The sequence below is a fragment of the Tachyglossus aculeatus genome, chromosome 22 (genome assembly GCF_015852505.1).
Source record: "Tachyglossus aculeatus isolate mTacAcu1 chromosome 22, mTacAcu1.pri, whole genome shotgun sequence".
Classification (NCBI taxonomy): domain Eukaryota; kingdom Metazoa; phylum Chordata; class Mammalia; order Monotremata; family Tachyglossidae; genus Tachyglossus; species Tachyglossus aculeatus.
Genome location: NC_052087.1, coordinates 56,011,262 through 56,155,440, shown reverse-complemented (window position 1 = coordinate 56,155,440; position 144,179 = coordinate 56,011,262). Strand labels below are relative to the sequence as shown.

At 47.9% G+C, this 144,179-nt stretch overlaps 5 protein-coding genes across 5 annotated transcripts; 2 read left to right on the top strand and 3 right to left on the bottom strand.

The window, feature by feature from the left end:
* The first annotated feature begins 44,791 nt into the window (after positions 1–44,791).
* On the top strand, positions 44,792–94,802 carry CTSD (cathepsin D). Its single transcript, XM_038764749.1, has 9 exons — positions 44,792–44,945; positions 58,708–58,849; positions 68,713–68,836; positions 76,049–76,167; positions 86,249–86,448; positions 90,275–90,397; positions 92,027–92,171; positions 92,543–92,641; positions 93,748–94,802. Exons 1-9 carry the CDS (start codon positions 44,881–44,883, stop codon positions 93,907–93,909), a joined length of 1,179 nt encoding a protein of 392 aa, XP_038620677.1. The 5' UTR covers positions 44,792–44,880; the 3' UTR covers positions 93,910–94,802.
* A 14,782-nt stretch (positions 94,803–109,584) lies between these two features.
* On the top strand, positions 109,585–122,131 carry IFITM10 (interferon induced transmembrane protein 10). Its single transcript, XM_038765097.1, is given in 4 exon segments — positions 109,585–109,759; positions 111,080–111,367; positions 111,369–111,515; positions 121,950–122,131. Coding segments are annotated over 4 exon segments (612 nt in total). The 5' UTR covers positions 109,585–109,732; the 3' UTR covers positions 122,100–122,131.
* Positions 122,132–129,995: 7,864 nt separating this feature from the next.
* Positions 129,996–130,772, bottom strand: LOC119943250 (keratin-associated protein 5-10-like). Its single transcript, XM_038764037.1, has 2 exons — positions 130,445–130,772; positions 129,996–130,342 (listed from the first exon to the last, which is right to left on the bottom strand). The coding sequence occupies exons 1-2, from the start codon at positions 130,770–130,772 to the stop codon at positions 129,996–129,998; spliced, it is 675 nt and encodes a 224-aa protein (XP_038619965.1).
* Positions 130,773–137,197: 6,425 nt separating this feature from the next.
* LOC119943252 (keratin-associated protein 5-1-like) lies at positions 137,198–137,950 on the bottom strand. The gene has a single exon (XM_038764041.1). The coding sequence runs from the start codon at positions 137,948–137,950 to the stop codon at positions 137,198–137,200; it is 753 nt and encodes a 250-aa protein (XP_038619969.1).
* Positions 137,951–142,631: 4,681 nt separating this feature from the next.
* Positions 142,632–143,447, bottom strand: LOC119943248 (keratin-associated protein 5-1-like). Its single transcript, XM_038764036.1, has 2 exons — positions 143,126–143,447; positions 142,632–143,089 (listed from the first exon to the last, which is right to left on the bottom strand). The coding sequence occupies exons 1-2, from the start codon at positions 143,445–143,447 to the stop codon at positions 142,632–142,634; spliced, it is 780 nt and encodes a 259-aa protein (XP_038619964.1).
* Positions 143,448–144,179: the final 732 nt, after the last annotated feature.

Here is a 144,179-nt window from a genome sequence, read left to right as displayed (position 1 = left end):
GGAAAAAGCATGGATTTGGGAGTCAGAGGACCTGGGTTCTAATCCCTGCTCTGCCACTTGTCTGCTGGGTGACCTTGGGCAAGACACTTCACTTCCCTGTGCCTCAGTTCCCTCATCTGGAAAATGGGGATTAAGCCTGCGAGCCCCACGTGGGACAACCTGATCATCTTGAACCTACCCCAATGCTTAGAACAATGCTTGGCACAAAGTAAGCTCTTAACAAATACTATAATAATAATTATTATCATTAAGCATATATATATATATATATATATATATGGGTAGGGACCGTCTCTATATGTTGCCAACTTGTACTTCCCAAGCGCTTAGTACAGTGCTCCGCACACAGTAAGCGCTCAATAAATACGATTGATTTATAATTCTATTTATTTATATTGATGCCTGTTTACTTGTTTTGATGTCTGTCTCCCTGCTTCTAGACTGTAATCCCTGTGTGGGCAGGGATTGTCAGAGAAGCAGCATGGCTCAGTGGAAAGAGCCCGGGCTTGAGAGTCAGAGGTCATGGGTTCAAATGCCGGCACCGCCACTTGTCAATTCAATTCAATTGTATTTATTGAGCGCTTACTGTGTGCAGAGCACTGTACTGAGCGCTTGGGACGTACAAGTTGGCAACAGTGTGACTTTGGGCAAATCACTTCAATCAATCAGTCATATTTATTTTATTTACATATTTTATTTAAAATTTGCATATTTACAGTGCAGAAACAGTGTGACTGGGCAAATCACTTCAATCAATAAATCAATCATATTTATTTTATTTACATATTTTATTTAAAATTTGCATATTTACAGTGCAGAGCACTGTACTAAGCACTTGGGAAGTACAAGTTGGCAAGATATAGAGACATTCCCTACCCAACAGTGGGCTCACAGTCTAGAAGGGGGACACAGAGAACAAAACAAAACATATTAACAAAATAAAATGAATAGAATAGATATGTACAAGGAAAATAAATAGAGTGATAAATACGTACAAACATATATGCATATATACAGGTGCTGTATGTATATGCTATATGTGAAGAAGGAGTTTCTTCACTTCTCTGGGCCTCAGTTCCCTCATCTGTAAAATGGGTATGAAGACTGTGAGTCCCACGGGGGACAACCTGACCACCTTGTATCCTCCCCAGCGCTTAGGACGGTGCTTTGCACATAGTAAGCGCTTAACAAATACCATCATCATCAATCAATCATTCATATTTATTGAGCGCTTACTGTGTGCAGAGCACTGTACTAAGCGCTTGGGAAGTACAAGTTGGCAACAGAGACAGTCCCTACCCAACAGTGGGCTCACAGTCGTTATCATCATCATTGTCTCTGTTGCTGAACTGTACTTTCCAAGGGCTTAGTACAGTGCTCCGCACACAGTTAGCGCTCAGTAAATAGGATTGAATGAGTGAATGAATGAATGAATACCATAAACAAAAAATACCATAGACAAAACAAAAGAAAAAAACAGCAGGCCTGTGGCAGAACTGGATTTAGAACCCAGGTCTCCTGCCACCAAGCCCCGGGCTCTTTCCACTAGAGGACACCTGCTTCCCGTGGATTCTAAACTCACATCATTCATTCATTCAATCGTATTTATTGAGCGCTTACTGTGTGCAGAGCACTGTACTAAGCGCTTGGGAAGTCCAAGTTGGCAACATCTAGAGACGGCCCCTACCCAACAGTGGGCTCACAGTCTAGAAGGGGGAGACAGACAACAAAACAAAACATATTAACAAAGTAAAATAAATAGAATAAATATGTGCAAATAAAATAAATAAAAATAAATAGAGTAATAAATATGTACAAACATCTATACATATATACAGGTGCTGTGGGGAGGGGAAGGAGGTAAGGTGGGGGGGATGGGGAGGGGGAGAGGAAGGAGGGGGCTCAGTCTGGGAAGGCCTCCTGGAGGAGGTGAGCTCTCAGTAGGGCTTTGATTCGTCGGCACGAATCCCCTAAGTCATGGATTTGGGGAGCATGTTCTATGGGGTAAACTGAGGCACAGGGTGGGAGAGCCTTTTATTGTTATTATTAGAGAAGCAGCGTGGCTCAATGGAAAGAGCTTGGGCTTGGGAGCCAGAGGTCACGGGTTCAAATCCCATCTCCGCCAATTGTCAGCTGGGTGACTTTGGGCAAGTCACTTCACTTCTCTGGGCCTCAGTTCCCTCATCTGTAAAATGGGGATGAAGACTGTGGGACAATCTGATCACCTTGTATCCTCCCCAGTGCTTACAACAGTGCCTTGCACATAGTAAGCGCTTAACAAATGCCGTCATTATCATTAGTATTATTTGTTAAGCGCTTACTGCGGGCCAAACACGGATCTAAGCGCTTTTCTTTTGGTTTTGTTTCCATGATATTTGTTCAGCGCTTACTCTGTGCCAGGCATTGTGCTAAGCATTGGGGTAGATACAAGATGATTAGTTTGGACACAGTCCGTGTCCCACATGGGGCTCACAGTCTTAATCCCCAATTTTCTGATGAGGTAACTGAGGCCCAGAGGAGTGAAGTGACTTGTCCAAGGTCACATGGCAGACAAGTGGCAGAGCTGGGATTTGAACCCAGGTCCTTCTGGCTCCCAGGCCTGTGTCCTATCCTCTAGACCGTACTGTTTGCCCAAGGACCACCCCTCTTCATGCCCCCAACCGGCTTGGGGCTGAGCTGGGGGTCCCAGATCCTGGACGCCCCACTGGCAGCCCCCTCCGAATCCTGCCAGGGCCAGTGGGCGGTCCGTCTTTCCAAAAACCAACGCTGACGGTTCCCCACCTCAGTGACCCCATGATTCCCCCCAGCTCTCATTACTAGGTCATAATAATATATATATAATATATGTATAATATATCTAAACATATTATATATTTTTATACATTAATGTATAATATTCTCTCTATATCATATATAATAATATATATAATATAATATAATATAATATAATATAATATAATATAACATGATATGATATGATATAATATAATATAATATAATATATAGAGAATATTATACATTAATACATAAAAATATATAATATATCTAAATCTGTAATATTATATTATATTTTATAATATATAATATAGAGAGAGAATATTATATATTAATATATAAAAATATATAATATATATAGATATATTATATATTTTTATATAATATATCTATATATATTATATATTTTTATATATTAATATATAATATTCTCTCTATATTATATATTATAAAATATAATAAAATAAAATATATTATATATATTTTTATATATTAATATATAATATTCTCTCTATATATAATATACAGAGAAGCAGCGTGGCTCAGTGGAAAGAGCCCGGGCTTTGGAGTCAGAGATCATGGGTTCAAATCCCGGCTCCGCCAACTGTCAGCTGTGTGACCTTGGGCAAGTCACTTCACTTCTCTGGGCCCCAGTTTCCTCATCTGTAAAATGGGGGTTGACTGTGAGGCCCCCCGTGGGACAACCTGATCACCTTGTATCCCCCAGCGCTTAGAACAGCGCTTTGCACATAGTAAGCGCTTAATAAATGTCATTATCATTTATTTATTTGTGGTGATATTTATTAAGCGCTTACTATGTGCAAAGCACTGTTCTAAGCGCTGGGGAGGTTCCAAGGTGATCAGGTTGTCCCACAGGGGGCTCACAGTCTTAATCCCCATTTTCCAGATGAGGGAACTGAGGCCCAGAGAAGTGAAGTGACTTGCCCAAGGTCGCACAGCTGACAGTTGGCGGAGCCGGGGCTTGAACCCACGACCACCGACTCCAAAGCCCGGGTTCTTTCCACTGAGCCACACCACTTTTCTTAATAGTTATTATTAGGAGAAGCAGCGTGGCTCAGTGGAAAGAGCCCGGGCTTTGGAGTCAGAGGTCGTGGGTTCAAATCCCGGCTCCGCCAATTGTCAGCTGGGTGACTTTGGGCAAGTCACTCCACTTCTCCATGCCTCAGTTACCTCATCTGTAAAATGGGGATGAAGACTGTGAGCCCCCCGTGGGACAACCTGATCACCCTGTAACCTCCCCAGCGCTTAGAACAGTGCTTTGCACATAGTAAGCGCTTAATAAATGCCATCATTAATAATAATGGTATTTGTTGAGCGCTTGCTTTGTTTCAGTCACTGTACTAAGCACTGGGGTGGATCCAAGCAAATCGGGTTGGACACAGTCCCTGTCCCCTGTGGGGCTCACAGTCTCCATCCCCATTTTACAGATTAGGCAACTGAGGCACACAGAAGGAACCCACTGTTGGGTAGGGACCGTCTCTATATGTTGCCAACTTGTACTTCCCCAGCGCTTAGTCCAGTGCTCTGCACACAGTAAGTGCTCAATAAATACGATTAAGTGAAATGAATTTAGCTTTAATTCAATTTGTTCTGACGACAACACGTGTCCACGTGTTTTGTTTTGTGGTCTGTCTCCCCCTTCTAGACCGTGAGCCCGTTGTTGGGTAGGGACCGTCTCTATCTGTTGCCGACTAGTACTTCCCAAGCGCTTAGTACAGTGCTCTGCACACAGTAAGCGCTCAATAAATACGACTGAATGAATGAATGGTCCGCACCTCAGTGTCCCCATGACCCCCCTAGTCTTATGACTGGGGCTGGATGAGGGTGTGGGGAAAGAGGAAGGAAGAGGGGAGGTTGGCTCATGGCAGGCGGGGGGAGGAGGAGGAGGAGGAGGAAGAGGATGGGTCGCTCAGATTTCCTCCTGGCCTCTGGAGGCTGATGGCCCACGAGCCAGGGAAGGGTTGAGTGTGCGGTCTTTTAATAATAATAATAATTATTATTATGGTATTTGCTAAGTGCTTACTATGTGCCAGGCACTGTACAATGGGAGAATTTAAACAATGGGAGAGTCCCCCCCACCCTACCTCCTTCCCCTCCCCACAGCACTTGCATATATTTCTACAGATTTATTACTCTGTTTATTTTACTTGTACCTATTTACTATTCTATTTATTTTGTTAATGACGTGCATATAGCTATAATTCTATTTGTTCTGACGATTTTGACACCTGTCTACATGTTTCGTGGTCTGTCTCCCCCTTCTAGACTGTGAGCCCATTGTTGGGTAGGGACCGTCTCTATATGTTGCCACCTTGGACTTCCCAAGCGCTTAGTCCAGTGCTCTACACACAGTAAGCGCTCAGTAAATAGGATTGAATGAATGAATGAATGAATGAATGAACTAAGCACTGGGGTAGATACAAGCAATTCGCGTTGGACACAGTCCCTGTTCCAGGGGCGCCTCACAGTTTCAATCTCCATTCATTCAATCGTATTTATTGAGCGCTTACTGTGTGCAGAGCACTGGACTAAGCTCTTGGGAAGTACAAGCTGGCAACATATAGAGACGGTCCCTACCCAACAACGGGCTCACAGTCTAGAAGGGGGAGAGAGACAACAAAACAAAACAAGTGGACATGTGTCAAGTCATTAGAATAAACAGAAGTAAAGCTAGATGCACGTCATTAACAAAATAAATAGAATAGTAAATATGTGAAGAGTAAATATGTAAATATTCATTCAATCGCATTTATTGAGCGCTTACTGTGTTCAGAGCACTGTACTAAGCGCTTGGGAAGTACAAGTTGGCAATATATAGAGACAGTCCCTACCCAACAATGGGCTCACAGTCTAGAAGGGGGAGAGAGACAACAAAACAAAACAAGTGGACATGTGTCAAGTCATTAGAATAAACAGAACTAAAGCTAGATGCGCATCATTAACAAAATAAATAGAATAGTAAATATGTAAAGAGTAAATATGCAAATATTCGTTCAATCGTGTTTATTGAGCGCTTACTGTGTTCAGAGCACTGTACTAAGCGCTTGGGAAGTACAAGTTTGCAACATATTTATTTTATTTTGTTAATTTGTTTTGTTGTCTGTCTCCCCCTTCCAGACCGCGAGCCCGCCTTTGGGTACGGACCGTCTCTATATGTTGCCAACTTGATGAGGTAACTGAGGCACAGTAAGGTAAAGTGACTTTTTTTAGACTGTGAGCCCACTGTTGGGTAGGGACTGTCTCTATATGTTGCCAATTTGTACTTCCCAAGCGCTTAGTACAGTGCTCTGCACATAGTAAGCGCTCAATAAATACGATTGATGATGATGATGATGATGACTTGCCCAAGGTCACCCAGCAGACGCGTGGCGGAGCTGGGATTAGAACCCATGACCTTCTGATTCCCAGGCCCGGGCTCTAGCCGCTATGCCGTGCTTCTTCTCTATCCACCAGGCCATGCTGCTTCTTTTCATAAAAGAAGGGCTTTGTCAAGGGCTTATTATGTGCCAAGCGCTGTGCAAAGCACAGGGGCAAAGATGAGATCATCGAGTCCCGCAGGAGGCTCACCATCTAAGTAGGAGGGATGGCGGGGACACGGTGGCGGAACCCAGGATGGGGGGCTGTGGGGGAGACAAGAGATTCACCCCCACAGCCCGAACCTGGGGACACTGGAGAATGGGTCCGTTTTTGGGGGGATCCCAGCCCCATCACCCCCAAAGCTGTCCTGTAAAGGCAGCGGGGCGGCCTGGTGGTTTCCCCAGGAAAAGAGAGGGCAGGGTGGAAGTGGCAGAGCCAGGAAGGGGGCGGACAGGGCGGACGTGGGATTGCTGCTAATGATGATGACAATAAAAATAAATAATAATAATAATAGCATTTGTCAAGCCTGGCTACGTGTCAGACAAGTACTAAAAGCTAGGGCAGATACAAGCTAAGCAGGTTTAGCACATTCATTCATGCATCCATTCAATTGCATATATTGAGCGCTACGGTGTGCAGAGTACTGTAATAATAATAATAATAGTAATGGCATTTATTAAGCGCTTAATATGTGCAAAGCACTGTTCTAAGCGCTGGGGAGGTTACACTGTACTAAGCTCTCGGGAAAGGACAATACAACAGCAAACCGTGACGGTCCCTGTCCACCATGAGCAGACTCTGAGCCCGTTATTGGGTAGGGATCGTCTCTACATGTTGGCTGACTTGTACTTCCCAAGCGCTTAGTACGGTGCTCTGCACACAGTAAGCGCTCAATCATCATCATCATCATCAATCGTATTTATCGAGCGCTTACTGTGTGCAGAGCACTGTACTAAGCGCTTGGGAAGTCCAAGTTGGCAACATATAGAGACAGTCCCTACCCAACAGTGGGCTCACAGTCTAAAAATCAATAAATACGATTGAATGAATGAATGAATAAGGGGAAGGGAGAACAGGTATGGATTGAGTCACTTGTTTATCAGTGAGGAAGTTGAGGCCCCAAAAGTTAAATGACTTGGCTAAGATCACACAGGTTCCCTGGAGCCGGAGGGCAGGGAGGGTGCAGGACAAACAGCTGGAAACACGACTTCTCCAAGTAAAGTGAACTGGAGAATCCACTCCCAGAGGGAGCCGGGTGGCAGGAAAATCGTGGCAGATCCAGACGGATTGGGGGAGATTTAGGGACAATCGTCCATGCTGGGTCACGGGGGAGAATCAGAGATGGAGCGGGGAGTGTAATATTGGTGCATCTATATTCATTCGGCTGTATTGAGCGCTTACTCTGTGCAGAGCACTGTACTGAGCACTTTTCCTGGTCTGTTGGAAGAAATGGGAGCAGTAGTCACTGTGAGTCAACGTTGGCTTCGTCTGAAGCTGGGGATGTGTTAATTAAGGCGGGAGATCCCAAAATGGGCCTTGTCTGGGACAAAAGGGGACACCTAGTAAGTAGCCTTACTCCGAAGCGCTTTGAAGTATGAAGCGAGTTGGATATGTAAAATGCTGTTCAGAAGGATGGTACTTTGGGGGTAATGGAATTCTATTCTGACGACTTGACACCTGTCCACATAATAATAATAATAATAATAATGTTGGTATTCGTTAATGCTTACTATGTGCAAAGCACTGTTCTAAGCGCTGGGGGGAACACAAGGAGATGAGGTTGTCCCGTGTGGGGCTCACAGTCTTAATCCCCATTTTACAGATGAGGGAACTGAGGCACAGAGAAGTGAAGTGACTTGCCCAAGGTCACACAGCAGACATGTGGGGGAGGTGGGATTCAAACCCATGACCTCTGCCTCCCAAGCCCGCTCTCTTTCCACTGAGCCACAATGCTTCTCACATGTTTTGTTTTGCTGTCTGTCTCCCCCTTCTAGACTGTGAGCCCCTTGTTGGGTAGGGACCGTCTCTATATGTCGCCAACTTGGACTTCCCAAGCGCTTAGTACAGTGCTCTGCGCACAGTAAGCACTCAATAAATACGATTGAATAAATGAATGAATGAGAGTCAGGGATGTTAGATTGTCCATGCTGAGTCACTGGGGAGAGTCAGGATGGAGAGAAGAGAGCCAGGGGCATGGGATAATAATAATTTTAATGATGGTGGTATTTGTTAAGCGCTTACTATGTGCCGAGCACTGTTCTAGGAGCTGGGGGGGATACGAGGTCATCAGGTTGTCCCACGTGGGGCTCACAGTCTTAATCCCCATTTGACAGATGAGGTAACTGAGTCTCAGAGAAGTGAAGTGACTTGCCCAAGGTCACTCAGCAGACATGTGGTGGAGCTGGAATTCGAACCCATGACTTCTGACTCCCAGGCTGATATGCTCTTTCCACTGAGCCACGCTGCTACCCTGAGGAGAGTCAGGGATAATAATGATGGCATTTGTTAAGCGCTTACTATGTGCAAAGCACTGTTCTAAGCAGTGGATAATAATGATGGCATTTATTAAGTGCTTGCTTATCTGCAAAGCACTGTTCTAAGCACTGGATAATAATGATGGCATTTATTAAGTGCTTACTTATCTGCAAAGCACTGTTCTAAGCGCTGGGGAGGTTACAAGGTGATCAGGTTGTCCCACGGGGGGCTCACAGTCTTCATCCCCATTTTCCAGATGAGGGAACTGAGGCATAGAGAAGTGAAGTGACTTGCCCAAAGTCACACAGCTGACAGTTGGCGGAGCCGGGATTTGAACCCATGACCTCTGACTCCAAAGCCCGGGGAGAGGCAGGGACATGGGGCAGTCCAGGGTCACTGGGGAGAGTCAGGGGAGTTAGATGACCCACCCCGCACCATAAGGGTACTTGTACTTGTACTTCCCAAGCGCTTAGTACAGTGTTCTGCACACAGTAAGCACTCAATAAATACGATTGAATGAATAATAATAATAATAGTAATGGCATTTATTAAGCGCTTACTATGTGCAAAGCACTGTTCTAAGTGCTGGGGAGGTTACAAGGTGATCAGGTTGTCCCATGGGGGGGGCTCACAGTCTCCATCCCCATTTTACAGATGAGGTAACTGAGGCCCAGAGAATCAATCAATCAATCAATCGTATTTATTGAGCGCTTACTATGTGCAGAGCACTGTACTAAGCGCTTGGGAAGTACAAATTGGCAACACACAGAGACAGTCCCTACCCAACAGTGGGCTCACAGTCTAAAAGGGGGAGACAGAGAACAGAACCAAACATACCAACAAAATAAAATAAATAGGATAGAAATGTACAAGCAAAATAAATAAATAAATAAATAAACAGGGTAATAAATAAGTGAAGTGACTTGCCCAAAGTCACCCAGCTGACAATTGGCAGAGCCTGGATTTGAACCCATGACCTCTGACTCCAAAGCCCGGGCTCTTTCCACTGAGCCATGTTGCTTCTCTTAAGCACGAATGGATGAATAAGGCGGGGGGCGTCCAGGCCTGCGACCAGAAAACGGTTGCTCCAAACCCCCCGTGTCCTTGGGGAAGACCGAGTCTGACCCTGAGAGGATCACGGGGGCTGATCCGACTCCCCAGTGACCTGGGTCTTGCCCTGATGTTCTGCAGATAAAGTGGATGATCAATGGAGGGGTGAGGGGAGGCTCCGAAGCCCAATTCCGGGGTGGGATGAGTTTAGGCAACCGAGGCTCAAAGTTCATCGTAACCACCCAGGGAATCTGGTCAAACTGTCCGTGATAGATGCCGAACCAGACAATCGATCCTATAATAATAATAATTATGGCATTTATTAAGCGCTTACTATGTGCAAAGCACTGTTCTAAGCGCTGAGGAGGTTACAAGGTGATCAGGTTGCCCCACCGGGGGCTCACAGTCTTCATCCCAATTTTACAGATGAGGTAGCTGAGGCCCAGAGAAGTTAAGTGACTTGCCCAAAGTCACACAGCTGACAATTGGCAGAGCCGGGATTTGAACCCTTGACCTCTGACTCCAAAGCCCGGGCTCTTTCCACTGAGCCACGCTGCTCCTCAGCGTGACCGCCTATCTGGGCGGTCGACCTGGTGCCTAACCCGTGTCTCATCATCAGCATCATCAATCGTATTTATTGAGCGCTTACTATGTGCAGAGCACTGTACTGAGCGCTTGGGAAGTACAAATTGGCGACATATAGAGACAGTCCCTACCCAACGGTGGGCTCACAGTCTAAAAGGGGGAGACAGAGAACAAAACCAAACATACTAACAAAATAAAATAAATAGAATAGATATGTACAAGTAAAATAAATAAGAGTAATAAATATGTACAAACATATCTACATATATACAGGTGCTGTGGGGAAGGGAAGGAGGTAAGATGGAGAGGGGGACGAGGGGGAGAGGAAGGAAGGGGCTCAGTCTGGGAAGGCCTCCTGGAGGAGGTGAGCTCTCAGTAGGGCCTTGAAGGGAGGAAGAGAGCGAGCTTGGCAGATGGGCAGAGGGATTGGGGGCATTCCAGGCCCGGGGGAGGACGTGGGCCGGGGGTCGATGGCGGGACAGGTCTCCACCTCTCCACCTCTCCTGCTCATCAATGGAAGCCTCTGTCATAGCAATAATAATGATAATAACAGTAATTTCGATATTTGTTAAGCGCGTTCTATGTGCCAAGCACTGTTCTAAGCACTGGGGTCAATAAAAGGTAATCAGGTTGGACACAGTTGCCCAAGGTCAAATGGTGGAGCTGGGATTCGAACCCAGGTCCTTCTGGCTCCCAAGCCTGTGTCCTACCCACTAGGCCTCACTGCTTGCCCAAGGACCCCCCCATCACACCCCCACCCAGCTTGGGGTGGAGCTGGAGGTGGGGGGTGGGTTCAGATGAGAAGCAGCGTGGCTCAGTGGAAAGAGGGCGGGCTTTGGAGTCTGAGGTCATGGGTTCGAATCCCGGCCCTGCCACATGTCTGCTGTGTGACCTTGGGCAAGTCACTTAACTTATCTGAGCCTCAGTTACCTCATCTGAAAATGGGGATTGACTGTGAGCCCCATGTGGGACAACCTGATCATGTTATATCCCCCCAGCGCTTAGAACAGTGCTTTGCACATAGTAAGCACTTAACAAATGCCATCATTATTATTATTATTAACTTCTCTGAGCCTCAGTTACCTCATCTGTAAATGGGGATTGACTGTGAGCCCCATGTGGGACAACCTGATCATGTTATATCCCCCCAGCGCTTAGAACAGTGCTTTGCACATAGTAAGCGCTTAACAAATGCCATCATTATCATTATTATTAACTTCTCTGAGCCTCAGTTACCTCATCTGTAAATGGGGATTGACTGTGAGCCCCATGTGGGACAACCTGATCATGTTATATCCCCCCAGCGCTTAGAACAGTGCTTTGCACATAGTAAGCGCTTAACAAATGCCATCATTATTATTATTATTAACTTCTCCGAGCCTCAGTTACCTCATCTGTAAATGGGGATTGACTGTGAGCCCCATGTGGGACAACCTGATCATGTTATATCCCCCCAGCGCTTAGAACAGTGCTTTGCACATAGTAAGCGCTTAACAAATGCCATCATTATCATTATTATTAACTTCTCTGTGCCTCAGTTGCCTCATCTGGAAAATGGGGAGTAAGACTGTGAGCCCGATGTGGGACCGCCTGATAACCTTGTATCTCCCCCGGCGCTTGGAACGGTGCTTGGCACATAGTAAGCGCTTAACAAATACCAAAATTATTATTATTATTATTATTATTATTATTATTATTATTATTATTATTATTATGTCCCAGGTTCTGGATGCCCCACTGGCTGCCCCCTCGGAATCCAGCCAGGGTCAGCGGACAGTCTATCCTCCCGGCAGCCGGCCCTGATGGTTCCCCAACTCAGTGACCCTGTGACCCCCTGGGTCTCGTGGCTAGGTCATAATAAAGGCAGTGTGGCTTAGTGGAAAGAGCCCGGGCTTGGGAGTCAGAGGTCATGGGTTCTAATCCCGGCTCCGCCACATGTCGGCTGTGGGACTTTGAGCAAGTTTACCTTCTCTGTGCCTCAGTTTCCTCATCTGCAAAACGGGGATGAAGACTGTGAGCCCCACGTGGGACAGTCCGATGACCTTGTATCCCCCCCAGTGCTTGGAACAGTGTTTTGCACATAGTAGGCACTTAACATAAACCATTATTATTATTAGTAGTAGTAATCAATCAATCAATCGTATTTATTGAGCGCTTACTATGTGCAGAGCACTGTACTAAGCGCTTGGGAAGTACAAATTGGCAACACATAGAGACAGTCCCTACCCAACAGTGGGCTCACAGTCTAAAAGGGGGAGACAGAGAACAAAACCAAACATACTAACAAAATAAAATAAATAGGATAGATACGTACAAGTAAAATAAATAAATAAATAAATAAATAGAGTAATGAATATGTACAACCATATATACATATATACAGGTGCTGTACTACCATATATACATATATACAGGTGCTGTACTACAGGTGCTGTAGTAGTAATAATAATAATAATAATAATATCATCATCACCAGTCGTATTTATTGAGCGCTTACTATGTGCAGAGCACTGTACTAAGCTCTTGGGAAGTACAAATTGGCAACATATAGAGACAGTCCCTGCCCAACAGTGGGCTCACAGTCTAAAAGGGGGAGACAGAGAATAAAACCAAACATACTAACAAAATAAAATAAATAGGATAGATACGTACAAGCAAAATAAATAAATAAATAAATAGAGTAATAAATATGTACAACGATATATACGTATATACAGGTGCTGTGGGGAATAATAATAATAATAATAGTAATAAGGCCTAGGAAGGTCGGACGGGGGATTTGGGAGTTTCAGTGAGGCTGACCCCCGCTGACATCTAAACAGAGCCCCCTGCCCGCCCCCTGTGCCCCTCTTCTGATTCGGGGGTCTCACCCCATCCCCCCAGCCCAGCGACTGACCTCACCGCCATACTGGATCTTCACGTCCAATCAATCAATCAATCAATCAATCGTATTTATTGAGCGCTTACTACGTGCAGAGCACTGTACTAAGCGCTTGGGAAGTACAAACTGGCAACACATAGAGACAGTCCCTACCCAACAGCGGGCTCACAGTCTAAAAGGGGGAGACAGAGAACAGAACCAAACATACCAACAAAATAAAATAAATAGGAAAGAAATGTACAAGTAAAATAAATAAAAAATAAATAAATAGAGTAATAAATATGTACAACCATATATACATATATACAGATGGCTACTTCGAAGAGGGCCTGGAGACCAGGGGCTCACCTCGCTACCACATTCCCGAGGAGATTCCATGGTCGCTGAGCCTCTTCCCGTTCTGTCTGCTTCTCCTGCCCCTCATGGGGTTCCAGATGTGAGTTTGGAGTCCCTGGGTCCTGGCTGTGGGGGTGGTAGGACCAGTGACCTTGCATCTCAGCTGTGGTGGGCAATCAATCAATCACTGGTATTTACTGAGCGCTTACTTTCATCCATTCATTTACTCATATTCATGGAGCCCCACGATAAATACGATTGATGATTGAGCGCTTACTGTGCACAGAGCACTATACTAAGCACTTGGGAGAGTCCAATATAACAGACACATTCCCTACCCACAGTGAGCCTACAGTCTGGGCAGGACATAGACATTAATAGAGAAGCAGCGTGGCTCAGTGGAAAGAGCCCGGGCTTTGGGGTCAGAGGTCATGAGTTCAAGTCCCAGCTCCGCCAATTGTCAGCTGTGTGACTTTGGGCAAGTCACTTCACTTCTCTGGGCCTCAGTTCCCTCATCTGTAAAATGGGGATTAAGACTGTGAGCCCCACGTGGGACAACCTGATCACCTTGTAACTTCCCCGGCGCTTAGAACGGTGCTTGGCACATAGTAAGTGCTTAACAAATACCATCATCATTATTATTATTAATAGAAATACTGTGAGCCTGTGGGCAGGAATTTTCTCATTTTATGGCCGAATTGTACCTTCCGAGCACTTAGTATGGTGCTCTGCACACAGTAAGCTATCAATAAATAGACTGTGAGCCCACTGTTGGGTAGGGACCGTCTCTACATGTTGCCAACTTGGACTTCCCAAGCGCTTAGTACAGTGCTCTTCACACGGTGGGCGCTCAATAGATACGATTGAATGAATGAATGAATGAATGAATGAACTTGTCCCCCTCTCCATCCCGCCGTCTTACCTCCTTCCCTTCCCCACAGCACCTGAATATATATGTATATACGTTTGTTCATATTTATTACTCTATTTATTTATTTATTTATTTTACTTGTACATATCTATTCTATTTATTTTATTTTGTTAATATGTTTGGTTTTGTTCTCTGTCTCCCCCTTCTAGACTGTGAGCCCACTGTTGGGTAGGGACTGTCTCTATGTGTTGCCAACTTGGACTTCCCAAGCGCTTAGTACAGTGCTCTGCACACAGTAAGTGCTCAATAAATACGATTGAATGAATGAATGAATAAATGCGATTGAATGAAATAAATGAATGGCAGATATGGACATAGGCGTTGTTGGGCTGGGAGGGGGGAATGAATAAAGGGAGCAAATCAGGGTGATGCAGAGGGAGAGGGAGAAGAGGAAAGGAGGGCTTAGTCAGGGAAGGCCTCTTGGAGGAGATGTGTGCAGAGCACCATGCTAAGCGCTTAGGAGAGTCCAATACAGCAGAGTGGATGGACACGGCCCTCGCCCACTAGAAGATGGGGCCGAGGACCCCAAAACTTGGCTCGAGGAGGCTGGGCTCTCTATTTATTTATTTATTTATTTATTTTACTTGTACATTTCTATCCTATTTATTTTATTTTGTTGGTATGTTTGGTTCTGTTCTCTGTCTCCCCCTTTTAGACTGTGAGCCCACTGTTGGGTAGGGACTGTATGTGTTGCCAATTTGTACTTCCCAAGCGCTTAGTACAGTGCTCTGCACATAGTAAGCGCTCAATAAATACGATTGATTGATTGATTGATTGATTGAGAGTTGGCTTCGCTTTCTCCAGCTCTGGGAACGGGCCTCCCCTCCCCTCCCCGCCCCCTCTCCCCTCTCCGTGCCCTCAACCCAGTTGGGTGCGGCTCAGGTGGCATCTCGCCCGGTCACCCCAAGACGAAGGGTCCGCCCCCGGCCCGTCCGCCCCATGCCTTGCCCACCTCCTCCGACCCACCCAGGCTCCCAGGGCTGGGCCTGGCCCGCGGATCAGTGCCTCATTGTCTCCGAGGGCCCGAGGGGACCTTTGATCGGGTGGGGGGCGATGGGGCAAGGGGGAGATGGCTGCAGCGCCCAAACTAGTCCTTCTTTCCTGAATGGCTGACTCACCCGCCTGGGACCCGGGCTACAGTTTTCCCCCTTCTGTTCGGCTGCCAGGGGAGTGGAGGAGATCCCTGTTCAATCACCCCTGGATCTGGGCTCCTGGAGGTGTGGGAGCCAAAAAGGGAGGGGAGGACCCCTCAAATTTCCTGTAGCCGCCCCTCTCTCCACTCCGAAGGGTGTGAACAGCTGAGAATCAATCAATCATTCGTTTTTATTGAGCATTTATCGTGTGCAGAACACTGTGGCTTCAACTATTATTTATTTATTTTACTTGCACATATTTATTCTATTTATCATCATCATCATCAATCGTATTTATTGAGCGCTTACTGTGTGCAGAGCACTGTACTAAGAGCTTGGGAAGTACAAGTTGGCAACATATAGAGACAGTCCCTACCCAACATTCTGTTAATATATTTTGTTTTGTTCTCTGTCTCCCCCTCCTAGACTGTGAGCCCTCTGTTGGGTAGGGACCGTCTCTATATGTTGCCAACTTGTACATCCCAAGCGCTTAGTACAGTGCTCTGCACACAGTAAGCGCTCAATAAATACGATTGAATGTATGAATGAATGAATGAACGAACTACCAACTCTACGTGGATGATTCCCAAGTCTCCATCTCCAGCCCTGATCTCTCTCCCTCTCCACAGTCTCGCATCTCCTCCTGCCTTCAAGATGTCTCTACTTGGATGTCTTCCCATCACCTCACGTTTTGCATGTCCAAAACAGAAATCCTCATCTTCCCTCCCAAACCCTGTCCTCCTCCTGACTTCAGCGCTTACAACAGTGCTTTGCACATAGTACGCGCTTAACAAATGCCATTATTATTATTATTATTTGCCGTCACTGTAGATGGCATCACCATCCTCCCAGTCTCACAAGCCCATAACCTTGGCATTATCCTTGACTCCACTCTCTCATTCAACCCAGATATTCAATCCATGACTAAATCCTGTCAATTCAACCTTCATGACCACCAAAATCTGCCCTTTCCTCTCCACCCAACCTGCTATCATGCTAATGCAATCACTTCTCTTATCCCATCTTGATTACTGTATCAGCCTGCCCGCTGACCTCCCAGCCTCCTGTCTCTCCCCACTCCAGTCCATACTTCACTCTGCTGCCCGGATCATTTTTCTACAAAAACGTTCAGCCCATGTTTCCCCACTCCTCAAGCAACTCTAGTGGTTGCTCATCCACCTCCACATCAAACAGAAACTCCTCACCATCCACCTCAAAGTCCTCAATCCCTTGCCCTCTCCTACCTCACCTCACTATTCTCCTACTTCAACACAGACTTCACTCCTCTAATTCCAACCTTCTCATCTTGCCTCTGGCCTGGAACACTCTCCCTCCTCAAATCCAACAGACAATTCCTTTCCCCTCCTTTGAAACCTTATTTGAAGGCTTTTTTTTTGATGGCATTTATATTAAGCGCTTACTATGTGCAAAGCACTGTTCTAAGTGCTGGGGAAGTTACAAGGCGATCAGGTTGTCCCTTAGGGGGCTCACAGTCTTAATCCCCATTTTACAGATGAGGTAACTGAAGGCTTTGAAGCCATCTCCTCCAAGAAGCCTTCCCTGACAAAACCCTCCTTTCCTCCCACTCCCTTCTGCATTACCCTGACTCACTCCCTTTATTCATCCCCCCCTTTCCAGCCCCACACCACTTACGTCCATATCTGTCATTTTTTAATTTCTATTATTGTCTGTCTCCCGCTCTAGACTGTAAGCTCATTGTGGGCAGGGAATGTGTCTGTTATATTGTTATATTGTACTCTCCCAAGTGCTTAGTACAGTGCTCTGCACACAGTAAGCACTCAATAAATATGTCTGACTGATTGACGGACTAAACACTTGGGAGAGCACAATATAACCGGACTGGTAGACACGTTCCCTGACCACAGCAAACTTACAGTGTGGAATGAAAAAGTCCAAGATCTACATGGAGGAGGAAGTGGAATCCAAGGAGACCCTCCCTCACCCCCAACTCATAATAATAATGGCATTTATTAAGCATTTACCATGTACAAAGCACTGTTCTAAGCACTGGGGAGGTAACAAGGTGATCAGGTTGTCCCATGGGGGGCTCACAGTCTTAATCCCCATTTTACAGATGAGGTAACTGGGGCACAGAGAAGTTAAGTGACTTGCCCAAAGTCACACAGCTGACAAGTGGCAGAGCTGGGATTCGAACCCATGACCCCTGACTCTAAAGCCCGTGCTCTTTCCACTGAGCCACGCTGCTTCTCTAAGATGTATTGGACGAAAGCTGGCAACACTGTAAGCACCCTGTAGACCGTAAGCTCCTAGGAGGCTAGGAACGTGTCTACCAGCTCTGTTGTATTGTATTCTCCTAAGTGCTTAGTACAGTGCTCTGCACCATAAGCGCTCAATAAATACCACTGATTGATTGACTATCCCCTTCCCAAGATTTCCACCTGCCCCCAGCTGGATGCTACCAATCAATCAACGGTATTTACTGAGTGCTTACTGTATGCAGAGCACTGCACTAAGCGCTTGGGGAAGTACAAAAGAGTTGTATTGTAAACCCATGGCCTAGTAATAATAATAATAATAATAATGGTACTTGTTAAGTGCTAACTATGTGCAAAGCACTGTTCTAAGCGCTTGGGGAGATACAAGGTGATCAGGTTGTCTTTTTTTTTTTTGATGGCATTTGTTAAGCGCTTCCGCCACATGTGTGCTGTGTGATCTTGGGCAAGTCACTTAACTTCTCTGGGCCTCAGTTACCTCGTCTGTAAAATGGGGATTAAGACTGGGAGCCCCACGTGGGACAACCTGATCACCCCGTATCCTCCCCAGTGCTTAGAACAGTGCTTCGCACATAGTGAGCGCTTAACAAATGCCAATTATTATTATTATCATTATTATTACTATGTGCAGAGCACTGTTCTAAGCGCTGGAGCACTTACTACGTGTCAAGCACTGTTTTCAGCCCTGAGGTAGACACAAGCTCTTCAAGTTGTCCCACGTGGGGCTCACAGTCTTCATCCCCATTTTCCAGATGAGGTCACTGAGGCTCTGCGCACAGTAAGTGCTCAATAAATACGATTGAATGAATGAATGAGGCACAGAGCGGTTAAGTGACTTGCCCAAGGTCACACGGCAGACGGGTGGTGGAGCCGGGATCAGAACTCACGTTCTCTGACTCCCAAGCCCGGGCTCTTTTCAATAAGCCAAGCTGCTTCGTAGTAGACAGGGCACCGGCCTTGGTATCAGAAGGTCCTGGGTTCTAATCTTTAACCTAGAAGCAGTGTGGCTCAATCAATCAATCAATCAGTTGTATTTATTGAGCGCTTACTATGTGCAGAGCACTGTACTAAGGGCTTGGGAAGTACAAATTGGCAACATATAGAGGCAGTCCCTACCCAACAGTGGGCTCACAGTCTAAAAGGGGGAGACAGAGAATAAAACCAAACATACTAACAAAATAAAATAAATAGGATAGATATGTACAAGTAAAATAAATAAATAAATAGAGTAATTGGAAAGAGCCTGGGCTTGGGAGTCAGAGGTCATAGGTTCAAATCCTGGCTCCACCGCTTGTCAGCTGTGTGACTGTGGGCAAGTTGCTTAACTTCTCTGTGCCTCAGTTATCTCATCTACAAAATGGGGATTAAGACTGTGAGCCCCTCGTAGGACAGCCTGATCACCTTGTATCATCCCCAGCGCTTAGAACAGTGCTTTTTTTTTTTTAAGAGAAGCAGCGTGGCTCAGTGGAAAGAGCCTGGGCTTGGGAGTCAGAGGTCATGGGTTCTAATCCTGACACCCCCACATGTCTGCTGTGTGACCTTAGGCAAGTCACTTCATTCATTCAGTCAATCATATTTATTGAGCACTTACTGTGTGCAGAGCACTGTACTAAGCGCTTGGGAAATACAAGTTGGCAACATATAAGCAGTTCCGCCCTGCCTTACCTCCTTCCCTTCCCCACAGCACCTGTATATATGTATATATGTTTGTACATATTTATTACTGTATTTATTTTACTTGTACATATTTATTCTATTTATTTTATTCTGTTAATATGTTTTGTTTTGTTCTCTGTCTCCCCCTTCTAGACTGTGAGCCCACTGTTGGGTAGGGACCGTCTCTATATGTTGCCGACTTGTGCTTCCCAAGCGCTTAGTACAGTGCTTTGCACACAGTAAGTGCTCGATAAATACGATTGAATGAATGAATGAATGAATATAGACTTCATAGACACTTCACTTCTCTGAGCCTCAGTGACCGCATCTGGAAAATGGGGATTAAGACTGTGACCCCCACGTGGGACAACGTGATCACCTTGTATCCCCCCCCAGCACTTAGAACAGTGCTTTGCACATAGTAAGCGCTTAACAAATGCCATCATTATTATTATTTATTGTTCTGCCACGTGTTTGGCGCGTGACCTTGGGAAAGTCACTTAACTTCTCTGTTCCCTAGTTAACTCATCGTAGAATGGGGATTAAGATTGTGAGTGCCATGGATTGTGTCCTACCTGGTTATCTTGTATCCACCCAGCATGATGGAGTAGATAGAACACAGTCCTGGGAGTCAGAAAGTCATGGGTTCTCATCCTGGCTCCACCTCTTATCTGCTGTGTGACCTTGGGTAAGTCACTTCCCTTCTCTGGCCTCAGTCACCTCATGTGTAAAATGGGGATTGAGCCTGTGAGCCCCACTTGGGGCAGGGACGGTGTCCAGCCCTATTTACTTGTATCCGCCCGGTGCTTAGTACAGTGCCTGCCACTTAGTAAGTGCTTAACAAATACTATAATTAAAGAACCCGGGCTTTGGAGTCAGTGGTCATGGGTTCAAATCCCAATTGTCAGCTGTGTGACTTTGGGCAAGTCACTTCACTTCTCTGTGCCTCAGTTGCCTCATCTGTAAAATGGGGACTGACTGTGAGCCCCCCGTGGGACAACCTGATCACCTTGTAGCCTCCCCAGCGCTTAGAACAGTGTTTTGCACATAGCAAGTGCTTAATAAATGCCATTATTGTTATTACTATTTTTATCATCATCATCATTATTATTATTAGCTTGTATCTACCCCAGAGTTTAGAACAGTGCTTGGCACATAGTAAGTGCTTAAAAGATACCATAATAATTATTATTACTACTTTTATCATCATTATCATTATTATTAGCTTGTATCTACCTCTGAGTTTAGAACAGTGCTTGGCACATAGTAAGTGCTTAAAAATACCATAATAATTATTATTACTATTATTATCATCATTATCATTATTATTAGCTTGTATCTACCCTAGAGTTTAGAACAGTGCTTGGCACATAGTAAGTGCTTTAAAATACCACAATAATTATTATTACTATTATTATCATCATTATCATTATTATTAGCTTATATCTACCCCTGAGTTTAGAACAGTGCTTGGCACATAGTAAGTGCTTAAAAATACCACAATAATTATTATTACTATTATTATCATCATTATCATTATTATTAGCTTGTATCTACCCCAGAGTTTAGAACAGTGCTTGGTGCATAGTGAGTGCTTAACATAATAACAATAATAATGATAATGATGGTATTTGTTAAGTGCTTACTATGTGCCAAGCACTGTTCTAAGCGCTGGGGAGGTTACAAGGTGATCAGGTTGTCCCACAGGGGGCTCACAATTTTTATCCCCATTTTCCAGATGAGGTAACTGAGGCACAGAGAAGTGAAGTGGCTTGCCCAAAGCCACACAGCTGACAGTTGGCGGAGCCAGGATTTGAACCCACGCCCTCTTACTCCGAAGCCCGGGCTCTTTCCAGTGAGCCACGCTGCTCCTCATGATAATCATCATCATCATCATGGATGGTCTTTGCCAGATCACTGGGTTAGGGAGAGCTGGGGATGGAGAGGGAAGAGTATAGTATTGTACTTTCCAATCAATCAATCGTATTTATTGAGTGCTTACTGTGTGCAGAGCACTGTACTAAGCGCTTAGTATTGTGCCGTGCACACAGTAAGTGCTCCTCTATAAATACGATTGAATGAATGAATGAATGAATGAATGAATGAATAAATGGTGGACCCTGGGGCTGGGGGAGAGTGAGGAAGCGGGGTGTCATTGGAGGTCACTGAGCCTTCCCGCTAACTCAGCGTTGCCGGTGGCGGCTGGTCACGGCCAGTGGCTGGTCACGGCCGGCCCAGGAGCCCGCGTGATTGACCCATGGCTGCGGGGAGCTTCCTTCCCGGTCCCTCAGTGACTCAGCTTCCCCCTCCATGCCCCCGAGGCTGAGCATGGGCACAGGTGGTCAGGGCCGCTGGCGCTGGCGGGGATGGAGGGGCTCGGTGGGGCCGCTGTGTGGGCCACCGTGATGGCCCCTGTGAAGGCCGTTGTGGAGGCCACAGTGAGGGCAGCTGTGGAGGCCACTGTGGAGGCCACTGTGGGGGCCACTGTGATGGCCCCTGCGAGGGCCGCTGTGGAGGACACTGTGGGAGCCGCTGTGGGGGCCACTGTGGGGGCCGCTGTGAGGGCCCCTGTGGGAGCCTCTGTGAAGGCCACTGTGGGAATCGCTGTGGGGACCGCTGTGAGAGCCTCTGTGAAGGCCACTGTGGGAACCGCTGTGAAGGCCGCTGTGGAGGCTGCTATGGGAGCTGCTGTGAGGGCCGCAGAGAGGGCCGCTATGGGGGCCCCTCTGAGGGCCACTATGGGGGTCGCTGTGGGAGCCGCTGTAGGGGCTGCTGTGGAGGCCACTGTAGGAGCTGCTGTGAAATCCGCTGTGGAGGCCGCTGTGGGAGCCGCCATGGAGGCCACTGTGAAGGCCGCTGTGAAGGCTGCAGTGGGAGCCACTGTGAGGGCCCCTGTAAGGGCTGCTGTGAGGGCAGCTCTGAGGGCCGCTGTGTGGGCCACTGTGTAGACCACTGTGATGGCCCCTGTGAAGGCCGCTGTGGAGGCCTCTGTGGAGGCCGCTGTGAGGGCCGCTGTGAGGGCCGCTGTGAGGGCCTCTGAGAAGGCCACTATGGAGGTCGCCGTGTGAGCCACTGTGAGGGCTGCTGTGGAGGCTGCTGTGAGAGCCTCTGTGGAGGCCACTGTGGGAACCACTGTGGGGGCCGCTGTGAAGACCACTGTGGAGGTTGCTGTGGGGGCTGCAGGGAGGGCCGCTATGAGGGCCCCTCTGAGGGCCACTACAGGGGTGGCTGTGGGAGCCGCTGTAGGGACCTCTGTGAAGGCCTCTGTGGGAGCTGCTGTGGGGGCCGCCGTGGAGGCTGCTGTGGAGCCACTATGAGGGCCCCATGAGGGCCGCTGTAATGGCCTCTGTGAGGGCCGCTGTGATGGCCCCTCTGAGGGCCACTATGGGGGTCGCTGTGGGAGCCGCTGTAAGGGCCGCTGTGATGACCGCTGTGGAGGCTGCTGTAGTGTGAGCCACTGTGGGGGCCTCTGTGAGGCCGCTGTGGAGGCTGCGCAGAGGTGGGCTCTCCTGGGACTGGCCAACTGATAGAAAGGACTTGACAACCATACCTGACTAAACTCCAGCCAAGGCCCCTTCCCCTCTCCCCAGTGCTCCAGTGCCTTCCCCTCTCCCCACGGCCCAGTCCCTGCCCATCTCCCCTGCGTCCCAGCCCCTGCTGCGTCAGGTTTTTGCCCAACCAGGAAAGACTGGAGGCTGCCAGCCCCACCCGGCAGTGCCCAGGGCCCCCACCCCCGCCCCCGCCGCCATGCCCTGACCTAGGGGGGCCTTGCCCACCCGCAACCAGCCAGACCTGGGTGGTGCCCAGAAGGGAGGATCTGGACCTGGGGTAGCATAGATCCAGACCCCAGAACACTCCCCCAAGACCGACTTTTCAGAACTCTCCCCACAGAGTGATCCAGAACCATTCCCAGAATCACCCAGCACCGTCCTCTAGAGTGATGCAAAACTATCCCCCCTCGGAGTGATCCAGGACCACTCCAGAGTGACCCAGGATTATGTCCCAAGATGATTCAGAACTGTTCCACAAGAGTGATCCAGAAGTGTCCTCCCTGAATAATAATGATGGCACTTGTTAAGTGCTTACTATGTGCAAAGCACTGCTCTAAGCACTGGGGAGGTTACACGGTGATCAGGTTGTCCCACGGGGGGCTCACAGTCTCTTAATCCCCATTTTCCAGATGAGGTAACTGAGGCCCAGAGAAGTTAAGTGACTTGCCCAGTATCACACAGCTGACAATTGGCGGAGCCGGGATTTGAACCCATGACCTCTGACTCCAAAGCCCAGGCCCTTTCCACTGACCATAATAATAATAATGGCATTTATTAAGCGCTTACTATGTGCAAAGCGCTGTTCTAAGCACTGGGGAGGTTACAAGGTGATCAGGTTGTCCCACGGGGGGCTCACAGTCTTCATCCCCATTTTACAGATGAGGTAACTGAGGCCCAGAGAAGTGAAGTGACTTGCCCAAAGTCACACAGCTGACAATTGGCAGAGCTGGGATTTGAACTCATGACCTCTGACTCCAAAGACCCCGGGGCTGTTCTCTAGAATAATCCAGAACTGTCCCCCACTCAGAGTGATCCAGAACCACCCCAAAATTATCAAGAACTGTCCCCTAGAGTGCTCCAAAACTGTCCCACCTGCCCCCAGAGTGATCCAGGACTGTCCCCTAGAGCAAACCAGAAGTCACCCAAAATTATCCAGAATTTCCCCTGAGAATGATGTAGACCTGCCCACTGGGAAGACGTTCCCCAGAGAGATCCAAAACCATTCCCTGGAACAATCCAGAACTGTCTCCTAGAACAATCCCGAACTATCTCCTGGAATGATAATAATGATAATAATTAAGGTACTTGTTAAGCGCTTACTATGTGCCAAGCACTGTCCTAAGCCCTGGGGTAGATACAAATTAATCAGGTTGGACATAGTCCCTGTCCCACATTAGACTCACCCTCTTAATCTCACTTTTTCACAGATGAGGTAACTGAGGTACCTGTATATATGTATATACGTTTGTACATATTTATTACTCTATTTATTTATTTAACTTGTACCTCTCTATTTTATTTATTTTATTTTCTTAGTATGTTTGGTTTTGTTCTCTGTCTCCCCCTTCTAGACTGTGAGCCCACTGTTGGGTAGGGACCGTCTCTATACGTTGCCAGCTTGGACTTCCCAAGCGCTTAGTACAGTGCTCGGCACATAGTAAGTGCTCAATAACTATGATTGATTGATTGATTGAGGCACAGAGAAGTCAAGTGACTTGCCACAGCAGACAGGTGGTGGATCCAGGATTAGAACCCCTGATCCAAAACCGCTTCCCAGAAACGATTCAGAAGTGGCCCCTGGAATGATCCAGAAATGGCCCCAGGAGGAATCCAGAATGCTCCCCCAGAAAGGCCCTGCTCCGGTGATTTGTCACGCTAGGCTTCTCACGGGTTGGGGTGGGGAGGAGGGGAGATGGGAGGAGGGGACGGGGCTGACCGCAAGAATCCCGGCCCCATGCCAGTTTCCTCCTGAGAGGCCCTGCTCCCAGCCCTGTGCCCGCTCCCGCCCCAGTGCCCCGGGCAGTGCCCCTGTTTAGCTTGGATCTGGTTGCAAGCAGCACTAGGGAGAGGGGGCTGCGGGGAATGGCGAGCGGCCCAGGAAGGCCCAGCCGGACTCTGTCTAAGGTCACTCGGGCCTCCCTTCAAGGCCCTGCTGAGCGCTCACCTCCTCCAAGAGGCCTTCCCAGACTGAGCCCCTTCCTTCCTCTCCCCCTCGTCCCCCTCTCCATCCCCCCCATCTTACCTCCTTCCCTTCCCCACAGCACCTGTATATATGTATATATGTTTGTACATGTTTCTTACTCTATTTATTTTACTTGTACATATCTATTCTATTTATTTTATTTTGTTAGTATGTTTGGTTTTGTTCTCTGTCTCCCCCTCTTAGACTGTGAGCCCACTGTTGGGTAGGGACTGTCTCTATATGTTGTCAATTTGTACTTCCCAAGCGCTTAGTACAGTGCTCTGCACATAGTAAGCACTCAATAAATATGATTGATTGATTGATTGATGGATTGGGGGGCCCTTAGATGGTGGGACACAGGGAGGACTGGATGCAGAGAGGAGAGGGGAAGACAGCAGGGAGAGGGGAGGGCAGAGGGAGGAGAGGGGAGGGGGGCAGAAGATGGGGAGAGAGGGAGAAGGACAGGGGGGTAGAGGAGGGCGGAGGGGGGAGAGCGGTACTTCCACCCCCTCCTTATTCCCCCACGGCTGCCTCCGGCCCATTGACTCTGCGTTCCCAGGACCCGGCCTGGAACTGAGTGGGAATTGCGGGGGGTGGGCGAGGGGAGTCCTGTAAACCTCCTTGTGGGGGTCCCCTGAGATTCAGCAATTGGAAGGCAGAGAGGGAACACTCTGGAGTGGGAAGGCAGAATACAAGGACTCCCTGAGGCTGGGGCTAGAAGACAGAGGGGCTGAGAGATGGTGGGGAGCAGGGGGAAAGAGAGAGGACAGAGAGAGAGCGACAGAGTCAGAGGGATTGAGAGAGAGAAGCCGAATGAGAGAGACCACGTGAGAAAGCCAGGAGAGGGAGAGACAGGCCGAGAGAGACAGGCCGAGAGAGACAGGCCAAGAGAGAGGCTCTGAGAGACAGGGGCCAAAAGAGAGGAGCCAGAGGGAGGGTCGAGAGAGGGCAGAGCCAGAGGGGCTGAGGGAGAGGATCTGAGAGTGAGGGGCTGAGGGAGAGGGTCTGAAAGAGAGGGGTTAAGAGAGAGAGCAGCAGACCCACAGGGGCTGAGTGAAACTGGGTCTCCCATCCTTCTGTCTCTCTCTGCTTCAGTCTATACATCACTCTGCTGCCCGGATTATCTTTCTACAGAAACGCTCTGGGCATGTCACTCCCCTCCTCGAAAATCTCCAGTAGTTGCCTGTCAACCTACGAATCAAGGAAAAACTCCTCAACCTCGCCCCCTCCTACCTCACCTCCCTTCTCTCCTTCTCCAGCCCAGCCCGCACCCTCCATTCCTCTGCCGCCGCTCACCTCCTCAATGGGCCTCATTCTCGCCTGTCCCACAGTCGACCCCCGGCCCACGTCCTCCCCCGGCATGGAATACCCTCCCTCCACACATCCTCCAAGCTCGCTTTCTTCCTCCCTTCAAAGACCTACTGAGAGCTCACCTCCTCCAGGAGGCCTTCCCACACTGAGCCCCTCTTTTTCCTCTGCTCCTCCTCCCCTTCCCCGCCCCACAGCACTGGTGTATATTTGTACATATTTATTATTTTATTTATTTTATTAATGATGTGTATAGAGCTATCATCATCATCATCAATCGTATTTATTGAGCGCTTACTATGTGCAGAGCACTGTACTAAGCGCTTGGGAAGTACAAATTGGCAACATGTAGAGACAGTCCCTACCCAACAGTGGGCTCACAGTCTAAAAGGGGGAGACAGAGAACAAAACCAAACATGCCAACAAAATAAAATAAATAGAATAGATATGTACAAATAAAATACATAAATAAATAAATAGAGTAATAAATATGTACAAACATATCTACATATATACAGGTACTGTGGGGAAGGGAAGGAGGTAAGATGGGGGGATGGAGAGGGCACATAGTAAGCGCTTAATAAATGCCATTATTATTATTATTACTATTATTATCCACCCTCATCATCATCATCATCATCAATCGTATTTATTGAGCGCTTACTATGTGCAGAGCACTGTACTAAGCGCTTGGGAAGTACAAATTGGCAACATGTAGAGACAGTCCCTACCCAACAGTGGGCTCACAGTCTAAAAGGGGGCGACAGAGAACAAAACCAAACATACTAACAAAATAAAATAAATAGAATAGATATGTACAAATAAAATACATAAATAAATAAATAGAGTAATAAATATGTACATACATATATACAGGTGCTGCGGGGAAGGGAAGGAGGTAAGATGGGGGGGATGGAGAGGGCACATAGTAAGCACTTAATAAATGCCGTTATTATTATTATTACTATTATTATCCACCCTCATGTCATCTGCCCTGTCCTCTCCATCCAAACTGCTATCATGTGAATCCAGTCACTTCTCCTATCCCATTTTGGTGACTGTATCAGCCTCCTGGCTGACCTCCCTGCCTCCTGTCTCTCCCCACTCCGGTCCATACTTCAGTCTGCTGCCCGGATCATTTTTCTACAAAAACGTTCAGGACACGTCACCCCGCTCCTCAAGCAACCACCGCTCCACATCGAACAGAAATTCCCCGTCATCGGGTTTAAAGCCGTCAATCAACCGCCCCCTCCTTCCTCAACTCGCTACTCCCCTACTCCATCCCAGCCAACACGCTTCGCTCTTCTAAGGCCAACCTTCTCACTTTGGCCTCCATCTCTCCTCTCTCGCCGCCTACCTCTCGCCCACATCCTGCCTCTGGCCTGGAACGCCCTTCCTCTTCATATCTGACAGACAATAATCCCCCCCCCCCCCCCCCACCAACCCCAGACCGGACCCTTCAAAGTCTTACCAAATCCCATCTTTATTACTCTATTTATTACATATTTATTCCTCTATTTATTATCTTACTTGTACGTATCTAGTCTATTTATTTTATTTTGTTAGCGTGTTTGGTTTTGTTCTCTGCCTCCCCCTTCTGTCATCATCATCATCATCAGTCGTATTTATTGAGCGCTTACTATGTGCAGAGCGCTGTACTAAGCGCTTGGGAAGTACAAATTGGCAATATATAGAGACAGTCCCTACCTAACAGTGGGCTCACGGTCTAAAATGGGGAGATATAGTTGCCAATTTGTACTTCCCAAGTGCTTAGTACAGTGCTGTGCACATAGTAAGCACTCAATAAATGCGATTGATTGATTGATTGATAAAAGGGGGAGACAGAGAACAAAACCAAACACTTCTAGACTGTGAGCCCACTGTTGGGTAGGCACTGTCTCTATGTGTTGCCAACTCGTACTTCCCAAGCGCTTAGTACAGTGCTCTGCACCCAGTAAGCGCTCAATAAATACGATTGATTGATTGATCTCCTCCAAGAGGCCTTCCCTGACTAAGCCCTCCTTTCCTCTTCTCCCACTCCCCTCTGCATCGCCCCGACTTGCTTCCCCCCACCAACCCAGCCCCACATTACTTATCATCATCATCATCATCGATCGTATTTATTGAGCGCTTACTGTGTGCAGAGCACTGTACTAAGCGCTTGGGAAGTACAAATTGGCAACATATAGAGACGGTCCCTACCCAACAGTGGGCTCACAGTCTAAAAGGGGGAGACAAAACCAAACATACCAACAAAATAAAATAAATAGAATAGATATGTACAAGTAAAATAAATAAATAAATAAATAGAGTAATAAATATGTACAAACATATATACATATATGCAGGTGATATACATATATACAGGCGATATACATATATACTTAAGGGCATATCTGTAATTTATTTATTTCTATTAATGTCTGTCTCCCCTTCTAGACTGTAAGCTTCCTGGGGGCAGGGAATATCATCATCAATCGTATTTATTGAGCGCTTACTATGTGCAGAGCACTGTACTAAGCGCTTGGGAAGTACAAATTGGCAACATATAGAGACAGTCCCTACCCAACAGTGGGCTCACAGTCTAAAATGTCTGTTTATTGTTATATTGAACTCTCCCCAGCACTTAGTACAGTGCTCTGCACATAGTAAGTGCTCAATAAGTACGATTGAATGGCTGACTGACAAGCTGCCCCTCCCTGACCTCCTAGCTTTGTTTCCAACCCAGGAGGAAATGGGCCAGGTGTTTTGGGAGCCCCAGAATGGGTGGGGGCACCTATATCCCACCCCCAAAATGCCAGGGTCCCCTTTCTGAGCTCCCAGCTTCCCTTTTGTCAATCGATGCTCTTTACTGAGCGCTTACCCAAGCGCTTAGTACAGTGCTTTGCACACAGTAAGCGCTCAATAAATACGATTGATTGATTGATTGATTGGGAGAGGACAATAGAGTTAGTAGACATGATCCCTGCCCGCGGCGAGCTAACATTCTACTGTGTGCAGAGCACTGTACTGAGCGTTTAGGAGAGGGCACTAGAGTTAGTAGACACAATCCCTTCCCTCAGAGAGCATAATAATAATAATAATAATAATAATAGTACTTGTTCATTCATTCAGTCGTTAGAGAAGCAGCGTGGCTCAGTGGAAAGAGCACGGGCTTGGGAGCCAGAGGTCATGGGTTCTAATCCCGACTCTGCCACATGTCTGCTGTGTGACCTTGGGCAAGTCACTTCACTTCTCTGGACCTCAGTTACCTCGTCTGTAAAATGGGGATTAAGACTGTGAGCCCCATGTAGGACAACCTGATCACCTTGTATCCCCCCACAGCGCTTAGAACAGTGCTTTGCACATAGTAAGCACTTAACAAATGCCATCATTATTATTATTATTATCATTGAGAGCTTACCATGTGCAGAGCACTGTACTAAGCGCTTGGAAAGTACTCCCAGACTGAGCCCCCTCCTTCCTCTCCCCCTCCTCCAACTCTCCACCCCCCCGCCTTACCTCCTTCCCCTCCCCACAGCACCTGTATATATGTATATATGTTTGTTCAGATTTATTACTCCATTTATTTATTTATTTTATTTGTACATATTTATGCTCTTTATTTCATTTTGTTAATATGTTTTGTTTTGTTGTCTGTCTCCCTCTTCTAGACTGTGAGCCCGCTGTTGGGCCCCCTTCTCCAACCCCCCGGCTCTCAACACTGTCTGCTACTCTCCCATCCTTCCCAGCAGTATCCTCAGAGGAGCTCTCCTCCCTCCTCTCAAGTGCTACTCCGGCCACCTGTGCTTCTGACCCCATTCCCTCTCATCTCATGAAATCTCTCGCTCCATCCCTTCTCCCCTCCTTAACTTCCATCTTCAACCGCTCACTCTCCACTGGTTCCTTCCCCTCTGCCTTCAAACATGCCCATGTCTCTCCCATCCTAAAAAGCCCTCTCTTGACCCCACCTCACCTTCTAGTTATCGCCCCATATCCCTCCTAGCATTCCTTTCCAAACTCCTTGAACGAGTTGTCTACACGCGCTGCCTCGAATTCCTCAACACCATCTCTCTCCTCGACCCCCTTCAGTCTGGCTTCCGTCCCCTACATTCCACGGAAACTGCCCTCTCAAAGGTCACCAATGACCTCCTGCTTGCCAAATCCAACGGCTCATACTCCATCCTAATCCTCCTCGACCTCTCGGCTGCCTTCGACACTGTGGACCACCCCCTTCTCCTCAACATGCTATCTGACCTTGGCTTGGCTGGCTTGGCTTGACCTTGGCTGAATGAATGATGAAGCACGGGCCTGAGAATCAGAAGGACTTGGGTTCTAGTCCCGGCTCCGCCACTTGTTTGGGACGTTTCTTTTCTTGCCTTATGCCGTCGAGTCTTATCCCCCTTTTAGACTGTGAGCCCACTATCGGGTAGGGACTGTCTCTATGTGATGCCAATTTGTACTTCCCAAGCGCTTAGTACAGTGCTCTGCACATAGTAAGCGCTCAATAAATACGATTGATTGATTGATTGATTGATTGAGTCGTGCCTGGCCCATAGTGACGCCATGGACACATCTCTCCCAGAGCCCGCTGTTGGGTAGGGACTGTCTCTATACGTTGCCAACTTGTACTTCCCAGGTGCTTAATACAGTGCTCTGCACACAGTAAGCATTCAATAAATATGATTGAATGAATGAATGAATGAACCCTCCCCATCCCCCCCCACCCTACCTCCTTCCCCTCCCCACAGCACCTGTATATATGTTTCTACAGATTTATTACTCTATTTATTTTACTTGTACATGTTTACTATTCTATTTATTTTGTTAATGATGTGCATTTAGCTTAGTACAGTGCTCTGCACACAGTAAGCGCTCAATAAATATGATTGATTGATTTAGCTTTAATTCTATTTATTCTGATGCCTTGACACCTGTCCACATGTTTGGTTTTGTCGTCTGTCTCCCCCTTCTAGCCTGTGAGCCCGTTATTGGGTAGAGACCGTCTCTATGTGTCGCTGACTTGTACTTCCCAAGCGCTTAGTACAGTGCTCTGTACACAGTAAGTGCTCAATAAATATGATTGAATGAATGAATGAATGAATGAATGCCCCGCTTTCCATCTGTAATCGTTCCGGTAGTGGATCCACAAAGTTTTCGTGGTAAAAATCAAGAGATGGTTTACCACTGCCGCCTTCCGCACAGTAAACTTGAATCTCCACCCTCCACTTTCTCCCGTGCTGCTGCTGCCCAGCACAGGTGAGTTTTGACATGTAGCAGATGCCCTTCCACTCGCTAGCCACTGGCCAAGGTAGGAATGGAATGGGTAGGCCTCTGCTTGACTCTCCCTCCCGTAGTCACTAATAATAATAATAATAATAATGGTATTTGTTAAGCGCTTACTATGTGCAAAGAACTGTTCTAAGCGCTGGGGGGATAGAAGGTGATCAGGTGGTCCCACGTGGGGCTCACAGTCTTAATCCCCATTTTACAGATGAGGGAACTGAGGCCCAGAGAAGTGAAGTTACTCTATTTATTTATTTATTTATTTTACTTGTACATGTCTATTCCATTTATTTTATTTTGTTAGTATGTTTGGTTTTGTCCTCTGTCTCCCCCTTTTAGACTGTGAGCCCAATGTTGGGTAGGAGCCATCTCTATATGTTGCCAATTTGTACTTCCCAAGCGCTTGGTACAGTGCTCTGCACATAGTAAGTGCTCAATAAATATGATTGATTGACTGATTGATTGAAGTGACTTGCCCAAAGTCACACAACTGACAATTGGCAGAGCCGGGATTTGAACCCATGACATCTGACTCCAAAGCCCGGCTCTGAGCCACGCTGCTTCTCTAGTCAAGACTGGTAGAGGACTGAAACCCTCCAGGTGTGACTCTGAGAGGGGTTGGAGCTGTCTATTATATTTTCCACTGAGCCACGCTGCTTCTCTATGTATATATGGTTGTACATATTTATTACTCTATTTATTTTACTTGTACATATTTATTCTATTCTATTTATTTTATTTTTTTAATGTGTTTGGTTTTGTTGTCTGTCTCCCCCTTCTAGACTGTGAGCCTGCTGTTGGGTAGGGACCGTCTCTATATGTTGCCAACTTGTACTTCCCAAGAGCTTAGTACAGTGCTCTGCACACAGTAAGCGCTCAATAAATATGATTGAATGAATGAATGAATGAATTGTCCTCTCCCAAATGCTTAGTACAGTGCTCTGCACATAGTAAGCGCTCAATAAATACCACTGATGGATAACTTTAATTTATTTTTAGGTATGTCTCCCTCCCTAGACTGTAAGCTCATTGTGGGCAGAGAATGTTTCTACCAACTCTGTTGTACTCCTCTAAGGGTTTAGTACAATGCTATGCACATAGTAAGCGCTGAATAAATAGCTTCGGTTAATATCAGTTATTTTAATGTCTGTCTCTTCTTTTTTAATGGCATTTATTAAGCGCTTACGATGTGCAAGGCACTGTTCTAAGCACTGGGGAGGTTACAAGGTGATTATGTTGTTCCACAAGGGGCTCACAAGTATTAATCCCCATTTTACAGATGAGGGAACTGAGGCACAGAGAAGTGAAGTGACTTACTCCAAGTCACACAGCTGAGAGTTGGCGGAGCGCGATTTGAACCCATGACCTCTGACTCCAAAGCCCGGGCTCTTTCCACTAAGCCAGAGTGGGTAGACGTGTTCCCTGCCCACAAAGACTTGCAGTCTCGAGGGAGAGACAAACATTAACATGAATAAATAAATATGGATATATACATAAAGTGCTGCAGTCAACCTCCCTTTTACAGATGAGGTAACTGAGGCACAGAGAAGTTAGGTGACTTGGCCAAGGTCACAAAGCAGACAAGCGGCAGAGCCGGGATTAGAACTCAAGTGCAAGGGGATGCAGAAAGAATGGAAAAAGTGGGGAGATGAGCCCACTGTTGGGTAGGGACCGTCTCTATGTGTTGCCGACTTGTATTTCCCAAGCGCTTAGTACAGTGCTCTGCACACAGTAAGCGCTCAATAAATACGATTGATTGATTGATTGATTAGTCAGGGAAGACTAAATACTGATGGTGAAGGTCAGCAGAGAAAACGGCTGCTAGGAATCTATTTGACTGTTAGCTTTTTGAGGGCAGGAACCATGTCTTGTAGTAGTGCGAGTATTTATTGTGTGATTACATATCTATTCTATTTATTTTATTTTGTTAGTATGTTTGGTTTTGTTCTCTGTCTCCCCCTTTTAGACTGTGAGCCCACTGCTGGGTAGGGACTGTCTCTATATCAATCAATCAAGCAATCATATTTATTGAGCGCTTACTATGTGCAGAGCACTGTATTAAACGCTTGGGAAGTACAAATTGGCAACATATAGAGACAGTCCCTACCAACTTGTACTTCCCAAGCGCTTAGTACAGTGCTCTGCACACAGTAAGCGCTCAATAAATACGATTGATGATGATGATGATGATGGGTGTAATGCACTATGCTAAGTGCTTGGTAAAGACAAAAAAAAAGTGACATTTTACCTGCACAAGGAGTTTGCATCGTAATTGGGGAGACGTAAAAATATTTACAAATCGAGTACCTGTCTACATGTTTTGTTTTGTTGTCTGTCTCCCCTTTCTAGACTGTGAGCCCATTGTTGGGTAGGGACCGTCTCTATATGTTGCCAAGTTGTACGTCCCGAGCGCTTAGTACAGTGCTCTGCACACAGTAAGCGCTCAATAAATACGATTGATTGATTGATTGATTGATTGTGAGCCCGTTGTTGGGTAGGGACCATCTCTAGATGTTGCGTGGCTCAGCAGGAAAGAGCCCGGGCTTTGGAGTCAGAGGTCATGGGTTCAAATCCCGGCTCCGCCAATTGTCAGCTGTGTGACTTTGGGCTAGTCACTTAACTTCTCTTTGCCTCAGTTACCTCATCTGGAAAATGGGGATTAAATCTGTGAGCCCCACGAGGGACAACGTGATCACCTTGTAACCTCCCCAGCGCTTAGAACAGTGCTTTGCACGTAGTAAGTGCTTAATAAATGCCATTATTATTATTATTATTATTGTACTTCCCGAGCGCTTAGTCCAGTGCTCTGCACACAGTAAGAGCTCAATAAATACGATTGAATGAATGAATGAATGCTAACAATGTTAAAGTAGCTGTTTCATGAGCGAACTATCTTTCCTAAGATTTTTCCCAAGAATGGCCTCTCTCCAAATCCTACCCCTCCTTCTTTGTCTTATCTTTCCCTCCTTTATCTCTGCCCTTCTGCCCTCCGAAGCACCTGATGGATTTGAAAGGATCTGATGGGAGAGAGAGGAGGGGGTTCCAAGGAGCAAGGATCCTGGACAGAAGGAGTTCATTCATTCATTCATTCATTCATTCATTCATTCAATCGTATTTATTGAGCACTCACTGTGTGCAGAGCACTGTGCTAACCTCTTGGGAAAGTACAATACGACAATAAACAGTGACAATCCCTTCCCACAAGAAACTCAGAGACTAGAGAGAAGTAGCGTGGCTCAGTGAGAAGAGCACGGGCTTTGGAGTCAGAGGTCAGGGGTTCGAATCCCGACACCGCCCCATGTTTAACTTCTCTGAGCCTCAGTTACCTCATCTGGAAAATGGGGATTAAGACTGTGAGCCCCACGTGGGACAACTTGGTCACCTTGTATCCTCCCCAGCGCTTAGAACAGTGCTCTGCACATAGTAAGCGCTTCATAAATGCCATTACATTCATTGGTAGGGACCGTCTCTAGATGTTGCCAAATTGTACTTCCCAAGCACTTAGTACAGTGCTCTGCACACAGTAAGCGCTCAATAAATACGATTGAATGAATGAATGAATGCTCTGCACATAGTAAGCGCTTAACAAATGCCATTATTATTATTATTATTATTATTAGAGAGGGTGTGGGGAGTAGAAAGTAATAATGGCGTAGTGGGTAGACCCCGGGCCCGGGAGTCAGATGGTCATGGGTTCTAATCTCAGCTCCGCCACTTTGCTGTGTGACTGTGGGCAAGTCACTTCACTTCTCTGGGCCTCACTTCCTTCAACTATAAAATGGGGATTAAGAATGTGAGCCCCATGTGGGACAGGGACTGGGTCCAAACTGATTAACTTGGATCTACACCAATGCTTAGAACAGTGCTTGACACATAGTATGTGCTTAACAAATACTATTATTATGGCTCAGTGGAAAGAGCCCGGGCTTTGGAGTCAGAGTTCATGGGTTCGAATCCTGGCTCCGCCAATTGTCAGCTGGGTGACTTTGGGCCAGTCACTTCACTTCTCTGTGCCTCAGTTCCCTCATCTGTAAAATGGGGATGAAGATTGTGAGCCCACCGTGGGACCACCTGATCACCTTGTAACCTCCCCAGCGCTTTGAACAGTGCTTGGCACATAGTAAGCGCTTAACAAATGCCATCGACCCCCGGCCCACATCATCCCCCGGGCCTGGAATGCCCTCCCTCTGCCCATCCGCCAAGCTGGCTCTCTTCCTCCCTTCAAGGCCCTGCTGAGAGCGCACCTCCTCCAGGAGGCCTTCCCACACTGAGCCCCTTCCTTCCTCTCCCCCTCGTCCCCCTCTCCTTCCCCCCATCTTACCTCCTTCCCTTCCCCACAGCACCTGTATATATGTAGATATGGTTGTACATATTTATTACTCTATTTATTTATTTATTTATTTATTTATTTTACTTGTACATATCTATCCTATTTATTTTATTTTGTTAGTATGTTTGGTTTTATTCTCTGTCTCCCCCTTTTAGACTGTGAGCCCACTGTTGGGTAGGGACTGTCTCTATATGTTGCCAATTTGTACTTCCCAAGCGCTTAGTACAGTGCTCTGCACATAGTAAGCGCTCAATAAATACGATTGATTGATGATTGATTGATTGATATTATTATTATTATTACCTGGAAAATGGAAATTAAATTCCTGTTGTCCCTCTCTCATAGATTATGAGCCCACTGGGAGGCAGGAGCTGTGTGTCTGGTGGAGCTGGAGGAGGAGAGCCCCTCACTCCCTTTTCTTCCTCCTCCCTGCCTCTCCCCCTTCTAGACTGTAAGCCCATTGTTGGGTAGGGACCGTCTCTATATGTTGCCAACTTGGACTTCCCAAGCGCTTAGTACAGTGCTCTGCACACAGTAAGCATTCAATAAATACAATTGAATGAATGAATGAATGAATGGAGCTGATTATCCCTCACCTCCCCCTGGTACTTAACTCGTAGTAAGCGTTTAATAAATACCACAAATATTTTGATTATTGGATCTATTGGGGAACAGTTGTTCTTTGTGCTCTTAGATGACCTGTGTGTGTGAGTAGGAGGGTCTGTCTGAAACCAGACAGAGACGGAGACACAGATTCTCTGTGTCTGAATAGATGTGCTGTGTGGGATTCTGTAAGAAATCCTCTTGTGTCTCGACCTGTGAATTTTTGTGTCTCTCTGTGCGTGTTTCGGGCTCTGTGGGTTATATTTTATGGTATTTGTTAATAATAATAATAACAACAACAATAATAATAATAACGATGGAATTTATTAAGCACTTACTATGTGCAAAGCACCATTCTAAGTGCTGGGGAGGTTACAGCGTGGCTCAGTGGGAAAGAGCCTGGGCTTTGGAGCCAGAGGTCATGGGTTCAAATCCCAGCTCCGCCACATGTCTGCTGTGTGACCTTGGACAAGTCACTTCACTTCTCAGGGTCTCAGTTCCCTCACCTGTAAAATGGGGATTACGACTGTGAGCCCCACGTGGGACAACTTGATCACCTTGAATCCCCCCCAACGCTTAGAACAGTGTTCTGCACATAGTAAGTGCTTAACAAATGCCATTATTATCATTATTATTATTATTATTATTATTATCAGGTTGTCCCAATTGGCGAAGCCGGGATTTGAACCCATGACCTCTGACTCCAAAGCCCATGCTCTTTCCACTGAGCCATAATAATGGCATTTATTAAGCGCTTACTATGTGCAAAGCACTGTTCTAAGCGCTGGGGAGGTTACAAGGTGATCAGGTTGTCCCACGTGGGGCTCACGGTCTTTATCCCCATTTTCCAGATGAGGTCACTGAGGCCCAGAGAAGTGAAGTGACTTGCCCAAAGTCACACAGCTGACAACTGGCGGAGCTGGGATTTAAACCCATGACCTCTGACTCCAAAGCCCGGGCTCTTTCCACTGAGCCACGCTGCTTCTAAGCACTTGCTATGTGCCAGGCCCTGTACTAAGCGTTGGGGTAGATACAAGCAAATTAGATGGGATACAATCTCTGTCCCAAATAGGGTTCACAGTTTTAATCCTCATTTTACAGATAAGGCAGCTCAGACAAAGAGAAGTGAAGTGATTTGCCCAAGGTCACCCAGCAGACTAGTGGCAAAGCCCTACTAAGAGCTCTCCCCATCCCCTGGGCCTTACCTCCTTCCCCTCCCCACAGCACCTGTATATATGTATATATGTTTGTACGTTTTTATTACTCTATTTTATTTGTACATATTTATTCTATTTAGTGAATATGTTTTGTTTTGTTCTCTGTCTCCCCCTTCTAGACTGTGAGCCCACTGTTGGGTAGGGACCGTCTCTATATGTTCCCAGTTTGTACTTCCCAAGCACTTAGTCCAGTGCTCTGCACACAGTAAGCGCTCAATAAATACGATTGATGATGAATGAAATGAATGATTAGAACCCAGTCCTTCTGACTCCCAGGCTTGTGCTCTGTTCACTGGGAGTTTGTCTCTGTATGGGGGTTTTTGTCTCTGCATTTGTGTGTGCCTTTTTTTTAAAATTTTTTAAATGGTATTTGTTAAACGCTTATCATGTGCCGGGTATTGTACTAAGCGCCGGAGTAGATATAAATTAATCAGCTTGGATACAGTCCATGTCCCATGTGGGGCCCACCCTTTTAAACCCCATTTTTCAGATGAGGAAACCGAAGTACAGAAAAGCAAAGAGACTTGCCCAAGGTCACAGAGAAGACAAGAGGTCGTGGGTTCTAATCCCAGCTCTGCCACTTAATAATAATAATAATAATGGCATTTATTAAGGGCTTACTAGGTGCAAAGCACTGTTCTAAGTGCTGGGGAAGTTACAAGGTGATCAGGTTGTCCCACGTGGGGCTAACAGTCTTAATCCCCATTTTACAGATGAGGCAACTGAGGCACAGAGAAGTTAAGCGACTTGCCCAAACTCTCACAGCTGACAATTGGTGGAGCCGGGATTTGAACTCCTGACCTCTGACTCCAAAGCCCGGGCTCTTTCCACTGAGCCACGCTGCTTCACTTGTCAGCTGTGTGACTTTGGGAAAGTCACTTCACTTCTCTGTATTTATTTATTTATTAATTTTACTTGTACATATGTATTCTATTTATCTTATTTTGTTAGTATGTTCGGTTTTGTTCTCTGTCTCCCCCTTTTAGACTGTGAGCCCACTGTTGGGTAGGGACTGTTGCCAACTTGTACTTCCCAAGCGCTTAGTACAGTGCTCTGCACACAGGAAGCGCTCAATAAATACGATTGATTGATTGATTGTACCTCAGTTACCTCAGCTGCAAAATGGGGATTAAGACTGTAAGCCCCTCGTGGGACAACCTGATTACCTTGTACGTACCCCAGGCCTTAGAACAGTGCTTGGCACATAGTAAGCGCTTAACAAATACTGTTATTATTATTATTATTATTATTATTATTATTATTATTATTATTATTATTACTAGAGCTGGGATCAGAGCCCAGGCCTTCTAGCTCCCGGGTCTGCGCTGCCTCCACCAGACTCTGCTGCCTGTGTGTTTGTGTCTCTGAGTTTGTGTTTCCAACTGTGTGTTTGTGCCTCTGTGGCTTTATGTCCCTGCCTCTTTGTTTGCATCTCTGTGCTTGTGTTTCTGTCTGTGGGTTGGTGTTTCCGCCTTTGTGTTTGTATCTCTGTGTATTTGTGTTTCTCCCTACTTTCAAAACCTTATTAAAAGCACATCTCCTCCAAGAGGCCTTCCCTGACTAAGCCCTCCTTTCCTCTTCTCCCACTCCCTTCTGGGTGGCCCTGACTTGTTCCCTTTATTCATCCCCCCCATGCCAGCCCCACTTGTGTACAGATCTGGGCCTCAGTTCCCTCATCTGTAAAATGGGGATGAAGACTGTGAGCCCCCCGTGGGACAACCTGATCACCTTGGAACCTCCCCAGCGCTTAGAACAGTGCTTTGCACAGAGTAAGCGCTTAATAAATGCCATTATTATTATATCTGTCATTTATTCACGTCTTTAATGTCTGTCTCCCCCTCTAGATTGCAAGCTTGTTGTGGGCAGGGAATGGTGTCTACCAACTCTGTTATATTGTTCTCTCCCAAGTGCTCAATAAATACAACTGAATGATTCCGCACACAGTAAGCGCTCAATAAATACGACTCATCTCATACGACTTATCTCATCTGTAAAATGGGGACTAAGACTGTGAGCCCCCCGTGGGACAACCTGATCACCTTGTAACCTCCCCAGCGCTTAGAACAGTGCTTTGCACATAGTAAGTGCTTAATAAATGCCATCATTATTATTAAGCGCTTAGTACAGTGCTCCGCACATAGTAAGCGCTCAATAAATACGATTGATGATGACTGAATGAATTTATTTTTGTCTGTGGGTTTTTGTTTCTGCCCATGGGTTTGTGTCCCTCTCTTTGTGTTTGTGTCTGACTGTGTGCTTGTGTCTATGTGGGTTTGTGACCCTGTGTTTTTGTGTCTCTTTGTGTCTCTGCCCCTGTGCTTGTATCTCTGAGGGTTTTAGTCTTTGCCTGTGGGTTTGTGTCCCTCTCTCTGTACCTGTGTCTGTCTGAGGGTTTGTGCCTCTGTGGGCTTGTGACCCTCTCTGTGTGTTTGTGTTGCTATGGGTTTTTGTTTCTGCCTATGGGTTTGTGTCCATCTCTGTGTGCTTAATAATGATGGCTTTTAGACTGTGAGCCCACCTTTTAGACCGTGAGCCCACTATTGGGTAGGGACTGTCTCTATATGTTGCCAACTTGTACTTCCCAAGCGCTTAGTACAGTGCTCTGCACACAGTAAGCGCTCAATAAATACGATTGATGATGATGATTTGTTAAGTGCTTACTATATGCAAAGCACCATTCTAAGCGCTGGGGGGATACGAGCTGATCAGGTTGTCCCACGTGGGGCTCACGGTCTTGATCCCCATTTTATAGATCAGGTAACTGAGGCCCAGAGAATAATAATGATAATAATAATAATAATGGCATTTATTAAGCGCTTACTGTGGGCAGAGCACTGTTCTAAGTGCTGGGGAATTTACAAGGTGATCAGGTTGTCCCACGTGGGGCTCACAGTCTTCATCCCCATTTTACAGATGAGGGAACTGAGGCCCAGAGAAGTGAAGTGACTTGCCCAAAGTCACACAGCTGACAAGTGGCAGAGCTGGGATTAGAACCCATGACTTCTAGCCCCCAAGCCCGTGCTCTTTCCACTGAGCCACATATGCTTGTGTCTGTGTGTTTGCGTCTCTGTGGGTTTGTGACACTGTCTGTATTTCTGCCGTGCATTTGTGTCTCTCTGGGTTTTTGTCTCTGCCCATGGGTTTATGTACCTCTCTCTATGCTTGTGTGTTTGTGTCTCTGTGGGTTTGTGACCTGGCTGTTTTTGTGTCTCTGTGGGCTTGTGCCTCTGCCCGTGCGTTTGTGTCTCTGTGGATTTTAGTCCCTGACTACGGATGTGTTTCTCAGTGTGTGGTTGTGTCTTCCTGTGGGTTTGTGTCTCTGAGGGTTTTAGTCTCTGCCTATGGATTTGTGTTCCTCAGTGTGTGGTTGTGTCTGTCTTTGGGTGGGTGCCTCAGGGTTTGTGTCTTTGAGGCCTTTAGAGAAGCAGCGTGCCTCAGTGGAAATCAATCAATCAATCAATCGTATTTATTGAGCATTTATTATTACTAAATGAGTATCATCATCATCAATCGTATTTATTGAGCGCTTACTGTGTGCAGAGCACTGGACTAAGCGCTTGGGAAGTACAAGTTGGCAACACATAGAGACAGTCCCTACCCAACAGTGGGCTCACAGTCTAAAAGGGGGAGACAGAGAACAAAACCAAACATACTAACAAAATAAAATAAATAGAATAGATATGTACAAGTAAAATAAATAAATAAATAAATAGAGTAATAAATATGTACAAACATATATACAAATATACAGGTGCTGTGGGGAAGGGAAGGAGGTAAGGGGGGGGGTGGAGAGGGAGAGGAAGGAGGGGGCTCAGTCTGGGAAGGCCTCCTGGAAGCAATATGAGCTGATCAGGTTGGGCTTTGGAGACAGAGGTCATGGGTTCTAATCCCGCCTCCGCCACTTGTCAGCTATGTGACTTTGAGCAAGTCACCTCACTTCTCTGGGCCTCAGTTCCCTCATCTGTAAATTGGGGATGAAGACTGTGAGCCCCACCTGGGACAACCTGATCACCTTGTAACCCCCCCCAGTGCTTAGAACAGTGCTTGGCACCTAGTAAGCGCTTAACAAATACCAACATTATTATTGTAATTTACTAAATAAATAAATAATAATAAATAAATAGTAAATAATTTACTCTATTTTACTTGTACATATTTACTATTCTACTTATTTTGTTAATGTTTTGTTTTGTTGTCTGTCTCCCCCTTCTAGACTGTGAGCCCGTTGTTGGGTAGGGACCGTCTCTAGATGGTGCCAACTTGTACTTCCCAAGCGCTTAGTCCAGTGCTCTGCACACAGGAAGCGCTCAATAAATAGCGCTCAAGAGAAGCAGCGTGGCTCACTGGAATGAGCCCGGGCTTTGGAGTCAGAGGTCACGGGTTCAAATCCCGGCTCCTCCAACTGTCAGCTGTGTGACTTTGGGCAAGTCACTTCACTTCTCTGGGCCTCAGTTCCCTCATCTGTCAAATGGGGATTAAGACTGTGAGCCCCCTGCGGGACAACCTGATCTCCTTGTATCCTCCCCAGCGCTTAGAACAGTGCTTTGCACACAGTAAGCGCTTAACAAATGCCGTCATTATTTATTTATTTTTTAATAAATACGATTGAATGAACGAGCGAATGAATGTCTGTGGGGACTTGGGCGACCGCTCGTCGGGTTGAGGCGGGGCGGCCTCCCGCGGTCACGTGGTCCTCGGGGCGTCGCCCTCGCTCAGCCACGTGACCCCACATGCTGCGTCATCCCCGAGAGCGGGCAGTCACGTGGCCCCGCGTCATCCCGAGGGGCGGGCCCGGCTCGCGCGGTCACGTGGTCCACCGGCTGCCCCCTCCCAGTCACGTGCCCCCATCCTCTACGTCATCACCGTGGGGGGCGGTCCCGTCTGGCACCGCCCCCTCACGTGACCCCAACCACACCTCATTTATTTAATTTTTTTTTACAATGGCATTTCTTAAGCGCTTACTATGTGCCAAGCACCGTTCTAAGCGCTGGGGAGGTTACAAGGCGATCAAGTTGTCCCACAGGGGGGCTCACAGTCTTAATCCCCCATTTTACAGATGAGGTAACTGAGGCCCAGAGAATAATAATAACAATAATGTTGGTATTTGTTAAGCTCTTACTATGTGCCAAGCGCTGGGGTAGATACAAGGTAATCAGGTTGTCCCACGTGGGGCTCACAGTCTTAGCGCTTAGTATAGTGCTCTGCACACAGTAAGCGCTCAATAAATACGATTGATTGATTGATATCTATTCTATTTATTTTATTTTGTTAGTATGTTTGGTTTTGTTCTCTGTCTCCCCCTTTTAGACTGTGAGCCCAACGTTGGGTAGGGACTGTCTCTATATGTTGCCAATTTGTACTTCCCAAGCGCTTAGTACAGTGCTCTGCACATAATAAGCGCTCAATAAATATGATTGATGATGGTGATGATGATGGGTAGGGACCGTCTCTAGATGTTGCCAACTTGGACTTCCCAAGCGCTTAGTCCAGTGGCCTGCACACAGTAAGTGCTCAATAAATACGATTGAATGAATGAATGTATATATGTACGTATTTATTACCCTATTTTATTTGTATATATTTATTCTATTTTATTTGGTTAATTTGTTTTGTTGTCTGTCTCCCCCTTCTAGACTGTGAGCCCGCTGCTGGGTAGGGACCGTCTCTCTATGTTGCCAGCTTGGACTTCTCAAGCGCTTAGTTCAGTGCTCTGCACACCATAAGCGCTCAGTAAATACGGTTGAATGCATGAAGGAAACCTCATCCTTATAGAAGCAGCTTGGCTCAGTGGAAAGAGCACGGGCTTTGGAGTCAGGGGTCATGGGTTTGAATCCCAGCTCCACCACGTGTCTGCTGTGTGACCTTGGGCAAGTCACTTAACTTCTCTGAGCCTCAGTCCCCTCCTCTGGAAAATGGGGATTAAGACTGGGAGCCCCACGTGGGACAACCTGATCACCTTGTATCCGCCCAGCGCTTAGAGCAGTGCTTTGCACGTAGTAAGCGCTTAACAAATGCCATCGCCATCATCATCACCTGTATATATGTTTGTACATATTTATTACTCTATTTATTTATTTTACTTGTACATATCTATTCTATTTATTTTATTTTGTTAGTATGTTTGGTTCATCCGTCTCCCCCTTTTAGACTGTGAGCCCACTGTTGGGCAGGGACTGTCTCTACATGTTGCCAACTTGTACTTCCCAAGCGCTTAGTCCAGTGCTCTGCGCACAGTAAGCGCTCAATAAATACGATGATGATGATGATTGATTTTACTTGTACATATCTATTCTATTTATTTTGTTAGTACGTTTTGTTCTCTGTCTCCCCCTTTTAGACTGTGAGCCCGCTGTTGGGTAGGGACTGTCTCTAGATGTTGCCAACTTGTACTTCCCAAGCGTTTAGTCCAGTGCTCTGCACCCAGTAAGCGCTCGCTCAATAAATACGATTGATTGATTGATTGAATAAATACGATTGATGATGATCATCATCATCATCCTCGAAGGGTGCCCCGGCTCGCGCGGTCACGTGGTGCGCCGGCTGGCACCGCCCCGCCACGTGCCCCACCCGTGACGTAATCCAGGCTGGCACCGCCCCCTCACGTGACCCTAACCTTACGTCACCCTCTGGGAGGGGTCCAGGCTCGCGCGGCCAAGTGGTCCGCCGATAGGCCCCGCCAAATCACGTGCCCCGTGACGTGGACCGGGGGGTGGTCCCGTCTTTCCCCGCCCCCTCACGTGACCCGAACCTTGCGCCATCCTCCTGGGGGGCGGTCCCGGCTGGCGCGGTCACGTGGTCGGCCGGCGGGCCCCGCCCAGTCACGTGACGTCTTGTGCTACGTCATCGCCGAGGGGAGGAGGGGGTGAAAAGGAGCAGCAGAGCAGCAGCTGGTGAGGCTCGCAGTTGCTGCAGCGGATCGTTGTGCACCGCTCCTTCCTCCTCCTCTTCCTCCTCAGGGCCGCCGCCGCCATGCAGCCCTCCCGCAGCCTCCTGCTCCTCGCCTCCTGCTTCCTGGTCGCCTCCGCCGTCGTCAGGTGAGCCGGGCGAGCGCTTCTGCAGGGTTGCATGCCTGCAAGGTTGCATACCTGCAGGGTTGCATTCCTGCAGGGTTGCATATCTGCAGGGCTGCATGTCGTCTGCAGAGGTGCATGCCTGCGGGGCTGCATGTCGTTTGCAGGGATGCCTCCGTTCATCCAGTCCTATGCATTGAGCGCTCACCGTGTGCAGGACACTGCACTAGACGCTTGGGGAGAGGACAGTGCCCCAATTAGAACAGTGCTTAGGACATTCATTCATTCATTCAGTCGTATTTATTGAGCGCTCACTGGGTGCAGAGCACTGGACTAAGCGCTTGGGAAGTCCAAGTTGGCAACATCTAGAGCCGGTCCCTACCCCACAGCGGGCTCACAGTCTAGAAGGGGGGAGGCAGACAACAAAACAAATTGACCAAATAAAATAGCATAAATATGTACAAATGAAATAGAGTAATAAATACGGACAGACATATCTACATCCATTCATTCAGTCGGATTTATTGAGCGCTTACTGGGTGCAGAGCACTGGACTAAGCGCTTGGGAAGTCCAAGTTGGCAACATATAGAGAAGGGCCCTACCCATCAGCGGGCTTTGGGAGAGATGTACAAGTTGGACATTCATTCATTCATTCAATCATATTTATTGAGCGCTTACTGTGTGCAGAGCACTGGACTAAGCGCTGGGGAAGTCCAAGTTGGCAACATATAGAGAAGGTCCCTACCCAACAGCGGGCTTTGGGAGAGAAGTACAAGTTGGACATTCATTCATTCAGTCGTATTTATTGAGCGCTTACTGTGTGCAGGGCACTGTACTAAGCGCTTGGGAAGTCCAAGTTGGTAACATATAGAGACGGTCCCTACCCAACAGCGGGATCTGGGAGAGTACAAGTTGGACATTCATTCATTCAATCGTATTTATTGAGCGCTTACTGTGTGCAGAGCACTGGACTAAGCGCTTGGGAAGTCCAAGTTGGCAACATATAGAGAGGGTCCCTACCCAACAGCGGGATCTGGGAGAGTACAAGTTGGACATTCATTCATTCAATCGTATTTATTGAGCGCTTACTGTGTGCAGAGCACTGGACTAAGCGCTTGGGAAGTCCAAGTTGGCAACATATAGAGAGGGTCCCTACCCAACAGCGGGCACTGGGAGAGAAGTACAAGTTGGACATTCATTCATTTATTCATTCATTCAATCGCATTTATTGAGCGCTTACTGTGTGCAGGGCACTGGACTAAGCGCTTGGGAAGTACAAGTTGGCAACATATAGAGACAGTCCCTACCCAACAGTGGGCTCACAGTCTAGAAGGGGGAGACAGAGAACAAAACAAAACATATTAATAAAATAAGTAGAATAAATATGTACAAGTAAAATAATGTGCTTTGCATATAGCGCTTAATAAATGCCATAAAAACAATAAGCGCGTAGTCTAGTGCTCTGCACACAGTAAGCGCTCAATAAATACGATTGAATAAACAGTGCCATTCCCTGCCCCCAAGGAGCTCCCAGTCTAGAGGGGGAGACAGACATTAATAGAAAGAAAGAAATACAAATCTGGAAGTGCTAGACTGTGAGCCCACCGTTGGTTAGGGACTGTCTCTATATGTTGCCAATTTGTACTTCCCAAGCGCTTAGTACAGTGCTCTGCACATAGTAAGCGCTCAATAAATACGATTGATGATGATGATGAAGTGCTGTGGGGCTGGGTGTCTGTCCCCCCCTTCTAATAATAATAATAATGGCATTTATTAAGCGCTTACTCTGTGCAAAGCACTGTTCTAGACTGTAAGCCCGTTGTTGGGTAGGGACCGTCTCTTTATGTTGCCAAGTTGGACTTCCCAGGCGCTTGGTACAGTGCTCTGCACAGAGGAAGCGCTCAGTAAATACGATTGAATGAGTGGGAGGGGGGAAAAGAGCACAGGGAGCGAGTCAGGGCGACGCAGAAGGGAGGGGGAGATGAGAAAAAGGGGGGTGTAATCTGGGAAGGCCTCATGGAGGAGATGGGCCTTCAGTGAGGCCTTGAAGGAGGGGGAGGGCGTGCAGGTGTCCATGTCAGTCCGGCCTATTTATGCCCTGGATGCGCGGCCCCCGTCCACCTTATCTAAAGTTGAAGAAAATATCCCCTAGGTTTCAGAGTAAACTGTGTGCCATTCCCAGATGATAGTTCTTTATATAATTAATAATAATTAATGATCTTTTATTGTGGTATTAAGCGCTTACTACGTGCCACGCCCTGTACTAAGCGCTGAGGTGGGGGAGATAAGGTAAGCAGCAACCCCTTTTAGACTGTGAGCCCACTGTTGGGTAGAAACTGTCTCTATATGTTGCCAATTTGTACTTCCCAAGCGCTTAGTACAGTGCTCTGCACATAGTAAGCACTCAATAAATACGATTGATGATGATGATGATGATGAGCAACCCTGCCCTCCCTCCCCAAGTGGCTTCCAATTAGAGAGATCCCCATTTGACAAGGGAGGGGGATTGAAGCACAATGAAGTGACTTGCCCAAGGTCACACGGCTGATAAGGGGTGGAGTCGGGATTCGAACCCAGATCCTTCCGACACCCGGGTTCTAGCCACTATGCCCACCCTGCAGAGCTTACTGTGCGCTGAGCACTGTACCAAGCGCTTGGGAGAGCACAGTACGGAAGGTGTGGGGGACATGTACCGTTGCACGCAAGGAGTTTAAGGACTGGATTCCAATCAGGGCTATTTATTGAGCGCTTGCTATGTGCAGAAGCGCCTGGGAGAGGACATTATAACAATAGGACAGATTCCCTGCCCACAAGGAGCTTACAGTCTAGAGGGGGAGATAGATAAATGACAGATAGGGACATTCATTCAATCGTATTTATTGAGCGCTTACTGTGTGCAGAGCACTGGACTAAGCGCTTGGGAAGTACAAGTCGGCAACATAATAATGATGGTGGCATTTATTAAGCGCTTACTATGTGCAAAGCACTGTTCTGAGCACTGGGGAGTCTAAAAGGTGATGAGGTTGTCCCACAGGGGCCTCCCAGTCTTAATCCCCATTTTACAGATGAGGTCAACGGGGCCCAGAGAAGTCAAGTGACTTGCCCAAAGTCACCCAGCCGACAATTGGCGGAGCCGGGATTTGAACCCATGACCTCTGACTCCGAAGCCCGGGCTCTTTCCACTGAGCCACCCAACAACGGGCGCACAGTCTAGGAGGGGGAGACAGACAATAAAACGTGTAGACAGGAGTCAGAATCGTCAGAACAAATAGAATTAAAGCTAGATCAATCTAGTCGTATTTATTGAGCACTTACTGTGTGCAGAGCACTGTACTAAGCGCTTGGGTACTAGATGCACATCATTAACAAAATAAATAGAACAGTAAATATGTACAAGTAAAATAGAGTAATAAGTGTACAAATATATGTGCTGTGGGAAGGGGAAGGAGGTAGGGCGGCGGAGGAATGGGGAGCAGGAGAGGAAAAAGGTGGCGCTCAGTAAGTGCTGGGGGAATAAAGGGGGCAAATCCGATTGGAAATAGGAGAAATTACTTATTGATCGATAAGATGAAAGAAGAGCTGAGTCAGGGAAGGCCTCGTGGAGGAGATGGGGCTGCACCCGGGAGCGTAGCTGCAATGAATCATTTATTGAGCACTTACTGGTGAGCAGAGCACTGTACTGAGCGTTTAGGAGAGTCCAATATACCAGTTGGTAGTCACATTCCCCGCCCTCAAGGAGCTGACAGTCTAGAGGGGGAGACATGAATAGAAAGAAAGAAATGACAGAGAGGGATGTAAGGGGTGTGGGGCTGGGAAAGCCCGTTCAATTGGGTAGGGACCATCTCTGTATGTTGCCAACTTGTACTTCCCAAGCGTTTAGCACAGTGCTCTGCACGCAGTAAGCGCTCAGTAAATACGACTGAATGAAACGCGATTGGAAGTAGGAAAAAGTACCTATTAATAAGGGGAAAGAAGGGCTGAGTCATGGAAGGCCTCATGGAGGAGATGGGGCTGCATCTGGGAGGGTAGCTGCAGTGAATCATTTATTGAGCACTTACTGGTGAGAAGAGCACTGTACTGAGCGTTTGGGAGAGTCCAACATAATAATAATAATGGCATTTAAGCACTTACTGTGTGCAAAGCACTGTTCTAAGCGCTGGGGAGGTTACAAGGTGATCAGGTTGTCCCATGGGAGGCTCACAGTCTTCATCCCCATTTGACAGATGAGGGAACTGAGGCCCAGAGAATCAATCAATCGTATTTATTGAGCGCTTACTGTGTGCAGAGCACTGTACTAAGTGCTGAAGTGACCTGCCCAGAGTCACCCAGCTGACAGTTGGCAGAGCCGGGATTAGAACCCACGACCCCTGACGCCAAAGCCCGGGCTCTTTCCACGGAGCCACGCTGCTTCTCATGAGTTAATATAGCAGTTGGTGGACGCATTGTCTGCCCACAGTGAGCTTCCAGTCCAGAATATCCCCAGACCTCATGTCCTGGGTGGTCATTGGGCTGGGCAGGTGGGGGTCTGAGGACCCCCCACCATTCCCTGAGCCCCCTTCGATCCCCCCCGGCCTCGGGGAGGGAGACCAGGCTGGGTGGGGGGTCAACAAAGCTGCCGCGGAGTCAAAGGTGTCCGCAGTGCCGCCCCTTCCCTACCAGACCCCCCAACAATAATGGCATTTATTAAGCGCTTACTATGTGCAAAGCCCTGTTCTAAGCGCTGGGGAGATTACAAGGTGATCAGCTTGTCTCACAGGGGGCTCACAGTCTTAATCCCCATTTTACAGATGAGGTAACTGAGGCACAGAGAAGTGACTTTCCCAAAGTCACCCAGCTGACAATTGGCGGAGCCGGGATTTGAACCCATGACTCCAAAGCCCTGGCTCTTTCCACTGAGTCACGCTGCTTCTCTAGTGCTTAGAGCCCTGAAATGGGAGCCAGAGAACCTCGATTCTCATCCCGGCTCTGCCACTTGTCTGCTGAGTGACCTTGGCTAAGTCACTGCACCTCTCTGGGCCTCAGTAAAATCTGTAAAATGGGAATTAAGCCTGGGAGCCCCATGTGGGACAGGGATTGTGTCCAACCATGATTACCTGGAGCTACCAGTGCTTAGAAGGGTGCCGGGCACAGAGAAAGCGCTTAAAAAATATCCCGTTCTAATCCCGCTCTGCCACATGCCTGCTGTGTGACCTTGGGCAAGTTGCTTCATGTCTCTGAGCCGCAGTTGCCTCATCTGTACAACGGGGATTGAGATTGTGAGCCCCGTGTGGGACAGGGACTGTGTCCAACCTGATTTGCTTGTATCCACCCCAGCGCTTAGTACAGTGCCTGGCACCACCATAAAATAAATAAATACCATAAAACAAACAAACTTCATTTCTCTGGGCCTCATTTCCCTCATCTGTAAAATGGAGATTAAGACTGTGCATCATGGGTTCAAATCCCTGCTCCTCCAACTGTCAGCTGTGTGACTTTGGGCAAGTCACTTCACTTCTCTGGGCCTCAGTTCCCACATCTGTAAAATGGGGATGAAGACTGAATGAATACGATTGAATGAATGAATGTTGCCAACTTGTACTTCCCAAGCGTTTAGTATAGTGCTCTGCACACAATAAGCCCTCAGTAAATACGATTGGATGAATGAATGTTGCCAACTTGTACTTCCCAAGCGCTTAGTACAGTGCTCTGCACACAGTAAGCGGTCAATAAATACGAATGAATGAACGAATGCCAACTTGTATTTCCCAAGCGCCTAGTACAGTGCTCTGCACACAGTAAGCGCTCAATAAATACAAATGAATGAATGAAAGACTGTGAGCCCCCCCGTGGGACAACCTGATCACCTTGTAACCTCCCCAGTGCTTAGAACAGTGCTTTGCACGTAGTAAGCGCTTAATAAATGCCATTATTGTTGTTATTATTATTATTATTATTATGTGGGATAGAGAGTATGTCCAACCCATTTAGCTTTTATCTACCCCAGCGTTTAGAGAATCAATCAATCAATCAGTCAATCGTATTTATTGAGCGCTTACTATGTGCAGAGCACTGTACTAAGCGCTTGGGAAGTACAAATTGGCAACACATAGAGACAGTCCCTACCCAACAGTGGGCTCACATTCTAAAAGGGGGAGACAGAGAACAGAACCAAACTTACCAACAAAATAAAATAAATAGGATAGAAATGTACAAGTAAAATAAATAAATAAATAGAGTAATAAATATGTGCTTGGCACATAGAGAAGTGCTTGGCACATAGCCTTCCCACAGCACCTGTATATATATATTTGTACAGATTTATTACTCTATTTATTTTACTTGTACATATTTACTATTCTATTTATTTTGTTAATATGTTTTGTTTTGTTGTCTGTCTCCCCCTTCTAGACTGTGAGCCCGTTGTTGGGTAGGGACCGTCTCTATATGTTGCCAACTTGGACTTCCCAAGCGCTTAGTCCAGTGCTCTGTACACAGTAAGCGCTCAATAAATGCGATTGAATGAATGAATATTAAAAAAAAAACAAGAATAAACACCCTGTTTAGCTAGTATCGGCCCCAGTGCCTAGTAGATTACCTTGGCACAGAATTAAGTGCTTGAGAAATACCAGAAATAACATTCAGCTCCCATATAATCTACAAGATAATCAGAACCCCCGGGGGATCCCATCCATTTCACAAAGGAGGCCCAGAGAGGGCGGATGACTCACCCAAGGTCACACAGCAGTCACGGGGAATTTAATCTGGGAGTCAGGAAGTGTGTTTGTGTGGGAATCTGGCTTTCCCAACCTTGATTGTTCTTTGGGCAATGAGGCGGTGCCCAGGCCTGGTGGAGTCTGACCCTAGAAAGCCTCTGACCCCTGGCCTGATTGTATTTATTGAGCGCTTATTGTGTGCAGGGCACTGTACTAAGCGCTTGGGAAGTCCAAGTTGGCAACATATAGAGACATGTACATATCTATCCTATTTATTTTGTTAGTATGTTTGGTTTTGTTCTCTGTCTCCCCCTTTTAGACTGTGAGCCCACTGTTGGGTAGGGACTGTCTCTATATGTTGCCAATTTGTACTTCCCAAGCGCTTAGTACAGTGCTCTGCACATAGTAAGCGCTCAATAAATACGATTGATGATGATGAGTCCCTACCCAACAGCGGGCTCACAGTCTAGAAGGGGGAGACAGAGAACAAAACCAAACATATTAACAAAATATAGAATTAACAATTCTATATTAACAATTCTATTAACAAAAATGGAATAGATATGTACAAGTAAAATAAATAAATAGAGTAATAAATATGTACAAACATACCACAGAATTATGTCCATATCTATAATTTAATTTTATTAATGTCTGTCTCCCCTTCTAGCCTGTAAACTCTTTGTGGACAGGGAAGGTATCTATTGTTGTATTGCCCCCTCCCAAGCACCTTGTAATAATAATAATGCTGGTATTTGTTAAGCGCTTACTATGTACCAAGCACTGTTGCTCTGCACACAGGAAGCGCTCAATAAATACTCCGATTGAATGAATGAAAAGGCTTGAAAAGGCCTTCTAGACTGTGAGCCCACTGTTGGGTAGGGACCGTCTCTATATGTTGCCAACTTGTACTTCCCAAGCGCTTAGTACAGTGCTCTGCACGGAATAAGCGCTCAATAAATACGATTGATTGATTGATTGAAGCCTCTGGCCCCCCAGAAGATGAAGTTGGGGTACGGCCAGCTTACCATCATCATCAATCGTATTTATTGAGCGCTTACTATGTGCAGAGCACTGTACTAAGCGCTTGGGAAGTACAGATTGGCAACATATAGAGACAGTCCCTACCCAACAGTGGGCTCACAGTCTAAAAGGGGGAGACAGAGACCAAACATACTAACAAAATAAAATAAATAGAATAGATATGTACAAATAAATTAAATAAATAGAGTAAAAAAATATGTACAAACATATATACATATATACAGGTATACATATATACCAATATCCCTGGGGGTGCCTTCTTCCCCTCTCCAGCCTGGGAGGAGGAAATTATCCCAGGCCCCATTGATGATGATGATGATGATGATAATAATAATAATAATAATGGCATTTGTTAAGCGCTTACTATGTGCCAAGCACCGTTCTAAGCGCTGGGGTAGATACGAGGTAATCAGGTTGTCCCACGTGGGGCTCACAGTCTTCATCCCCATTTTACAGATGAGGGAACTGAGGCCCAGAGAAGTGAAGTGACTTGCCCAAAGCCACACAGCTGATAAGTGACGGAGTTGGGATTAGAATCCATGACCTCTGACTCCCAAGCCTGGGCTATTTCCACTGTCCACGTTGTTGAGGGGGAGAAGGGAAGGTGGGGAGAGGGAGATGTGATTCATTCATTTATTGTCATATTTATTGAGCACTTACTGTGGGCAGAGCACTGTACTAAGCGCTTGGGAAGTATATAGAGACGGTCCCTACCCATCAACGGGCTCACAGTCCCACTGGGTACTCCCCCTTGCCACTTGAATCATTCAATCATATTTAATAATAATAATAATGATGGTATTTGTTAAGCGCTTACTATGTGCAAAGCACTGTTCTAAGCGCTGGGGAGGTTACAGGGTGATCAGATTGTCCCACAGGGGGCTCACAGCTTTAATCCCCATTTTACAGATGAGGTCACTGAGGCACAGAGAAGTGAAGTGACATGCCCAAAGTCACACAGCTGACAGCTGGCGGAGCTGGGATTTGAACCCATGGCCTCTGACCCCAAAGCCCGGGCTCTTTCCACTGAGCCACTACTGAACACTTACTGTGTGCAGAGAGCACTTTACTAAGCTCTTGGGAAGTTACAATGGAAGAATGATGAAATAATAACGACATTACAACACAGTTGGTAATAATAATAATAAAGTTGGTATTTGTTAAGCGCTTACTATGTGCCAAGCACTGTTCTAAGCGCTGGTCGACATGTTTCCCGTCCACACGTGGGCTCTGAGGGGTCAGAAAAGCCCCCTCTCCCCATCCCCAGGAGCCCTGGGACCCCATCATCAATCGTATTTATTGAGCGCTTACTGTGCGCAGAGCACTGTACTAAGCGCTTAACCCAGAGGTGGGAGGGAGAGATGGTACCCCCAAACTTTCCAGACTGAGCCCCCCTTTTCCCCACTCACTCCTCTGCTCTACCCCCCTCCACGCCCCACAGCCCTTGTGTATATAGATACCTATTTATTATTCTATTTATTTATATTAATACCTATTTCCTTGTTTTGATGTCTGCCTCCCCCCCTTCTAGACTGTGAGCCCATTGTGGGCAGGGATTGTACCGAAGCAGCGTGGCTTAATGGAAAGAGATGACCTTGTATCCGCCCCAGCGCTTAGAACAGTGCCTTGCACATTCATTCATTCGTTCAACCGTATTTATTGAGCACTTACTGTGTGCAGAGCACTGTACTAAGCGCTTGGGAAGTACAAGTTGGGAATCAGTCAGTCGTATTTATTGAGGGCTTACTGTGTGCAGAGCACTGTACTAAGCGCTTGGGAAGTACAAGTTGGGAATCAATCAATCAGTCGTATTTATTGAGCGCTTACTGTGTGCAGAGCACTGTACTAAGCGCTTGGGAAGTACAAGTTAGCAACATCTAGAGACGGTCCCTACCCAACAGCGGGCTCACAGTCTAGAAGGATGAGACAGACAACAAAGCATATAAGCAAAATAAAATGAATAGTAAGTGCTTAACAAATGCCATTATTAATCAATCAATCGTATTTATTGAGCGCTTACTATGTGCAGAGCACTGTACTAAGCGCTTGGGAAGTACAAATTGGCAACATATAGAGACAGTCCCTACCCAACAGTGGGCTCACAGTCTAAAAGTCTAAATAATAATATTATTATTATTAAAGAGCCCGGGCTTGGGAGTCAGAGGCGGGCGGCTCTAATCCCAACTCTGCCCCTTGTCGGCTGGGTGACCTTGGGTAAGTCACTTCACTTCTCTGTGCTTCAGTTCCCTCATCTGTAAAATGGGGATGAAGACCATGAGCCCCCCGTGGGACAGCCTGATCACCGTGTGTCTACCCCAGTGCTTAGGACAGTGCTATGTCACATAGTAAACGCTTAACAAATACCATCATTATTCATTCATTCAATCGTATCTATTGAGCGCTTACTGTGTGAGAGCACTGTACTAAGCGCTTGGGAAGTACAAGTTGGCCACATATAGAGATGGATTATTCATTCATTCATTCATTCAATTGTATTTATTGGGCGCTTACTGTGTGCAGAGCACTGTACTAAGCGCTTGGGAAGTACAAGTTCGCCACATATAGAGACGGATTATTCATTCATTCATTCATTCAATCGTATTTATTGGGCGCTTAGTGTGCAGAGCACTGTACTAAGCGCTTGGGAAGTACAAGTTGGCCACATATAGAGACGGATTATTCATTCATTCATTCAATCGTATTTATTGGGCGCTTACTGTGTGCAGAGCACTGTACTGAGTGCTTGGGAAGTACAAGTTGGCCACATATAGAGACGGATTATTCATTCATTCATTCAATCGTATTTATTGGGCGCCTACTGTGTGCAGAGCACTGTACTAAGCGCTTGGGAAGTACAAGTTGGCCACATATAGAGATGGATTATTCATTAATTCAATCGTATTGGGCGCCTACTGTGTGCAGAGCACTGTACTAAGCGCTTGGGAAGTACAAGCTGGCCACATATAGAGCCGGTCATTATCATTGTTGCTGTTGTTGTAATTATTATTGTCTCTCTGTGTTGCTGTATTGTACTTTCCAAGCGCTTAGTCCATTGCTCTGCACACAGTCGGCGCTCAGTAAATACCATTGATTGACTGAATGAATGAATTGTAGCCAGGAAAGAGACCCCTCCCTTCCTCCTCCCACTAAGCAGACTTATCGGCCTTTGTACCTCCTTCCTCCCCAAGGAAGTTTATCTTCTGTCCCAAGCAGTGATAAGGTTTTGCAAAAAAATAAAAGAAAAAAGCAATGAGCTGGAGAGAAGGGGATGGGCCCAAATGTTTTGGAGTCCTTGGGTTTAATAATAAATAAGCAGCGTGGCTCAGTGGAAAGAGCCCGGGCTTTGGAGTCAGAGGTCACGGGTTCGAATCCCGACTCCGCCACATGTCTGCTGTGTGACCTTGGGCAAGTCACTTAATTTCTCTGAGCCTCAGTTCCCTCATCTGTAAAATGGGGACTGTGAACCCCACATGGGACAACCTGATCACTTTGTATCCCCCCCCCCCCCAGCGCTTAGAACAGTGCTTTGCACATAGTAAGCGCTTAACAAATGCCAACGTTGTTATTGTTGATAATCATAATGACGGTATTTGTTAAGCACTTAGTATGTGCCAGGCACTGTACTGAGCACTGGGGTGGATACAAGCAAATGGGGTTGGACACAGTCCCTGTTCCATGGGGGGCTCAAAGTCTAGAGAAGCAGCGTGGCTCGGTGGGAAGAGCCCGGGCTCGGGAGTCAGAGGTCATGGGTTCGAATTCTGGCTCTGCCACGTGTCTGCTGTGTGACCTTGGGCAAGTCACTTTGCTTCTCTGTATATATGTGTGTGTGTGTGTGTGTGTGTGTGTGTGTATATATATATATATGTGTGTGTATATGTGTATATATGTGTATATATGTGTGTTTTGGAGTCCTTGGGTTTAATAATAAGTAATGATAATCATAATGACGGTATTTGTTGAGCACTTAGTATTTGCCAGGCACTGTACTAAGCACTGGGGTGGATACAAGCAAATCGGGTTGTGTGTATATGTGTGTGTGTGTGTGTGTGTGTGTGTGTGTGTATGTGTATATATATATGTGTATATATATGTGTTTTGGAGTCTTTGGGTTTAATAATAAATAATGATAATCATAATGACGGTATTTGTTGAGCACTTAGTATGTGCCAGGCACTGTACTAAGCACTGGGGTGGATACAAGCAAATGGGGTTGGACACAGTCCCTGTTCCACGGGGGGCTCAAAGTCTGGAGAAGCAGCGTGGCTCAGTGGGAAGAGCTCAGGCTCTCAGAGGTCATGGGTTCGAATTCTGGCTCTGCCATGTGTCTGCTGTGTGACCTTGGGCAAGTCACTTTGCTTCTCTGTATATATGTATATGTGTGTGTGTATATGTGTGTGTGTATATATATGTATATGTATAAATATATATGTGTATATATGTATATGTGCTTGTACATATTTATTACTCTATTTATTTTACTTGTACATATCTATTCTATTCTATTTTATTTTGTTAGTATGTTTGGTTTTGTTCTCTGTCTCCCCCTTTTAGGCTGTGAGCCCACTGTTGGGTAGGGACCGTCTCTATGTGTTGCCAACCTGTACTTCCCTAGCGCTTAGTACAGTGCTCGGCACACGGTAAGCACTCAATAAATACAATTGATGATGATGATTCTCTGAGCATCAGTTCCCTCATCTGTAAAATGGGGGTTAAGCCTGTGAGCCCCCCGTGGGACAACCTGATCACCTTGGAACCTCCCCAGGGCTTAGAACAGTGGTTTGCATATAGTAAGCGCTTAATAAATGCCGTCATTATTATTATTATTGAAAGCCTTATTGAAGGCCCATCTCCTCCAAGAGGCCCTCCCAGACTTAGCCCTCCTTTCCTCTTCTCCCTTTCCCTTCTGTGACACCCCAATTTGCTCCCTTTCTTCTCCCTCCCCCAGCCCCGTACCGCTTATGTCCTGATCTGTCATTTATTGATTTTTATTTATATGTCTCCCCTCCTCTAGATGGTAAGCTCCTTGGGGGTAGGGAATGCGTCTGTTTATTGTTATAGTGTACTCTCCCAAGTGCTTAGTACAGTGTTCTGCACACAGTCAGCGCTCAGTAAATACGATGGACTGAATGACTGCTCCTCTGAGGATCTGTTGGGTGATAAGGGGGGTTTTTGGGGGGAGCTGGGGGTGCAGCTGTCTGAGAAGCAGCGTGCCTCAGTGGAAAGAGCCTGGGCTTTCATTCAGTTCATTCGATCGTATTTATTGAGCACCTACTGTGTGCAGAGCACTGTACTAAGCTCTTGGGAAGTACAAGTTGGCAAGAACAACTTGCCAAGAGAAGCAGCGTGGCTCAGTGGAAAGAGCCCGGGCTTTGGAGTCAGAGGTCATGGGTTCAAATGCCGGCTCCGCCGCTTGTCAGCTGGGTGACTTTGGGCAAGTCACTTCACTTCTCTTCACTTTAGACTGTGAGCCCGCTGTTGGGTAGGGACTGTCTCTATATGTTGCCAATTTGTACTTCCCAAGCGCTTAGTACAGTGCTCTGCACACAGTAAGCGCTCAATAAATACGATTGATTGATTCTCTGTGCCTCAGTGACCTCATCTGTAAAATGGGGATGAAGACTGTGAGCCCCCCGTGGGACAACCTGATCACCTTGTAACCTCCCCGGCGCTTAGAATAGTGCTTTGCACATAGTAAGCGCTTAATAAATGCCACCATTATTATTATTATTATTAAGAACAGTGCTTGGCACATAGTAAGCGCTTAATAAATGCCATAAAAAAAAAAAACGGGCTTGGGAGTCAGAGGTCAAGGGTTCTAATCCCGGCCCCATCACGTGTCTGCTGTGTGACCTTGGGCAAGTCACTTCACTTCTCTGAGCCACAGTGACCTCATCTGTAAAGCGGGGGTGAAGACCGTGAGCCCCCCGTGGGACAACCTGATCACCTTGTATCCCGCCCAGCGCTTAGAACAGTGCTTTGCACGTAGTAAGCGCTTAACCAATGCCGTCATCATTATGATTATTGGTTTCTCCTTCCTGTCTCGGTCCAGGATTCCCCTGCAGAAGTTCCGCTCGATCCGCCGGACCCTCACGGAGGCCTCGGGGACCCCCGAGGACCTGTTGGCCCGGGGCCCCGCCCCCGAATACACGCTGGGCGGCCCCACCCCGGAGATCCTCAACAACTACCTGGACGTGAGTCTGCCCAAACCCCGGGCTGGGGGGGATGATTGACAGTTGGCCTGGGTCGCTCGGGGCCCGGGAGAGGGGTCTCTGGGGGTCCGTGTGTGTGTGTGTCCCCGTCACCATTTGGGGAAGCAGCGTGGCCCCGTGGAAAGAGCCCGGGCTTTGGAGTCAGAGGTCATGGGTTCAAATCCCGGCTCCGCCGCTTGTCAGCTGGGTGACTTTGGGCAAGTCACTTCACTTCTCCGGGCCTCGGTTACCTCATCTGTAAAATGGGGATTGATTGTGAGCCCCACATGGGACAACCTGATCACCTTGTATCCTCCCCAGCGCTTAGAACAGTGCTTGGCACATAGTAAGTGCTTAACAAATACCAAAATTATTATTATTATTATTATATATTTTTTTTTTTGGGTGGGGGGTGGGTGAGATGCAGGGGCGGGGTTCTGGTGGACGAAACCGGGTCTGGGGAGGTGGTGGTGGAAGCCCCCTCTTCCTCCCCGGAGCCTGGACCGGGGCCGGGTGGATGGGTGGGTCTGCCCTGCTCTTGGGAAACCCCAGCCGGGCAGCTGTCGCTCACTCAAGGCTAAATAATAATAATAATAAAGGCATTTATTAAGCGCCTACTATGTACAAAGCACTGTTCTAATCAATCAATCATATTTATTGAGCACTTTGTGCAGAGCACTGTACTAAACGCTTGGGAAGTACAAGTTGGCAACATAAAGAGACAGTCCCTACCCAACAGTGGGCTCACAGTCTAAAAGATAAAGGCATTTATTAAGCACTTACTATGTGCAAAGCACTGTTCTAAGCACTGGGCAGGTTGTCCCACGGGGGGCTCACAGTCTTAATCCCCATTTTACAGATGAGGTGACTGAGGCCCAGAGAAGTTAAGGGACTTAACCAAAGTCACACAGCTGACAATTGGCAGAGCGGGGATCTGAACCCATGACCGCTGACTCCAAAACCCACGGTCTTTCCACTGAGCCATGCTTGGGGTTCTAAGCGCTGGGGAGGTTACAAGGTGATGAGGTTGTCCCACGTGGGGCTCGCAGTCTTCATCCCCATTTTCCAGATGAGGGAACTGAGGCCCAGGGATGTTAAGTGACTCGCCCAGAGTCACCCAGCTGACAGTTGGAGGAGCAGGGATTCGAACCCATGATGCTCAGTCTTAATCTCCATTTTCCAGATGAGGCAACTAAGGCCCAGGGATGTTAAGTGACTCGCCCAAAGTCACCCAGCTGACAGTTGGAGGAGCAGGGATTCGAACCCATGATGCACAGTCTTAATCTCCATTTTCCAGATGAGGGAACTGAGGCCCAGGGACGTTAAGTGACTCGCCCAGAGTCACCCAGCTGACAGTTGGAGGAGCAGGGATTCGAACCCATGATGCGCAGTCTTAATCTCCATTTTCCAGATGAGGCAACTAAGGCCCAGGGACGTTAAGTGACTCGCCCATAGTCACCCAGCTGACAGTTGGAGGAGCAGGGATTCGAACCCATGATGCGCAGTCTTAATCTCCATTTTCCAGATGAGGGAACTGAGGCCCAGGGATGTTAAGTGACTCGCCCAGAGTCACCCAGCTGACAGTTGGAGGAGCAGGGATTCGAACCCATGATGCGCAGTCTTAATCTCCATTTTCCAGATGAGGGAACTGAGGCCCAGGGACGTTAAGTGACTCGCCCAGAGTCACCCAGCTGACAGTTGGAGGAGCAGGGATTCGAACCCATGATGCGCAGTCTTAATCTCCATTTTCCAGATGAGGCAACTAAGGCCCAGGGACGTTAAGTGACTCGCCCAGAGTCACCCAGCTGACAGTTGGAGGAGCAGGGATTCGAACCCATGATGCGCAGTCTTAATCTCCATTTTCCAGATGAGGGAACTGAGGCCCAGGGACGTTAAGTGACTCGCCCAGAGTCACCCAGCTGACAGTTGGAGGAGCAGGGATTCGAACCCATGATGCGCAGTCTTAATCTCCATTTTCCAGATGAGGCAGCTAAGGCCCAGGGATGTTAAGTGACTTGCCCAGAGTCACCCAGCTGACAGTTGGCGGAGCCGGGATTTGAACCCATGACCTCTGACTCCAAAGCCCGGGCTCTTTCCACTGAGCCGCGGTGTACTGAGCGCCTACCGTGGGGCGGAGCAGCCGCCGGATGGGGGAGGAAATGGGCCGGAGAGGGTGACCTGACTGGCTCCAGTCCACCCGGCGGGCGACGGCGGGCACTTGGGAGGAGCCCGGGGCTCCCGGCCTGGACAACTGGGGGCCTGGGGGGCATGTGACCGGGCGGCGGGGACGGGGCAGGGCCGGCCCCCCACCCCGGCCCGGGAGGAATCCGGCCCCGTCATGCTCTCGTGCTCTGGGAGCACAGCCAAACTCTGGGAGCACCCTGGCGGGGGCAGGGCATTCATTCATTCATTCATTCAGTCGTATTTATTGAACGCTCACTGTGTGCAGAGCACTGGACTAAGCGCTTGGGAAGTCCGAGTTGGCAACATCTCGAGCCGGTCCCTACCCGACGGCGGGCTCACGGTCTGGAAGGGGGAGACGGATGACAAAACAAATTAACAAAATAAAATAAATAGAATAAATATGTACAAGTAAAATAGAGTAATAATAATGGCATTTATTAAGTGCTTACTATGTGCGAAGCACCGTTCTAAGCGCTGGGGAGGTGATCAGGTTGTCCCACAGGGGGGGCTCACAGTCTTCATCCCCATTTTCCTTCTCTGGGCCTCAGTTACCTCAACTGTAAAATGGGGATTAAGACTGTGAGCTCCCTGTGGGACAACTAGATCACCTTCATCATCATCATCATCAATCGTATTTATTGAGCGCTTACTATGTGCAGAGCACTGTGAGCCCCCCGTGGGACAACCTGATCACCTTGTAACCTCCCCAGCGCTTAGAACAGTGCCTTGCACATAGTAAGCGCTTAATAAATGCCATCATTATTATTATTATTTTCCAGATGAGGGAACTGAGGCCCGGAGAAGTGAAGTGACTTGCCCAAAGTCACACAGCTGACAATTGGCAGAGCCGGGATTTGAACCCATGACCTCTGACTCCAAAGCCCGGGCTCTTTTGCATTGAGCCACGCTGAGTAATAAATATGTACAAACATATATACGTATATACATATAAATGTGTATATGTTTGTACATATTTATTACTCTATTTTACTTGTACATGTTCTATTTATTTTATCTTGTTAATATGTTTTGTTGCTGTGTATGTGTGTGTGTGTGTATATATATATATGTATAGGTGTATATATGCATATACATGCATGTATGTACGCATATACTTGTATGTACATGTATGTATGTGCATGTATGTATGTGCATGTATGTATGCATATAAATAGCAGCGTGGCTCAGTGGAAGGAGCCCGGGCTTTGGAGTCAGAGGTCATGGGTTTAAATCCCGCCTCTGCCACTTATCAGCTGTGTGACTTTGGGCGAGTCACTTCACTTCTCTGTGCCTCAGTTACCTCATCTGCAAAATGGGGAGTAAGACTGTGAGCCCCACGTGGGACAACCTGATCACCTTGTAACCTCCTCAGTGCTTAGAACAGTGCTTTGCACATAGTAAGCGCTTAATAAATGTCATTATTATTATTATATATATATATATATATATATATATATATATATATATATATATATATATATACCCGGCTGATTGTTGGTCAAGACCCGAGGGGCGTCCTGCCCAGCCACCCCCTCCCCGCAGTACTAGGCGGGCTTTGTCCAGGGTGGGGGCAGGAGTGGCGGAGGTGTCACATGCAGCTTGGCATACTGGCTAGAGCCTGGGCTTGGGAGTCATTCATTCATTCATTCAATCGTATTTATTGAGCGCTTACTGTGTGCAGAGCACTGGACTAAGCGCTTGGGAAGTCCAAGCTGGCAACATCTAGAGACGGTCCCTACCCAACAACGGGCTCACAGTCTTGAAGGGGGAGAGAGACGACAAAACAAAACATATTCACAACATAAAATAAATAGAATAAATATGCACAAGTGAAATAGAGTAATAAATATGTACAAACAAAAACAAAACATATTAACAAAATAAAATAGAATAAATATATACAAGTAAAATAGAGTAGTAAATATGTACAAAACAAAACAAAACATTAACAAAATAAAATAAATAGAATAAATATGTACAAGTAAAATAGAGTGATAAATATGTACAAACATATATACAAATATATATATATACATATGTATGTATGTATGTATATATAGAGATATAGATATATATATCTATATATATCTATATATCTATATATCTATATCTATATATATATATATATATATATATACACCCAGCTGATTGTCGGTCAAGACCTGAGGGGCGTCCCACCCAGCCACCCCATCCCCTTGCAGTGACTCAGTTTTGGGGAGAAAGCAAGGGGTGGGCAAGCCTCAGTACTAGGGGGGCGGGAGTGGCGGAGATGTCACAAGCAGCTTGGCATACCGGCGAGAGCCCGGGCTTGGGAGTCATTCAGTCATTCATTCAGTGTATTTATTGAGCGCTTACTGTGTGCAGAGCACTGTACTAAGCGCTTGGGAAGTACAGGTTGGCAGCGTATAGAGACGGTCCCTACCCAGCAGCGGGCTCACAGTCTAGAAGGGGGAGACAGAGAAAAAACAAAACATATTAACAAAATAAAATACATAGAATAGTAAATATGTACAAGTAAAATAGAGTAATAACTATGCGCAAACCAAAACAAAACATATTAACAAAATAAAATAAATAGAATAAATATGTACAAGTAAAATTGAGTAATATGTACAAAACAAAACATATTAACAAAATAAATAGAATGAATATGTACAAGTAAAATAGAGTAATAAATATGTACGAACCAAAACAAAACACATTAACAAAGTAAAATAAGTAGAATGAATTTGTACAAGTAAAATAGAGAAATATGTACAAACCAAAACAAAACATATTAGCAAAGTAAAATAAATAGAATAAATATGTAGAAGTAAAATAGAGTAATAAATATGTACAAACCAAAACAAAGCATATTAACAAAATAGAATAAATATGTACAAGTAAAATAGAGTAAAATATGTACAAACCAAAACAAAACGTATTGACAAAATAAAACAAATTGAATAAATATGTACAAGTAAAATAGAGTAATAAATATGTACAAACCAAAACAAAATGTATTAACAAAATAAAATAAATAGAATAAATATGTACAAGTAAAATAGAGTAATAAATATGTACAAACCAAAACATATTAACAAAATAGAATAAATATGTACAAGTAAAATAGAGTAATAAATATGTAGAAACCAAAACAAAACATATTAATAAAATAAATAGAATAAATACATACAAGTAAAATAGAGTAATAAACATGTAAAAACCAAAACAAAACATATTAACAAAATAGAATAAATATGTACAAGTAAAATAGAGTATTAAATATATAGAACCAAAACAAAACATATTAATAAAATAAATAGAATAAATATGTACAAGTAGAAGAGTAATAAACATGTACAAACCAAAACAAAACATGTTAACAAAATAGAATAAATATGTACAAGTAAAATAGAGTAATAAATATGTAGAAACCAAAACAAAACAAATTAATAAAATAAATAGAATAAATACGTACAAGTAAAATAGAGTAATAAACATGTACAAACCAAAACAAAACATATTAACAAAATAGAATAAATATGTACAAGTAAAATAAATAGAGTAATAAATATGTAGAAAACAAAACATATTAATAAAATAAATAGAATAAATACATACAAGTAAAATAGAGTAATAAACATGTACAAACCAAAACAAAGCATATTAACAAAATAGAATAAATATGTACAAGTAAAGTAGAGTAATAAATATGTAGAAAACAAAACATATTAATAAAATAAATAGAATAAATACGTACAAGTAGAGTAATAAATATGTACAAACATATATACATATATATATATATATTGTCTCCCCCTTCTAGACTGTTGTTTCCCCCTTCTAGACTGTGAGCCCACTGTTGGGTAGGGACCGTCTCTATATGTTGCCAACTTGTACTTCCCAAGCGCTTAGTACAGTGCTCTGCACACAGTAAGCACTCAATAAATATATATTTATTATTTATGATTTATATATTTTTATTTTTATATTTATAATAATAAATATATTATAAATAAATAATAATTAACAATATATTATAATAATATAATTATAATTATAATAAATAATATATATATATATATATATACATATATATAAAAAGACCCAAGGGGCGTCCTGCCCAGCCACCCCCTCCCCTTGCAGTGATTCAGTTTTGGGGAGAAAGCAGGGGGTGGGCAAGCCTCAGTACTAGGGGGGCGGGAGTGGCGGAGGTGTCACAAGCAGCTTGGCATACTGGCGAGAGCCCGGGCTTGCATTCAGTTGTATTTATTGAGCGCTTACTGTGTGCAGAGCACTGTACTAAGCGCTTGGGAAGTCCAAGCAACATATAGAGACGGTCCCTACCCAACAACGGGCTCACGGTCTAGAAGGGGGGAGACAGGCAACAGAACAAAACCTCTGGACAGGTGCCAAGTCATCAGAATAAATAAAAGTAAAGCCAGATGCACACCATTAACAAAATAAGTAGAAGAATAAAATAAATAGAAAGTCATGGGCTCCAATCCCTGGCTCCACCACTTCTCAGCTGTGTGACCCTGGGCAAGTCACTTCACTTCTCTGGGCCTCAGTTCCCCCGTCTGGAAAATGGGGAGTAAGACTGCGAGCCCCACGTGGGGCAACCTGATTAAAACGGAGAGAAGCACCGTGGCTTAGTGGCAAGAGCCCGGCCTTGGGAGTCAGAGGACATGGGTTCTAATCCCTCCTTCACAGTTTGTCTGCTGTGTGACCTTGGGCAAGTCACTTAACTTCTCTGGGCCTCAATTACCTCATCTGGAAAATGGGGATTAAGACTGTGAGCCCCACATGGGACAAGCGAATTACCTTGTATCTCCTCCAGTACTTAGAACAGTGTGTGGCACATAGTAAGCGCTTAACAAATACCATCATTATTATTATTACCTTGTATCTACCCAGTGCTTAGAACAGTGCTTGGCACATAGTAAGCGCTTAACAAATACCGTCATTATTATTATTACCTTGTATCTACCCAGCGCTTAGAACAGTGCTTGGCACATAGTAAGCGCTTAACAAATACCATCATTATTATTACCTTGCATCTACCCAGCACTTAGAACAGTGCTTGGCACATAGTAAATGCTTAACAAATACCATCATTATTATTATTATTATCTTGTATCTACCCGGTGCTTAGAACAGTTCTTGGCACATAGTAAGCGCTTAACAAATACCATTATTATTACCTTGCATCTACCCAGCACTTAGAACAGTGCTTGGTACATAGTAAGTGCTTAACAAATACCATCATTATTATTATTACCTTGTATCTACCCAGAGCTTAGAACAGTGCTTGGCACATAGTAAGCGCTTAACAAATACCATCATTATTATTACCTTGCATCTACCCAGCACTTAGAACAGTGCTTGGCACATAGTAAGTGCTTAACAAATACCATCATTATTATTATTATTATCTTGTATCTACCCGGCGCTTAGAACAGTTCTTGGCACATAGTAAGTGCTTAACAAATGCCATTATTATTACCTTGCATCTACCCAGCGCTTAGAACAGTGCTTGGCACATAGTAAGTGCTTAACAAATACCATCATTATTATTATTACCTTGTATCTACCCAGCGCTTAGAACAGTGCTTGACACATAGTAAGCGCTTAACAAATGTCATCATTATTATTATTACCTTGTATTTACCCAGCGCTTAGAACAGTGCTTGGCACATAGTAAATGCTTAACAAATACCATTATTATTATTATTATTATTATTATTTATTATTGTTATTGTTATTATTATTATTCTAATTACTATTCTCTGGCCCTTAGTTCCCTCATTTGTAAAATGGGGGTTAAGACTGTGAGCCCCACAAGGGACAGGGTCTGTGTCCAACCTGATATGCTTGTATCCACCCTAGCGCTTATTACAGTGCCCGGCACATAGTAAGCGCTTAACAAATACCAGAATTACGAATCTGCTGAGAAGCAGCGCAGCCCAGTGGAAAGAGCCGCGGCTTTAGAGTCAGAGGTCACGGGTTCGAATCCCAGCCCCGCCAAATGTCAGCCGTGTGACTTGGGGCAAGTCGCTTCACTTCTCTGGGCCTCGGTTACCTTTCATTCATTCATTCGATCCTATTTATTGAGCGCTTACTTTGTGCAGAGCACTGTACTCAGCGCTTGGGAAGCACAGGTTGGCAATATGTAGAGATGGCCCCTACCCAACAGCGGGCTCACAGTCTAGAAGGGGGAGACAGACGACAAAACAAAACATATTAACAAAATAAAATAAATATCATCATCATCATCAATTGTATTTATTGAGCGCTTACTATGTGCAGAGCACTGTACTAAGCGCTTGGGAAGTACAAATTGGCAACATATAGAGACAGTCTCTACCCAACATTGGGCTCACAGTCTAAAAGGGGGAGAATGTGTACAAGCAAAATAATAAATAAATAATAAAATAAATAAATAAAATAAATAAATAGAGTAATAAATATGTACAAACATATTTATATACACAGATGCTGTGGGGAGGGGAAGGAGGTAAAGCGGGGGGAAGGGAAGGGGAGCGGGGGAAGGGAAGGGGAGTGGGGGGAAGGGGATGAAGAGTGCGAGCCCCCCGTGGGACAACCCGATGACCTTGTAACTGCCCCGGCGATTAGAACAGTGCTTTGCACATAGTAAGCGCTTCCTAAATGCCATCGTTATTTATTATTATTTATCAATCAATCATATTTATTGAGCGCTTACTATGTGCAGAGCACTGTACTAAGCACTTGGGAAGTACAAATTGGCAACATATGGAGACAGTCCCTACCCAACATTGGGCTCACAGTCTAAAAGGGGGAGACAGAGGAAAAAAAAAACCAAACATACTAACAAAATAAAATAAATAGGATAGATATGTACAAGTAAATAAATAGAGTAATAAATATGTACAAACATATATACAGGTGCTGTGGGGAAGGGAAGGAGGTAAGACGGGGGGGATGGAGGGGGGGACGAGGGGGAGAGGACGGAAGGGGCTCAGTCTGGGAAGGCCTCCTGGAGGAGGTGAGCTCTCAGCAGGGCCTTGAAGGGAGGAATCAATCAATCAGTCGTATTTATTGAGCGCTTACTATGTGCAGAGCACTGTACTAAGCGCTTGGGAAGTACAAATTGGCAACACATAGAGACAGTCCCTAACCAACAGTGGGCTCACAGTCTAAAAGGGGGAGACAGAGAACAGAACCAAACATACCAATAAAATAAATAGGATAGAAATGTACAAGGAATGTACAAGAAATGTACAAGAAATGTACAAGGAGGAAGAGAGCTAGCTTGGCGGAGGGGCGGAGGGAGGGCATTCCAGGCCCGGGGGAGGACGTGGGCCGGGGGTCGATGGCGGGACAGGCGAGAACGAGGTACGGTGAGGAGATTAGCGGCGGAGGAGCGGAGGGTGCGGGCTGGGCTGGAGAAGGAGAGAAGGGAGGCGAGGGAGGAGGGGGCCAGGGGATGGATGGACAGCCTGGAAGCCCAGGGTGAGGAGTTTCTGCCTGATGCCCAGATTGATTGGTAGCCACTGGAGATTTTTGAGGAGGGGAGTAATATGCCCAGAGCGTTTCTGGACAAAGATAATCCGGGCAGCAGCATGAAGTATGAATCGTTGTTATTACTGTCCTCCTCCCCCAGTGCCCAGGGGTCTGACCATCTCTTCTTCTTCCTCCTCCTCCCCTCCGCCCTCCAGGCTCAGTACTACGGGGCCATCGGTATCGGGACCCCCCCGCAGACGTTCACCGTGGTTTTCGACACTGGCTCTTCCAACCTCTGGGTGCCGTCCATCCACTGCAGCTTCCTGGACTTCGCATGCTGTGAGTGTCCGGCCGCCCCCTGGACCCTGGGTGGGCGGGCCTGGCTGGATTCCTTCATTCATTCAGTCGTATTTATTGAGCGCTTACTGCGTGCAGAGCACTGTACTAAGCATTTGGGAAGTACAAGTCGGGAACGTATAGAGAGGGTCCCTAATAATAATGATGGCATTTATTAAGCGCTTACTATGTGCAAAACACTGCTCTAATCAATCAGTCGTATTTATTGAGCGCTTACTGTGTGCAGAGCACGGTACTAAGCTCTTGAAGACCAGAACCTGTAGCCAGATGGGGATGCCAATTCTGCTGTCCAAAGCAGCTCCATTTGAACCCGGTGCTTCAACAGCTAAAACAAATAAAGGATGCCATAGCATCACCAGGATTCGGAACTGCACGGGGAAATGACAAAATTGGAGAATGCGGGCATCGATCCCGCTACCTCTCGCGTGCTAAGCGAGCGCTCTACCAGCTGAGCTGCTGGGGAGGTTACAAGGTGATCAGGTTGTCCCACGGGAGGCTCACAGTCTTAATCCCCATTTTACAGAGGAGGTAACTGAGGCCCGGAGAAGTGAAGTGACCTGCCCAAAGTCACACAGCTGACAGTTGGCAGAGCCGGAATTTGAACCCATGACCTCTGACTCCAAAGCCCGCACTCTTTCCGTTGAGCCACGCTGCTGCTCCTACCCAACAACTCATTCATTCATTCAGTCGTACTTATAGAGGGCTTACTGTGTGCAGAGCACTGTACTAAGCGCTTGGGAAGTACAAGTTGGCAACATAGAGACGGTTCCTACCCATTCATTCATTCAATTGTATTTATTGAGCGCTTACTGTGTGCAGAGCAGTGTACTAAGCGCTTGGGAAGTACAAGTTGGCAACATAGAGACGATCCCTACCCATTCATTCATTCAATCGTATTTATTGAGCGCTTACTGTGTGCAGAGCAGTGTACTAAGCGCTTGGGAAGTACAAGTTGGCAACATATAGAGATGGTCCCCACCCAACAGTGGGCTCGCAGTCCAGAAGAGTGGGCTCACTACCCATTCATTCATTCAGTCGTATTTATTGAGCGCTTACTGTGTGCAGAGCACTGGACTAAGCGCTTGGGAAGTACAAGCTGGCAACATCTAGAGACGTTCCCTACCCAACAACGGGCTCACAGTCTAGAAGCGGGAGACAGACAACAAAACAAAACATGTAGGCGGGTGTCAAAGTCGTCAGAACAAATAGAATTAAAGCTAGATGCACATCATTAACAAAATAAATAGAATAGTAAATATTCTAGTAGTAATATCGTACAAGTAAATAGTACATAATAGTACTATTACTATAAATAAATAGTACATATAGTAAATATGTACAAGTAAAATAGAGTAATAAGTCTGTACAAACACAACAAAACAAAACATGTAGACAGGTGTCAAAGTCGTCAGAACAAATAGAATTAAAGCTAGATGCACATCATTAACAAAATAAATAGAATAGTAAATATTCTAGTAGTAATATTGTACAAGTAAATAGTTCATAATAGTACTATTACTATAAAATAGTACATACAGTAAATATGTACAAGTAAAATAGAGTAATCTGTACAAACATATATACCTGTATACCTATATGTGTATATATACATACCTGTATATATGTTTGTACATATTTGTTACTCTATTTATTTTACTTGTACATATCTATTCTAATTATTTTATTTTGTTAGTATGTTTGGTTTTGTTCTGTCTCTCCCCCTTTTAGACTGTGAGCCCACTGTTGGGTAGAGACTGTCTCTATGTGTTGCCAACTTGTACTTCCCAAGCGCTTAGTACAGTGCTCTGCACACAGTAAGCGCTCAATAAATACGATTGATGATGATGATGATGATATATACAGGGGCCGTGGGGAGGGGAAGGAGGTCGGGCGGGGGGGGATGGAGAGGAGGAGAGGAAAAAGGGGGGCTCAGTCTGGGAAGGCCTCTTGGAGGAGGTGAGCTCTCAGTAATAATAATAATAATAATAATAATGGCATTTATTAAGCGCTTACTATGTGCAAAGCACTGTTCTAAGCGCTGGGGAGGTTACAAGGTAACCTTTAGTAGGGCTTTAAAGGGAGGAAGAGAGCTAGCTTGAGAGAACTCCCCCTGCCCCTCCTGGGGAGGGTCCCCGGGAGATCAATTATGTTGCCAATTTGTACTTCCCAAGCGCTTAGTACAGTGCTCTGCACATAGCGCTCAATAAATATGATTGATGATGATGATGATGATGATCAAGGTGACCCAGTTGGACACAGGGTGCTGGACACGATGACCTCTTGGGAGCATTCCAACTCGACAGTCCAGGCCTTCCCGGACTCTGTGTTTCAGGAAACCCCTCCCCATCCCCAGGAATCTCCAATTCCGCTTTCCCTTTTCACGGGGACGGGAAGGGGGGGAGCAGACTAGCCACCCATCCTCGGTCTGTTCTCCCCCACAGCTGGCAGTGGTATTTATTGAGCGCTTACTCTGGGCCGAGCACTTTACTAGGCGCTTGGGAGAGGACGATAGAACATTCGTTCGTTCAGTCGGGTAGGGATCATCATCATCAATCGTATTTATTGAGCGCTTACTGTGTGCAGAGCACTGTACTAAGCACCTGGGAAGTACAAGTTGGCAACAACTTATCTCTAAACATTGGGATCGTCTCTAAACGTTGCCGACTTGTACTTCCCAAGCGCCTAGTACGGTGCCCTGCACCCAGTAGGCACTCAATATATAGCATAGAAGCAGCGTGGCTCAGTGGAAAGAGCCCGGGCTTGGGAGTCAGAGGTCATGGGTTCAAATCCCGGCTCCGCCACTTGTCAGCTGTGTGACTTTGGGCAAGTTACCTAACTTCTCTGGGCCTCAAGTTCCCTCATCTGTAAAATGGGGATGAAGACTGTGAGCCCCCCGTGGGACAACCTGATCACCTTGTAACCACCCCAGCGCTTAGAACAGTGCTTTGCACATAGGAAGTGCTTACTAAATGCCATCATTAATAAATACGATTGAATTCATTCATTCATTCAGTCGTATTTATTGAGCGTTTACTGTGTGCCGAGCACTGTACTTAAGCTCTTGGGGAGCACAAATCGGCAACATCTAAAGACGGTCCCTACCCAACAATGGGCTCACGGTCTAGAAGGGGGAGACGGAAAACAAAACATGTAGACAGGTGTCAAAACCGTCAGAATAAATAGAATTATAGCTATATATACAACAGAATTGGTATATACAGAACACAGTTGGTAGACACACTCCCTGGACAGGGAGACCAGAATAGGAGCTAACATAGCCTGGCGGAGTGGCTAGAACACAGGCCTAGGGGTCAGAAGGACCTGGGTTCTAATCTGAGATCTGCCACTTGTCTGCTATGTGACCTTGGGTAAATCACTTCACTGGGCCTCAGTTTCCTCATCTGTAAAATAGGGGCGGACACTGTGAGCCCCATGTGGGACAGGGACTGTGTCCAACCCAATTTGCTTGTATCTACCCTACTGCTTAGTACGGTGCCTGGCACCTAGTAAGTGACACCTGTCCACATGTTTTGTTGTCTGTCTCCCCCTTCTAGACTGTGAGCCCATTGTTGGGTAGGGACCGGCTCTAGATGTTGCCAACTTGTACTTCCCAAGCGCTTAGTACAGTGCTCTGCACACAGTAAGGGCTCAATAAATACGACTGAATGAATGCTTAACAAATACCATTATCATTATTATTATTCTCTGTCTCAGTTTCCTCATCTGTAAAATGAGGATTGAGACTGGAGCCCCAACATCATCATCATCATCATCATCAATCGTATTTATTGAGCGCTTACTATGTGCAGAGCACTGTACTAAGCGCTTGGGAAGTACAAATTGGCAATATATAGAGACAGTCCCTACCCAACAGTGGGCTCACAGTCTAAAAGGGGGAGACAGCATGGGACAGGAACTGTGCTTGTATTCATTCATTCATTCATTCATTCAATCAATCGCATTTATTGAGCACTTACTGTGTGCAGAGCACTGAACTAAGCGCTTGGGAAGTACAAGTTGGCAATATATAGAGATGGTCCCGACCCAACAACAGGCTCACTTGTATGTACGCTGCCGCTTAGTACAGTGCCTGGCACATAGTAAGTGCTTAACAAACACTGTAACAATAATAATTTATAGAGAGAGAGAAGCAGCGTGGCTCAGTGGAAAGATCACAGGCTAGGGAGTCAGAGGTCATGGGTTCTAATCCCAGCTCTGCCATTTGTCAGCTGTGTGACTTTGGTCAAGTCACTTCACTTCTCTGGGCCTCAGTTACCTCATCTGTCAAATGGGGATCAATCAATCGTATTTATTGAGCACTTACTGTGTGCAGAGCACTGTACTAAGCGCTTGGGAAGAACAAGTTGGCAACATCTAGAGACGGTCCCTACCCAACAGTGGGCTCACAGTCTAGAAGGGGGAGACAGAGAACAAAACAGAACATATTAACAAAATAAAATAAATAGAATAAATATGTACAAGTAAAATAGAGTAATAAATATGTGCAAACATATACAGGATATACATATATACAGGAAGACACTGAGCCCCTTGTGGGGCAACCTGATAAATCTGTATCTCCCCCAGCGCTTAGAACAGTGCTTGGCACACAGTAAGCACTTAACAAACACCAACATTATTATTATTATGTACTGTGGGGACGGGAGGGAAGATGAAGGAGCAAGAGTGACACAGAAAGGAGTGGGAGAAGAGGAGAGGAGGGCGCAGTCAGGGAAGGCCTCTTGGAGGAGATGGGCCTTCAGTAATAATAATAATATAATAATAATAATAATAATGACATTTAGACTGTGAGCCCAATGTTGGGTAGGAACTGTCTCTATATGTTGCCAACTCGTACTTCCCAAGCGCTTAGTACAGTGCTCTGCACACAGTAAGCGCTCAATAAATATGATTGATGATGATGATGATACTAAATGATTACTATGTGCAAAGCACTGTTCTAAGCGCTGGGGAGGTCCCAAGGTGATCGGGTTGTCCCCCGGGGGCTCACAATCTTAATCCCCATTTTACAGATGAGGTAACTGATGCCCAGAGAAGTGAAGTGACTTCATCATCCATCATATTTATTGAGCGCTTACTGTGTGCAGAGCACTGTACTAAGCGCTTGGGTAGTATAAGTTGGCAACATATAGGGACGGGCCCTACCCAACAGTGGGCTCACAGTCTAAAAGGGGGAGACAGAGAACAAAACCAAACATACTAACAAAATAAATAGAATAGATATGTACAAGTTAAATAAATAAATAGAGTAATATTTACTCTATTGTGACTTGCCCAAAGGCACACAGCTGACAGTTGGTGGAGCTGGGATTTGAACCCACGACCTCTGACTCCAAAGCCCGGGCTCTTTCCACTGAGCCACGCTGCTTCTCTAAGGTTTTGAAGGTGGGGAGAGCAATTATCTGTATGATAGGAGAGAGGCAGTTCAGCCTAGCGGGAAGAGCCCGGGGCTGGGAGTCGGAGGAGCCGGGTTCTAATCCTGCCTCCGCCACTTGTCTGCTGGGTGACCTTCAGCAAGTCAGCTCACTTCTCTGTGCTTCAGTTGCCTCGCCTGTAAAATGGGGATTAAAACTGTGAGCCCCATGCCAGACAGGGACTGTGTCCAAATGGACAACCGTGTCACTTCGCTTCTTTGTGCCTCAGTGTCCCCATCTGGAAAGTGGGGATTCAATAACTCTTCTCCCTCCTACTTAGACTCTGAGCCCCTTGTGGGTCACCTTGTATCTACCCCAGTGCTTAGTATAGCGCTTGGCACATAGTAAGTGCTAAATAGGTACCCCAGTTATTATTATACTAATAATGGCATTTATTAAGCGCTTACTATGTTCTAAGCACTGGGGAGGTTACAAGGTGATACTTCCCAAGGTGTACTTCCCAAGCGCTTAGTACAGTGCTCTGCACATAGTAAGCGCTCAATAAATATGATTGATGATGATGATGATGATGATGATGAAGGTGATCAGGTTGTTCCTCAGGGGGCTCACAGTCTTCATCCCCATTTTACAGATGAGGAAACTGAGGCCCAGAGAAGTGAAGTGACTTGCCCAAAGTCACCCAGCTGACAAGTGGTGGGGCTGGGACTTGAACCCACGACTTCTAACTCCAAAGCCCTTGCTCTTTCCACTGAGCCATGCTGCTTCTCTTCATTCATTCATTCAATCGTATTTATTGAGTGCTTACTGGGCGCAGAGCACTGTACTGAGCGAAGCATTAGTACCTAAACATTTAACAAATACCATGAAATATAAAATCCTTGGCTAATTGCTCTACTCTTAGCCAATGCTCACCTCTGCTGAAATTTTGTAATGCTGCTTTTCCGCTAGTCTTTAAGCTCGTTATGGGCAGCAAACGTGCCCCCCGATTCTGTTGCCTCCTACTCTCCCAAACGCTTACTACAGTACTCTTATTTATTTTACTTGTACATATTTACTGTTCTATTTTGTTAATGATGTGAAGCAGCGTGACTCATTGGAAAGAGCCCGGGCTTTGGAGTCAGAGGTCATGGGTTCAAATCCCGGCTCCGCCAATTGTCAGCTGTGTGACTTTGGGCAAGTCACTTCTCTGGGCCTCAGTTCCCTCATCTGTAAAATGGGGATTGAGACTGTGAGCCCCCCGTGGGACAACCTGAACACCTTGTAACCACCCCAGCGCTTAGAACAGTGCTTTGCACATAGTAAGTGCTTACTAAATGCCATCATTAATAAGTACGAGACAAGCTGATCACCTTGTAATCTCCCCAGCGCTTAGAACATAGTAAGCGCTTAATAAATGCCATTATTAGTATAATATACTATATACTTTGCACATAGTAAGCGCTTAATAAATGCTATAATTATTATTATTATCTAGCTTTATTTGTTCTGATGACTTGACACCTGTCCACATGATTTGTTTTGTTGTCTGTGTCCCCCTCCTAGACTGTGAGCCCGTTGTTGGGTAGGGACCGTCTCTATATGTTGCCAACTTGTACTTTCCAAGCGCTTAGTACAGTGCTCTGCACACAGTAAGCGCTCAGTAAATACGATTGAATGAGTGAATACTCTGCCCGTAGTAAGCGCTCAGTAAATACCCCCGAGTGGTAGACTGGGCCGGGCGCCGGTAGGAGGAGGGACCGGGGTGGAGGTGGTCTGGAGCATCGGCGGGGGGCATGTCTGAGAGTCTCGGCCCCCCCAGGGATCCATCACAAGTACAACTCGAAGGCGTCCAGCTCGTACGTGAAGAACGGCACCGAGTTCGCCATCACCTACGGCAGCGGGAGTCTCTCTGGGTACCTGAGCCAAGACACCGTGTCGGTCAGTCGATCCTGCGGCCGGGGGTGGGCCGGGGAGAGGTGGCCCCCTCGTCCCCTCGGGGGTGGGGGAGGGCCGGGAAAAGGTGGTCCCCTCACCCCCATTCATTCATTCATTCATTCAGTCGTATTTATTGAGCGCTTACTGTGTGCAGAGCACCGGACTAAGCGCTTGGAAAGTCCAGTTCGGCAACAGAGACAATCCCTACCCAACGACGGGCTCACCGTCTAGAAGCGGGGACACAGACAGCAAGACAAGTAGATGGGCATCAATAGAAATAAATAGAATTATAGATAGATACACATCATTCATAAAATAAGTAGAAAAATAAGGATGTACATAGATACACAAGTGCTGTGGGGCAGGGAGGGGGGTAGAGCAGAGGGAGGAGGGATTGGGGGTGGGCCAGACAAAGGTGGTCCTGTCATCCCTTCGGAGAAGGCAGCGTGGCTTAGCAGAAAGAGCCTGGGCTTGGGAGTCAGAGGTTGTGGGTTCGAATCCCAGCTCCGCCACTTGTCAGCTGTGTGACTTTGGGCAAGTCCCTTCACTTCTCTGGGCCTCAGTTCCCTAATGTGGAAAATGGGGTTAAGACTGTGAGTCCCATATGGGACAACCTGATTACCTTGTATCTCCCCCAGCGCTTAGAACAGTGCTTGGCACATAGTAAGCACTTAACAAATGCCATTATTATTATTATTATCCCCCTGGAACTGGGGGTGGGCTGGGGGAAGGTGGTCCCTTTGACTGGAACAGGCTTTCCGCCCCAATTGCCGTGCCCATTGTGCAGGGCCAAGAATCCGGTCGTGACTTCTTGTCAGCCCACCCCCTAATGGGTGAGCCCTTCCAGGAGCATCATTCATTCAGTTGTATTTATTGAGCGCTTACTGTGTGCAGAGCACTGTACTAAACGCTTGGGAAGTACAAGTCGGCACCATATAGAGATGGTCCCTACCCAACAACAGGCTCACAGTCTAGAAGGGGGGGGACAGACAACAAAGCAAAACAAGTAGACAGGCATCAAAATAATCAGAACAAATAGAATTATAGCTATATGCACATCGTTAACAAAATAGAGTAGTAAATATGTACAAGTAAAATAGTGTAATGCTGTACAAATAGATACAAGTGTTGTGGGGTGGGGAAGGAGGTAGGGCAGAGGGGGGATGGGGAGGAGGAGAGGAAAAAGGGGGCTCAGTGTGGGAAGGCCTCTTGGAGGAGGTGAGCTCGCAGTAGGGCTTTGAAGGGAGGAAGAGAGCTAGCTTGGCGGATGTGCGGAGGGATTGGGGGTATTCCAGGCCAGGGGGAGGACGTGGGCCGGGGGTCGACGGCGGGACGGGCAAGAACGAGGCCCAGTGAGGAGGTTAGCGGCGGCGGAGGAGCGGAGGGTGCGGGCTGGGATGGAGAAGTACAGAAGGGAGGGGAGGCAGGAGGGGCAAAATCCTGGAACCAGAATGACCTTCGCCTGGGCGAAGGATGCAGGCTCCAGCCCCCCCCCCCCCCCTTTTTTTTTAATGGTATTTGCTAAGCACTTAGTATGTGCCATTCATTCATTCAATCATATTTATTGAGCGCTTACTGTGTGCAGAGCACTGTACTAAGCGCTTGGGAAGTCCAAGTTGGCAACATATAGAGGCGGTCCCTACCCAACAGTGGGCTCACGGTCTAGAAGTGCCAGGTACTATATTAACCACTGAAGTAGATACAGGCTCGTCGGGTTGGACCTGTTCCCTGTCCCACGTGGGGCTCACAGCCTTAATCCCCATTTTACAAATGCGGGAACTGAGACCCAGAGCAGGTGAAGTGACTTGCTCAGGGTCACCCGGCAGACAAGTGGCAGAGCCGGGATTAGAACTGAGCTCCTTCCAACTCCCAGACCTGGGCTTTATGGCTCTATATACTAGGCCAATGGATAATAATAATAATAATAATAATAATGGTGTTTATTAAGTGCTTACTATGTGCCAGGGACTGTACTGAGCGCTGGGGTAGATACAAGCAAATCAGGCTGGCCACAGTCCCTGTACCACATGGGGCTCACAGTCTTAATCCCCATTTTACAGATGAGGGAACTGAGACACTGAGAATAATAATGATGGTATGTGTTAAGCGCTTACTATGTATCAAGCACTATTTTAAGCACTGGGGTGGATACAAGGTAATCAGGTTGTCCCACGTAGGGCTCACAGTCTTAATCCCCATTTTACAGATGAGGTAACCGAGGCTCAGAGAAATCAAGTAGCTTGTCCAAGGTCACATTGGGCAGACGGGTGGCGGAGGCAGGATTAGAACCCACGTCCTCTTGACTCCCAAGCCCAGGCTCTTGCTGCTAAGCCACGCTGCTTCTCTACAATACATTCTCTAGAATACAGTGCCTTCATTCAGTCGTATTTGAGTGCTTACTGTGTGCAGAGCACTGAACTAAGCGCTTGGGAGAGTACAGCATAACAGACACATTCCCTGCCCACAACGAGCTTACAGTCTAGAGGGTGGCACATAGTAAGTGCTTAACAAATGCCACAGTTAGGCCACCCTGCTTCTCTTGTGCCAGGGAGAGCCAGCTTGTCAGAGAAATCATCATCAATCGTATTTATTGAGCGCTTACTGTGTGCAGAGCACTGTACTAAGCGCTTGGGAAGTCCAGGTTGGCAACATATAGAGACAGTCCCTACCCAACAGTGGGCTCACGGTCTAAAAGGGGGAGACAGAGAACAAACCCAAACATACTAACAAAATAAAATAAATAGAATAGATATGTACAAGTAAAATAAATAGAGTAATAAATATGTACAAACATATACATATATACAGGTGCTGTGGGGAAGGGAAGGTCGAGCTGGTTGGTTCCTATCACAGTGGGGCCTCTCCCTCCCAGAGGCGCCGTTACCCAGATAATCCCGTCTTTTAGACTGTGAGCCCACTGTTGGGTAGGGACTGTCTCTATGTGTTGCCAATTTGTACTTCCCAAGCGCTATAGGAAAGGGGAGCGAGCGAGTCTAGCTGAGTAGAAAGGGTAGAGTTGAGAGCAGTAATCTGATCATCAAGACTGGGTAGAGAGGAGAGGGCGGCGAGGTGGGGTGTGAGGCGCTCCGAAAGATGGGTGGGGTCCAGAGAGCGGAGATCTCTGTGAGGGAGTAATACGGATTTACGGGGGAAAGGAGTGTGAGTGAGGAGGCAGGTGAGAAGATTATGATCAGAGAGAGGGATCACAGAGTTGGTGAGGGTGGACACAGTGCAGCGGTAGGAGATGATGAGGTCGAGGGTATGACCAAGTTGGTGAGTGGGCGAGGTGGGGTGGAGGAAGAGGTTGGCAGCGTCAAGGAGAGATAGAAGGCGGGCGGCAGAGGAGTCGTTAGGGATATCCATGTGGATATTGAAGTCTCCGAGGATCAGAGTGGGCATGGAGAAGGAGAGAAGGAATGTGAGGAAGGGGTCAAAGTCGTTAAAGAAGTTGGAAGTGGGGCCCGGAGGGCGGTAGATGACGGCTACAAGAATCTGGAGGGGGTGGTAGAGGCGAATAATGTGGGCTTCAAAGGAAGGGAAGGAAAGGGAAGGGGGAGGAGGGATAGTGCGAAAGCGACATTGGGGGGCGAGAAGGAAACCGACACCTCCTCCTTTTCCGGTGAGTCTGGGGGAGTGGGAGAAGAAGAGGCCTGCACTGCAGAGAGCAGCAGAAGAGACCGTGTCGTCCGGCGACAGCCATGTTTCAGTTAGGGCGAGGAGGAGTAGAGAACTGGAAAGGAAAAGGTCCAGGATGAAAGGGATCTTACTTAAAATGGAGCGGGGGTTCCAGAGGCCACACTTGGCATCAGCTGTCGAGGGTGGGGAGGGAGGGGGAAGGGTGCGAGGGGGTGGGGAGGGTTTGGATTGGGATGAGTTGGCGGGGCCCTGGGCGGGGAGAGTGGGAAGGGGGGTGGCGATGGGAAAGGAGAACTGGGATGGGGTGGGGACGGGGAGAAGGGGAGGAGGGGGGCCGGGAGGGAGAAGCGGAGGACCTGCGCTGGTACAGAGGAATCCTTGGTAGGGGTTGAGGGGGAGCGGTCTTGGTGGGTGAGAGGGAGGGAAACAACAGTGGGCTCACAGTCTAAAAGGGGGAGACAGAGAACAAAACCAAACATACTAACAAAATAAAATAAATAGAATAGATATGTACAAGTAAAATAAATAAATAGAGGAATAAATATGTACAAGCATATATACATATATACAGGTGCAGTGGGGAAGGGAAGGACAAGCTGGTTGGTTCCTATCACAGTGGGGCCTCTCCCTCCCAGAGGCGCCGTTACCCAGATAATCCCGGGGGGCACCGAGGCAGCCAGCCTGGTCTGGGCAAGATAATACTGGGGGCGGGGGCGGCAGCTCTGTCTGTGCCCCCCTCCGCCCCTATAATAATAATAATAATAATAATGGCATTTGTTAAGTGCTTACTATGTGCAAAGCACTGTTCTAAGTGCAGGGGGCAGGTTGTCCCACGTGAGGCTCACGGTCTTAAACCCTGTTTTACAGATGAGGTTAACTAAGGCTCCAAGACGTTAATCAATCAATCAATCGTATTTATTGAGCGCTTACTGTGTGCAGAGCACTGTACTAAGCGCTTGGGAAGTCCAAGTTGGCAACGTATAGAGTCAGTCCCTACCCAACAGTGGGCTCGCAGTCTAAAAGGGGGAGACAGAGAACAAAACCAAACATACTTACAAAATAAAATAAATAGATATGTACAAGTAAAATAAATAGAGTAATAAATATGTACAAACATATATACATATATACAGGTGAATAATGATAATGATGGCATTTGTTAAGTGCTTATTATGTGCAAAGCACTGTTCTAAGCATACATGGTGATCAGGTTGTCCCACGTGGACTCAGCCTTAATCCCCATTTTACAGCTGAGGGAACTGAGGCCCAGAGAACTGAAGTGACTTGCCCAGTCACACAGCTGACAATTGGCAGAGCTGGGTTTGGCAAGTTAAGTGACTTGGATTCGAACCCATGACTTGGACATGGGATTCGAACCCATGACCTCTGACTCCAAAGCCTGGGCTCTTTCCACTGAGCCACGCTGCTTCCCTATCAACCTCCGCCTTTTACTGGATCCTTAATCAGCCCGGGGCATCTGTTGCTTTTTAATTAGGTCCGTGTTTCCCAGCCTGGCGGGCGCTGGGGGCTGGGCTGGGCACCCCCTCTCCCGTCTGGACGGCACGTCCGAGCCGCCCCCGGGGTGGCTGGGAACCGGCCGGACCGGCTCCTGGGTCCCTTGGGCCTCACCCAGGCAAGGGAGGGATTTGGGAGCGGGCACGGACTCTCCCCTTCCCAATCCACATCTTGGGACACCCAGTTCTCCCACGGGCCCCATCCCTAGCCCCGCAGTTCCTGCTATTTACCGAGCTCCCACGGCTAGCGTATCACTGTATTGGACGCTTGGGTGAACCCCCCGGGGGACAACCTGATCAATCGATCAGTCAATCGTATTTATTGAGCGCTTACTGTGTGCAGAGCACTGTACTAAGCGCTTGGGAAGTCCAAGTTGGTAACTAGACTGTGAGCCCACTGCTGGGTAGGGACTGTCTCTATATGTTACCAACTTGTACTTCCCAAGCGCTTAGTACAGTGCTCTGCACACAGTAAGCGCTCAATAAATACGATTGATGATATATAGATATACACCTGTATATATGTATATATGTTTGTACATATTTATTACTCTATTTTACTTGTACATATCTATTCTATTTATTTCATTTTGTTAGTATGTTTGGTTTTGTTCTCTGTCTCCCACTTTTAGACTGTGAGCCCACTATTGGGTAGGGACTGTCTCTAGATGTTGCCAATTTGTACTTCCCAAGCGCTTAGTCCAGTGCTCTGCACACAGTAAGCGCTCAATAAATACGATTGATGATGATATAGAGACAGTCCCTACCCAACAGTCGGCTCACAGTCTAAAAGGGGGAGACAGAGAACAAAACCAAATATACTAGCAAAATAAAATAAATAGAATAGATATGTACAAGTAAAATAAATAGAGTAATAGATGCATTCTCCCCAGCGCTTAGAACAGTGTAAGCACTTAATAAAGGCCATCGTCATCATTATTATTATAAGTCTTGTGGTATTAAGTGCTTACAATGGGCCGGGCACTGTAAAAAAAAGCACTGGCGTGGATACAAGCAAATCAGTTCGAACACAGTCCCCGTCCCACGTGGGGCTCGCAGTCTTAATCCCCTTTTTACAGATGAAGGAACTGAGGCTCAGAGAAGTCAAGTGACTTGTCCAAGGTCACCCAGCAGATAAGTGGCGGAGCCAGGGTTAGAACCCAGGTCCTTCTGTCTTGCTGGCATCCAGCAGGTAGCCCGTGGTGCCTGAGGTTCAGCTGGTTGGCTCCGCCAGGCAATCATCATCATCAATCATATTTATTGAGCGCTTACTATGTGCAGAGCACTGTACTAAGTGCTTGAAAAAAGGAGCTTGTAGTCTAGAGGACTCAGAAAGTCTGTGGAATTTGTTGGAGTCAGAAAGAGATTTCAAAACTCTGACTCCAGCAAATTCTGCAGACTTTCTGAGTCACAATCGTATTTATTGAGCGCTTACTGGGTGCAGAGCATTGTACTAAGTGCTTGGGAAAGTGCACTATAATCAATCAATCGTATTTATTGAGCGCTTACTATGTGCAGAGCACTGTACTAAGCGCTTGGGAAGTACAAATTGGCAACACATAGAGACAGTCCCTACCCAACAGTGGGCTCACAGTCTAAAAGGGGGAGACAGAGAACAGAACCAAACATACCAACAAAATAAAATAAATAGGATAGAAATGTACAAGTAAAATAAATAAATAAATAAATAAGTAGAGTAATAAATAAACAGATGCATTCCTTGCCTGCAACAAGCTTACCGACTAGTAAGCGCTTAACAAATGCCATTATTATTATTACTATAATTACTATTATTAGTATACTACTATTCTACTACTACTACTATTCTACTATTATATTACTTATTATACTATTACTATAATTATTACTATTAGTGGTGGAGCTGGGATTAGAACCCAGGTCCTTCTGACTCCCAATCCTGTGCTCCCTCTGGCCGCTCATTCTCAGACTCTTTCAGGATGGCCTAGTGGAAAGAGCATGATTCTGGGAGTCAGAGGTCATGGGTTCAAATCCCGGCTCTGCCATGCGTCTGCTGTGTGACCTCGGGCAAGTCACTTAACTTCTCTGTGTCTGTTACCTCATCTGTAAAGTGCTTAGTACAGTGCTCTGCACATAGTAAGCGCTCAATAAATACGATTGATTGATTGATTGTAAAACGGGGATCGACCGTGAGCCCCATGAGAGGCACAGACGGTGTCCAACCTGATGACCTTGTATCTACCCCAGCACTTAGAACAGTGCTTGGCACATAGTAAGCGCTTAACAAGTACCATAATTATTATTATTTCATGGACTCCTCCCCTCCTCCCTCACCCTGCTAACTGTGGGAGTCCCTCGAGATTCAGTTCTGGGTTCCCTTCTGTTCTCCATCTACACCCGCCCCTTTGGAGAACGCATTCGCTCCCATGGCTTCAACTGTCATCCCAGTGCTTGGCACATAGTAAGCGCTCAACAAGCGCTTAGAAGCAGCATGGCTCAGTGGAAAGAGCCCGGGCTTTGGAGTCAGAGGCTGTGGGTTCAAATCCCGGCTCCGCCACTTGTCAGCTGTGTGACTTTGGGCAAGCCAGCGTGGCTCAGCGGAAAGAGCCCGGGCTTTGGAGTCAGAGGTCATGGGTTTGAATCCCGGCTCCACCAGTTGTCTGCTGTGTGACCTTGGGCAAGTCACTTAACTTCTCTGAGTCTCAGTTACCTCATCTGGGGGATTAAGACTGTGAGCCCCACGTGGGACAACTTGATCACCTTGTATCCCCCCCCCCCCAGTGCTTAGAACATTGCTGTGCACATAGTAAGCGCTTAACAAATGCCATCATTAGTATTATTAAGTCACTTCTCTGGGCCTCAGTGACCTCATCTGTAAAATGGGGATGAAGACTGTGAGCCCCACGTGGGACAACTTGATCACTTTGCATCCCCCCCCAGCGCTTAGAACAGTGCTCTGCACATAGTAAGCGCTTAACAAATGCCATCATTATTATTATTAAGTCACTTCTCTGGGCCACAGTGACCTCATCTGTAAAATGGGGATTAAGACTGTGAGCCTCCCGTGGGACAACCCGATCACCTTGTAACCTCCCCAGCGCTTAGAACAGTGCTTTGCACATAGTAAGTGCTTAATAAATGCCATCATTATTATTCTAACAAGTGCCATAATTATTATGCCAATTCTCCATCTCCACCCCTGATCTCTCTCCATTTCTACAGTCTCGTATTACTTCCTGCCTTCAGGATGTTTCTACTCGGCTGTCCCATCTCCACCTCAAACTTAACGTACCCAAATCCCGCCCCCCGTCCCTCCAACTTTCCCTTCACTGTAGACAGCTCCCTTCCTGTCTCAGAAGCCTGTAACCTTGACATTTTCCGTGATTCATCCTCTCATTCAATCCACATATTCAGTCTGTCATTAAATCCGGTCTGTTCAACCTTCACACAATCTGCCTTTCCTCTCCAGCGGGAATGCTACCACGCTGATCTAAGTACTTAGAGAGGAGGGAACTGAGGCCCAGAGAAGTTAAGTGACTTGCCCCAGGTCATCCAGAGAAGCAGCGTGGCTCAGTGGAAAGAGCCCGGGCTTTGGAGTCACCGGTCAGGGGTTCAAATCCCGGCTCCGCCAACCGTCAGCTGGGTGGCTTTGGGCAAGTCACTTCACTTCTCCGGGCCTCAGTTCCCTCATCTGTAAAATGGGGATTAAGACTGTGAGCCCCACGTGGGACAGCCTGATAACCTTGTATCCCCTCAGCGCTTAGAAAAGTGGTTTGCACATAGTAAGCGCTTAACAAATACCATCATTATTATTATTATTATTATTATTACTTATCCTATCTCAGCGGGATTATTATACCAGCCTCCTCGCCGACGTCCCTGCCTCTTCCTCTCTCCGCTCCAGTCCGTACTTCCCTCTGCTGCCCGGATCATTGGTCTACAAAACGGTTCAGGCCTTATCTCCCCACTCCTCAAGAACCCCCAGTGGTTGTTCATCTCAGTGGAAAAGAGCCCGGACTTTGGAGTCAGAGGTCATGGGTTCGAATCCCGGCTCTGCCACATGTCTGCTGTGTGACCTTGGGCAAGTCGCTTCACTTCTCTGAGCCTCAGTTCCCTCATCTGTAAAATGGGGATTAAGACTGTGAGCCCCACGTGGGACAACCTGATCACCTTGTATCCCCCCAGCGCTTAGAATAGTGCTTGGCACATAGTAAGCACTTAACAAATGCCATTAAAAAAAAAAAAAAACGTGGACAGGTGTCATCAGAATAAATAGAAATAAAGCTAGATGCACATCATTAGTGCTTGGCACATAGTAAGCGCTTAACAAATGCCATTAAAAAAACAAACATGTGGACAGGTGTCATCATCAGAATAAATAGAAATAAAGCTAGATGCACATCATTCGTGCTTGGCACATAGTAAGCGCTTAACAAATGCCATTAAAAAAACAAACATGTGGACAGGTGTCAAGTCATCAGAATAAATAGAAATAAAGCTAGATGCACATCATTCGTGCTTGGCACATAGTAAGCGCTTAACAAATGCCATTAAAAAAACAAACATGTGGACAGGTGTCAAGTCATCAGAATAAATAGAAATAAAGCTAGATGCACATCATTAACAAAATCAATAGAATAGTAAATATGTACAGGTAAATTAGAGTGATAAATCTGTACAAACATATATACAGGTGCTGTGGGGAGGGGAAGGAGGTCGGGCGGGGGGGATGGGGAGGAGGAGAGGAAAAAGGGGGCTCAGTCTGGGATGAAAGATGGAGACGGAAGGAGGTCGGGCGGGGAGGATGGGGAGGAGGAAAGGAAAAAGGGGGGTTCAGTCTGGGAAGGCCTCCCGGAGGAGGTGAGCCCTCAGTAGGGCTTCCCTGAGGCGGTGGGGGAAGGGCCCATTCGGGGGTGGGAGGGTGATGCAGTAGGGGTTTGCCGGTCCTCTCCCAGGTCGGGGACATAAAGCTGGAGCGGCAGGTGTTTGGGGAGGCCATTAAGCAGCCGGGCGCTACCTTCCTGATGGCCAAGTTCGACGGCATCCTGGGCATGGCCTTCCCCCGCATCAGCGTGGACGGCGTCGTCCCCTTCTTCGACAACCTCATGAACCAGAAGCTGGTGGAGAAGAACGTGTTCTCCTTCTACCTCAACAGGTAAGGGAAGCGGCGGGTCTAGTGGTCAGAGCGCGGGGGCCTGGGGTCAGAGGGTCGTGGGTTCTCATCCTGGCTCCACCACTTGTCCGCTGGGCGACCCTGGGCAAGCCACTTGGATTGAGACTGTGTCCAAACTATCTTGTATCTACCCCAGTGCTTAGAACAGTGCCTGGCACATAGTAAGCGCTTAACAGATACCATAGTAGTTGTTATTACTTCGCTGGGCCTCAGTTCTCCTGTCTGTATAATGGGGATTCAGACTGTGAGCCCCATATGGGACAGGAACTGTGTCCAGCCCAATTTCGTTGTGTTCTAATAGTAATAATAATAATTATGGTATTTGATAAGTGCTTATTATGTGCCAGGCACTGTACTAAGTGCTGGGTTGGATATATGCAAATTGGGTTGGACACAGTCCCTGCCCCAGATGGGGCAGAGACTGTGTCCAAACTATCTTGTATCTACCCCAGTGCTTAGAACTGTGCCTGGCACATAGGAAGCGCTTAACAAATACCATAGTTGTTATTATTACTTCTCTGGGCCTCAGTTCTCTTGTCTGTATAATGGGGATTCATACTGTGAGCCCCATATGGAACAGGAAATGTGTCCAGCCCAATTTCTTTGTGTTCTAATAATAATAATTATGGTATTTGATAAGTGCTTATTATGTGCCAGGCACTGTACTAAGTGCTGGGTTGGATATATGCAAATTGGGTTGGACACAGTCCCTGCCCCAGATGGGGCAGGGACTGTGTCCAAACTATCTTGTATCTACCCCAGGGCTTAGAACAGTGCCTGGCACAGAATAAGCACTTATCAAATACCATAATTATTATTATTACTTCTCTGGGCCTCAGTTCTCCTATCTGTATAATGGGGGTTCAGACTGTGAGCCCCATATGGGACAGGAACTGTGTCCAGCCCAATTTCTTTGTGTTCTAATAGTAATAATAATAATTATGGTATTTGATAAGTGCTTATTTAGACTGTGAGCCCACTGTTGGATAGGGACTGTCTCTATATGTTGCCAACTTGTACTTCCCAAGCTTAGTAGAACTTGTGTTCCCCAATTTCTGGGGCAGAGACTGTGTCCAAACTATCTTGTATCTACCCCAGTGCTTAGAACAGTGCCTGGCACATAGTAAGCGCTTAACAAATACCATAGTCATTATTATTATTACTTCGCTGGGCCTCAGTTCTCTTGTCTGTATAATGGGGATTCAGACTGTGAGCCCCATATGGGACAGGAACTGTGTCCAGCCCAATTTCTTTGTGTTCTAATAATAATAATAATAATTATGGTATTTGATAAGTGCTTATTATGTGCCAGGCACTATACTAAGTGCTGGGTTGGATATATGCAAATTGGGTTGGACACAGTCCCTGCCCCAGATGGGGCTGGGACTGTGTCCAAACTATCTTGTATCTACCCCAGGGCTTAGAACAGTGCCTGGCACAGAATAAGCACTTAACAAATACCATAGTTGTTATTATAACTTCTCTGGGCCTCAGTTCTCCTGTTTGTATAATGGGGATTCAGACTGTGAGCCCCATATGGGCCAGGAACTGTGTCCAGCCCAATTTCTTTGTGTTCTAATAGTAATAATAATAATTATGGTATTTGATAAGTGCTTATTATGTTCCAGGCACTGTACTAAGTGCTGAGTTGGATATATGCAAATTGGGTTGGACACAGTCCCTGCCCCACATGGGGCAGAGACTGTGTCCAAACTATCTTGTATCTACCCCAGTGCTTAGAACAGTGCCTGGCACATAGTAAGCGCTTAACAAATACGATTGTTGTTATTATAACTTCGCTGGGCCTCAGTTCTCTTGTCTGTTTAATGGGTATTCAGACTGTGAGCCCCATATGGGACAGGAACCGTGTCCAGCCCAATTTCTTTGTGTTCTAATAATAATAATAATAATAATAATGGTATTTGTTAAGTGCTTATTTAGACTGTGAGCCCACTGTTGGGTAGGGACCATCTCTATATGTTGCCAACTTGTACTTCCCAAGCGCTTATTACAGTGCTCTGCACACAGTAAGCGCTCAATAAGTACGATTGATGATGATGATGATGATTATGTGCCAGGCACTGTACTAAGTGCTGGGTTGGATATATGCAAATTGGGTTGGACACAGTCCCTGCCCCAGATGGGGCAGGGACTGTGTCCAAACTATCTTGTATCTACCCCGGTGCTTAGAACAGTGCCTGGCACATAGTAAGTGCTTAACAAATACCATAGTTATTATTATTACTTCTCTGGGCCTCAGTTCTCCTGTCTGTATAATGGGGATTCAGACTGTGAGCCCCATATGGGCCAGGAACTGTGTCCAGCCCAATTTCTTTGTGTTCTAATAATAATAATAATTATGGTATTTGATAAGTGCTTATTTAGACTGTGAGCCCACTGTTGGGTAGGGACTGTCTCTATATGTTGCCAACTTGTACTTCCCAAGCGCTTAGTACAGTGCTCTGCACACAGTAAGCGCTCAATAAATACAATTGATGATGACGATGATTATGTGCCAGGCACTGTACTAAGTGCTGGGTTGGATATATGCAAATTGGGTTGGACACAGTCCCTCCCCAGATGGGGCAGAGACTGTGTCCAAACTATCTTGTATCTACCCCGGTGCTTAGAACAGTGCCTGGCACATAGTAAGCGCTTAACAAATACCATAGTTGTTATTATTACTTCTCTGGGCCTCAGTTCTCTTGTCTGTATAATGGGGATTCAGACTGTGAGCCCCATATGGGACAGGAACTGTGTCCAGCCCAATTTCTTTGTGTTCTAATAGTAATAATAATAATTATGGTATTTGAGAAGTGCTTATTATGTGCCAGGCACTGTACTAAGTGCTGGGTTGGATATATGCAAATTGGGTTGGACACAGTCCCTGCCCCAGATGGGGCTCACTGTCTCAATCCCCATTTTACAGATGAGGTATCTGAGGCCCAGAGAAGTGAAGTGACTGTCCCAAGGCCACACGGCAGACAAGTGGTGGAGTGGGGATTTGAACCCATGACCTTTTGACTATCCACTGTGTAATCTTGTATCAACCCCATTCATTCATTGAATCATATTTACTGAGTGCTTACTGTGTGCAGAGCACTGTACTAAGTGCTTGGGAAGTACAGTTTGGCGCTTAGAACAGTGCCTGGCCCGTAATGTGGTATAGTGGATAGAGCACGGGCCTGGAAATTTGAAGGTTGTGCATTCTAATCCCACTTGTCTGCCGTGTGACCTTGGGCAACTCACTTCATTTCTCTTTGCCTCTCTTCCCTCATCTGTAAAATGGGGATTGAGTCCGTGAGCCCCGCCTGGGACAGGGACTGTGTCGAACCTGATTTGCTTGTTCTACCACAGTGCTTAATACAGTGCCTGGCACATAGTAAGCGCTTAACAAATACCACAATCATTATTATTCTTATCATTATTATTATCGTAATGATATGCAGCGTGCGTGGCCCAGTGGAAAGAGCCCGGGCTTGGGAGTCAGAGGTCATGGATTCAAATCCCGGCTCCGCCAGTTGTCAGCTGTGTGACCTTGGGCAAGTCGCTTAACTTCTCTGTGCCTCAGTTACCTCATCTGTAAAATGGGGATGGAGACTGTGAGCCCCCCATGGGGCTACCTGATCACCTTGTCTCCTCCCCAGCACTTAGAACAGTGCTTTGCACATAGTAAGCGCTTAACAAATGCCATTATTATTATGATTGTAAGCCCTAATATGTAGTAGTATTATGTTTGGGTGGAGGGAGTTTGGGAGGTGATGAAGGCTTGGGGGGGACCCCGAGCTGACCCGCTGGTCTCCCCCAGGGACCCAGAAGCACAGCCCGGCGGGGAGCTGATGCTCGGGGGCACTGACCCCAAGTACTACACTGGCACCATCAACTACGTCAACGTCACCCGCAAGGCCTACTGGCAGGTCCACATGGATGGGTGAGTCGCCTTTCGCCCGCCTCGGTTTCCACCCCACCTCCCCGGGCAAGGGGAGGGAGCCACAGACATTGTCTGGAAGAGAATCCCGGGAGCTTCTCTTCCCCCTCCATTTCCCCTTGGCTGCGGCCAAGGGCTCGGGGAAACCTGAGGTACAGTCAGTCTCCCCCTCCTCTTTTTGGGAATGAAATGGGGAGGGAGAGAGAGAGAGGGAGGAGGGGATGGGGGAGACGGAGAGGAGGAGACTGAGAGGGGGAGAGAAGGGGAGACAAAGAAAGAGATAAAGTGACAGAGGGAGAAAGAGAGATAACAAGGACAGAGGGGGAGAAAGAGATACAGTGATGGACAGAGGGAGGGAGAAAGAGGGGCCAAGAAACAGACACTGAGAGGGAGAGAGATAATAATAATAATAATGGCATTTATCATCATCAATCGTATTTATTGAGCGCTTACTATTTGCAGAGCACTGTACTAAGCGCTTGGGAAGTACAAACTGGCAACATATAGAGACAGTCCCTACCCAACAGTGGGCTCACAGTCTAGAAGGGGGAGACAGAGAACAAAACCAAACATACTAACAAAATAAAATAAATAGAATAGATATGTACAAGTAAAATAAATAAAGAGTCATAAATATGTACAAACATCTATACAGGTGCTGTGGGGAAGGGAAGGAGGTAAGATGGGGGGGGATGGAGAGGGACGAGGGGGAGAGGAAGGAAGGGGCTCAGTCTGGGAAGGCCTCCTGGAGGAGGTGAGCTCTCAGTAGGGCCTTGAGCTCTCAGTAGGGCCTGAGAAGCGCTTACTATGTGCAAAGCACTGTTCTAAGCGCTGGGGAGGTTACAAGGTGATCAGGTTGTCCCACATGGGGCTCACAGTCTTCATCCCCATTTGACAGGTGAGGGAACTGAGGCACAGAGAAGTGAAGTGGCTTGCCCGAAGTCACCCAGCTGACAAGTGGTGGAGCCGGGATTTGAACCCACGACCTCTGACTCCAAAGCCCGGGCTCTTTTCCACCGAGCCACGCTGCTCAGTGACCAAGGGAGGGAGAGAGGCCAAGGAACAGACGCGGAGACGGAAAGACACAGTCACTGAGGGAGGGAGTGAAACGGAGGGAAGAAGAAATAGAGGGAGTGAGAGAGGCAGTGAATGAGAGATAGAGACAGCAGGAGAGAATCAGTGACAGAGAGTGGAAAGTGCTTAGTGGAAAAGAGCCCAGGCTTTGGAGTCAGAGGCCATGGGTTCAAATTCCGCCTCCTCCAATTGTCAGCCGTGTGACTTAACTTCTCTGTGCCTCAGTTACCTCATCTGTAAAATGGGAATTAAGACTGTGAGCCCCATGTGGGACAACCTGATCACCTTGTAATCTCCCCAGCGCCTAGAACAGTGCTTTGCACATAGTAAGCGCTTAATAAATGCTATCATTATTATTATTATTATTAGGCAAACAGGGAGAAAGGAGAGGAGAGAGAGACAGGACACTCCTCCCTCTCCCCCACCCCTGAGATCATTCTGCAGATGGGGAATCTGAGGCCCAGAGAGGGTGGGTGGCGGGCTCAAGGTCACCCAGCGTTGCCAGGGACCCCCGCTCCCCGCCCGGCCCCCACCGCTGACCCGGTCCGTGTCCGGCAGGGTGACTGTGGGCAGCCAGCTGACGCTGTGCAAAGGCGGCTGTGAGGCCATCGTGGACACGGGCACCTCCCTCATCACCGGCCCCGTCAGCGAGGTGAAGGCCTTACAAGCGGCCATCGGCGCCGTGCCCCTGATCCAGGGAGAGGTGAGCCTGCCGGCTCCAGGACTGGAGCGGGAGCGGGGAGCGCTAAGAGACTTGGTGCCCAGGACTTGAACCTGCAATACGGAAGCCATTTAAGATCATCATCATCATCAATCGTATTTATTGAGCGCTTCCTGTGTGCAGAGCACTGCACTAAGCGCTTGGGAAGTCCAAGTTGGCAACATATGGAGACAGTCCCTACCCAACAGTGGGCTCACAGTCTAAAAGGTCGTAGCGGGCGCGTTCACCGTTGGGTTTTTTTGGGGAAGTGGCTTCCGGCCGTCCTCGGGTTGGGGTGGGCACGACAGGGAGCAGCTGTTTTTCCCCCCCCCAACCCACCCACCCGAACACGTGTGCGTCCTGTCCTGCCGCAGTACATGATTCCCTGCAACAAAGTCCCCAGCCTGCCGCCCATCAGCTTCAGGCTCGGCGCTCGGACCTACAGCCTGACCGGAGAACAATACGTGCTTAAGGTGAGGGAGGGGGCTCACCTTCGTCCCACCCTCCGTGCTGACCGCGGACGGGTGCCCCAATATGGGTGGGAGAGGGACGACCCCCCGCCTCCCCAGTGGGAGGCACGTGGGGGCCCCCGTCCTGAGGCCTTGGTCGTGGTCCCCTTCCCCATCCTGAGACCGGAGTCCTGCCCCCCTTTCCTGCGGCTTTAGTCATGTCCCGTTACGGTGTAGCAGCTAGAGCCCGGGCCTGGGATTCAGAAGGACCTGGGTTCTAATCCCAGCTCCCCCACTTCCCTGCTGGGTGACTGTGGGCAAGTCACTTCCCTTCTGGGCCTCAGTTAATAATAATGATGGCATTTGTTAAGCGCTTACTGTTTGCAAAGCACTGTTCTAAGCACTGGAGGGGGATACAGGGGGATCAGGTTGTCCCATGGGGGGGCTCACAGTCTTCATCCCCATTTTTCAGATGAGGTTACCGAAGCACAGGGAAGATCAAAGCCGCGTGGCTCAGTGGAAAGAGCACCGGCTTTGGAGTCAGAGGTCATGGGTTCAAATCCCGGCTCTGCCAGTTGTCAGCTGGGTGACTTTGGGCAAGTCACTTCACTTCTCTGGGCCTCAGTGACCTCATCTGGAAAATGGGGATTAAAACTGAGCCCCCCCCGTGGGACAACCTGATCACCTTGTAACCTCCCCAGCGCTTAGAACGGTGCTCTGCACATAGTAAGCGCTTAACAAATACCACCGTCATTATTATTATTATTATTAAGTGGCTTGCCCAACGTCACACAGCTGACAGTTGATGGAGCCAGGATTTGAACACATGACCTCTGGCTCCCAAGCCCGGGCTCTTTCCATTGAGCCACGCTGCTTCTCAGTTAATCCCCATTTTACAGATGAGGTGAGCCCCACGTGGGACAGGGACTGCGTCCACCCTGTTTAGCGCTTGGCACGTAGTAAGCGCTTAACAAATACCGTAATTCTTCTTATCCCCCTCCCTTCTGAGGCCAGGGTTGTGTCCCCCCTCCCCGAGGCTGGGTTTCTGCCCCCCAAAACCCAAGGTCAGGGTGGCGTCTCCTCCCTCCACCCCCATCCTGAGGCCGGTGTCGTCGTCCCCCCGGGTTTAGGTGACGCAGGCGGGCCGCACTATGTGCCTGAGTGGCTTCATGGGCATGGACATCCCGCCGCCGGGCGGCCCTCTCTGGATCCTGGGCGACGTGTTCATCGGCCAGTACTACACCGTCTTCGACCGTGACAACAGCCGCGTCGGCTTCGCCAAGGCCCGCTGAAGCCCCCCGGCCCCCGAGGTCTCCCCGCCGGTCCCCGTTCCCTTCCCCCGCCCCGGGGTCGGGGGCAGAGCCGGGGAAGGTGGAGCCAGGCAGACGCCCACCCCTCACCGATCCCTCCCGGCCCGTTCCGTCGGCTTGTTGTAAACCCTCCGCGGTCACTGCTGTTAGCACCGGGGTTTTGGCTTCTTGGTTCTTTGAATGTCCGGATAACTTTCCATTTTCCCGTTGGCCTGGCGGGGGTGGGGGGTCTGAGCTCCCGCTTCGCTCCCCTCCCTGCGTCGGAGTGGGGGGCAGTGGAAGGCCACAGACCTCTCCCCCCCTGCCCCGACTCTTGGGTATCAACTGCCCCTCTTGTCTGCCCTGGAGCTGGGGAGTGAGGCCGGGGCTTGGGTTTACCGTAGCATAGGGAGAGCACCGCCCCCCATCCCCCTTAGAAGGGTGGGGGGGATAGGCCCCACCTTGCCCCTTTTCCTCACCCCTTCTCCCCATTTGTGGCAACACTCCCGCCTCCACTCAAAGCGAGGGGTTCAAGCCCCTTTCCCTAGACACTGCCTCCCCATAAATGCGACATGCTAGAGCCCAAGAGGGGGTGGGGGTCCTTGTAGGGGGAGAGCTGAATTGAACAGGGGTGCAAGAAGTGGGGAGGGGGAGGGCATTCCCCTCCCATGGCCCGGCTGAGCCTGCTGGAGGGCACCGGGATTGGGAGATCCTTTCTACCTGCTTGCCCGCCGCCCCTTCTCTGCGGGGGAGGAGGACGGAGGTAGTGAAAGCCAGCTGGACCCTCTCTTGGGGGGCTTAGGGGGGCTTTCCCAACCTCCCAGCCCCACCCGACTCCTTCTGCCCCCTGCCACCGTAGACGAGTGCAGTGAAAATACAGATGGTTTTCGATCCTATGTCCTGTCATTGGTGTCCTTGTGTCCGGGGGGTGTGTGGAGGGGATTGGGATGGTGGGGGGGTGTGATTGTTTTGAGAGGGGAGGACCAGCCCTTTATGGGAGGCGCAGAGCGGGCAGAGAGCTTCTCCCCAGAGCCTGGCACGGGTGGCCCTTCTAAATTTAGAGGCGGGAAGGGGGTGGGACACTGTCAGCCGGAGTGTCACGAGGCTGCTTGCCGCTAAAGTGCTGTAATTACAGAAACCAGTCACCCCATCCACGTCCCCATCTCCCCCTCCTGTCCGTCCACCCCCAAAATGGTGATTGGCCGGTAACCAGAATCCGGTCACCTCGTCCCCATCCCGCTCCTGTCCGTCCACCGCCAAAGTGGCGACTGGCTGGAAAGCGGCCTTCATCTCTTCCTCCTCCACCCCAGGTTGCCCTGGGGGATTTGGGGAAGGGCCGGGTTCCGAGCCTTCTACCCACTAATCGATCGATCAGTGGTATTTATTGAACGCTTCCCGTGTGCATCATCATCATCATCATCAATCGTATTTATTGAGCGCTTACTATGTGCAGAGCACTGTACTAAGCGCTTGGGAAGTACAAATTGGCAACATATAGAGACAGTCCCTACCCAACAGTGGGCTCACAGTCTAAAAGGGGGAGACAGAGAACTAAACCAAACATACTAACAAAATAAAATAAATAGAATAGATATGTACAAGTAAAATAGAGTAATAAATATGTACAAACATATATACATATATACAGGTGCTGTGGGGAAGGGAATGAGGTAAGATGGGGGGGATGGAGAGAGGGACGAGGGGGAGAGGAGAGGGATGAGGGGGAGAGCACTGTACTAAGCACTTGGGAGAGGATAGTACAGAGTTGATAGACACATTCCCTGCCCACGAGTTCACAGTCTAGAGGGGAAGGTAGACACTAATATAAATAAATTATGGGTATGTACTTAACTGCTCTGCACACAGTAAGCACTCAATAAATACAATTGATGATGATGATGCTGTGGGGCTGAGGGAACAGTGCTTGGCACTTACTAAGCGCTTAACAAATATCATCATTATTATTATTACAAAGGGAGTGGGAAATGAGGCGCTCCTATAATCAAGCAATGGTATTTATTATTATTATTATTATTACTACTATGTACCAGGCACCGTTCTAAGCACTGGAGTAGATACAAGATAATCTGGCCTGTTTCCTTGTTTTGCTGCCTTCCCACTTCTAGACTATAAACCTGGTGTGGACAGGGATTGTGTCTATTGCTGAATTGTACTTTCCAAGCACTTAGTACAGTGCTCTGCACACAGTAAGTGCTCAATCAATCAATCAATCAATCAATCGATCGTATTTATTGAGCGCTTACTATGTGCAGAGCACTGTACTAAGCGCTTGGGAAGTACAAATTGGCAACACATAGAGACAGTCCCTACCCAACAGTGGGCTCACAGTCTAAAAGGGTGAGACAGAGAACAGAACCAAACATACCAACAAAATAAAATAAGTAGGATAGAAATGTACAAGTAAAATAAATAAATAAATAAATAAATAAATAGAGTAATAAATATGTACAACCATATATACATATATACAGGTGCTGTGGGGAAGGGAAGGAGGTAAGACGGGGGGATGGAGAGGGGGACGAGGGGGAGAGGAAAGATGGGGCTCAGTCTGGGAAGGCCTCCTGGAGGAGGTGAGCTCTCAGCAGGGCCTTTAAGGGAGGAAGAGAGCTAGCTTGGCGGATGGGCAGAGGGAGGGCATTCCAGGCCCGGGGGATGACGTGGGCTGGGGGTCGATGGCGGGACAGGCGAGAGCGAGGTACAGTGAGGAGATTAATATGATTGACTGAATAATATTGATAATGACATTTATTAAGCGCTTACTATGTGCAAAGCACTGTTCTAAGCACTGGGGAGGTTACAAGGTGATCAGGTTGTCCCACGGGGAGCTCACAGTCATAATCCCCATTTTACAGATGAGGTAACAGGTACCGAGAAATGAGGTGACTTCATTCATTTTCAATCGTATTTATTGAGCGCTTACTGTGTGCAGAGCACTGTATTAAGCCTTGGGAAGTACAAGTTGGCAACATATAGAGACGGTCCCTACCCAACAACAGGCTTACAGTTTAGAAGGGGGACCTGCCCAAGGTCACATAGCAGACAAGTGGCAGAGCGGGGATTAGAACCCATATCCTTCTAAATCCCAGGCCTGGGCTCTATCCATTAGGCCACACTGCTTCTCTAATTTATGGAGCACTTACTAATCAATCAATCAATCAATCATATTTATAGAGCACTTACTGTGGGCAGAGCACTGTACTAAGCACTTGGGAAGTACAAGTTGGCAACATATACAGTCCCTACCCAACAGTGGGCTCACAGTCTGGAAAGTCTACTAAGTGCTTGAGAGAATAATACAACAGAATTAGCACATGTTCCCTGTCCATAACCATCTGTAAGACCATTATAGACATTAATATGAATAAATAATTTATAATATTAACTTTAAAGAATGCACATAAGTGTTGTGGGATGAATATCAGATGTCCAAAGGTCAGAGGTCCAAATGCAAAGCCCAAAGCCCTGGGTAAGGGAGAGGGTGGATAACTGAAAAGCACAGATAAACCAAACTGGCTGATGAATTCATTCAATCAGTGGTATTTACTGAGCGCTTGCTGTGTGCAGGACACTGTACTAAGCGCTTAGGAGAGCATGATGCAATAGAGTTGGCAGACACGTTCCCTCCCCACAGCAAAACGGCGTGGCTTAGTGGATAGAGCATGGGCTAGAGAGAAGGACCTGCTTTCTAAGTACAGCTGTGCCACTTTGCTGCGTGACCTTGGGCAAGTCGCTTGCTTTTTATGTGTCTGCTTTTTTTTTTCTTAAATGGCATTTACTAAGCGCTTACTGTGTGCAGGGCACTGTTCTAAGCGCTGGGGAGGTTACAAGGTAATCCGGTTATCCCACGTGGGGCTCACGGTCTTAATCCCCATTTTACAGATGAGGTAACTGGGGCACTGAGAAGTTAAATGACTTGCCCAAAGTCACACAGCTGACAATTGGCGGAGCCGGGATTTGAACCCATGACCTCGGACTCCAAAGCCCGGGCTCTTTCCACTGAGCCACGCTGCTCCTCAGCTGTAAAATGAGGATTAAGACTGTGAGCCCCACAGAGAAACAGCCTGGCTTTGTGGAAGGAGCCCGGGCTTCGGACCCAGAGGACGTGGGTTCTAATTCCGGCTCCGCCACTTGTCTGCTGTGTGACCTTGGGCAAGCCACTTAACTTCTCCGTGCCTCAGTTACCCCATCTGTAAAATGGGGATTAAGACTTTGAGCCCCACGTGGGATAACCTCATCATCATCAATTGTATTTATTGAGTGCTTACTGTGTGCAGAGCACTGTACTAAGCACTTGGGAAGTACAAGTTGGCAACGTATAGAGACAGTCCCTACCCAACAACAGTGGGCTCACAGTCTAAAAGGGGGAGACAGAGAACAAAACCAAACATACTGACAAAATAAAATAAATAGAATAGATATGGACAAGTAAAATAAATAAATAAAAAGAGTAATAAATATGTACAAACATATATACATATATACAGGTGCTGTGGGAAAGGGAAGGAGGTAAGATGGGGGGATGGAGAGGGGGAGAGGAAGGAAGGGGCTCAGTCAGGGAAGGCCTCCTGGAGGAGGTGAGCTCTCAGTAGGGCCTATCCACCCCAGCGCTTAGAACAGTGTTTGGCGCATAGTAAGCGCTTAAGTACCACAATTATTATTATTTGGGATATGGACTGTGTCCAACCCGATTAGTTTGCATCAACCCCAGCGCTTAGTACAGGGCCTGGCACATAGTAAGCGCCTAACAATTACCGTTAAAACAAAAAACAAAACAAAGCTGACAAACTGTACTTATCCAATTCCTCAGAGCCTCAAGAAGGAGTGCAAGAAGTGGAAAGGCTCTCTGTTCCTGGTTTAACCGGGAGAAGGAACTGATGTTCTCTGAGATATTCCAGGAGTAGGGAGAAGGGAGAGAGAAGGCCAAGGGCTTAGATAATCTACACTCTGGACAATCAGTCCTTGAGCCAGGGAGAATTGCTGGGAAGAAGCAGATATCTAACCAGCTCCTTAGTAACCTATGTTGCCGATCTGTGCTTCCCAAGCGCTTAGTACAGTGCTCTGCACACAGTAAGCGCTCAATAAATATGACTGAATGAATGAATAGCCCAGTAAGAGAGTCCAGTAGAGCTGGCAGACACAATCCCTGCCCTCAAGGAAGGTCCAGTCTGCTGTGTGCAGAGCACTGTACTAGGTGCGCGGGAGAGGACAACAGAGTTAGGAGCATGTAGAGCATTCATTCATTCACTCATTCACTCAATCAATCGTATTTGTTGAGCGCTTACTGTGTGCAGAGCACTGTACTAAGCGCTTGGGAAGTATAAGTTGGCAACATAAAGAGACGGTCCCTACCCAACAGCGGGCTCACAGTCTAGAAGACTAAACACTAACACACTAAACTGAGTGTTGGGAAGAGTCCAATAAAGTTATTAAACGTCATTCCTGCCCTCAAGAAGCCTGCAGTCCACTGTGTGCTGTGTGTAGTTTTATGTATTTGTGTTCATGTCTGTCTCCCCCCACTCGAGACTGTAAGCTCATTGTGGGCAGGGAATGTCTCTGTTTATTGGTGTATTGTCCTCTCCCAAATGCTTAGTACAGTGCTGAGCACACAGTAAGCACTCAATAATTATGATTGAATGAATGAATGAAGTGTAAAAATAATAATTGTGGTATTTGTTGGGTACTTACTGTAATAATAATTGTAATTGTTTAATGAATACTACTACTATTATTATTATTATGGAATTTGTTAAGTGCTTATTATGTGCCAAGCACTGTTCTAAGCACTGGGGTAGATACAAGATAATCAGGTTGGACACAGCCCCTGTCCCACATGGGGCTCACAGTCTCAATCCCCATTTAACAGACGAGGTAATTGAGGCCCAGTGAAGTGAAATGACCTGCCCAAGGTCACACAGCAGACAAGTGGCAGAGCAGGGATTAGAACCCGGGTTCTCTGACTCCCGGGCTCTACACGATGATGCTTGTGAGAAGGGAATGTGACCGTTTAGTGTGGTATTGTACTCTCCCAAGTGCTTAGTACAGTGCTCTGTACACAGGAAGCGCTCAATAAATATGATTGAATGAATGAAGTGTGGTGCATTGGGAAGAGCCTGGGTCTGAGGAAGTCAGAGGATCCGGATTCAAATCCCAGCTCTGCCACTTGCCTGTTGTGTGACTTTGGATAGATGCCTTAACCTCTCTGGCCTCATGGGTAAAATAGGGATTGTAATAATCAATTAATTGTATTTATTGAGCACTTAGCGTGTGCAGAGCACTGTACTAAGCGCTTGGGAAGTACAAGTTGGCAACATATACAGTCCCTACCCAACAGTGGGCTCATAGGCTAGAAGGGGGAGACAGAATAAAACCAAACATATTAACCCCCTTTGACTGTGAGCCCACTGTTGGGTAGGGACTGTCTCTATATGTTGCCAACTTGTACTTCCCAAGCACTTAGTACAGTGCTCTGCACACAGTAAGCGCTCAATAAATATGATTGATGATGATGATTAAAATAAAATAAATAGAATAGGTATGTACAAGTAAAATAAATAAATTAATAGAGTAATTTATATGTACAAACATATATACAGGTGCTGTGGGGAAGGGAAGGAGGTAAGACGGGGGGATGGAGAGGGGGACGAGGGGGAGAGGAAGGAGGGGGCTCAGTCTGGGAAGGCCTCCTGGAGGAGGTGAGCTCTCAGTAGGGACTAATAGTCCTGCCTTGCCCCATTTCATGACAAAAATTACTTCTCAGTCCCTCGATTTTGCCCATCTTGCCGCCGGCCCCTCAGTCATTCATTCAGTCATATTTATTGAGTGCTTACTGCATGCAGAGCACTGTACTAAGCCCTTGGGAAATACGTCGGCAACATATATAGAGACGGTCCCCTACCCACCAACGGGTTCACAGTCTGGAAGGGGGAGACAGACAACAAAACAAAACATGTAGACGGGTGTCAAAACCATCAGAATAAATACACCCTCCCTGTGACCTGAAACTCCCACCCGCTTCACATCCTACCTACAGAAGACCGCTCTCTCCATCTTCAAAGCCCTTCTAAAATGGCATCTCCTCCAGGAAGCTTTTCCCAACTAACCCCTCATTTCCCCATCCTCGTCTCCCTCACTCCTGCTTTGTCTGTGTCCTTGGGTCTGAGAAGCAGCATGGCTCAAGGGGAAAGAGCCCGGGCTTTGGAGTCGGAGGTCATGGGTTCAAATCCCGGCTCCGTCAGCTGTGTGACTTGGGGCAAGTCACTCAACTTGTCTGTGCCGCAGTTACCTCATCTGTAAAATGGGGATGAAGACTGTGAGCCCCCCAAGGGACAATCTGATCACCTAGTAACCTTAGAACAGTGCCCTAACCCTTCTAGACTGTGAGCCCGCTTTTGGGTAGGGACCGTCTCTATATGTTGCCAACTTGTACTTCCCAAGCGCTTAGTACAGTGCTCTGCACACAGTTAAGCGCTCAATAAATACGATTGAATGAATTAACATAGTAAGCGCTTAATAAATGCCATCATTATTATTATTATTATTACCCCCTAAGCACTGAGACTCACCCCAACTTCAGCCCCACAGCACTTACTAATTATGGTACTTGTGAAGAACTTACTTTAAAAGCACTGTTCTAAGCACTGGGGGAGAGACAAGTTAATCAGGTTGGACACAGTCCCTGTCCCAGATGGAGCTCAGACTCTTAATCCCCATTTTACAGACGAGGTAACTGAGGCCCAGAGAAGTGAAGCGACTTGACCAAGTTCACACAGCAGGAAGTCGAAGGGCCGGGATTAGAACGCAGGTCCTCCGTCTCCCAGGCCCGGGCTAGTCCGCGCTGCTTCTTTTAAATGATTTCCCGACAGTGGAAAGAGGAGGACAAAGGAGGATACAAGAGGAAGTAGCGAAAATCCGTCAGCTGATGAAATCATTGAACATGTACTTGGGAAACATCCAGGCGGATGGCTTGGAAGGCGTGACCTCCTCCGTAGAAATGTTGGGCCAAGAGAAGCAGCGTGACTCAGTGGAACGAGCCCGGGCTTTGGAGTCAGAGGTCATGGGTTCAAATCCCGGCTCCGCCAACTGTCAGCTGTGTGACTTTGGGCAAGTCACTTAACTCCTCTGGGCCTCAGTGACCTCATCTGTAAAATGGGGATTAAGACTGTGAGCCCCCCGTGGGACCACCTGATCACCTTGGAACTTCCCCAGCGCTTAGAACAGTCCTTTACACATAGTAAGCACTTAATAAATGCCATCATCATTATTATTATTATTATTATTATTAAGAGCCGTGGGCCAGACTCTGGGTCAGAGGCCGTGGGTCAGAGGTCGTGGACCAGAGGTCACGGGCTGGGGATGATCATCATCATCAATCGTATTTATTGAGCGCTTACTATGTGCAGAGCACTGTACTAAGCGCTTGGGAAGTACAAATCGGCAACACATAGAGACAGTCCCTACCCAACAGTGGGCTCACAGTCTAAAAGGGGGAGAATCAATCAATCAATCAAGCAAGCAATCGTATTTATTGAGCACTTACTGTGTGCAGAGCACTGTACTAAGCGCTTGGGAAGTACAAGTTGGCAACATAGAGAGACAGTCCCTACCCAACAGTGGGCTCACAGTCTAAAAGATGATGATGGACTAGATCTAAAGGATGATGGACTAGAAACGGTGGACCAGAGACTATGGACAAGAGGCCACGGACCAGAGACTGTGGACAAGAGGCCGTGGACCAGAGACTGTGGACAAGAGGCCGTGGACCAGAGACCGCAGACCAGAGACCATGGGCCAGAGACCACGGTTCAGAGATCGTGCTTCAGAGACCGTGGACCAGAGATCGTGGGCCAGAGACCATAAACCAGAGACCGTGGTTCAGGGACCGTGAGCTACAGGGTGAAAGACTGAGCCCCTTCCTTCCTCTCCCCCTCGTCCCCCTCTCCATCCCCCCCCATCTTACCTCCTTCCCTTCCCCACAGCACCTGTATATATGTATATATGTTTGTACATATTTATTACTCTATTTATTTATTTATTTATTTATTTTACTTGTACATATCTATTCTATTTTATTTTGTTAGTATGTTTGGTTTTTTTTTTTTTTTTCCTCTGTCTCCCCCTTTTAGACTGTGAGCCCAATGTTGGGTAGGGACTGTCTCTATATGTTGCCAATTTGTACTTCCCAAGCGCTTAGTACAGTGCTCTGCACATAGTAAGCGCTCAATAAATACGATTGATGATGATGAGCACTTCAAGTAATCAGTGAGAAGCAGTGTGGCCGTTTTGTTCTCTGTCTTCCCCTTTTAGACTGTGAGCCCACTGTTGGGTAGGGACTGTCTCTATATGTTGCCAATTTGTACTTCCCAAGCGCTTAGTACAGTGCTGTGCACATAGTAAGCGCTCAATAAATACGATTGATGATGATGATGATAGTAAGTGCTCAATAAATATGATTGATTGATTGATTGAAAGGCCACTAGGCCAAAATCTGATACTACTGGACTTTTTCACACTCTGCCAATTGAGGGTGGGGGGCCAAGGAGACAGGGTTGGCGATCACAGGTGCAGGGAGGGGGTGGATAGGGTGAGCACAGAATTGCTGTCCCCCAAATCCCACCTCACCAGGACAAGGCCCGCACCGGATCTGGAGTCATCATCATCATCATCAATCGTATTTATTGAGCGCTTACTATGTGCAGAGCACTGTTCTAAGCGCTTGGGAAGTACAAATTGGCAACATCTAGAGACAGTCCCTACCCAACAGTGGGCTCACAGTCTAAAAGGGGGAGACAGAGAACAAAACCAAACATGCTAACAAAATAAAATAAATAGAATAGATATGTGCAAGTAAAATAAATAAATAAATAGAGTAATAAATATGTATGTATATGTAAATATGGAATAATAATAATAATGGCATTTGTTAAGCGCTTACTATACGCAAAGCACTCTTCTAAGCACTGGGGAGGTTGCAAGGCGATCAGGTTGTCCCACGGGGGGCTCACAGTTTTCATCCCCATTTTACAGATGAGGTCACTGAGGCCCAGAGAAGTGACTTGCCCAAAGTCACACAGCTGACAGCTGGCGGAGCCGGGATTTGAACCCATGACCTCTGACTCCAAAGCCCGGGCTCTTTCCACTGAGCCACGCAGAAGATTCAGAACAAACCGCAGGAGACCCCGGGGGAGAGTCAGGGGTGTTGGTTGGTCTGTGCTGGGTCACTGGGGAGAGTCAAGGATGGAGAGGGGAGAGTCGGGGGTGTGGGATGCATGGAGTAGTGGCTACAGCCCGGGCCTGGGAGTTAGAAGGTCATAATAATAATAATAATAATGATAATAATAATAATAATGGCATTTATTAAGTGCTTACTATGTGCAAAACACTGTTCTAAGCGCTGGGGAGGTTACAAGGTGATCAAGTTGTCCCATGGGGGGCTCACAGTCTTAATCCCCATTTTACAGATGAGGCAACTGAGGCCCAGAGAAGTGAAGTGACTTGCCCAAAGTCACACAGCTGACAGTTGGTGGAGCCGGGATATGAACCCATGACCTCTGACTCCAAAGCCCAGGCTCTTTCCACTGTGCCATGCTGCTTCTCATGGGTCATGGGTTCTAATCCCACCTCCGCCACTTGTCTGCTGTGTGACCTTGGGCAAGCCACTTCACTCCTCTGGGCCTCAGTGACCTCCTCTGTAAAATGGGGATTAAGACCGTGAGCCCCACGTGGGACAAACTGACTACCTTGTAGCAACTCCAGCGCTTCGAACAGTGCTTGGCACGTAGTAAGCGCTTAACAAGAGGTGCTTAACGAGAAGCAGCATGGCTCAGTGGAAAGAGCCCGGGCTTGGGAGTCAAAGGTCGTGGGTTCTGATCCTGGCTTTGCCACTTGTCAGCGGTGTGACTTTGGGCAAGTCACTTCACTTCTCTGGGCCTCAGTTACCTCATCTGTAAAATGGGGATGAAGACTGTGAGCCCCACGTGGGACAACCTGATCACCTTGTATCCTCCCCAGTGCTTAGAACAGTGCTTTGCACATAGTAAGCGCTTAATAAATGCCATCATTATTATTTATATATTATGTGAGCCCCACGTGGGACAACCTGATCACCTTGTATCCCCCCAGTGCTTAGAACAGTGCATGGCACATAGTAAGCACTTAACAAATGCCATCATCATCATCATCAACAAATACTATTATTATTATTATTATTATTATTATCTGTGCTGGGTCACTGGAGGAGAGTTAGGAATGGAGAGGGGAGAGTCAGGGGCGTTGGAGAATCTTAGCTGAGTCACTGGGGAGAGTCAGGGACAATAATTGTGCTATTTGTTATTAATAATAATGATGGCATTTGTTACGCACTTACTATGTGCCAAGCACTGTTCTAAGCACTGGGGTGGATACGAGGTAATCAGTTTGTCCCACGTGGGGCTCCCGGTCTTAACCCCCATTTTACAGATGAGGGAACTGAGACATAGAGAAGTTAAGTGACTTGCCCAAAGTAACACAGTGTTAATAAGCACTTACTATATGCCAGCCCCTCTCAGGGTCACCCCTGAAGAGTTTCCAAGCCTCTACCAGTCACGACTAATAATAACGATGACATTTGAAGCAGCGTGGCTCAGTGGAAATAGCACGAGCTTTGGAATCAGAGGTCATGGGTTCATATCCCGGCTCTGCCACGTCTGCTGTGTGACCTTGGGCAAGTCACTTAACTTCTCTGAGCCTGTTACCTCATCTGTAAAATGGGGATTAAGACTGTGAACCCCACGTGGGACAACCTGATCGCTTTGTATCCCCCTCCCAGCGCTTAGAACAGTGCTTTGCACATAGTAAGCGCTTAACAAATGCCAACATTGTTATTATTATTATTATTACTATGTGCAAAGCACCGTTCTAAGCACCAGGGGATCAGGTTGTCCCACGTGGGGCTCACACTCTTCATCCCCATTTTAAAGATGAGGTCACTGAGGCTCAGAGAAATTAAGTAACTTACCCAAGGTCACACAGCAGATATGAGGCGGGGCCGGGATTAGAACTCATGACCGCTGACTCCGAAGCCCGTACTCTTTCCACTGAGCCACGCTGCTTCTCATACAGGACTACAGGAGGGAGCGTCAAGTGGAGGCCTACCCACCCCATTCTTAGCTTGGGCAGTGGCTGGCTAGTGGAAGGCCACCTGCTAGAAGTCAAAAGCCGCCCCATGGGAGAGAGTCATCATCATCAATCATCATCAATCGTATTTATTGAGCGCTTACTATGTGCAGAGCACTGTACTAAGCGCTTGGGAAGTACAAATTGGCAACATATAGAGACAGTCCCTACCCAACAGTGGGCTCACAGTCTAAAAGGGGGAGACAGAGAACAAAACCAAACATACTAACAAAATAAAATAGAATAGATATGTACAAATAAATTAAATAAATAAATAAATAGAGTAAAAAAATATGTACAAACATATATACATATATACAGGTGCTGTGGGGAAGGGAGGGAGGTAAGATGGGGGGATGGAGAGGGGGACGAGGGGGAGAGGAAGGAAGCGGCTCAGTCTGGGAAGGCCTCCTGGAGGAGGTGAGCCCTCAAATGTGAAGGGGGAGAGAATTCCAGGAAGGAAGGAGGGTGTGCGCAAGATGTCAGCCGAGAGGGAGACGAGAATTGGCTAGAGAACAAAGCGTGCGAGCACTAACCCAGCGGGAAGGACAGAAAACGGCTGCTGCTTGTGCCCTTGGTTGCCCAACTCCCTCAGTGGGCCGGGCCGGGCTGCCACTCTGGTAACCCACATTGCCTCTCCCACCCCGTCATCCCGGGGCCTCGATCCTAACAAGCCTTGCAATGATGTGGCGGAAAGGGGAGAAGCAGAGTGGCCTAGTGGAAAGGCCACGGGCCTGGGAGTTGGGGGGATCTGTGTTCTAAACCTGACTCCATTTCTTGCCTGCTGGATAATAACAATAATAATAATAATAATAATGATGGCATTTATTAAGCGCTTACTATGTGCAAAGCACTGTCAAGGGCAGAGACTCGTTTACTGCGCGGAAGAAGGCGACGGCAAACCACTTCCTTATTTTTAACCAAAAAAACTCTATGGATCCACTACCGGAACGATTGCAGATGGAAGTGGGGCATTCACACAGTAAGCGCTCAATAAATACGATTGATTGATTGATTGATTCTGGGAGAGCCGTGTCTATGGCGTCGCTATGGATCGGACACGGCTGAACGGCATGAGACAACTACAACATACGCCAGACGCTGTACTAAGCGCTGGGGTAGATACAAGACTTCTAGACTGTGAGCCCGCTGTTGGGTAGGGACCGTCTCTATATGTTGCCAACTTGGACTTCCCAAGCGCTTAGTACAGTGCTCTGCACACAGTAAGCGCTCAGTAAATATGATTGAGTGAATGAATGAATACAAGGTAATCGGGTCGGACACAGTCCCCGTCCCACATGGGGCTCACAGTCCCAATCCCCACTTTTTTATTTATTTATTCATTTATTTATTTATTCATTTATTTATTTATTTATTTATTTATCTATCTATCTATCTATTTATTTATTATTTATTTTATTCGTACGTATTTATTCTATTTATTTTATTTTGTTAATATGTTTGGTTCTCTGTCTCCCCCTTCTAGACTGTGAGCCCACTGTTGGGTAGGGACCGTCTCTATATGTTGCCAACTTGTACTTCCCAAGCGCTTAGTACAGTGCTCTGCACACAGTAAGCGCTCAATAAATACGATTAAATGAATGAATGAATAAGTAAATACGATTGAATGAATGAATGAATGAATTTTCCAGATGAGGGAACTGAGGCTTCGAGAGGTGAAGTGACTTGCTCAAGGTCACCCAGCAGACAAGTGGCAGAGCCGGGATTAGAACCCATGACCTTCCGACTCCCGGCTCTATCCGTTATGCCATGATGCTTCTCATTATGTCATGTTGCTTATGGAGAGGGGAGAGTCACGGGGGTTAGATGGTCTGTGCTGGGTTACAAGCACTTAGCACAGTGCTCTGCACACAGTAAGCACTCAATAAATACGACTGAATGAATGAATGAGAGGGATGGAGAGGGAAGAGTCAGGGGTTCATTCATTCAATCGTATTTATTGAGCACTTACTGTGTGCACAGCACTGTACTACTAATAATAATAATGATGGCATTTGTTAAGCACTTACTATGTGCAAAGCACTGTTCTAAGCACCGGGGAGGTTACAAGGTAATCAGGTTGTCCCACCGGGGGCTCATAGTTTTAATCCCCATTTTACAGATGAGGTAACTGAGGCACAGAGAAGTTAAGTGACTTGCCCAAAGTCACACAGCTGATAGTTGACAGAGCTGGGATTTGAACCCATGACCTCTGACTCCAAAGCCCAGGCTCCTTCCACTGAGCCACGCTGCTTCTCCCAAGTACTAAGCACTTGGAAAGTACAATTCAGCAATGAGGAAAGAAAATCCCTGCCCACAATGGGCTTACAGTCTAGACAGGGGGAAATGGACATCAAAACAAGTAAACAGGCATAAGAAGTAGCGTGGCTTAGTGGAAAAAGCTCAGGTTTGGGAGACAGAGGTCTTGGGTTCAAATCCTGGCTCCACCAACTGTCAGCTGTGTGACTTTGGGCAAGTCACTTTACTTTGTGCCTCAGTGACCTTACCTGCAAAATGGGGATTAAGACTGTGAGCCCCAAGTGGGACAACCTGATGACCTTCTATCTACCCCAGCGCTTAGAACAGTGCTTGACACATAGTAAGTGCTTAACAAACACCATCATCAATATAAATAAATAGAATTATATACATGTATTCATATGTGTGGGACGTGTGGGATGGGATGTAGGATGTAGGTGTGGGATGGCCCGGGCTGGGTCACTGGGGGAGAGTCAGGAATAATAATAATAATAATGATGGTATTTGTTAAGTGCTTACTATGTACAAAGCGCCGTTCTAAGCGCTGGGGAGGTTACAAGGTGATCAAGGTGTCCCACGGGGGGTTCACAGTTTTAATCCCCATTTTACAGATGAGGTCACTGAGGCCCAGAGAAGTGAAGCGACTCGCCCAAATTCACACAGCTGACAGTTGGCGGAGCCGGGATCTGAACCCACGACCTCTGCCTCCAAAGCCCGGGCTCTTTCCACCGAGCCACACTGCTTCTCTACTGAAAGGTGACGACATCCTGAATGAGCTGTTTGGAGCGGGGAATCAGACAATTCCTCAGTCCTACATTAACTGCGGCTCTTTATGCGTACAAGATTAATAGGAAAAGCAATTTACCACGCAGATCATAGGCTCATGGGACATAATGCAATTGTGACATTTGGCTGTCTTGGTCTTTATGGCCGAATTGTACTTTCCAAGCGTTTTAGTACAGTGCTCGGCACGCATTAAGCGCTCAGTAAATATGAGTGAATGAATGAATGAATGAATGAATGATGATGATGGGTATCTTTCTCACCCTGCGCTGTGCTGTCCGCATCCCCAGTCCCAAGGCGAAGAGCAGGGAGGGGGATTCCCTCTCTCCGCGCAGGCTTGGGCTCTCTCTCCATCCTCTTATCCCTCCCTTCTCCCTCTCCTTTCTCCCTTTGTCTCCCTTTCTGTCACTCCTGTCTTTCCCTCTCCCCCACCTCCTCCACTGTCTCGGTGGTCTCTCCCCTCCTGTCTCTGTCTCTCCCCCCACCTTCTCTGTCCTCTGTCTCTCCATCTCCCTGTGTCCGTCTCAATGTGAGCATGTGCGTCCGGCGCTGACCATAAGGAAAGGGATCCGAGCTGACCGGAGGCTGGACAGGATCCCAGACTGAGGTCTGGATGCGGCATCGCCCCTGGACCCTCTCCGTAAGTAAGCCCCGGAGCTGGGGGGTGGCCAGACAGTTGTCCATCCCAGCTGGGGGGAGAAGGGGAGAGGGGTGGGATTCCCCCCCAAACCCTCCTCCTTCCATCCTAGCCTGGGTGTCCTCACCTCCCGCCTCTCTGGGCCACCCAACGACCATCACCCAACTCTGGCCAAGTGGACAGGTGACAGGGGGCAGGGGTCTTTCTGGGGGGGGCCAGGAGTCAGCAGAAAAGCCGTGGGGGGACAGAGGGAGGACTGGGTGGGATGGGGAGAAAAGGGAGGAGGGGGGAGAAGGGGAGAGGGGAAAAAGGAGAGGGGGTGTCTGGTTTTGTGGCCTATCGGCCCCAGGTTCCCAGCCGGACCCAGAGTAAGGGGTGTCTGGGTGGGGGGGGGATGCGGGTTTGTGGCCATGTGTGTATACAGTTTGTGTTTGCATGGGTGTTTCTGGGACTGGGGATGCATGTGGGGGTTGGCGTGGGCCTGAGAGTTTGGCACCTCTGTGGGTGTCCGTATGTTTGCATGGGAGCATTTCAGGTGTGTGTTAGTGTGTGTGTTTATGTGTGTGATAGAGACAGAGAGAGAGAGAGAGACAGAGAGAAAGAAAGTGATGAAATGCTTTAGCCAAAGCTACTGCAGGATGGAGGGGAGGGGAGGGATGGAGAGGAGGAGAGGGATGGGGGAGAGATGGAGGGAAAAGGAGAGAAGAGGGGTGGAGGGGAGAAGGGGAGAGGGGAGAGGAGGGATGGAGAGGAGGAGAGGGATGGGGGAGAGATGGAGGGAAAAGGAGAGAAGAGGGATGGAGGGGAGAAGGGGAGAGGGGAGAGGAGGGGAAGGATGGAGATGAGAAGAGGGAAGGGGTGGAGGAGAGAGGAAGTGGGGGTGGAGAGGAGAGGAGGAAGACTGGAATGTGTCCAGGTGTCCAGGGCCTGGGTGATGTGGGGGCCCGGCAGGGCGAGGCCGAGGGCCAACAGGCTGCGGGACATTGGCTTGAGGAGGTGGGGGCGAGCCCGGCACAGCCCGCTAAGTGCTTAGAACAGTGCCAGTGCGTAGAACAGAGCTTTGCACATAGTAAGCGCTTAATAAATTCCATCATTATTATTAGTAGTACAGTGCTCTGCACGCAGTGAGCGCTCGAGACATACCACTGATGGATAAACCGCAGGCACCAAGAGGAAGAGGGCCTGCCCTGCGTCCTGGGTGTTAATTCTGCTCTCTTTTGCCTCCCTTTACTCTCCCCCTCTTTCCCGCCCCCTCCAACTGCCCTTCCCCTTGGCCTCTCCCAATCCCACCCTCGGTCGCTCCCCGGGACCCCCACCCTCCAGCCCCCAGACCTGTCCCCACCGGCGGCGTCCGCCTCTGTGACCTTGGGGGCCGCCGCCACGGAGCCCTCCAAGGAAGCCCGCGGGCCCGGCTTGGGCACCTGCCCCCTGGATGGGGCCTTCTGGATCGCTCGCCCACCGGGTGCCCCCCAACCCGGCTGCTTCACCTGCGTGTCCAAGCCCCCGGCCCCGACTCCCACCCAGGCCCCGGCCCTCTGCTCCATGGAGGCCAAGGGCTGCAAGGGCGAGCCACCAATGCGCCCTTCGGCTGGGCAGCCCCCCTGCAAGCACCCCCCCCGGGGAGGGCAAGGCGGCCGCCGTGGTGGAGATTTACCCGGACTCCACCGCCGTCAACGATTACTACCTGTGGTCCATCTTCAACTTCGTCTACCTCAACTTCTGCTGCCTCGGGTTCATCGCTTTGGCCTACTCCCTCAAAGTGAGTTCTGGGGCCTCCTCAACGAGGTGGGGTGGCTGGGAGATTTGAGGGATCTGAGGGGGATGAGGTCGGGGTGGGGGGCAACACAATCACAATAATCAGGACGACATTTGTTGAGCGCTTAGTACTCAACAAGTAGCATCGAGTAGTGGAGTTCTAGACGGTTCTAGACTGTGAGCCCACTGTTGGGTAGGGACTGTCTCTATGTGTTGCCAACTTGGACTACTACCTGTGGTCCATCTTCAACTTCGTCTACCTCAACTTCTACTGCCTCGGGTTCATCGCTTTGGCCTACTCCCTCAAAGTGAGTTCCGGGGCGCGGAAAAGGCCCTCAATGAGGTGGGATGGTTGGGAAATTTGAGGGATCTGAGGGGGATGAGGTCGGGGTGGGGGGCAACACAATCACAATAATCAGGACGACATTTGTTGAGCGCTTAGTACTCAACAAGTGGCATCGAGTAGTGGAGTTCTAGACGGTTCTAGACTGTGAGCCCACTGTTGGGTAGGGACTGTCTCCATGTGTTGCCAACTTGGACTTCCCAAGCGCTTAGGACAGTGCTCTGCATATATGTATATATGTTTGTACATATTTATTACTCTATTTATTTATTTATTTATTTTATCTGTACATATCTATTCTATCTATTTTGTTAGTATGTTTGGTTTTGTTCTCTGTCTCCCCCTTTTAGACCGTGAGCCCACTGTTGGGTAGGGACTGTCTCTAGATGTTGCCAATTTGTACTTCCCAAGCGCTTAGGACAGTGCTCTGCATGTATGTATATATGTTTGTACATATTTATTACTCTTTTTATTTATTTATTTATTTTATTTGTACATATCTATTCTATCTATTTTGTTAGTATGTTTGGTTTTGTTCTCTGTCTCCCCCTTTTAGACCGTGAGCCCACTGTTGGGTAGGGACTGTCTCTAGATGTTGCCAATTTGTACTTCCCAAGCGCTTAGGACAGTGCTCTGCATATATGTATAGATGTTTGTACATATTTATTACTCTATTTATTTATTTATTTATTTTATTTGTACATATCTATTCTATTTTGTTAGTATGTTTGGTTTTGTTCTCTGTATCCCCCTTTTAGACCGTGAACCCACTGTTGGGTAGGGACTGTCTCTAGATGTTGCCAATTTGTACTTCCCAAGCGCTTAGTACAGTGCTCTGCACATAGTAAGCGCTCAATAAATGCGATTGATGATGATGATGAATAAATGCGATTGATTGATTGATTGATGAAGAGCTCATGGTTAATCAGGGTCTATCAGGGCCCATGGACACCTTCTAGACTGGGAGCCCACTGTTGGGTAGGGACCGTCTCTATGTGTTGCCAACTTGTACTTCCCAAGCGCTTAGTACGGTGCTGTGCACACGGTAAGCGCTCAATAAATACGATTGATTGACTGATTGATTGATTGGAGTGGTGTGGAGTAGTGGAGTAGTGTTGAGCGTTGGGTAGTGGAGAAGCAGCGTGGCTCAGTGGAAAGAGCCCGGGCTTTGGAGTCAGAAGTCATGGGTTCAAATCCCGGCTCTGCCAACTGTCAGCTGGGTGACTTGGGGCAAGTCACTTCACTTCTCGGGGCCTCAGTTCCCTCCTCTGTAAAATGGGGATTAAAACTGTGAGCCCCTTGTGGGACAACGTGATCGCCTTGTGTGCCCTCCAGCACTTAGAACAGTGCTTTGCACATAATAAGTGCTTAACAAATGCCATCATTATTATTATTATTACATGCCAGGCACTGTACTGAGCACAAATCGAGTTGGACACAGTCCCTGTCCCACGTGGGGCTTACAGGCTCAATCCCCACTCTCCAGATGAGGTAACTGAGACCCAGAGAAGTGAAGTGACTTGCCTCGGGTCACACAGCAGACAAGTGGTGGATGAAGTGGGGGGGGGGGGGGACAGGGGGGAGGACAATATAATTATAATAATCATGATGGAATTTGTTGAGCACTTACTACATGCCAGGCACTGTACTGAGCACAAATCAAGTTGGACACAGTCCCCGTCCGACGTAGGGCTTACAGGCTCAATCCCCACTCTCCAGATGAGGGAACTGAGGCTCAGAGAAGTGAATTGACTTGCCTAAGGTCACACAGCAGACAAGTGGTGGATGAAGTCGGTGGGGGTGGTGGTGGGCAATGTAATTAAAATAATCATGATGGAATTTGTTGAGCACTTACTACATGCCAGGCACTGTACTGAGCACAAATCAAGTTGGACACAGTCCCCGTCCCACGTGAGGCTTACAGGCTCTCAATCCCCACTCTCCAGATGAGGGAACTGAGGCCCAGAGAAGTGAAGTGACTTGCCTCGGGTCACACAGCAGACAAGTGACGGATGAAGTAGGGGGTGGGGGGGGAGGGCAATATAATTATAATAATCATGATGGAATTTGTTGAGCACTTACTACATGCCAGGCACTGTACTGAGCACAAATCAAGTTGGACACAGTCCCCGCCCCACGTGGTGCTTACAGGCTCAATCCCCACTCTCCAGATGAGGGAACTGAGGCTCAAAGAAGTGAAGTGACTTGCCTAAGGTCACACAGCAGACAAGTGGTGGAGGTGGGATCAGAACCCATGACCTTTGGAGTCTCAGGCCTGGGCTGTAGCCACTAGGCCATGCGGCTGGACATGCGGAGGTTGGGGGGCCGGTCAGGGGGCAGAAGGTCCTGGGGGAGAGAGGGGGCTTAGTTGGGGGCTGAGCAGAGGGTCTTGGGGGAGGAGGAAGGGAACAGGTGGTCCGAGAATGTTTAGTATGTTTGGTTTTGTTCTCTGTCTCTCCCTTTTAGACTGTGAGCCCACTGTTGGGTAGGGACTGTCTCTAGATGTTGCCAGTTTGTACTTCCCAAGCGCTTAGTACAGTGCTCTGCACACAGTAAGCGCTCAATAAATACGATTGATGATGATGATGATGAGAAAGAGCCTTAGCTGTACCCTGGGAAAGAACAAAGGCTGATTTGTTCATTCATTCATTCAATCGTATTTATTGAGCGCTTATAGTGTGCAGAGCACTGGACTAAGCGCTTGGGAAGTCCAAGTTGGCAACATACAGAGACGGTCCCTACCCAACAGTGGGCTCACAGTCTAGAAGATTCAATGGCGTGCCCTCCTCCTCTGCCCCCGGGGCTACCAGCTTCTGAGCCCCCTGCCAAGCTCAGAAGCCCCCCACCCTAATCTTCCTGGTCCAGTTCTGACCCTTGGGCCTTGCCCTCTCTCTCCTTCTTTCCTCGTTCATTCAATCGGATTGACTGAGCGTTTCCTGGGTGCAGAGCACTGTACTAAACGCTGGGAGCCCATTAATTCATTCAGTCATATTTATTGAGCGCTCACTGTGTGCAGAGCACTGGACTAAGCCCTTGGGAAGTCCAAGTGGGCACCATATAGAGCCGGTCCCTACCCAACAATGGGCTCACAGGCTAGAAGGGGGAGACGGACAACAAAACAAAACATGGAGACAGGTGTCAAAGTCGTCAGAACAAATAGAATTAAAGCTAGATGCACATCATTAAGAAAATAAATAGAATGATAAATATGTACAAGTAAAATAGAGTAATAAATCCTTACAAACATATATACAGGTGCTGTGGGGATGGGAAAGAAGTAGGGTGGCAGGGGGGATGGGGAGGAGGAGCCTCACCACTGGCTTTAATGTATATATGTTTGTACGTATTTATTACTCTATTTATTTATTTATTTTACTTGTACATATCTATTCTACTTATTTCATTTTGTTAATGTGTTTTGTTTTGTTCTCTGTCTCCCCCTTCTAGACTGTGAGCCCACTGTTGGGTAGGGACTGTCTCTATATGGTGCCAACTTGTACTTCCCAAGCGCTTAATACCGTGCTCTGCACACGGGAAGTTCTCAATAAATATGATTGATTGATTGATTGATTTAAGCCACTCAATCAGCTCTCAATCAATCAGTCAATAGAGCTCACCTCCTCCAGGAGGCCTTCCCAGACTGAGCCCTTTCCTTCCTCTCCCCCTCGTCCCCCTCTCCATCCCCCCCATCTTACCTCCTTCCCTTCCCCACAGCACCTGTATATATGTATATATGTTTGTACATATTTATTACTCTATTTATTTATTTATTTATTTTCCTTGTCCATATCTATTCTATTTATTTTATTTTGTTAATATGTTTGGTTTTGTTCTCTGTCTCCCCCTTTTAGACTGTGAGCCCACTGTTGGGTAGGGACTGTCTCTATATGTTGCCAATTTGTACTTCCCAAGCGCTTAGTACAGTGCTCTGCACACAGTAAGTGCTCAATAAATACGATTGATGATGATGATATTTATAGAGGACTTAACTTTTCATGGTATTTGTTAAGCCTCACCACTGGCTTTAATGTATATATGTTTGTACTTATTTATTACTCTATTTTACTTGTACATATCTATTTTACTTATTTTATTTTGTTAATATGTTTTGTTTTGTTCTCTGTCTCCCCCTTCTAGACTGTGAGCCCGTTGTTGGGTAGGGACCGGCTGTGTGCAGAGCACTGCACTGTGTGCAGAGCACTGTACTAAGCGCTTGGGAAGTCCAAGTTGGCAACATCTAGAGACGGTCCCTACCCAACAGCGGGCTCACAGTCTAGAAGCGGGAGACAGACAACAAAACAAAACGTATCAACAAAATAAAATAAATAGAATAGTAAATATGTACAAGTAAAATAAATAGAGTAAAAATATGAAACGCTTCACGAATTTGCTGCTCTAAGTGCCGGGGTGGATAAAAGCTAGTCAGGTTGGATACAATCCCTGTCCCACAAGGGGCTCACGGTCTTAATCTTCATTTTCATCTTCAGAGAAGCAGCGTGGCTCAGTGGAAAGAGCCCGGGCTTTGGAGTCAGAGGTCATGGGTTCAAATCCCGGCTCCGCCAACTGTCACCTGTGTGACTTTGGGCAAGTCACTTAACTTCTCGGTGCCTCAGTTCCCTCATCTGGAAAATGGGGATTAAGACTGTGAGCCCGCACCCTCATCTGGAAAATGGGGATTAAGACTGTGAGCCCCACGTGGGACAACATGATCACCTTGTAACCTCCCCAGCGCTTAGAGCAGTGCTTTGCTATTATTATTATTATTATTATTATTATTATTATTAATTATTATTATCTGGACCTCAGTTACCGCACCTGTAAAATGGGGATTAAGACTGTGAGCCCCCCGTGGGACAACCTGATCACCTTGTAACCTCCCCAGCGCTTAGAACAGTGCTTTGCACAGAGTAAGCGCTTAATAAATGCCATTATTATTATTATTATTCTCTGGACCTCAGTTACCTCATCTGTAAAATGGAGATTAAGACTGTGAGCCCCTCGTGGGACAACCTGATCACCTTGTAACCTCCCCAGCGCTTAGAGCAGTGCTTTGCACAAAGTAAGCGCTTAATAAATGCTATTATTATTATTATTAGTGTTATTCTCTGGGCCTCAGTTACCTCACCTGTAAAATGGGGATGGAGACTGCGAGCCCCCCGTGGGACAACCTGATCACCTTGTAACCTCCCCAGTGCTCAGAGCAGTGCTTTGCACATAGTAAGCGCTTAACAAATGCCATTATTATTATTATTATTATTCTCTGGGCCTCAGTTCCCTCACCTGTAAAATGGGGATGAAGACTGCGAGCCCCCCGTGGGACAACCTGATCACCCTGTAACCTCCCCAGCGCTTAGAGCAGTGCTTTGCACAAAGTAAGTGCTTAACAAATGCTATTATTATTATTATTATTCTCTGGGCCTCAGTTACCTCACCTGTAAAATGGGGATTAAGACTGCGAGCCCCCCGTGGGACAACCTGATCACCTTGTAACCTCCCCAACGCTTAGAGCAGTGCTTTGCACACAGTAAGCGCTTAATAAATGCCATTATTATTATTGTTATTATTCTCTGGGCCTCAGTTACCTCACCTGTAAAATGGGGATGAAGACTGCGAGCCCCCCGTGGGACAACCTGATCACCTTGTAACCTCCCCAGCGCTTAGAGCAGTGCTTTGCACATAGTAAGCGCTTAATAAATGCCATTATTATTATTATTATCATTATTATTATTCTCTGGGCCTCAGTTACCTCACCTGTAAAATGGGGATGGAGACTGCGAGCCCCCCGTGGGACAACCTGATCACCTTGTAACCTCCCCAGTGCTCAGAGCAGTGCTTTGCACATAGTAAGCGCTTAACAAATGCCATTATTATTATTATTATTATTCTCTGGGCCTCAGTTCCCTCACCTGTAAAATGGGGATGAAGACTGCGAGCCCCCCGTGGGACAACCTGATCACCCTGTAACCTCCCCAGCGCTTAGAGCAGTGCTTTGCACAAAGTAAGTGCTTAACAAATGCTATTATTATTATTATTATTCTCTGGGCCTCAGTTCCCTCACCTGTAAAATGGGGATGAAGACTGCGAGCCCCCCGTGGGACAACCTGATCACCTTGTAACCTCCCCAGCGCTTAGAACAGTGCTTTGCACAGAGTAAGCGCTTAATAAATGCCATCATGATTCTTTGAGGAGGGAGGGGGCTCCCGAGGGCTCGGCCTTGGCCGGGGGTCAGGGGTCAGGGGTCAGGGGTTGGGGGTCAAGGGCAGGGGGGAGGGGAGGGGAGCCCCCAAACTGGGCCTCTGGGGCTCCTCCTGCCGCCCTGTGGTCAGCAGGAGCACTGCACCCTCTGAGCCCCGGCTCATTATAATGACAGCAATCAATCAATCAATCAGTCGTATTTATTGAGCGCTTACTCTGTGCACAGCACTGGGCTAAGCGCTTGGGAAGTCCAAGTTGACAGTATTGGTGAAGCGCTTACTATGTGCCAAGCGCCGTCCTAAGCGCCGGGGGAGCTACAAAGTGATCAGGTTGCTCCCACCGTGGGGCTCCCAGTCTTCATCCCCATTTGACAGATGAGGGAACTGAGGCCCAGAGAAGAGACTCGCCCAAAGCCACCCAGCTGACAAGCGGCGGAGCCGGGATTCGAACCCATGACCTCCGACTCCAAAGCCCGGGCTCTGGTACCTAGGACGAGGTCAGCCTCTGCTCCAGTCCTGCTCAGACAGTGCTCCCGCCCCCATCCTGACCGTGCTCCCGCCCCCTTCCTTACAGTGCTCCCGCCCCCATCCGGGCAGTGCTCCCCCCTTCTGGACCGTGCTCCAGTCCTGCTCAGACAGTGCTCCTGCCCGTGCCAGGACAGTGCTCCCGACCCCTTCCAGACAGTGCTCCAGTCCTGCTCAGACAATGCTCCCACCCCTGTCAGGACAGTGCTCCCGCCCCCTTCCAGACAGTGCTCCTGCCCCCATTCGGACGGTGCTCCAGTCCTGCTCAGACAGTGCTCCCGCCTCTATCAGGACAGTGCTGCCGCCCCCTTCCAGACAGTGCTCCAGCCTCTGCTCTGACAGTGCTCCCGCCCCCATCCTGACAGTGCTCCCGCCCCCATCCGAGCAGTGCTCCCCCTTCCAGACAGTGCTCCAGTCCTGCTCAGACAGTGCTCCCACCCCTGTCAGGACAGTGCTCCCACCCCCTTCCAGACAGTGCTCCTGCTCCATTCGGACAGTGCTCCAGTCCTGCTCAGACAGTGCTCCCGCCTCTGTCAGGACAGTGCTCCCACCCCCTTCCGGACATTGCTCCAGCCTCTGCTCTGACTGTGCTCCCACCCCCATCCTGACAGTGCTCCCGCCCCCTCCGGGCAGTGCTCCCCTTCCGGACAGTGCTCCAGTCCTGCTCAGACAGTGCTCCTGCCCCCTTCCAGACAGTGCTCTAGTCCTGCTCAGACGGTGCTCCCACCCCTGTCAGGACAGTGCTCCCAGCCCTGTCAGGACAGTGCTCCCACCCCATTCCGGACAGTGCTCCAGTCCTGCTCAGACAGTGCTCCCACCCCCATCCGGACAGTGCTCCAGCCCCTGCCAGGACAATGCTCCAGCCTCTGCTCAGACAGTGCTCCCACCCCCATTCGGACAGTGCTCCATCCCCTGCCAGGACAATGCTCCTGCCCCCATCCGGACAGTGCTCCAGCCCCTGCCGTGACAGTGCTCCAGCCCCTGCCAGGACAATGCTCCCGCCCTATCCCAGAGTCATTCCTGCTTGGGAGTCAGAGGTCGTGAGTTCTAATCCCGCTCCACCACTTGCCAGCTATGTGAGTTTGGGCAAGTCACTTCACTTCTCTGGGCCTCGGTGACCTCATCTGGAAAATGGAGCTGAAGACTATGAGCCCCACGTGGGACAACCTGATTACCTTGTATCTCCCCCAGCGCCTAGAACAGTGTTTGGCTCATAGTAAAAGAAGCAGCGTGGCCCAGTGGAAAGAGCCCAGGCTTGGGAGCCAGAGGTCATGGGTTCTAATCCCGCCTCTGCCACTTGTCAGCTGTGTGACCTTGGACAAGTCACTTCACTTCTCTGTGCCTCAGTTACCTCATCTGGAAAATGGGGATAAAGGCTGTGAGCTCCCCGTGGGACAACCTGATCATCATCATCATCAATCGTATTTATTGAGCGCTTACTGTGTGCAGAGCACTGGACTAAGCACTTGGGAAGTACAAGTTGGCAACATATAGAGACAGTCCCTACCCAAACCTGATCACCTTGTATCCCCCACGGTGCTTAGAACAGTGCTTTGCACATAGTAAGCGTTTAAAAAATGCCATCATCATAGTAAGCACTTAACAAATACCATTATTATTATTATATTATTATTATTATTATTATTATTCCTCCTATGGTGGGTCAAGAGCACAGACTTGGGAGTCAGAGGTCTTGGATTCTAATTCCACCTCTGCCACCCATCAGCTCTGTGACTTAACTTCTCTGTGCCTCAGTTCCCTCATCTGTAAAATGGTGATTAAGACTGAGCCCCGCTTGGGACAACCTGATCACTTTGTTTCTACCCCAGCGCTTAGAACAGTGCTTGGCACATAGTAAGCGCTTAACAAATACCATCATTATTATTATTAACCCTCCACCCCGTCCCTCCACCAGCCCCCCTTCCTGCAGGCTCGTCTTCTATCCCCCTTCCCACAGCTATGCCACAGTGGCTAGATCCCAAGCCTGGGAGTCAGAAGGTCACGGGTTCTAATCCCGCCTCCGCCACTTGTCCGTTGTGTGACCCTGGGCAAGTCGCTTCACATCTTCACATAGTAAGCGCTTAACAAATGCCATCATTATTAGAAGAGAAGCAGTGTGGCTCAGTAGAACAAGCCTGAGCTTGGGAGTCAGAGGTCGTGGGTTCAAATCCCAGCTCCGCCACTTGTCAGCTGTGTGACTTTGGGCAAGTCACTTAACTTCTCTGGGCCTCAGTTCCCTCATCTGTAAAATGGGGATTAAGACTGTGAGCCGCCCGTGGGACAACCTGATTACCTTGTATCCTCCAAGTGCTTGGTACATAGTAAGCACTTAGCAAATGCCATTATTATTATTATTATTATTATTATTATTATTATTATCTCTGGGCCTCAGTTACCTCATTTGAATAGTAAGTATTAAGATTGTGAAGCCCCAAGCGGGACAGGGACTGTGTCCAACCCCATTTCCTTGTTTCCACCCCAGCGCTTAGTCCAGTGCCTGGCACATAGTAAGCTCTTGACAAATACCACAGTTATTAGTATTATTATTATTATTCGTTCATTCGTTCAATCGTATTTCTTAAGCGCTTACTGTGTGCAGAGCACTGGACTAAGCACTTGGGAAAGAACGCTACAATAATAAACAGTGCCGATCCCTGCCCACAAGAGCTCACAGTCTGCGGCTCAGTGGAAAGAGCCCAGGCTCTGGAGTCAGAGGACGTGGGTTCAAATCCCGGCTCCGCCACTTGTCAGCTGGATGACGTTGGGCAAGTCACTTCACTTCTCTGGGCCTCAGTTCCCTCACCTGTAAAATGGGGATGAAGACTGTGAGCCCCTCGTGGGACAACCTGGTTACCTTGTACCTACCCCAGCGCTTAGAACAGTGCTTTGCACATAGTAAGTGCTTAACAAATACCAACATTATTATTATTATTCTTACCGTAACCAGCAGGGACCGCAGCCCTCCAGCTTTCTCAATCAATCAATCAATCGTATTTATTGAGCACTTACTATGTGCAGAGCACTGTACTAAGCGCTTGGGAAGTACAAATTGGCAACACATAGAGACAGTCCCTACCCAACAGTGGGCTCACAGTCTAAAAGGGGGAGACAGAGAACAAAACCAAACATACCAACAAAATAAAATAAATAGGATAGAAATGTACAAGTAAAATAAATACATAATAAATAGAGTAATAAATATGTACAACCATATATACATATATACAGGTGCTGTGGGGAAGGGAAGGAGGTAAGGTGGGGGGATGGAGAGGGGGACGAGGGGGCAGGCTGGGCCTGCTTCCCCTCCCGCCCCCCAGCTCTTCTGACCCCTTCCTCTCTTTCCCCCCCTCTTCCCTCCCCTCTGCCCCCTCCTCAGGTCCGCGACAAGAAGCTCCTCAATGATTTGAACGGAGCTGTGGAGGACGCCAAGACGGCCCGGCTCTTCAACATCACCAGCTCGGCCCTGGCCGCCTTCTGCATCATCCTCATCTTCATCTTCCTCCGGTACCCGCTCACCGACTACTGAGACCCCCCTCCCCACCTCCACCCTCCTCCCTGCTGGACGCACGACCCCCCCCCCCCCCCCCCCGCAGGAGGGCAGTTTTTCCCTGGACATTTTTACTGGGGGTGAGGGGGTGGGAAGGGGGCTGGGGAGTGGGGGGACAGATCTTTATTTTCATGATGAAGGGCTTAGGGTCGGGGTGGGGCGGGGATGGGAGACCAGGGCTGGGGGCGTTTGTTGGGGGGCGGGAGGGGGGCCGGCTAGAGACCTAGCAGGGGCGAAGGTCGGGTGAGGGGGTCTTATTTTTGAGGGAATCAGTCCTTGGGACCCCAGACAAGTCCTGGCCCAGCCCCCTACCCCTATAAGACTCTGGGACTACTATGTCCGGCTGAATGGAATCTCTCTTTCTGCTTTCAATTTATTCTCTCTCTCTATCATCTATCTATCCTGTCTATCTACCTCTATCTCTATCTCTCCCTCTCTTTATTTCATTCATTCAGTTATATTTATTAAGCACTTACTATGTACTAAGCACTTGGGAGAGTACAGTACAACAATTAACTGACACATCCCTTAAACACTTTCTGTCTCTCTCTTTCCTCTTTCTCTCTCTGTTACTGTCTCTCTCTCCTCCCCACTGTCTCTCTCCTCTCTGTTAGTGTCTCTCATCTCTCGGCCTCTGTCTCTCTTCTCTCTCGCCACCACCTTCTCTCTCCACTCAGTTTCTCTCTTCTCTCAGCCATTCTTTCTCCTCTCTGTTAGTGTCTCTCTTCTTTCTCCACCACTGTCTCTCTCCACTCAGTTTCTCTCTTCGCTCAGCCAGTCTCTCTCCTCTCTGTTAGTGTCTCTCTTCTCTCTCCACCACTGTCTCTCTCCACTCAGTTTCTCTCTTCTCTCAGCCAGTCTCTCTCCCCTCTGTTAGTGTCTCTCCTCTCTCCACCACTATCTCTGTCCTCTCCGTTAGTGCCTCTCCTCTCTCTCTGTCACTCTCTCCTCTCTGTTAGTGTCTCTCCTCTCTCTCTGTCACTGTCTCTCCCCTGTCACTATCTCTCTTTGTCACCATCTCTCTCTTCTATCTCTATCAGTGTCTCCCCCCGTGACTGTCTTTACCCCCCCGTCACCGTATCTCTCCTCTCTCTGTCTCTCTGTTCTCTCTCAGTTTCTCCACTATTTTACTCTTTCTCCCTCATTCTGTCTCTCTCTGTCCCTGTCTCTCAGTTACCCTCCATTTCTCTCCTCTCTATCATTGTCTCTCTCTTCTCTCTGTCAGTTTCTCCGCTCCTTTCCTCTCTTTCTCCCTCATTCTGTCTCTCTAGGTCTCTGTCTCTCAGTTACTCTCCATCTCTCTCCTCTCTCTGTCACCAACTCTCTATCTTTGCCTCCTTCCTCTTTCCCTCTTGCTCTTTCTCTGTCCGTATGTCTCCCTTTCCCTCCTCTCCTTCTTTCTCCCTGTTTATCTCTGTCACTGATTCTCTCCCGCTGTGTCTATTTCTCCCTCTCTGCCTCTTTCTCCCTCTGTTTCCTCCTGTCTCTGTCTCAGTCCCTCTCCCGGTCACTGTCGCAGTCTCTGTCACACTTTCTCTGCCTCTTTCTCAGTGTCTGTTTCTTGGCCTCCCTTTCCCCGTCTCTCTGTCCCTGACTCTGTCTCCCTTTCCCTCCCCTTCTCCTCTTTCAGTTTCTCTCTTTTTATTATCTCTCAAGCTTCTTCTTTCCCAGCCTCCAACAGGTCCCACTGGACTCACCCTACAGAGCCCTCCCAAGTCCTCCACACCCCCTCCCCATGGCCCCCCATCCCTGTCCCAGGCCCCGAGGAATCACCCCCACCCCACCCCCCAACCTCAGGCCGTGGGCCCCGGAGCCCCGGATGAGGGGAGAAGGGCTGATAAAAATGGGCAGGGGGCATGGGGGGCTTTCTCAAAGCTACTGTATCTCTGTGAACTTTCAATAAAATACCTCTGCCCAGCTCCGATTCCTACAGGGATTTGGGGAGTATTTCCCGTCCGTCCCACCTCCAGCATCGGATGGTCAGTCCTGTCCATCCCACCTCCAGCATCGGGTGGTCAGCCTTACTCATCCCACCTCCAGAACTGGTCAGTCAATCCTGTCCATCCCACGTCCATCCCACCTCCAGCATCGGATGGTCAGTCCTGTCCATCCCACCTCCAGCATCGGGTGGTCAGCCTTACCCATCCCACCTCCAGAACTGGTCAATCAATCCTGTCCATCCCACCTCCAGCATCAGGTGGTCAGTCCTGTCCATCCCAGCTCCAGCATTGGATGGTGAGTCCTGTCCATCCCACCTTCAGCTTTGGGCAAGCAGTCCTGTCCATCCCACCTCCAGCATCGGACGGTCAGTCCTGTCCATTCCACCTCCAGCATCGGGTGGTCAGCCTTACCCATCCCACCTCCAGAACTGGTCAATCAATCCTGTCCATCCCACCTCCAGCATCAGGTGGTCAGTCCTGTCCATCCCAGCTCCAGCATTGGATGGTGAGTCCTGTCCATCCCACCTTCAGCTTTGGGCAATCAGTCCTGTCCAGCAAACCTCCAGCATCGGGTGGTCAGTCCTATCCATCTCACCTCCAGTATAATCAGGGCATCAGGTGGTTGGTCCTGTCCATCACATTTCCAGCATTGAGTGGTCAGCCCTGTCCATCCCCCCGTGGCATCGGGTGGTGGATGCCCAGTGTTGATGGGAGTCAGGCCACCGGGACTTCCCAGGCTAATGAGCAAATGGGTAAACAAAACTCCAAACAAATCAACAAGCCAGAACCACGGGGTAGGAGTCCAAACACATAAACAAACATACAAAAAGTCCAGGTAAACCTGCCACTTACAAGATTCCCTTCCGGTTAAGTGGCTCGATCGGAATGTGTCAGGGATCATGTAAGGTTAATGAGGGAAACCTCTATGGAGGAGGAGTTTTTCCGACAGACACTTGAATAGACAGTTCTCTTCCCTGAAAATCCAATCAAATTCCACTTTGCTTCAATCTAAACCGGCAGCGTTCAAGTATTTTCAATAAGAGGCTGAATTACCGGAACTCAAAGAGAAAGAAAGAGCCTGGGCCCAGGAGCCAGAGGATCTGGGTTCTAAACAGTGATCTGCACCCAGTGAGAGCTCAATAATAATAATAATAATAATAATAGCTCTCCCCCTTCTAGACTGTGAGCCCGTTGTTGGGTAGGGACCATCTCTATATGTCGCCAACTTGCACTTCCCAAGCGCTTAGTACAGTGCTCTGCACACAGTAAGCGCTCAATAAATATGATTGAATAAATGAATGAATAAACACGATTGAATGAATAAATGATCCCTCCTCCATCACATGTCTGCTGTGTGACCTTGGTTACTAGGAGCAATAAGTGCATAAGCCAGGGGTCTTGGGGCTGGGAGAAAACTTAAGGAAATTGGGTTATCAAGCATCCAAATGGCACCATTCCTGGTGGAGATGTGGAAATGCAAGAGATGGAACTCGTAAACCTCAGAAAGGTGGAGTCAGGCGGCAGGCAGGCCTAGCTAGGATCTAACTGGAGGAATGAAGTTGGAATAGCGAAATGGTGCACAGCAATTATTACAATTATTTGGGTAAATGTCTCTCCTCCTGCAACACCCAACCTCTTTGAGGTGGCAGAGCAATTTTGCCATTAGGCATGATAGCAGTGCCAATAGTGGAAAGAGCCCACGCTTGGGAGTCAGAGGTCATGGGTTCAAATCCCGGCTCTGCCATTTATCAGCTGTGTGACTTTCGGCAAGTCATTTCACTTCTCTGTGCCTCAGTGACCTCATCTGTAAAATGGGGATTAAGACTGTGAGCCCCACGTGGGACAACCTGATTACCTTGTATCTACTCCAGCTTTTTGAACGGTGCTTGGCACAAACTAAGCGCTTAGCAAATACCATTATTATTATTATAATCCAGTTGGATACCGTCCCTGTCCCACATGGGGCTCACGGTCTCCAACCCCATTTTACAGATGAGGGAACTGAGGCCCGGAGAAGCGAAGTGACTTCTCCAAGGTCACACAGCAGAAAAGTGGTGGAGCTGGGATTAGAATAATAACGATAATAATGATGGAATTTATTCAATGCTTACTATGTGCAAAGTACTGTTCTAAGCGCTGGGGAGGTTACAAGGTGATCAGGTTGTCCCACGGGGGGCTCACAGTCTTAATCCCCATTTTACAGGTGAGGTAACTGAGGCCCAGAGAATAATAATAATAATAATAATGGCATTTATTAAGTGCTTACTATGTGCAAAGCACTGTTCTAAGCGCTGGGGAGGTTACAAGGTGATCAGGTTGTTCCACGGGGGGCTCAAAATCTTAATCCCCATTTTACAGATGAGGTCACTGAGGCCCAGAGAAATTAAGTGGCTTGCTCAAAGTCACACAGCTGACAATTGGCCAAGCCGAGATTTGAACCCATGACCTCTGACTCCAAAGCCCGGGCTCTTTCCGCTGAGCCACGCTGCTTCTCTAGAACCCATGACCTTCTGACTCCCCGGGCCCAGGCTCTAGCCACTATGCCAGGCCTGAAGGTAAACGGGGGTTACCTCAAAGTGAGAAACAATCACCCATCCTTCTTTTCTCCAGTGGAACTCTTCTGGCTCCTGACACGGGCCCAACTATCAGTTTCAGCAGAGGCCGGACAAGAGGAGGAATTTATTTCTTACTCTAATTAATTTTATTAATGATATGTATATGGCTACAATTCTATTTATTCTGATGGTATTGACACCCGTCTACTTGTTTTGTTTTGTTGTCTGTCTCCCCCTTCTAGACTGTGAGCCCATTGTTGGGTAGGGATTGCCTCTATATGTTGCCAAATTGTCCTTCCCAAGCGCTTAGTACAGTGCTCTGCACACAGTAAGCGCTCAATAAATATGATTGAATGAATGAATGAAGAGGAAAATGGGCCAGGTTTGGGCTCTGGGAAATCCTTCCTTCCTGCTAGGCATCCATACACTCCTCTGCAGAAATCAGAATCCAGCTGATACCATCATCAGTCGCTCAGATAAGGAGACAACTCACAGAGGTAGTGGCCCTTTAGAAGACAGCAGTCAGCCAGTCAGTCATATTTAATAATAGTAATAATTTATTCATTCAATCATATTTATTGAGCGCTTACTGTGTGCAGAGCACTGTATTAAGTGCTTGGGAAGTACAAGTTGGCAACATATAGAGACGGTCCCTACCCAACAGCGGGCTCACAGTCTAGAAGGGGGAGACAGACAACAAAACAAAACATATTAACAAAATAAAATAAATAGAATAAATATGTACAAGTAAAATAAATAAATAAATAGAGTAATAAATATGTACAAACCTATATACATATATACAGGTGCTGTGGGGAGGGGAAGAAGGTAAGGTGGGGGGGATGGGGAGGGGAATGAGGGGGAGGAGGGGGCTCAGTCTGGGAAGGCCCCCTGGAGGAGGTGAGCTCTCAGTGGGGCTTTGAAGGGAATAATAATGATGCCATTTGTTAAGCACTTACTATGTGCCAAGCACTGTTCTAAGCACTGGGAAGGTAATCAGATTGTCCCTCGTGGGGCTCACAGTCTTCATCCCCATTTTACAGATGAGGTCACTGAGACACAGAGAAGTTAAGTGACTTGCTCAAAGTCACACAGCTGACAAGTGGCAGAGGCAGGATTAGAACCCAGGACCTCTGACTCCCAAGTCCATGCTCTTTCCACTGAGCTACGCTGCGTCTCATTCATTCATTCATTCAATTGTATTTATTGAGCACTTACTGTGTGCAGAGCACTGTACTAAGCACTTGGAAGTAGAAGTCGACAACATATAGAGACGGTCCCTACCCAACAACAGGCTCACAGTCTAGAAGGGGGAGACAGAGAACAAAACAAACCATGTAGACAGGTGTCAAAATAGTTGAGCACTTACTGTGTGCGGAGCACTAGAGCCCAGACCTGGGCATCAGGAGGTCATGGGTTCTAATCCCAGCTCTGCCACTTGTCTACTGTGTGACCTTGGGCAAGTCACTTCACTTCTCTGGGCCTCAGTTACCTCATCTGGAAAATGAGGATTGAGACTGTGAGCCCCACGTGGGACAGGACTGTGCCCAAATTGATTTCCTTGTATCTACCCCAGCACTTAGTACAGTGCCTGGCATATAGTAAGCACTTAACAAATACCACAATTATTATTACTATTATTATAAGCAAGTGGGCGAGGATAATATAGCAGTAAACAGACACATTCTGTGAAGCGGCATGGCTTTGTGGATAGATCATGGCCCTGGGGGTCAGAAGGATCTGGGTTCATTCATTCATTCAATTCATTCATTCAGTCATATTTACTGAGCACTTACTGTGTGCAGAGCACTGTACCAAGTGCTTGGAAAGTACAATCCAGCAATAAAGAGAGGCAACCCCCGCCCACGATGGGCTTGCAGTCTAGAAATCTCCACCACTCGTCTGCTGTGCGATCTTGGGCAAGTTGCTTCATTTCTCTGGGCCTCAGTTCCCTCATCCGTAAAATGGAGATTAAGACCGTGAGCCCCATGTAGGATGGGGACTGTGTCCAACTGGATTATCTTAATAATAATATAATTGTGGTATTTGTTGAGCACTTACTATACTCCAGGTGCTGTACTAAGCACTGTGGTGGGTACTAGAAAATCAGGCGGGACAAAGTACCTTGTCCCTACCCCAGTGCTTAGAACAGTGACTGGCACTTAATAAATACTACTGCTGTCATTATTATTATTATTACATTCCCTGCCCATAATGAGCTTACAATGTCAGTCTAGGGGAGTAGTTCCAAGACCCTCACTGACCCCCAGAAGTGTCTGGATAATAATAATAAACCCTGAGCTTATTAATAATAATGTCCTGAGCCCTGGACAGGGTGATTATTATTATTAATAATAATAATAATGGTATTTGTTAAGGGCTTACTATGTGCAAAGCACTGTTCTAAGCACTGGAAGGTTACAAGGTGATCAGGTTGTTCCACAGGGGACTCACAGTCTTCATTCCCATTTTCCAGATGAGGTAACGGAGGCACAGAGAAGTGAAGTGACTTGCCCAAGGTCACACAGCGGACATGTGGCGGAGCTGGGATTAGAACCCATGACCTCTGACTCCCAAACCCGGGCTCTTTCCACTGAGCCACGCTGCTTCTTTAGGCTGCCCATATTCTCTTGGATATGGGCATTATTTGGGGACAGAAGAAGGGTGACAACCACAAAATAGACAGAATAGCCAAGGAAATGCAGGTTTGGGGAACGGAGAGGTCTTTATTTGGAGAATTCAGAGGGAGGCCCTGTGGAGCTCAATACGCACCCAAAGATCCTCAGTCCAAAGGCCCCCACAGGGGCAGGAATTGGAGGGGGTGTTCAGGGAGTGGGGGGAAGAAGCCCCTGGCTTGGGAAGGATCCCAGGGCCGGGAATCCCGGACCTGAGTGCCCACTCTGAAGAATGGCCAGAGAGAGAGAACGGGCGGTGTCCTTCCATCCGTCCGTCCGCTGTCCGGGTCTGTCTGCCCGGGCCCGGATCACTCCGTCTTCACCCAAGGCATCATCATCAATCGTATTTATTGAGCGCTTACTATGTGCAGAGCACTGTACTAAGCGCTTGGGAAGTACAAATTGGCAACATATAGAGACAGTCCCTACCCAACAGTGGGCCCACAGTCTAAAAGGGGGAGACAGAGAACAAAACCAAACATACTAACAAAATAAAATAAATAGAATAGATATGTACAAGTAAAATAAATAAATAAATAGAGTAATAAATATGTACAAACATATATACATACGTACATATATACAGGTATATATGCAGGAACTGTGCAGGAGAGAGGGGGCTTACTTTGGGGAACTGGGGAGGGTTGGGGATACTCCACGATTGGGAATTGGGAAACATACTGGAAGAGGCCCCAGTGAGCGGCATTAGATCTTACACTGGCAGCAGAGGGGGTGATTGCAGCTGGCCTGGGCACAGCAGGGGGGCTTACAGCAGGGCACACAGCAGTCGGACTGGCAGCAGGGGGGCTTACAGCAGCTGGACTGGCAGCAGCAGGGCACGCAGCAGCCAGCCTGGCAGCAGGGGGGCTTACAGCAGCTGGCCTGGCAGCAGCAGGGCACAGAGCAGCTGGGCGGGCAGCAGGAGGGCACACAGCAGGGCACACAGCAGCTGGTCTGGGAACAGCAGGGTGCAAAGCAGCAGGACTGGCAGCAAGAACCACAGCCTCCGCATGTACCACAGCCTCCTTTGGAGCCTCCGCAGGATCCACAGCCTCCTTTGCCACTTCCACACGAACCACAGCCTCCTTTGGAGCCTCCGCAGGATCCACAGCCTCCTTTGCTACCTCCACAAGAACCACAGCCTCCTTTGCCACCTCCACACGAACCACAGCCTCCTTTAGAGCCTCCGCAGGATCCACAGCCTCCTTTGCTGCCTCCACAAGATCCACAACCTCCTTTGCTGCCTCCGCAAGATCCACAGCCTCCTTTAGTGCCTCCACAGGATCCACAGCCTCCGCACGAACCACAGCCTCCTTTGGAGCCTCCGCAGGATCCACAGCCTCCTTTGCCGCAACCAGAGCTGCAGCACACTGGCACACAGCAGGTCGTGCAGCACGTGGGCATGCAGCACCCAGATCCACAGCCTCCACCGCAGCCTCCACAGCCAGACACGCAGCCCCCAGAACCTCCAGAGCAGCCCATGGTTGGTGTCGGTCGGGTTTCAGGTGGTCCCAGAGTGTCCGGTTTGGAGTGGAAGAGTGTGGGTTGTCTGGGGTCCTTCTCCCTGTGGGCTTATATAGTCCTGCTGGGGGCTGCCGTCACCGCTCACACACTCCCCAACACTTCCTTGTTGTTGTTTATCCCCTCCTCCCCAAATCATATTCTACTGCTTGTGACTTCCTCCTCAATTTGAGCTCATTATCCACATCAAAATGGCCAGAGCGGGCCTTGTGCACATACCTGCTGACCACGGTGGTCAGTCCCAGAGCATAGTGTGGCTCCTAATAATAATAATAATGGCATTTATTAAGCGCTTACTATGTGCAAAGCACTGTTCTAAGCACTAGGGAGGTTACAAGGTGAGATTGTCCCACGGGGGGCTCACAGTCTTCATCCCCATTTGACAGATGAGGGAACTGAGGCCCAGAGAAGTGAAGTGACTTGCCCAAAGTCACACAGCTGACAATTGGTGGAGCCAGGATTTGAACCCATGACCTCTGACTCCAAAGCCCATGCTCTTTCCAGTGAGCCACGCTGCTTCTCCAACCTCTCTGCTTCTCCTACCTCTCGTAATAACAAGGTCAGTGGTATCCATTAAGTGGCTGCCATGTGCCAAGGACTGTTATAAACCCCGGGGTGGGGACACTCGGTAATCAAGTCGCCCGCAGTTGCTGACCCACATCGACCTCATTTTACAGATGAGAAAACAGAGGCATAGGATTCTCCCTTTTACTTAGACCGTTCGCCCTGTGTCTGACAGGAATTGTGTCTGATCTGATTATCCTGTATTTGCTCCTGCTTTTAGTGTACAGTGCTGGGCATATACGTACTTGGCGTACTATTACTATTATTATTCTTTTCCACTGTATTATTAAGTCAAAGAAAATTGTAGGCTCCCACTGAAACCTTTTTATCATCAATCGTATTTATTGAGCGCTTACTATGTGCAGAGCACTGTACTTTTTATGTGATTGAGGTGAGGAAATAAATGGTGACAGTATTGTCAATTCGAAAATGACTTATAGCCCCTAGATTCTCCCATTTTTGAAGATCCTTTATTCCAGAAAGATATTTTGTATGAATTTATTACTCTATTTGTGCATATTTATTCTATTTATTTTATTTTGTTAATATGTTTTGTTTTGTTCTCTGTCTTCCTTTTCTAGACTGTGAGCCCACTGTTGGGTAGGGACCGTCTCTATATTTTGCCAACTTGTACTTCCCAAGCGCTTAGTACAGTGCTCTGCACACGCAGTAAGCGCTCAATAAATACGATGGAGTGAGTTCTCAGTCACTTAAGATGCAGGTGGCAGGGCCGGGATTTGAACCCAGGTCCTCTGACCATCAGATCCACCCTCTTTCCACTAGGCCGTGCTTCCAAACACAGCTGTGTGCAGGGTTCAGGACAACTGGAAGAGACTGAACCCCACTCCCAACCACTGAGAGTTGTCATATCCTCCCAAAGTTCCCCCAAACTGACTGCATTTGACCTCCCGGGGGGGATTATAACCACCTGGGGTCTTCTCAGACCGTCTCCTGGAGAGAGGTCAGTCATTCATTCATTCGATCGTATTGATAATAATAATAATGATAGCATTTATTAAGCGCTTACTACATGCCGAGCACCGTTCTAAGCACTGGGGAGGTTACAAAGTGATCCGGTTGTCCCACGGGGGGCTCACAGTCTTAATCCCCATTTTACAGGTGAGGTAACTGAGGCCCAGAGAAGTAAAGTGACTTGCCCAAAGTCACACAGCTGACAGTTGGCGGAGCTGGGATTTGAACCCACGACCTCTGACTCCAAAGCTCGTGCTCTTTCCACTGAGCCATGCTGCTTCATTGATTGAGTGCTTATTGTGCCCAGAGTACTGTTCTAAGTGCTGTATATATGTTTGTACATATTTATTACTCTATTTATTTATTTATTTATTTTGCTTGTACATATCTATTCTATTTATTTTATTTTGTTAGTATGTTTGGTTTTGTTCTCTGTCTCCCCCTTTTAGACTGTGAGCCCACTGTTGGGTAGGGACCGTCTCTATATGTTGCCAATTTGTACTTCCCAAGCGCTTCGTACAGTGCTCTGCACACAGTAAGCGCTCAATAAATACAATTGATGATGATGATGATGATGGAGAGAGAGCAATACAATAATAGTAATTGCTACTTGTTAAGCACTTACTATGTGCCAAGCACTAGATACAAGTTAATCAGGTTGGACACAGTCCCTGTTCCACATGGGGCTCACAGTCTTAATCCCCGTTTCACAGATGAGGGAACTGAGGCACATAGAAGTTAGGTGACTTGCCCAAGGTCATTCAGCAGACATGTGCCAGAGTTGGGATTAGGCCCCAGGTCCTTCTGACTCCTGGGCCCATGTTCTATCTACTAAGTGGCTCAGTGGGAAGAGCCCACTGAGAAGTCATGGGTTCAAATCCTGACTCTGCCAATTAGCTGTGTGACTTTGGGCAAGCCACTTAACTTCTCTGGGCCTCAGTTCCCTCATCTGTAAAATGGGGATTAAGACTGTGAGCCCCACGTGGGACAACCGTATCACCTTGTATCCTCCCCAGCAATTGGAACAGTGCTTTGCACATAGTAAGCGCTTTACAAATGTCATTATTGTTATTATTATTATTATTATTATTCTTAAGCTACGCTGCTTCACAATAAACAGACACATTCTGTGTTCACAACAAGCTAAAGACCCTGTGTGAAGGCGGTATGTATCCCTGAGGCCCTCATCCCCCCACTGCTTCATGCCTACAGAGAGGGGGGCAAGGATTTTAGAACTTCCGCACGAGAACCCCAATTCTTTCACCCCACTGAGCTGCTACTTTCACCCCTAAGCTCAAGGATCAGCACCCCGGAAAGCTGCAGAACTATTGAGGTCATTTATTCATTCAATCGTATTTATTGAGGGCTTGCTGGGTGCACAGCACTGTACTAAACACTTGGGAGAGTACGCTATAATATTAGACACAATCCCTGCCCATAACGAGCTTACGGTCTAGAGCAGGAGGCAGACATTAATGTAAATTAATAAATGACAGATAGAGACAAAAGCAGTGTGGGGCTGGGAGAAAGGAGTCATTTATTCATTCAATCGTATTTATTGAGGGCTTACTGGGTGCACAGCACTATACTAAACACTTGGGAGAGTACGCTATAATATTAGACACAATCCCTGCCCACGACGAGCTTACGGTCTAGAGCAGGAGACAGACATTAATATAAATGAATAAATGACAGAGACAAAAGCAGTGTGGGGCTGGGAGAGGGGAGTCATTTATTCATTCAATCGTATTTATTGAGGGCTTACTGGGTGCACAGCACTGTACTAAACACTTGGGAGAGTACGCTATAATATTAGACACAATCCCTGCCCACGATGAGCTTATGGTCCAGAGCAGGAGACAGACATTAATGTAAATGAATAAATGACAGATAGAGACAAAAGCAGTGTGGGGCTGGGAGAGGGGAGTCATTTATTCATTCAATCGTATTTATTGAGGGCTTACTGGGTGCACAGCACTGTACTAAACACTTGGGAGAGTACGCTATAATATTAGACACAATCCCTGCCCACAACGAGCTTGCGGTCTAGAACAGGAGACAGACATTAATGTAAATGAATAAATGACAGATAGAGACAAAAGCAGTGTGGGGCTGGGAGAGGGGATGAATAAAGGGAGCAAGTCAAGGTGACGCGGAGGGAGTGGGAGAAGAGGAAAGGAGGGCTGAGTCAGGGAAGGCCTCTTAGAGGAGATTGGGCTTCAATAAGGTTTGAAGGGACGGAGGGTAATTGTCTGTCGGATTTGAGGAGCGAAGGCGTTCCAGGTCAGAGGCAGGACGAGGGCAAGGGGTCACTGTGGCAAGATAGGTGAAACTGAGGCCCAGTGAGAAGATTGGCATTAGAGGACCCAAGTGAGCCTCCCAGCCTGAGCCCCCTCCTTCCTCTCCCCCTCCTTCCCTTCCCCATTCCCCCAACCCTACCTCCTTCCCCTCCCCACAGCACCTGTATATATGTCTGTACAGATTTATTACTCTATTTTACTTGTACATATTCACTCTTCTATTTATTTTATTTTGTTAATATGTGTTGTTTTGTCGTCTGTCTCCCCCTTCTAGCCTGTGAGCCCACTGTTGGGTAGGGACCGTCTCTATATGTTACCAGCTTGTACTTCCCAAGCACTTAGTACAGTGCTCTGCACACAGTAAGCGCTCAATAAATACGATTGAATGAATGAATGAATGAAAGTGTGCAGGCTGGGTTGGAGTAGGAGAGTAATAAAGTGAGATAGGAGGGGGCAAGGGGATTGAGCGCTTTAAAACCAAGGGTGAGGAGTTCGTGTTTGATATAATAATAATAATGGCATTTATTAAGCGCTTACTATGTGCAAAGCACTGTTCTAAGCACTGGAGAGATTACAAGGTGATCAGATTGTTCCACGGGGGGCTCACAGTCTTAATCCCCATTTTACAGATGAGGTAACTGAGGCACAGAGAAGTTAAGTGACTTGCCCAAAGTCGCACAGCTGACAATTGGCAGAGCTGGGATTTGAACCCATGAACCCATGACCTCTGACTCTAAAGCCCAAGCTCTTCCCACGGAGCCTGGTGGATGGGCAACCACTGGAGTTTCTTGAGGAGTGGGAAAAACTATCCTGAACATTTTTGTAGGAAAATGTTCCGGGTGGCAGATTTGAGTATGGACTGGAGTGTGCAGAGACAGGAGGCTGGGAGCTCAGCGAGGAGGCTGATGCAGTAATAGAAGTGTGTCCAGCCAGCCGTCCCCCCTCCCCTCCCTGAGGCTCTGTGGTGATGCACTCCTCCAGCCCTGAGACCCCCTTCCTCCAGTTCTGACACCCCCTTCCAAATGCAGATGTAGAACATTGTAACAGAGAAGCAGCGTGGCTCAGTGGAAAAAGCCCGGGCTTTGGAGTCAGAGGTCATGGGTTCAAATCCCAGCTCCACCACTTGTCAACTGTGTGACTTTGGGCAAGTCACTTAACTTCTCTGGACCTCAGTTCCCTCATCTGTAAAATGGGGATGAAGACTGTGAGCCCCACGTGGGACAACCTGATCACCTTGTAAATTCCCCAGTGCTTAGAACAGTGCTCTGCACAGAGTAAGTGCTTAATAAATGCCATAAAAAAAGGAATTTGAACAAATGAATGAGCAAATGCATAGACAATTAACAAGTATCCAAACCTTCCTTTCCTTCTCCTCCAATGCCTTTCCTTTCCTGGCATACTTTGACAGGCTGGAGTAGCTTGAACCGTTCCCCTCAGTGTTTCCTGGGGAAGTTCAGGTTTCAGGTTTGGCCCCTCCAGAACTTTCCACTGGGGTTTTCGAAGGCTGAAGTGAAACAGCCTCTGATCCTCTTATCCTCTTATCGTGTCCCCCCTGTCATGGTCAGGAACCTTACTCCTCAGGGACCCCAGCCTCTGCCCCCAAACTGGAGACCCTCTCTCCTTCGTCCTCTCCTTAATCCCTCATCCCCAACGGCTTCTCTTTCCTCAGTAAGGAGCTGATTCCTCTTGCCCCATGGGTAGAACTCAATGGCAATAACAGTCAGTCAATCAGTTTTATTTATTTATTGAGCGCTTACTGTGTGCAGAGCACTGTACTAAGCACTGGGGAGAGGACAGTCTAACAATAAACAGACACATTCCCTGCCCACAAGGAGCTTACAGTCTAGAGGGGAAGATGAATAGAAATAAATAAATGACAGATACGGACATAAGTGGTGTGGGGCTGGGAAAGGGGATGAATGAAGGGAGTAGATCATGACGACACGGGAGTGGTAGAAGAAGAAAGGAAAGGTTCTTGGAGGAGATGGGCCTTCAGTAAGGCTTTGAAAGTGGGGTTCATAATTGTCTGTTGGATATGAAGAGGGAGGATGTTTCAGGCCAGAGGCAGGATGTGTGTAAGGGATCGGCGGTGAGAGAGACAAGATGGAGGTATGGTGAGAAGGTTGGCATTAGCGGAGTAAAGTGTGTGAGCTGGGTTGGAGGAGGGGAACAGTGAGGTGAGGTAGGAGGAGGGAAGAGGACTGAGGGCCTTAATGTCCTTTGGATGCTCAAGACCCCCGGATTCGCTCCCAGGAGTGTGTGGATGTGGGCATTATTTGAGGGGGCAGAGGACGCAAGATACATGGGAAACACAATGAAGAGATAAGGAAATGCGTGTTTGGGGAGAGGGAGAGAGTCTTTATTGAGAGGTTTCAGAGGGAGAGTCCATTGGCTGGGGTTTGTCTGTCTGGGGAGGAGTCCCGCTTTCTTCGGCCAAGTCGGGAAGGATGAGGGGGAAGGGGCTCACTTGGAGACCTTTGAGGAGGATTGATTGATTGGTTGATCGATGGGGAATTGGGTCACGTCCTGGAAGAGGCCCGGTGAATGGCATTAGATCTTACACTGGCAGCAGAGGGGGTGATCGCAGCTGGCCTGGGCACAGCAGGGGGGCTTACAGCAGGGCGCACAGCAGCCGGACTGGCAGCAGCGGGGCTTACAGCAGCTGGCCTGGGCACAGCAGGGGGGCTTACAGCAGCTGGCCTGGCAGCAGGGGGGCACGCAGCAGGGCACACAGCAGCCAGACTGGCAGCAGGGGGGCTTACAGCAGCTGGCCTGGCAGCAGCAGGGCACACAGCAGCTGGCCGGGCAGCAGGGGGGAGCACAGCAGGGCACACAGCAGCTGTTCTGGGCACAGCAGGGCACACAGCAGCAGGACTGGCAGCAGGAACCACAGCCGCCACATGAACCACAGCCTCCTTTGCCACCTCCACAAGAGCCACAGCCTCCACAGGATCCACAGCCTCCTTTGGAGCCTCCACAGGATCTGCAGCCTCCTTTAGTGCCTCCGCATGAACCACAGCCTCCTTTGGAGCCTCCACAGGATCCACAGCCTCCTTTGCTGCCTCCACAAGAACCACAGCCTCCTTTGGAGCCTCCACAGGAACCACAGCCTCCACCACAGCTTCCTTTGGAGCCTCCGCAGGATCCACAGCCTCCTTTGCCGCAACCAGAGCTGCAGCACACTGGCTTACAGCAGGTCGTGCAGCACACGGGCACGCAGCAGCCAGATCCACAGCTTCCACCGCAGCCTCCGCAGCCTCCGCAGCCAGACGTGCAACCTCCAGAACCTCCAGAGCAGCCCATGGTTTCGTTCAGTCGAGTTTCAGGTGGTCCCAGAGTGTGCGATTTGTAGCAGAAGAGTGTGGGTTGTCTGGTGTCCTTCACCCTGTGGGCTTATGTAGGGACGGCCTGGGGCTGCCGTCACCACAGAAGCACACACACGCACACAGAGTCACTTCCTTGTTGTTGTTTATCGCCTCCTCCCTGGGAAAACTTCGTCCATTCATAGTTTCCTTCTCCATTACGGGGCTCATTATCCGTGTCCAATTGACACTTTCACCATTCCCCTGTGGGGCTCGTCCATGGGACTGTTGGTCACTGCTGTCGGTCCGTGGGGCACCGTGGTCATCTTATCGCCCCTTGTTGAGGGCCGCCCTGGGTTGAGGAGATGCTGGAAGGCTGACCGGGCCTGATTTGTGCTACGCTCGTCACCTCTTGAGGCTCCTGTTTCCATCTCTCCAGTGGAGCCCGTGACCCATCTCCACCGTGTGACGTCCCCCCAAGTCCTCTGTGGGACGAGACTGGAACGACAAAGTTTGAGGGAGGTGACACTGAATGACCAGAGCCGAACCACAGCTCCTCCATCCTCATCTCTGGTCCCCTGTGGTCACCATCACCGCCCTCATCCCCTCCAAATCTTCCCACCAACGTCTCTGTCAAAACAGGGCAGGACTGTGCCCGTCAGTAAACCAGTCCGGTGATCTGGGGACCTGCCCCCTGAAAGACCCTCATCCAGACTCTAGACTCAAAGCTCCTCTCAAATAATAATAGAGCCCGGGGCTGGGAATCAGAAGGTAATGGGTTCTAATAATAATAATAATAATGGCATTTATTAAGTGCTTACTATGTGCAGAGCACTGTTCTAAGCTCTGGGGAGGTTACAAGTTGATCAGGCTGTCTCACGGGGGGGGGCTCACAGTCTTAATCCCCATTTTACAGATAAGGTAACTGAGGCACAGAGAAGTGAAGTGACTTGCCCAAAGTCACACAGCTGACAATTGGAGGAGCTGGGACTTGAACCCATGACCTCTGACTCCAAAGCCTGGGCTCTTTCCACTGAGCCACACTGCTTCCCTAGACTGAACCCTCCTTGTGCGTAGGAAAGATGTCCACCAACTCGATTGTATCGCGCTCTCCCAAGCATTTAGTACAATGCTCTGCACACAGTGAGGGCTCAATAAGTATGACTGATTGACCGATCCAGAAGACAACACCGGGTCGTAGCCCCAAATCGAGGTGACCCTCACAGCCTCCCCAACAAACAGAGCCTAAAGAAGCACTCCATTGAGAGTGGATGGGTTTTGAATTTGGTGGGAGAGCTGAGGGATGTGTAAGTTCTGTCCCGTGGTTGAGTGGACATCCCTGCCGTGTCCTGACAACAGTCACAGCCAAGGGATGATGTGAGCTTCACACTGCCAGTCACTTTTCGGTCACCCAGAGGCCGGTCCTTATGAGCTGGATGATGTCGGCCTTTCCTGTCCATGGAGTCAGTGTCCCGGAGCCGTGGATGGGCTGGACAATCCCTACAGGGGCGAGATTTCCCACCTCTCTGGTCTTGGCACTTCTGGCGGCTTCCCCTCTCTGGGCCGGACACCGCAGCGGGCAGAGGGAGGCTCAGCTGCAGGACACCGGACTGCTCTCCTGACCCCTGAGGAGGGTTGTGGCCCAACCAGTCTCTCCTCAACTTTGGTGTTTGGCCTTCCTGTGGGGCGTAGCGTAGTGGATAGAGCAGGGCCCTGGGAGTAAGAAGGTCGTGGGTTCTAATCTAGGCTCTGCCATGGGTCTACTGTGTGACTTTGGGCAAATCACTTCTCTGTTCCTCAATTACCCCACCTGTAAAATGGGGATTGAGACCGTGAGCCCCATGTGGAACCGGGACTGTAGTCAACCTGATTTGCTTGTATCCACCCCAGCACTAAGTACAGTGTGTGGCACATTGTAACTGCTTAGCAAATACCATGATGATGATGATGATAATTATTATAACACACTGGGGTGCTCTCAAAACTTCTCCTTCATAAAAGGACTTGGAAGAATTTGTTGGAGAGTTGAAACTTTGAATAGTATTCCCAAGACCCTTATTTCCATGAATGGAAAAGAATTGAAGAATTTCCCCACGAGAACCCCAATTCCTTCACGACTTGGCCTGCCATCACCCCTTGGCTTTAGGGTCCAGCACCCCAAATAGCCATGGGACCACTTGTGTCTAGCCCATAGCCCCACCTCCCCTCCCCTCCCTGGACACCCTGGTGACATATCTGAGCCCTTTCCTTCCTCTCCCCCTCGTCTCCCTCTCCATCCGCCTCATCTTACCTCCTTCCCTTCCCCACAGCACCTATATATATGTATATATGTTTGTACATATTTATTACTCTATTTATTTATTTATTTATTTATTTATTTTACTTGTACATATCTATTCTATTTATTTTATTTTGTTAGTATGTTTGGTTTTGTTCTCTGTCTCCCCCTTTTAGACTGTGAGCCCACTGTTGGGTAGGGACTGTCTCTATATGTTGCCAACTTGTACTTCCCAAGCGCTTAGTACAGTGCTCTGCACACAGTAAGCGCTCAATAAATACGATTGATTGATTGATTGCTTGATTGATTGTAATTTTATTTATTTGTATTCATGTATGTCTCCCCACTTCTAGACTGTAAGCTCATTGTGGGCAGGGAATGTCACTGTTCATTGTCGTGTTGTACTTTCCCAAGTGGTTAGTACGATGCTGGGCACACAGTAGGAACTCAATAAATATGATTGTATGAATGAATGAATGAATAAATGTCCCTCCAGCCTACAGCTCCTCAAGACCCTCTTCCAAATGAAGATATAGAGCACCTATAATAATGATAATGATAATAATGATTATTATTATTATCCTTATTTTTATTATAGCATTTGTTAAGCGCTTACTCTGCGCCACACAATGTTACTGCTCTAAACACTGGGGTAGATACAAGGTTTCAGTTTGGACACAGTCCCTGTCCCATCTGGGGCTCACAGTCTAGGGAGGAGCAAGTAGGATTCAATCCCCATTTTATTGATGAGGAAACAGAGGCACAGAAAACTGAAGTGACTTGCCCAAGGTCACCCACTTGACCGTGGCAGAGCCGGGATTGGAAGCCAGGTCTTCTGACTCTTAGGCCTGTGCTCTTTCCGCTAGCCCATGAATTGAAAGTGATTTTAAAGAATGAATGAGGTTACAAAATCAAGGGAACTCGAATTTAAACTCTCTTTTCCTTCCCCTCGAATGTATCCTCTTCCCCGGGGACTTGAGATGCACATGAGCAGCTTAGGCCATTTCTCTCAGCGTCTCCAGGGGAAGGCCCTGTTTCAAGTTTGGCTTTGCCAGAAACTTCCACCAGGGATTTCGAAAGCCTAGGTGAAACGGCCCCCAATTCCCACACCTAGGAGCCTGGCTCCTCAGGAACCGTCTGACCCAGATCGGGAGACTCTTTCTTCTTCGTCCTTTCTCAGAACCCCGCCGGCCCAGCGGTTACTCATGATGGCCAAGGGGCATCTCTTTCCTCAATAAGGAGCCTCCACTTCTTGCTCCAATCCTGCCCTATGACTGGTTGTGTTATCGACGAGGTCACCGGCCGTATTTCTGTCTTTTAAGGTGATCTGCTTTCTCTCGAAGTGGGCATAGTCAACTATTCCTGGATTTCTCTTCCTAGGTCTCTGGGCCTCCCCCTCTAGACTGAAGGCTTGTTGTGGGCAGGGCATGTGTTTGTTTATTGTTATATGGCACTCACCCAAGCGTTTAGTGCAGTGTTCTGCACACAGTAAGCGCTCAGTAAGTATGATTGACTGACTGCCTGGCTGACTGATTGAGAGAAGGTCACAGGACTCGAGATGCCCACTGAGGCAGAATGAGGTCACCAGACATTCAGGCCCAGGGTGGGGTGGGGGTGACTGGTCCGCGGAGATATCCAGTTGACCAAATCACCCCGGGGTGGGGGACAGGTGGGTGCTTACGGGGCCTGTGGAGGCTCTCGCCACTCCAGAGCCAGATTCTCAGGCACTGGCCATTTGTCAGGAGGTAGCAATCCGTTCCAACATCCTCTGGGGCTATCAGCCCCACCCCGATCATGGCCCAGGTTGGGTGGGGGCCATCCTCATTCCATCGCCCTCCTGCTTTCCCCAAAAAGCCTCAGGGGACACAAAGACGTGGCCAGGAATGGCTTGTTACCTGATTCGGGGACTTACTTCCCGGTGCCTCTCCCTTTCCCAGACCACGTCCCATCCCTACCTTTTTCCCACCCCCCACCCCCCACCCTATCCCAAGCCATGCCCATCCCGGCAGTCCTGGTCCTAAGGTTTTGAAAAACCCAGGTTTGGCTCCAGGGGCTTTGACATGGGTAGGACTCAACGGCAATAACACAAAGTCCTTTGGACGTGCCAAACCCCTAGGCTCGTTCCCAGGAGTATGTGGATGTGGGCATTTTTGGAGGGGGAGGACGCGAGACACCGGGGAAAACAGAAGAAATAGCCAAGGAAATGCAAGTTTGGTATCAGAGGGGAGGGTGTCTTTATTTAGAGGTTTCAGAGGGACACTCCACTGGCAGGAGTTTTGCTTTCTTCAGCGTCGATCAGGAAAGATGAGGGGGAAGGGACGCGCTTGGAGAACTTTGCGGAGGACTGATTGATCGATGGGTGAGCTCTTGGTGAATGCCCCGGAAGAGGCCCCGGTGAGTGGCATTAGATCTTACACTGGCAGCAGACTGGGGGACCGCAGCTGGCCTTGGCACAGCAGGGGGGCTTACAGCAGGGCGCACAGCAGTCAGACTGGCAGCAGGGGGGCTTACAGCAGCTGGCCTGGCAGCAGCAGGGCACGCAGCAGCTAGTCTGACAGCAGGAGGGGGCACAGCAGGGCACACAGCAGCAGGACTGGCAGCAGGGGGGCTTACAGCAGCTGTCCTGGCAGCAGCAGGGCACGCAGCAGCTGGGCGGGCAGCAGGAGGGAGCACAGCAGGGCATGCAACAGCTGGTCTGGGAACAGCAGGGCACACAGCAGCAGGACTGGGAGCAGGAACCACAGCCTCCACATGAGCCACAGCCTCCTTTGCCTCCACATGAGCCACAGCCTCCTTTGCCACCTCCACAAGATCCACAGCCTCCTTTGGAGCCTCCACAGGAGCCACAACTGCCTTTACAGCCTCCACAGGAGCCACAGCCTCCTTTGGAGCCTCCACAGGAGTCACAACCACCTTTACAGCCTCCTTTGGAGCCTCCACAGGAGCCACAACCGCCTTTGCAGCCTCCTTTGGAACCTCCACAAGAGCCACAACCGCCTTTACAGCCTCCACAGGATCCACAGCCCCCACAGGAGCCACAGCCTCCGCAAGAACCACAACCTCCTTTGCCGCAACCGGAGCTGCAGCACACTGGCTTACAGCAGGTCGTGCAGCACACGGGCACGCAGCAGCCAGATCCACAGCCTCCACCGCAGCCTCCGCAGCCGCTGCAGCCCCCGCAGCCAGAAGCGCAACCCCCAGAACCTCCAGAGCAGCCCATGGTTGGCGTCGGTCGGGTTTCAAGTGGTCCCAGAAGTGTTCGGTTTGGAGTGGAAGAGTGTGGGTTGTCTGGTGTCCTTCTCCCTGTGGGCTTATATAGTCCTGCCCGGGGCTGCCGTCATCACATGCTCACACACACACACTTTCACACACACACTGTCACTTCCTTGTTGTTATTTACCGCCTCCTCTCTGGGAAAACGTGGTCCACTCATGGCTTCTTCCTCCAACGGGGCTCATTATCCACATCCAGAGGACACTTTCAGTGCGGCCCCAGCGGGCCTCGTCCGGGCTGGTGTTGGTACTGGCCGTCAACCGGTGGTGTGGTGGCGTTGGCACCACCCTTCCCTCCTAGGAGAACCCAATGGAGCACCTGTACTGAGCGTCAGTGATGGCAGCCTGAATTTGCTATGGAGCCACAGCAGAGCTGAGGGACGTTCTAGTTCCCCCGGGGGGACAAGTGGACAATCCGTGGACAGGAGGATGGTCATCATGACGGAAAGGAGATGGGAGCTTTGTATCGTTGGGCCCTGAGAGCTCCCAGAGGCCATTAGTTGCGAGCTGGACGTGTCGGCCCTTTCTGGCCGTGGAGTCATTCATTCATTCATTCATTCAATCATATTTATTGAGCGCTTACTGTGTGCAGAGCACTGTACTAAGCGCTAGGGAAGTGCTTAGTTTGCAACAAGTTTGCAACGTATAGAGACGGTCCCTACCCAACAGCGGGCTCACAG

Bases quoted from the DNA above. Each gene is read 5' to 3' on its own strand.
- LOC119943252 (XM_038764041.1), bottom strand. From the start codon at position 137,950: ATGGGCTGCTCTGGAGGTTCTGGAGGTTGCACGTCTGGCTGCGGAGGC.
- CTSD (XM_038764749.1), top strand. From the start codon at position 44,881: ATGCAGCCCTCCCGCAGCCTCCTGCTCCTCGCCTCCTGCTTCCTGGTC. The intron at 86,449-90,274 runs GTAAGGGAAGCG...GGTCTCCCCCAG, and splicing joins TTCTCCTTCTACCTCAACAG to GGACCCAGAAGCACAGCCCG. The intron at 92,642-93,747 runs GTGAGGGAGGGG...CCCCGGGTTTAG, and splicing joins GAGAACAATACGTGCTTAAG to GTGACGCAGGCGGGCCGCAC.
- LOC119943248 (XM_038764036.1), bottom strand. From the start codon at position 143,447: ATGGGCTGCTCTGGAGGTTCTGGGGGTTGCGCTTCTGGCTGCGGGGGC. The intron at 143,090-143,125 runs GTGGAGGCTCCA...GCTCCTGTGGAG, and splicing joins TAAAGGTGGTTGTGACTCCT to GCTGTAAAGGCAGTTGTGGC.
- LOC119943250 (XM_038764037.1), bottom strand. From the start codon at position 130,772: ATGGGCTGCTCTGGAGGTTCTGGGGGCTGCGTGTCTGGCTGTGGAGGC. The intron at 130,343-130,444 runs GTGGCAAAGGAG...GTGGCAAAGGAG, and splicing joins AGGCTGTGGTTCGTGTGGAG to GCTGTGGATCCTGCGGAGGC.